This window comes from Camellia sinensis, chromosome 4, assembly GCF_055761805.1.
Source record: "Camellia sinensis isolate YWXY chromosome 4, ASM5576180v1, whole genome shotgun sequence".
NCBI classification, from domain to species: domain Eukaryota; kingdom Viridiplantae; phylum Streptophyta; class Magnoliopsida; order Ericales; family Theaceae; genus Camellia; species Camellia sinensis.
This window is the reverse complement of record NC_138964.1, coordinates 73,570,868-73,715,046: the sequence shown is the minus strand read 5'-3', so window position 1 is coordinate 73,715,046 and position 144,179 is coordinate 73,570,868.

Here is a 144,179-nt window from a genome sequence, read left to right as displayed (position 1 = left end):
CATGAAAAAACAAACACAGGATACATATCCAATCCGACCAAATAGTCTGGGGGATTCACAGTCCCAGTACTCAAGTCCGATGGATTCTAATCCCCGTTTTCCAGTCCGTCCAATCAAACACACCCACATAGTCTAATATCTGCTCTGTACTCGTACTTTCTGTACACTTTGCCATACTCTGCTTTCTGCATTTTTCGTATTCTGTATTCACACTGCATTGTCTTGCTTTACACAGTTATGGGTATACACCTATTTTCCCGCAATTGCTCCCAAGCTAGAGGTTGAGACGCCACCCGAGGTACTCTATTCACATCGTTATGATGGTCGGTGCCAGCCGAGGGCGCGGGAGAGCCTTCCATACTTGTGCTAGTACTTTGACACTGTGACGACGGCAGAGGTAATTCAAAACTCACAGTTTTTTCTACTTTCATCTTCAATTCACTTTGCATACCTAAATGGCAACTAATGTACTTGTTGTCTGCAGATTACATGGCAGCCTTGAGCGATGATGCTAGGGTTTGCCCAGTTTCATTTTGCCGGAGCTCGGGGCGCCTCCCGATATCGGCTTGTACTCAAGGAACCCGTGGGCCGAGCCTGGTTCTTAGGTGAATGCTTCATGCGCCAGACATTGAGCTTGCCATTACAGTCAGTTCCTTTGCCTCCACCACCGTCTATGCGGGCTACAGAGAGTCTCTCCCCTCAAGAGCTTATTGACGTCATATGAGGCTCAAATGCACACCGGTTCACTGGGGAGGGGGACTACACGATTTACCTCCAGACATATCTCATGCCCCCGTTGATCGGTGCTTGTGCTCACACAGGGAGAGCAGTTGATATTGCGTCATCGAGTAGTGCTCGAATAGTAGGCGCCCCCTCGACGAGTAGGGCTAGGGCAACAGATGCCCCTTCGACGAGCAGGGCTCGAGTGCCGGGAGGTGAGGTCAGAGGGATGCCTTCTACTATGCAGTGCGTTGGATGGCCGGATGCTCCGACTGAGCTGACAGGTTGGTGGTATGGTGGGATACCTTATCTGATTCCACTTGAGCCCCCATTGCCTAATCACCGATACGTCCGGACACCCGGCTCACCACCGGTATACTTTACAGCTTTTATGCATTTCAGTTTCACTCAAATACTTATGCAAGCATTCATGCACTCATGATTTCAACTTGCATTTGCAACCCTCTATAGAGTATGTCGAGGGGTTACTCGAGGTGATGGCCTCATTCGAGAGCATGATCTTGCGGAGAGAGACGATGCTGGCCTCCCATGGCATTCCGGTACTCTTCAGTTTTCTTGTGTTTATCATACTTTCGCTGATATACTAAAACTGAACATTTCATTGTACTGATATACTGCATGCATGGATCACATCTAACATGACACACTGCATGCAGATGCTATATCTAATTTCTGCATACACTCTACATATCGCACTTGTACTTGATACTTGCTGATAAATACAAACTTGTCTTTTTAGGTCATACCCTTGTAGACAGGACCCTCTAAGCCTTCTCGAGTGGCAGAGAGAGAGATTTTGGCACACAGCCGAGGGAGACGTCGGGCTCCTGTCACACGCGATGACGATGACGAGCCTAGTGGGAAGGAGGAGTCAACGAGTCCTCAGTCAGAGGCAATGATGGGGGTGGCGACGATGCCGATAAGGGCTCCGAGGATGGGGGCGGAGGCAGCTCTGGTTCAGACAGTGGTGCCGACGACGATGATGCTGAGTCTGCTCAGCCGAGGAAGAGTATGAACAGGGCCTCTCGATCCTAAGGTGGCCAGCACTGATTTAGACGTTTCTGCTTTGTTTTCTTTATGCTAGTAGTTTTAGCAAGTTGTACAGCCTTAGGCAGTTTTATTTTCTTAAAACTTGCACTTTTGTAAAACGAAACCATGATGGAATGAAAACAACATTTTTGATCGAAAAAGTGTTGTATTTTATATTCTGAGCATTGCACCGCACCATTTTACACAAAATGAGATTGATGAACGTTGAACATTTGTACATTGCAAAGTTAGGTAGTGAACCGACACAACGAACATAACAAATAAGACAACCTAAAGAAAAACCCGATAAGTAAAACAACGACAACCCGGTAAACGAATTACAACAAACTCAATAAGCAAAGTGCAACAAACTTGGCAAGCAAATTGCAACAAACTTGATAAGCAAAACAATGACAAATCGATAATCAAATACAATTGACTCGATAAGCAGAACGATAACAACTCGAGAAACAAACACAATTGTTAAACAGAACAGTATGACGCATTCGAAGTTGAATCAAACTCAGGTTTTCAGCATCCTTAGCACTCAGGAAGGCTAAAAGCTCTCTGCTGGAGTCAAGAAGTGGCTGTCGGCCACTTATTCTCATTGCCGATCACTTATGAACATTGCCTGCCACTTAACGTGGCCAGTCGGCCAGTAAAGGTGGCCAGTCGGCTACTTGAACTGGCCGGTCAGCCAGAAATTTTGAGAATCTCCAGATTACTACCATTTGTCCCCCACTCACTGCCTTATCTTCTACAAAAGCTCCAACTTCATGGTTTCTTCATTTCAGCTCCATTTTTGCCCCAAATGGAACCATTCTTCGCCAAAAAACTCTCCAATTGGATTGTGGCTTTAGATGGCTCGAAAAAGTTGAATTTTCGGGGTTTCGGAATAAATGCACTATTCACGCTGAGTCGCACCCCGCTGCGTTTTCCGTTCCTTCATGTCACGGCTAGGTGTTGAAATCTGGTAACTCATGTTTTTAGCTTTGGGGGTCAAGAGATGTGTCCCACTTTTGAAGAATTCCAAGTTTTGATGGAATCTCGGCGCGACGAGGAAATCTTGCCCCAGTTCCGTTTCGGCTGCATCCAAGCTTCAGGAAGGATGTGCGGACTTACTTTGCATGACGCATGGTCTCGGATTCGCGATGGGGAGTTGGATATTCCCAGCTTGATTCATCGATTGTCTAACGCCGGTAACCGTAGCGATTATCTTTGGCAAAGTTTTTGGCGACATGCCCTCTGTTTGTGCTTGTTATCTCATTTTCTACTTACCCCTGGCTTTAGAGGGTCTAGCATTCGTTTGATTGAGGTCACCCAAGGCTTGAAAGAGGGAAAGAGCTGGATTGGCATGACATTAGCCGAAACCTTGATGGGCTTGGATGCTTTCCACTGCCGGGAGACAACCAGGTTCGCAGGAAGTCCACTACTCTTACAGGTAATGTTTCCCACCCTTCTTACATGTGTTTTTCACTTCACTCAGCCCTCAAGCTCTATTTTTTTCTCAAAACCCTTTTCTCACTTTTCCTCTCTACGCACATCTCTCTATTCTTTAATCTCTCTTATTTTTCATCCCTTCCTAGACATGGCTCATGGATAATTTGAAAGTAATGGACCCTTGCCCAGCATATTCAGGATGCAGCTATTTCTTTTACCAATAGCTAGTTGATGCCCCAAATGAGGGATGGTTGTGCGAATGGATGTGCACTCGATCAACTGTTGACATCGCTTGGCGTTGTCCCTAGCTTGATCTACTTGAGATGGGCTACAACATGTCCCGGCATCCTAGCATTCAGCTGATTGGCTTATGAAAAACCACATTGTGTTTCTCCAACAAGTCGATCACTTCCTTCTTGAAGTGGGAACCATTATCCAAGATGATTTTATTCGGGGCCCAATACCTGCAGATAATGTTATTCCTAATGAACTTAGCTGCATGTGACGCCATCAGCACTGCATAGGATTGGGCCTCGATCCACTTTGTAAAGTAGTCTATCGCCACCAGAATGTATTCATGCTCGTTTGACCCCTTCGGAGTAACTGTCCCAATCACATTAAGCCCCCAGACTGAAAATGGCCATGGCGAAGTCATGTTGTACAACTTTGACGGCGGAATGTTCATGCGATTTGCAAGGATCTGGCATTTGTGGCATCGCCAAACAAAGCCAATACAATCCTCCTCTATGGTTTACCAGTAGTAACCCTGTCTGAGAATTTTCTGAGCTAGCATCACCCCGCTCATGTGCGCTCCGTACTCTCCTCCGTGGATGGCCTCCATCAGGCGCTTCGATTCCTCAGCTTCAACACATAGTCTATGCATCCCAAGATGGCCCCGTTTGTACAATTTACCCCCGCAGATGATGAACTGAGCATCCATTCTTTGTATTGCCCTCTTATCTTTGGCATTTGCCTCTGGTGGATAAGTCTCCTTTTCCAAGAAGTTCCAGATGTCATGATACCAGGGGTTTTGATCTTGTACTTCATCTATGGCAGCAATCAGCTCGTAGGCCGGCACATACCGTTGTTCAATAATAATTGGATGCATCCGAACTCCCAAAGGGATGTTTATCATAGAAGATAGAGTTGATAAAGCATCTGCAAAACTATTGCTCTCTCTTAACACATGGGTGAAGGTTAACTTCTCAAACCTGGGAATTAGGACATCCAGGGTTTGGTGATAGATTTTCATCCTTTCTTCCTTAACCTCCAGTCTCCTTTCTCTTGAGATACAACCAGGTTCCAGTCCCCAATGACGTCCAACAATTTTGCCGCTAGTTCCAGGGTGGCTTCCAAGCCAGCAATACATGCCTCATACTCTGCTTCATTGTTCAATACCTTGAACCAGAGTTTCAAAGCTAAGGGTATGTGGGAGTTGTTAGGTGCTATCAACAACACCCCTATCCCATACTCGTACTAGTTTGATGCTCCGTCAAAGTACATAGTCCAGACCTCTTCTTCAACCTGCAGAATGGCCTCATCTGGGAATAGATATTCTACTACTTCATCTCCCTCCATTGAGTGATCATCTAGGAACTCCGCTACTGCTCTCCCTTTCACAGACTTGCATGTCATGTACTTCAAATCAAATTCGGAGAGAAGAAGTGACGAACGGGGTAGCCTACCCGTAAGTGCTAGTTTCTCGAAAAGATATTTGATAGGATCTAATCTCGAAACTAGTATTGTAGAGAGAGCTAACAGGTAGTGCCTCAACTTCCTGGAAGCCCATACCAAAGCCAGACAAGCCTTTTCTAGTGGAGTGTAACGGGTCTCATATTCTGGCATCTTCTTGCTCAGGTAATAGATAGCCTTCTCCACTTTGTCCTCAGACTCCTGTGCAAGCATGCAACCCATTGTCGTTTCGGTTACTAACAGATACAATATCAATGGTTTCCCTGGCTCTAGCAGTGACAACACGGGTAGGTTCTGCAAATACTGCTTGATCTGTTCAAAAGCAACTTGGCATCGGTCATCCCATTGGAACTTCTATCCTTTCTTCAGGAGACCAAACAGTGGTTCACAAGTCAAGGTTAATTTTCCAATAAACCGTCTTATGAATTGCACTTTACCCAGAAAGTCTCGCACCTCCTTTTCAGTCCTTGGTGGTGGCATTTCTAAGATGGCATTGCTTTTTCAAGGATCGACCTCGATGCCCCTTTGTGTGATCAAAAACCCAACGTTTTTCCTACTGTGACACCAAACATACATTTATGAGGATTCAGTCACAACCGATACTCTCTGATCCGTTGGAAAATTTTCTTCAAGGCAGTGTAGTGGCCCTCTCTTTTCTTGGATTTGACAATCAAGTCATCCACATACACCTCAACCTCTTTGTGGATCATATCATGTAGAATTGTGGTCGCAACCCATTGATACGTAGCCCCACCATTCTTCAAACTGAACGGCATCACACTATAGCAGTAGGTCCCCCATGGGGTAGTGAAAGCAGTTTTCTTCTTATCTTTGGGTGCCATCAAAATCTGATTGTAGCTTGAAAACCCATCCATGAATGAGAGCAGCACATGCCCAGTAGTAAAGTCCACCAATTCGTCAATATGTGACAGAGGAAAGTCGTCCTTCGGACTGGCATTGTTCAGTTCTCTGAAGTCCATACATACCGGAATTCTGCCATCCTTTTCCGGCACCGGAATTATATTGGCCAACCAAGTAGGGTATTCAGATACCAACAGGAACCCTGCATCAATTTGCTTGGTGACCCCTTTATTGATTTTCAAAGCCCAGTCCGGGCAGATCCTTTAGAGGTTCTGCTTAATAGGTCAGGCCTCTGGATCAAGAGGGCTCCGGTGCTGTACAATCTCAGGATCGATTCCAGGCATGTCTTCGTAGGACCACGTGAAAACATCTTTGAAATCTTTCAATAAAGCGACTAAGCGCTCGTGTTCCTCCGAAGACAATGTGGACCCGATCTGGACCAGATGCGGATCCTTCTCAGTGCCAATGTTAATTGAGGTGATTTCATCAACCAAAGGTTTTACACACCTCTCCTGATCTCCGTCAATCAAATGCTGTAAAATCATAGGAATTTCTTCCTCGTCGTTTTCATCAAAATTTTGAAAGTCCTGATTAATGCAATAAACTAAAGGCACAGAAAGTACTCAAAAGCCATAGCAGTACCATTCTCATTAACTTTCAAACCATCTGATTCTTTTGTTACAACCGACTCAAAAGAAAATGAAAATGACGACTTGGACAACACAACGGCATCCAGGTTATCACCCCCAGGAATACCAGACTCTGATTGAAAAGAACTGGAATCTGATTCTGACTCCACAGACTCTGTGGAATCAGATTTCGGTTCACTACCTGACCCAGAACTGCTACATAAAAAGCCTTCCTCGTATTGCCAGATGAGGGAGGGTGCGATGGATGCATCAAGAATGCCGGAAGAAGGGCCCACAGCCGAGCTATCTCCAATCATGGATATTGAGAAATCATCCCCCGAGCAGTCTGGTAAGATCTGAGGATCTAAGAGAAGACAAGTCAGCGCTGCTCCCATCTCAAAATCTATGCTACTAGACTAATCCTCATTGCACTGCTCAGCCACAGCTGTTGGGTCAGTCTGCCCTTTGGCAACTTCATCCCCTGGTAACTGTAAATAAAAAAAGATCTCAAAATCTGGCAAACGCTTCCTCTCTGAATTCAGCCATGGCTCCGGAAAACCGCAGAATGGGAAATCTTCCCCCTTCCGGACAAAGAGTCCGTTCAGGGTCCCTTGGATAGGTCTATGCATTAACTCATAGTGCTTCCCAGCTTGATTAGCTCTGGCTCTTCCAACCATCTCTTTCCCTTTTCTTACCCAGTCCTCTTTGGTAGATGTATAACCTAGACCAAAGGTGTGGGGATTGTGTGGCACTTCAGCCAATGTAGCGACGCCTTTCCGACCTCTCCTTCCTAATCACATCCCGGGCACATGTTGAAGCTTGTTCATGGGGTAAACAGATTGCGCATTGACATACAGCCCCTCATCAATAGCTAGCAGATCTTGTACTACCCGAGCCTTAACCAAGGTGAACCCAGACAGGAAGGCATCCTCCTCGTCGTGTGCAATCTCCAAGATTGGCGTAGTAACTTCTGGCGATGGATGTATGGAGGGGTTCCCAAAAACAATTGTCACTCCCTTCCCGTGAGGGTATTTCAACATCTGGTGTAAGGTGGAAGAGGCAACCTTCACTTGGTGCAGCCACGGCTGTCCAAGAAGTAAGTTGAAGGTGGCTGGAACATCCAAAACATGAAATTCGATGTCCTGTTGGCCCGGGCCAACCTGAGTTTTAATTCGCACCGTCCCTATAACCTCCCAGCTGGTGTTGTCATAAGCCCGTATCACCTGGGCTATTGGTGCGAAATTTGCAGGCTTCAACCCGATAGCATACGCCATTCGCGACGGACATACATTGATTGCAGATCCCGTATCAACTAGGCCAACCGATATCCACTTATCCCTACACTCCACAGAGATGTATAATGGTTTGTTATGCTCAGAGCCCTCAGGTGGTAGTTCTTTGTCTGTGAAAGTGAGAGTCAGTGTAGCGCCACCCGGAAACACCAGTCCCACCAACTGTTCGGGCGTTGTATCAATCGAAAGCGTAGCCTTGTCCATGGCTGAATGGACGGCTTGTCTATGCACCCTGGAGGCCATAAGCAGTCCCCAGATGGAGATATCTGCTTGAATCTTTTTTAGCTGCTTCAATACAACTTCCTCCTCTAACAGCTTGTCCTTCTGCTTCTTAGCTTCTCTGTCTTTCTTGGATGCCTCTAGCTGGTCCAGGTGCGGGGGCTTGAAGTACCGCCCACTTCAGGTCATACGGTCGACTTCCTCAGTGTACCAAGTGTCATCCAGGCGATTCTATCCCCAATCTTCATCAGTATGGGCCAGATGCAAATCGTCGTCTTCCCACCACATGCCCTCAGCAATCGACAGACAACTGTCCAGCTCCGTTGTAGTTGTTTTCGTGCTCACAACAGACTCTGTCCCCACAGGACCCTTGGCTTTTCAAGTCCTGTCATCATTCTCGATTCTCTCTTGTTCAAACCGCCTCAGCGCGGCTTCCTACTCTGTGTCAGTTGTACACAAACCACCCATGTCCCGAGAAAAATTCTTCGTACCAGTGCTCTCCAACAATTCCTCTTTGTTACCGGCCGTTCCAGCCATTGCAGATGTTCCAGTTTCTAATTGCCCCTGTTTCAGCTGAGACTCCTCATCAATATCTAGCTCGTCACTGAGCCACCATGTAGCATCTGTTGCTCTATTCGCATCAAACCAACCAACCTGCACATCCCCCAGGTCCTGCTCATCAAAGAAATATAGGTTGCTGATATCCTCCTCAAGGTCGGTTAGGTCATCCAGTCCCTGACTCATCTCGTCCTCCCGGACTACATTTATTTCTACCCCAATTGGCAACTCTACCATTGGCTTGGCCTGATCTGTTGACACAATATAACCACACGACTTGTATGTATAGATACCCCATTTTTGATCGTCCTCAAGACATGGACGTCATCGTTTGAACACTCGATGATCATCCATGTTCGTGTTCGTTTTCAGTTATCGGAAGTCTCGGCCGCACGCCTTGCCTTAGGATATCTCAACTTTACTGTTTTGTGCTTGGTTGTGGACCAAGGACTTGTGGTCCAAGGACTTGTGGTTTTTGCGCCTAAGGGTAGGTAGTGGCATGTTAGCCATCCCCTCAACCCACCGACCATGGCCTGAGGCCACCGGCCATGTTTTCTTGCCACTGGCCAAATGTATTGGTCGATCGGCACTGTATTTGGTCAGCCGGCCATTGTTTTGGTCAATCGGCCACATTTTTTGGCCGAGGCCTTTTCTTTGCCTTTTTCAGGCATTGTGCATGCCAGCTGTGCCAGCTGGTGAGCACAGACTCTGCCCTCCTTACACGTGTATGGAGGGATTTCATCCTTACACCTAGCTTCCCTTGGAAGCTTGGAATTGGATTTCCTATAAGAGGAGGGCCTCCCCTCCCCTTTCAGAGGTTCAGCCAGCTGATATAAAATATATATATAGCACTCTCTCTCTATATCTCCTTTTTCTATATAGTTGTGTGTGTAATAGTGTTCTAAAGGTGTTTTGTTCATATTTTTGCACTAAAGCACCTAGTGGTACACTATCCCTTCGTTACTGAGGTGCTAACGAGTTGTTTTTAGAGTTTTTGAGTTGGTTTTGATCAAAAGGAGGTGCTGGAGTTGGTGTTCTTGAAGTGTTCTTCAAGGGTGAGAAACTATTCTTTGATTCCCCATTTTTGCTTAAGCTTTTAGCAGTACTTGCATACTGTTTTAAGCTTAGTGTCCAGTTGAAAAATGTTCTGTTTTTACATGATTTTGATCTTTGTTTAAGATCACTTTTGTGTTTGGGGTTGTTTACCCCCTCTTAGGCCTTGTTTGGCCTCATTTTCGTGCCTTTTTTGTGAGCTCCGGGACCACCTTGTATTGGCCTTCTCACCACTGAAATCCAGAGGGATTTCAGTGGTGGGGATGGTGTTTTGAGGTCCTAAGAAGGAGAGGGACATCACCTCTCCTTGTTGTCTTCAATACTTGTCATATTTGCCTCATATGTGAGCGCCATTGTTAAGTTCATGTTGGCCATGTCTTAGCTGGTATTTGTGGTTATTTTGTTGTGATATATCACTATTTTTTCCTATCTTGGTCATTCCATGCATGGTCTATACACTTGTAGTGTAAATTTGGCAAACTAGTCTTGTATGCTTCATGTTTGAGCATGACTTTCTAGCCTATTGTGGACGCGCCCTCGGGCTTTATGCCACCACAGTTCGGACTCCCTTTTGTGTCACGGTTCTTAGTCTGAACCAAAAAGTCCAAATCCGTCAAATCGTTTTGAGAAATCAGATTTTTAGAAAAGAAATGCCAAACATGGACTGCTTTGCCAGATACAGAGTCGCCACCTAAATATTTTTTAATGGGAGAATTTAGGAAACCTTGACTCATTTGCATAAGGCCACATGTCCATCATTACCAAAGTTGCCTCGGCTTGGGAACTTGGGTACGATTGGGGAAGGTCAGCTATGAGCACCACCTCTCGCCCGATCTGAAGATTGGCCTCTACTAGCCATGATATCCAATTTTGAAAATGTTATGTGTTCTTATTCCGGCTAATTAGCTAGAATTACTATGTGATGCATACGGCAAAACAAGTATAGACTAGATCGCCTAATTTGAAATAAAGCATCGCATATCCGTTTGTTTGGAAAATGTTTTGAAATTTGCTACTTGCGAGTAGGCTAAAACACGGATTTTGATGAGTTGTTCCAACTCAAGCAATCCAACCTTCACCCACAGGCATTCAACCAGTTCATATCACATAAGCATTTAGCCACATGGTAAGCATGCTGTCATGTTAACATTTACACTCGCGCGATATGCTAAAGCACAAAATACTTACAGTGTACTCAAAGCCAAAACGAAGAACTCGTTAGTAATCAATGTATGATCCAAGTCCATGTTAAGTGCCTAATGCAACGCATACAGAATGCAATTAGGATAGGCTCGGCTAATCCTAGGATGGCATGTGAAATGCAACCATTTGATGCACATATTCAAGTTAGATTTGAAATACTATGCAGTTAGTATGATGAGCCGAGCCCGATGCATGCAATACTGATGAATGATGCATGCATGCATAGCATAAGGACTAAATTAAATATGCCCTAGTACTAACCATCAAAGTAGGTAAGTAAAAGGGAGAAAGCAGTGGGGGTTGGAAGACATGCACACACGCGCCCACACTTATTACAAATTTGCCCTCGCTCGGAGGGGCCGAAAGAATAATACAGATTTAACTAACCTACAAACTAAGTAAATATTACAGACCAATTAAACTAGTTAAGCAAATTAACTAATCTTAATAAAACAGTAAACAACCTCGGGAAGAGGGCCCAATGCAATGCTTGCTCGGCTTCGCTCGAAAGTCCACTGCCATGCACAAGTTGCCTCTGTCCACACTGTTTTCCTTCTCTGATCATTGCAAAATTCCCATGGTGCACTCTATGAACCCTGTGGGGTACCACCGGCCAAGGGAAATGGTCACCGGCTAAAGGAAATGATCACCGGCCACTGGTTAAGCTATCGGCAACCAATTGTTGGTCGGTCGGCACTAAAAATGGCCGGCCGGCCAAATCTTCCTACATAATCCTGTTTTGACAGTAGCAAAGGGAAAAACAAGGGATGGCAATGCATTCCAAGCAAATGTGTGCACCAACACATCCCTTATCATGTTTATGACTCAAAGGGACATGGTTCTTAGTTCTCAGACCACCAATCGCGCATTTCGATGTGTGATGGCCCAAGAAACCAAGTTATGCACTTTGATTTCAAATGAAATGCACATAAACAAGCAAGGAGCTCAACCTCTATCATACTCAATTCAAGAGGCTAAGCATGCATGTCAATGCAATGCAACCTAGACGGATGAGCTAGTATGCATCATGAGCAATGCGAACAAGCATACAAAGCCTGTGGCGATCATGTTAACCACTAAGTATGCCAAATACAATGGGGATGTTCAAGCATGCAAGCAAGCATGTGACTTCATTCAATCATGCCACAACACATGGAGCAAACATGTTAGACAACCTAAACATGTGACAACACACAAGTATGCAACAACACACAAGGTGACCATGCAACAACATGTGAACTATGGACTTAAACTAATTTGGGCAGCTTCGTACTAAGCCCAAAACAGTGGCCAATATGCTCAAGAATGAAGGCAAAATGACATGCAAACATGCATGCACACAAGGACTAACACTTAGGCATATAGAAACAACTCTCAAGCACACTTAAGAGGATGCAAACAGGGACAAATGGCATGTATTATAAGCTTTGAAAGTCATGTTAGAGAAGGTGCCAAACCAATCTACAATGCAAGCTAGGCATGCCACCATGCCCAAGGACTTAAACAATGGCCATATGACATATGAAGCAAATGACCAAAATGAACTAAAACAGTCCTAAATCATGCAAAAGTAAGCCCCAAAAATCACTTAGATGGCATCTAAATGATCTAATCCTAGAGGCATACACAATGGCACAAACATGGAGCAAGAAACACCAACCTTTTAAAGCATGAAAGGGGCATCAAATACAAGCAAACGAGCATATCATGAGGACTGAAATGACATGAAAAGTGGTTCCAAACCACTAAAATGATGCAAGGATGGCATGCTAGAGGGGTCAATACCTAAGGCCTACAAGAGGGATTACATGGTAGCTATACAAAGTAAAGCATGGACAACCTAAATAACGAAAAAACAACCTTTAGCATTCTAAAACAAGCATAAAAGCTTCACAAAGCTAAGTCAAAAACATGCTAGAAACAAGGCTCAAAGCACAAGGCATGTTAAGGCAATTCATGGCATTACATGACATGTATGCAAGGCAAGCATGGTGTGTCTAAACCAAGTAAAAACAGAGGTAAAGCATGGAAAAATACTACCAAATACATACTGAAACATGGCCAACATGAGTTCAAAAATGGTGCTCACACATGAGGCTTAAATGGCACATTTTGAAGACAACAAAGAGAGGGGGTGGCCCTTTCCTTCTTAGGACCTTAAACCCCCATCCTCACCACTGAAATCCCACAAGATTTCAGTGGTGAGGAGGCCCAAACAAGGTGGTCCCGGAGCTCACCAAAATAGCACAAAAATGGGGCCAAACAAGCCCTAAAAGGGATCGAACAACCCCAAACAACAAAACACCCTTAAACAACTATTTTAAGCAAGTAAAAACAAGACTTTTATTAGCTATATGAAAATTCTAAAACCAGTTGCAAGATAGGCAAAAAAGCGATGCAAAAATGGAGCATAAAAGGCAAGAACACTCACCCTTGAAGAACACTTCCAAGATCACAAGGTTAGACCTCTTCTTGGATCAAAACCAGCTCAAAAAGTCCAAGAACAACCCTCTAAAGCCTCAACAATTAAGGGAAGGTGTAATGGTAGGTGTTTATGTGCAAAACTGTGAACAAACACACACTTATACACAATGAGAGGAAAGTATAGAGATAGAATAGACACACTTCTAACCCTAAAAAGAACTAGACGTCTGGAGCTTCTTTCTAACCCTAGAAGAGGGAGGAGAGGCCTCATCTTTATAGAAGCTCACTCTTGCAAAGCTTCTCAAGTAAGCTAGTCAAGAGGGAGATCCCTCCATACACGTATACGGAGGGGAGCAAAGTGGGTGCCAGCTATCACAGCTAGCACAAAATATCTGCCAAAAGTAGATGCACAGTGGTCGGCCGGCCAAAAATGCAATTTGACCAAAATAGATGGCCGGTCGACTACAAAGAGTGCCGGTCGGCCAAACATTTGGCCGGTGGCAACAAACCAGTGGCCGGTGGCCTCAAGCCATGGCCGGTGATGTGCAGGGATGGTCAACAAGCCATTCCCTGCCCCTCAAAGGCAAAGCACAAGTGTTTGGTGCAAAATAGACACAAAACAGTCGAGCCGAGAGATCCTGAGGCAAGGCGTGTAGCCAAGACCTTCGGGAATTCAGGACAAACACAACCAAGGATGATCACCGAGTGTTCAAGCGGTGACGTCCAAGTCTTGAGGACGGTCAAAAATGGGGTGTCTACAGTTGACCCTCTTTGGCAGAACTCGAAAGTCATAACAATGACGGGAGTGATTGTCAAAGCCCAGAGACGACCCATTTTTGACAAGGCCGAAGACCTAGACAAACATGTTAGACAGACAAGATATGCGCCCGAAGGCAGGGGCAGAATGCAACTGACAATGCAAGAAGCCGAACATAACTTATGATCTTGCAAGGAAAGCTGTAACGAAGCATAACATGCGACAGTTTTAAGCTAGCAAACACAAATCCAACTACACTACAATGCAGAAAGGATGTAAGAGAATTATGCAATTCTCGATATGTCTCACTCGGAGAATACAATACCTGTGCGGTTCGTTTAGTTGCACCAGCTTCAAATGAACCGTACATACAATATCGTGCCTGAAAGAGAACGAAAACTCAACAGGTACAATATTGTTAGCAACATACATAACATGCAAAATGAATGCAAAATGATATGCGATATATACAAAACTATGTATAATAATGCAAACGATATGCAATGTAGTTGAATCATGATCCAATCATGAGCGGTTCAAAACGACACAAATGTCAAATAGATTGATGGAGATGCAAAGTCCGTCTACCATAGAGAAGGTGCCGCAACCCTCAAGCCAACATACCAGCGTGGAATAGGCAGTTACACATGCAAAACTATGAGTGATGTAGACGGACACAGGTACAAGTAATTGGGTGGAATGACATAAGTGGGGAAATGTCCCGCTGAGGAAAGACCAATGATCCTAATGCTGGATGCAAAAATTACACTACAATGTAATATATACAATGGATATGGCATGCAGCCAAACCAAATCTTGCCTAGGAAAGGCATGGACACATACAAGCCGCGTCTAACACAGATACGGTGTTGTCACCCTCAAACCAACATACCAGCGTGGAATAGGTGCGTACACATAATATCATAACTGTGCTTCGACGTGAAAGATATGGGCACATACCAGACCAAGCTCAACGTGGAAAGGCGCAAGCCATAGATGGAAGGGGTGATGCAGTGAATGCATGCAGACTACAATGCAATATTTACAATATGCAATGGAATGTATGTATGTACAATGCATTACATACAGTGAATGCTATGTACAGTGCGATCTTCCAGTGAGAATGCAATGGATGCAGTGGATAAGGCCTGCGGCCAAACCGTATTTTGCCTAGGAAAGGCATGGACACATACAAGCCGCGTCTAACACAGAAACGGTGCCGTCACCCTCAAACCAACATACCAACAGTGGAATAGGTGCGTACACATGCAGAACTATGCCTCGATGTGAAAAGTGTGGGCACATACCAGACCAAGCTCAACATGGAAAGGCACAAGTCATAGATGGGCGTGATGTAGTGCATGCATGCAGGCTACAACGCAATATTTACAAATATGCAATGGAATGGAATATTTACAATGGAATGCATGACATATGCAATATTTACAATGAAATGCATGACATATGCACTATATATAATGAAATGCATGACATATGCACTATTTACAATGATGCACGACATATGCACTATTTATAGTGAAATGCATGACATATACACTATTTACAATGATGCACGACATATGCACTATTTACAATGATGCATGACATATGCACTATTTATAGTGAAATGCATGACATATGCACTATTTACAGTGAAATGCATGACATGTTCATGTTTGTTTTTTGTTTTGTTTTTTGAATGCATGACAATGCATGATGATGGAAAAATTCATGATAATGCATTTTTTTTTTTTTTTGTGTATGTGTTTTTGTTTTTGAAATGCAAATGATGCAGGCTGTTTTTGTTGTTTTCTTTTTTTTTTGAAATGCAAATGCATGATGATGCATGATTTTGAAACGCGCGACAACGCACGGCTTTTGAGATGCATGACAATGCAAATGATCTTGGAATGCGCAACAACGCATGGCTTTTGAAATGCATGTGAACTCGAATATGCGATGATGCGCATCGCTTGAAATGCATGGTAATGCATGTGGACTCGAATGCGCGACAACGCGTGTTGCTTGAGATGCATGATAATGCATGTGAGCAGTGCACATCAATGCAAGTTGTGCTTGTTACAACGTGTGTATGCATGCAAAAGCCAAAGGTCAAGCATCTTTAGAGGATCTAAGGTCTCCTAGACCAAGCCTGTTTAAGGTCTCCTAGACCAAGCCTGTTTAAGGTCTCGCCAGACCATGCGGGTTTAAGGTCTCGCCAGACCATACGTGTTTAAGGTCTCGCCAGACCGTACGATTTAAAATACAAAACAATGGAAGTAAGGTATGCGAGTGCAAGACAATGCATATGGGGGCAACTTTCAAATCTTGAAAGAGACAAAAGGATACAAAAAAGGATACACCGCACCAGTATTCAGGTCCCACGCACATAAGACACGGTCTGAGGTCGAAACAGAGATCGGCTGAGCTTCGGAAATGCACTTTCTTGCACTGTCTTGAGCAATGAAGGCCCCAAACCACACCTCTGACCCAAACAAGGTTTTAAGAGGCTTACCAGCCATCAGGGAAGGTCACCGGCTGTCTGCCGGCCATCAGAAAAAGTCTACCGGCCAAATATTTGGCCGACCGGCCAACAGCAAAACAACTCAAACAAACCACTGCTCATTTTGAATACTCGGCTCGTAACACAGTGCTTGGTTTAATCTGTATACAGCCCACACAGCTCACAACTGATTCTGAACACTGCTCATTCTGAACTCTGCTCATTCTGAACTTCATAGCCCATAACACAGTATTCTTAGTTCATTCTACATGTGGCGAAAACAGTCCAAATCTGAAAAGACGGAATACAAAGGTAAAATTGGCAGAAGCTGAAACACACTCTGATGCAATCCGGAACCCACATGTTCATTGTTTCCAAGTGACCCGGGTTGAACCCTTGCGGTTTTACAAAAGAACCAAACCTGTTTTACAGAAATTTGGAGAATGGCACAGCACTCAGAGCACAAAACGATTTGAGAAAAAGGGCTTTCAATCGGGTATTGAGCCTACGACTGAACACAGTGAAAAAGACTCAATAACGAAAAACAAAAGGTAAACAACCTAAACACAACGAGACACGCTCGGAACCGACTCAAAGCAAGAGTTAAAGAAAACAAAACAAAAGACACGACACACAGATGCGTTACAAAGACGAGAGACCTCAGACCACAAGGAGCCAGTTTCTTCGGGTATTATTCCCACCCTTTCTTATTTGTGATTCTCACATCACTCGGCCCTCGGGCTTGGTTTTTTTTACTCAAAACCCTTTTGCTCACTTTTCTCTCAACTTACATCTCTTTATTCTTTAATCTCTCATTTTATATCCCTCCCCTGGATGGTTGATGGATAAATTGGAGGTCATGGGTTCATGCCCAACACTGTTAGCTCACAGCTATTTCCTCCGGTGACGTTTAGTCGATGTTCCGGATGAGGGAGTGGAGTGTTTTAATCCATTCCAATTCGTGCTCGCACTTGGCTTGATACTTTGCTGCTTGGAGGATGAGAGAGCTTTCCGCCCTTTGTCGTTGACTTTAGTTGTGCCCTCTTCTGGCAGGTATGCTGGCGACGGGGGAAAGAAACGAAGCCTGACTCAACTGTGCCCCTAGTTCATCATTTTGGCTTTTTTTTTTTTGTTTTGGTTTTCTACCAAAACAAGTTTTAACCAAAATGAGAGTCAGATTAACATGCTTGTGCGATTTTTGATTTGAAAATCATGCAAGTCAGGCTATGAGCACTGAAAATTTTCCTTTTTTGGGTCCAAGAAAATGGTCCAGTTTTGGAAAATGAAACAATTTTCGAGAAAATGGTCAACCTCAGTAAAAATTCTGAAAAAATATTTTTGCAAACGGTCATTGCTCAACGAGCGCAGAACTTACTCTTGAGATGTACAACCTCAGATCGGAAGCAAAACTGTCCCTTTTTTGAAGGACATTGCATGGCAACGGAAAGTTGCCCCTTGTTTGAATGGGGCCGCAGCGCTTTGAATGGAAACGGAAAGTTACCCCTGATTTGAATGGCAACTCATGGCAACAGAAAATTGCCCCTTGTCTGGATGAGGCCGCAACATATTGTAAACAGTCCTCCTTAGTGATGATCACAACTGAACTCTTGGATACAGAGAAGATGAAGATGGTCAAAACCAATATATGGACACAGTCGCTTTAAAAGCGTTGGTGGCCGGACTTCAGGATGAAGTTGCCTATGTATCCCAAACATGGGAATCAAGCCTTACGTAGTTCGGGTTAAGGTACATTTGGTATTACCCTTTACTTTTTAGGCTGTAACTATTGCCAAGGCGCCCATTGCGGGTTTTCGACCTTGCGAGCTTTGTTCTTCTTTCCTTTTTCAATTCTTTTCTTTTCTCTTTTTTTTCTTCTTTTTTTTTCTCTATTTTTCTCTTTTCATTTCTTTTGCATTTTTTTTTCTTTTTTTTTTTGTATTTTCTCTTGCTCTAACTTTTGCCTAGGTCGCCCTTCCGGGTTTTCGGCCCAGCGAGCCTCTCAAAGGGTAAAAGTGTAACAAGTCCATGCCAAATGGTTTTGAGATCCTGAAGTCGTATGAATCCAGGAAAATGACTGTTGTATTGATTTGCTGAAGGACCCATCTTTGGTTCTTCAAGCACATCGGACATTTTTTCACCTAGTTGGAGGGGTGCTTCTGTTCTAGCTTCACAAGCTTCTTCTGATGAGATTTGATCTTCTTGATCTGACTTTTGTGCCTCTTGTTCGAGGGCTGCTTCCAATCTGGCCACACAGGCCTCTCTTGATGGTCGATCGTTGAACACTCTGAATTGTGGTTCAAGGTTTTAAAGCAAGGGCTCAAGTCTTGAGGCTGAGAGCGATCCTAAGTTGCACAATCTCAAGAGTGATTCCACACAGGTCTTCGCAGGACCGCGCAAAACATTTTGTTTTTGAAAGTTTTTAAAGAAGCGACAAATCGCTCGCGCCGAAGATAGTGTGGAACCAGTCTGGATCAAGCCAGGGTCCTTCTCAGTACTCATGCTGACAAGCATGACTTCAATCATTAAGGGCTTAGCACGCCTCTCTTTCTCTCAATTTGATCAAAGTTTTGCAAGCCCCGAGGAATTCCTTCCTCTTCGTTTCATCACCACAGTGTTCAAAAAGTTTAAAAAAAAAAAAAAAAAAAAACTTAGGTTAATCCAATGAGTTTGGGGTGTAGAAGAGTGAGTGAGATGCTCCGCCGTTTCATTCAAATGCTCTGGCATAACTAGCTCAAAGTAGCGATAAGCACGAGAACATGATAGCCGCAACTGTTTCATTCAAGATTTCCTGGTTGCAACTGGCTCCACAGCAGAGACAGACTTAAAAAGAAAGCAAAAGGATAATTACAAAACAAAATGGTGTTCAAGGTAACAGCCCCGGAATCACCTGACATTTTATACAATGGGACTGACTCGACACAACAAGACCAACCCTTAAGAAAAAAGACTGACTCAAGACAATGAGGCAGACCCCAAAACAAAACAAAGAACTGACTTGACACCCAAGCCAGAAATTACAAAACTGCATTCACAAAGGCTCCCAACAATGCGTGCCAAACACCACATTTAAAATACACTGGGCGCCGCCCGCAGGTAGTCCAACCCCTGATCACATACTTGCAGTATCCTCGAAGTCCAACAACTCAGTGGTAACAGACTTTGCTGAGGTGGGTGGGATGATGACCTCATTGTCGATCAAATCTTGCACTTCGTGGCGAAGGCGGAAACAACCGTCGATGCTGTGACCGGTTTGCTGATGGTATGCGCAGTACAGGGCAACATCATGTGTGAGAGGAAGATTCTTCGGTAGAGGTCGAGGCTCGAGGGGTTTAAGATGCCCCTTTTTAGCCAAAATTTGAAATGCCCTAGAGAAAGGCATGTAGAGGGCGTGAAAGACTCTGCGCCCTCGAGGCAGAAACTTCAAAGTCTGAGGGTTCTTGCTAGACGCACTGGCGAAAGAGTCGGCAGGCACTGCCTTGGCTTTCTGATCTTTTTCTGGTGCAGGGTTGGGAATGGAATGAACTGTCTTGGCATGACGGGGCCTATCCTGATTTTTCGCCTGACTTCAACAGCCTTTGGTTAGAGTGGGGAAAGCATCATCTACAGCTTTAGTCATGACTGCGAACACTTGCTGCTTATTCATTCCCCCAGCTTTCAAAGCCTTGACTGCCCACGGTAGTTGTTCAACGAGATCAGCATCTCTTCCCACCTTATTCTTACCTCTAGCCTCAGCCTAATCGAGGGTTTGGGTTGTTGTTGGCACATCATTACTATAGCTTGAGGCGACCTTAGGTTGGCGAAGCTCGATCACAATCCGTCCCAGTAACGGGGGCTCCTGCATTACAAAATTCCCGTCATACGATGTGGTTGGTAGTGAAGCCGACATCCCATAAACAAGATTAGCCACAGACCTTTGGAGGTCGCCAATCATCCCCATCAACTCGAATGTGGTGGGCTCGCGACCCTGATATAACTGGGGTGCCCCGACCGGGTGCGCAATAGGCGACTTGAGCGGATGCGGTATTTCAACACTGGTCTCACTTTGCAGGGTGATTCCTTGGTCTGGTGCGGCTGCCATAACCACAATTTCCTTTGAGCTTTTGGTTGTCATAAGTCCGTCGAATCAAACAGAGATGATACAGTCAGTGATCGATGGATCCGATATCTGTCTTGCCTCAGCAAGGGAGAACACCAAATCTCTGAACCTTGAAAGGGAAAACAAGCAGTAGTTCATCCCAGACGGAACAGACATAGACATGACTGAATAACTGTACTCTACTACTGATCACTGTTCCCCAAAATCACTGCCCTAAAACACTGAATCTGATACTCGCAGATATAACTGATTCTCAAATTCTGATACTGATGCCATTAGGCCTGATGCCCCAGACTCGCAAACTGGTATGTACATTCTTGTAGAGATACACTCTAAAAGCACATAGCAAGTAAGAGAGAGCCAAAACACCCCTATGTTGGGGTAGGGTTTCCCTATCCTATTTTGTCAAGAGCTAGGGTTTCACTATGCACACTGCTGTTTCAAACAACCTAACATTGGGTAAGCAACTTGTCCTAGTTTGGAATGGTCACTATGGATTCCGAATATGCACTAGGTCGAATGGGCAAAAACGGTGCCCCGGTAAAAACTGGAGTTTGTGTTCCCATACTGGCAGAGCCCGCAACCGATCAGCCTTATGGCACACTTCTCAAAGCGAGCCTCTGACAAATCGCTCAGGAATAGCAGATGGCCAACACGGTGTCCTAGGCGCACCAATGCCCATGCAATGCAAAGAAACACATAAATGAAATCAAAACAGGATATCACAAGTTCGAGTCAAGCTCTCTAAAATCCCCAGCAGAGTCGCCAGAAACTATGGACGCGCCCTCGGGCTTTATGCCACCATAGTTTGGACTCCCTTTTGTGTCATGGTTCTTAGTCTGAACCAAAGAGTCCAAATCCGGCAAATCGTTGTGAGAAAACAGATTTTTAGAAAAAAAGTGTCAAACATGGACTGCTTTGCCAGATACAGAGTCGCCACCTAAATATTTTTTAGTGGGGGAATTTAGGAAACCCTGACTCGTTTGCCTAAGGCCACGTGTCCGTCATTACGAAAGTTGCCTCGGCATGGGAACCTGGGTACGATTGGGAAAGGTCAGCTTTGAGTACCCCCTCTCGCTCGATCAGAAGATCGGCCTCTACTAACCATGATATCCAATTTTGAAAACGTTATGTGTTCTTATTCGGGTTAATTAGCTGGAATTACTATGTGATGCGCACAGCAAAACAAGTATAGACTAGATCACCTAATTTGGAACAAAGCATCACATATCCATTTGTTTGAAAAATGTTTTGAAATTTGCTACTCGCGAGCAGGCTAAAACACGGATTTTGATGAGTTATTCCAACTAAAGCAATCCAGCCTTCACCCACAGACATTCAGACAGTTCATATCACATAAACATCTAGCCACATAGTAAGCATGTTGTCATGTTAACATTCACACTCGTGCGAGATGCTAAAGCAAAAAATACTTACAGTGTACTCCAAGCCAAAACAAAGAACTCGTTAGCAATCAATGTATGATCTAAGTACATGTTAAGTGCCTAATACAATGCATACAGAATGCAATTAGGATAAGCTCAGCTAATCCTAGGATGGCATGTGAAATCCAACCATTTGATGCACATATCCAAGTTAGATTTGAAATACTATGCAGTTAGTATGATGCGTCGAGCCCGATGCATGCAATACTGATGAATGATGCACGCATGCATAGCGTAAGGATGCTAAATTAAATATGCTCTAGTACTAACCATCAAACCAGGTAAGTAAAAGGGAGGAAGAAGTGGGGTTGGAAGACATGCGCACACGCACCCACACTTATTACAAATTTTCCCTCGCTCGGAGGGGCCGAAAGAATAATACAGATTTAACTAACCTACAAGCTAATTAAATATTACAGACCAATTAAACTAGACATGCGCACACGCACCCACACTTATTACAATGCGTGCTCGGCTCCGCTCAGAAGTCCACTGCCAAGCACAAGTTGCCTCTGTCCATACTGTTTTCCTTCTCTGATCATTGCAAAATTCCCATGGTGCACTCTATGAACCCTTTGGGATACCACCGGCCAAGGGAAATGGTCACCGGCTAAAGAAAATGATCACCGGCCACTAGTTAAGCTATCGGCCACCAATTGTTGGTCGGTCGGCACTAAAAATGGCCAGCCGGCCAAATCTTCCTGCAGAATCCTATTTTGACAGCAGCAGAGGGCAAAACAAGGCATGGCAATGCATTCCAAGCAAATGTGTGCACCAACACATCCCTTATCATGTTTGTGACTCAAAGGGACATGGTTCTTAGTTCTCGAACCACCAATTGCGCATTTCGATGCGTGATGGCCCAAGAAACCAAGTTATGCACTTTGATTTCAAATGAAATGCACATAAACAAGCAAGGAGCTCAACCTCTATCATACTCAATTCAAGAGGCTAAGCATGCATGTCAATGCAATGCAACCTAGACGTATGAGCTTGTACGCAACATGAGCAATGCGAACAAGCATACAAGGCATGTGATGATCATGCTAACCAATAAGTATGCCAAATACAATGGGGATGTTCAAGCATGCAAGCAAGGATGTGACTTCATTCAATCATGCCACAACACATGGAGCAAACATGTTAGACAACCTAAACATGTGACAACACACAAGTATGCAACAACACACAAGGTGACCATGCAACAACATGTGAACTATGGACTTAAACTAATTTGGGCAGCTCCGTACTAAGCCCAAAACAGTGGCCAATATGCTCAAGAATGAAGGCAAAATGACATGCAAACATGCATGCACACAAGGACTAACACTTAGGCATATAGAAACAACTCTCAAGCACACTTAAGAGGATGCAAACATGGACAAGTGGCATGCATTGTAAGCTCTGAAAGTCATGTTAGAGAAGGTGCCAAACCAATCTACAATGCAAGCTAGGCATGCCACCAAGCCCAAGGACTTAAACAATGGCCATATGACATATGAAGCAAATGACCAAAATGAACTAAAACAGTCCTAAATCATGCAAAAGTAATACCCAAAAACCACTTAGATGGCATCTAAATGATATAATCCTAGAGGCATACACAGTGGCACAAACATGGAGCAAGAAACACCAACCTTTTAAAGCATGAAAGAGGCATCAAATGCAAGCATACGAGCATATCATGAGGACTGAAATGACATGACAAGTGGTTCCAAACCACTGAAATGATGCAAGGATGGCATGCTAGAGGGGTCAATACCTAAGGCCTACAAGAGGGATTACATGGTAGCTATACAAAGCAAAGCTTGGACAACCCAAATAACCAAAAACAGACATTTAGCATGCCAAATCAAGCATAAAAGCTTCACAAAGTTAAGCCAAAAACATGCTAGAAACAAGGCTCAAAGCACAAGGCATGTTAAGGCAATTCATGGCATTACATGACATGTATGCAAGGCAAGCATGGTGTGTCTAAACCAAGTAAAAACGGAGGTAAAGCATGGAAAAATACTACCAAATACGTACTGAAACATGGCCAACATGAGTTAAAAAATGGTGCTCACACATGAGGCTTAAATGGCACATTTTGAAGACAACAAGGAGAGGGGGTGGCCCTTTCCTTCTTAGGACCTTAAACCACCATCCTCACCACTAAAATCCCTAAAGATTTTAGTGCTGAGGAGGCCCAAACAATTTGGTCCCAGAGCTCACCAAAAAAGCACAGAAATGGGGCCAAACAAGCCCTAAGAGGGATTGAACAACCCCAAACAACAAAACACCCTGAAAGAACTATTTTAAGCAAGTAAAAACAAGACTTTTATTAGTTATATGTAAAGTCTAAAAATAGTTCCAAGATAGGAAAAAAAGCTATGCAAAAATTGGGAATAAAAGGCAAGAACACTCACCCTTGAAGAACACTTCCAAGATCACAAGGACAGACCTCTTCTTGGATCAAAACCAGCTCAAAAAGTCCAAGATCAACCCTCTAAAGCCTCAGCAATTAAGGGAAGGTGTAATGGTAGGTGTTTATGTGCAAAACTATGAATAAACACACACTTATACACAATGAGAGGAAAGTATAGAGATAGAATAGACACACTTCTAACCCTAAAAAGAACCAGACCTCTGGAGCATCTTTCTAACCCTAGAAGAGGGAGGAGGGGCCTCCTCTTTGTAGAAGCTCACTCTTGCAAAGCTTCTCAAGTAAGCTAGTCAAGAGGGAGATCCCTCCATACACGTGTATGGAGGGCAGCAAAGTGGGTGCCAGCTATCACAGTTGGCACAAAATATCTGCCAAAAGCAGATGCACAGTGGTCGGCCGGCCAAAAATGCAATTTGACCAAAATTGATGGCCGGTCGACTACAAAGAGTGCTGGTCGACCAAATATTTAGGCGATGGCAACAAACCAGTGGCCGGTGGCCTCAAGCCATGGCCGGTGATGTGTGGGGATGGTCAACAAGCCATTCTCTGCCCCTCAAAGGCAAAGCACAAGTGTTTGGTGCAAAACCAGACAAAAAATAGTCGTGCCGAGAGATCCTGAGGGAAGGCTTGTAGCCAAGACCTTCGGGAACTCGAGACAAACACAAACAAGGATGATCACCGAGTGTTCAAGCAGTGATGTCCAAGTCTTGAGGGCAGTCAAAAATGGAGTGTCTACACCTATGTTGACCTCATTTTAGTGGGTTTTTTGTGTTTTTTTAGCTTGCCATGACTCTATTTTGGGTGGGTTTAGTTGGCTCTTATATGCTTCATATACTTGCTTTGCAATCCCCTCATTCGCCTTAACATGCACCTTATGTTTAGACCACCAAGCTTACATGTTTTGGCTTAACTTTGGGAAGCTTTTAGCTTTGTTTTACCATGCTTGAGGCCTGATTTTGGTTTCTTGGGTCACATGTGCCATGCTTTGTATAGCCACCATGCAATCTAGCTTGTTAGCTTTGAGTGTTCAAGTCATTAGCCCCGTTTGGTAGAGCTGTGGGAAAGTGCTTATAGCTTATGCCTAAACAGCTTATAGCTTATAACTTTCAGCTTAAGCTGATTTCCAGCTTATTCTTAAAGCATATCCTGCCCCACTCAAAGAATAAGTTGTTTTCTGACTTCCACAAAGCTATAAGCTATAAGCTATAAGCTAAACCAAACACATCAAAATAGCTTAAATTAAGCTGAAAGCTGAAATAAGCTGAAATTAAGTTGTACCAAACAGGGCCATTAGCATGCTCTATTTCGACCATTTCAGTGGTTTGGCATCACTTGTCATGATATTTTAGTCCATATAGTATGCTCATATGCTTATACTTGTGACTCCTTTAATGGTTTAAAGATTTGGTATGTTGTGCCTCGTGAATGTGTCATTGTGTATGCCATCATGTTTAGGCCTTTGGGATGCTATCTAAGTGGGTTTTTGGGTTCATTTTGACATGCCATAACTCTATTTTTATTGGCTTAAAGCATGTTATGTTTGGTTGTCTTAGGTGTAGTGTAATACCTCTTCGGTAGCCTTACATGCCTCGTGTTCTTGCCCCTTTGTCTTAACTTTGTTTTGGCTTTGGTCATTGCATGTTTTACGCTTACTTTGCCATGCTTCAGGATTGTTTTGGGTCATGCTTCCCATATGACTTTTGTTTTGTGTAGCTTTGGTTCAAGTACCTTCATTAGCCTTAAGCTTTAGGCCTCCTTGCATGCTACATTTGTTTTGTTTGGTTGGTTTGGCATCACTCCTCACATGATTTCAGAGCTTAATGCATTGTCATACTCTCATGTTTATCACATCTTGCTCATGCTTGAAGATTGTGCATTGTTGCCTAATTGTTGGACAATTTGTATGTGCATATTTGTTTTGCATTTCCATGCTCCCAATTCATGACTATGGCCACTGTTTTGGCATGGCTGAGGTCTACCCATTTCAATTTAAGTCCATTGAGCATGTTTGCTTTCATGATATTTGCATGCTTGTATTGTATCATGTTTGCATGTTTGGTATATCGCATGATATTTAGCTAATTGCATTACGTAACATTATGGCATACTTGGCATGCCCATGTTACATTAGCTTAACTTGCATGCTTAGGTTGCATTGCATTTGGCATGCTTGCTACCTCAGTCTTGTGTGCATACTTGAGTCTTATTGCATTTGGCATGCTTAGGTTGCATAACATTGTTTTTCCATGTTGCATTGTATTTGGCATACATGCATTGCATTGTGTTTGGTTTGGGGTGTCAAACCAAACACGAGGAGTGAGGAACGTTCGTACTTGAAGTGACGAAACGTCCCTCAATCCTTAGTTGCCAACGCTCTTGATCCAACATGATAGAGTGTGAGGCATTCGTGTGTTTTTGTGCATTCATTCCATAGTGAATTGCACACTCGGCTCCTTTGGCCATCATGCATTGAAATGCGTGATTGGTGGTCCGACGGTTGAGAGCCATACTCCCTTGAGTTCATAGTATGATAGGGAGGGTGGTCGTGCACTGTAGACGCGCCCGCGTGGGGGGCCTCGATGCTACTACAGTTCGGACTCGATTTTGTTGTCGCGGTTCTTAATCTGAACCAAAGAGTCCAAATCTGGCAAATCGTTTTGAGAAACAGATTTTTGAAAAAAGTAGTGCCAAACATGGACTGCTTTGCCAGATACAGAGTCGCCACCTAAATATTTTTAAAATGGGGAAATTTAGGAAACCCTGACTCGGTGCAGAAGGCCACATGTCCGTCATCACCGGAGTTGTCTCGGCTCGGGAGCTTGGGTACGATCGGGGAAGGTCAGCTATGAGCACCCCCTCTCGCCCGGTCTGAAGACCGGCCTCTACTAACCGTGATATCCAATTTTGAAAACGTTATGTGTTCTTAAACCGGTTATTAGCCTAGAATTACTATGTTGTGCGCGCAGCAAATAAGTATAGACCAAATCGCCCAAATTGGAACAAAACATTTCATGTTTGTTTTTGAAAATGGCTTGCTACTCGTAAGTAGGCTAAAATGCAGATTTTGCCACCCTCAAGTGGGCTTTTAGAAAAGATAATTTTGCCACTATCTAGTGGGCTTAAAACTCATAGTTTTAATACATTATTCCAATTTAGGTAATTCAACCTCCACCCACGGGCATTTCAAACAGTTTAACATATAAGCATTTAGCCGCATGGCAAGCGTACTGTCATGTTAACATTCACACACATGCGAGATGCTAAAGCATAAATACTTACATCGTACTCCGTGCCAAAACAGTAAACTAGTTAGCAAAACATGCGTGTCCTAGTTCATGCTAAATTGTCTAATGCAACACATACAGGATGCAATTAGATGGGCTCGGCTAATCTTAAACATGGCATGTGAAATGCAATCAACTATCACATAGTCAATTTTTGAATTGAAGTACAAATGTAGTTAGCGTGATGTACCGAGCCCAATGCATGCAATACAAATGCATGGATGTACGCATGCATAGCATAAGGTATGCTAATTTCAAAAAATGCCCTAATCTACCATCATAAGCTGGTAAATGAAAGGGAAGAAAGAAATGGGGATTGGAAGACATACACACACTCACCCACACTTATTACATGTTTCCCCTCACTCAGAGGGTTCGAATTAATATTACAGTCCCAAAATAATGAATAAATAAAATTATTACAAAATTTCCTAATTAATTAAAAAAAGAGGAAGCAAAAGAATGAAGAGGGTGGCCACAGCCTCTGCCTCGGGGCGCGCAGATGATGCATGCTCGAATCCGTCCTGCCCGGAAAACCCGTACTATACTCTTGTCGCCTCTGTTTGTACTGCTTTGTCTTTCTGAAAATTGCCAAAGTACTGGAACAAGCTCTCTGCATCCTGCAGAGCACCACCGGCCAGACAGAATTGCCACCGGCACTCCAAAATTCCCGTCGGCACTTTATCAGGTTCATCGGCACTCCAGATAGTGCCGGTCGGCACTAAATTCTGCCGGTCGGCAGAAACTTCCTGCAATAGACAATTTGACAGCAAACAGAGGACAGGTAGTGCATAGTATGGAGTTTTTGGACACATGTAAGCATGGTCCTACTTCTTATCATATTTTAGACTCAAAGAAGCATGACTTTCGATCCTTGAATCATCAATGGTACATGATGAGTCAAAGGATCGAATTTGCCATTTGATATGAAAATGCATGCAACAAACAACATGAAAAACCGAGGCCTTATCAAGTTAGAGTCAAAGGTCCCGATGACCGGGGATCAAGGCACATTACATCACTTGAAGTACGAATGGTCCTTGACTCCCACACTTGGTTTGACACCCCAAACCAAGTAAATGCAATGCATGTAATGCTCACAAGCCTCAAATGTAACACGCCACCAAGATATAAAACACAACAAGCAATATACAATTATCATGACAAAATGTATGATACCAAGCGCACAAGATACAAGCATGATGCAAACATGGAGCAAATTGACCACGGAATTGATGTGCTACAAGGCTTTAATGGAACAAATATGCAACGAACATGGGGCAAGCATGCAAGAGGGCTTGAAGTGGCAAAGGGGCAGGTCCTTACCCTTCTCAAAACAGTGGCCAAAAGTGCTTAAAATGGTAGACAATCAACTCATGTTAACAAGCAAACTTATGGTCCCAAAACTAAGGCACTAAGGAGACAACTTACCCCCACCAACATGGCCATTCATGGCATGATTAAAACAAATAAAAAAACAGGATTTATGCATGTAAGATATGACCCCAAAAAAAAACTCCTAATATGGCAACTAAAATAAGCCCCATGAAACAAATACACCAAGGCTCATTCTTAGGCATAGGAAGACACATCTTCAAGGCATGAAAGAGGCTATGCATGCACACATACAAGCGTGATTCTTGGACTAAAATATGACCCTAGATGATGCCAAATCAAGAGGGTAAACACAACCATGCATGCTAGAGGTCAAAATGCTCAAAGCTTCCAAGCCAAAATACAAAGCAACTCTAACAAACATGCCAAACATAACCAAGTTGATAACCAACAGAGGTTAAGCATGGAAAAACAATGCTAAATGCTCCATGGAACCAAGCCAACACGCACAAAAATCATGGCCTAATCATGGGATGTATTTTTAAGCAAGGTGGAGCAATACAAAGCAAATATCACAAGCATACAAGAGGGCCAAATCCGGCCAAAAACAGAGATCCCACATGACCTAAAAATACCCAAAAATTTCTGAAATGGAGCAAAAACCAAGCAAGCATGCATGTCACCCTTTTGAGCCCAAAAAGCAAGGAAACAAAACCATAAAGGGAGAGGGGTGTCCCTCCCCTATGCAAGACTTCAAACCAACTTTTTTGACACTAAAATACACTGATTTTTAGTGATCAAAAGATCAAGAGGCTGAAGTGCACAAAACCTTATCAAAATGGCACCAAAATAGGCTAAAAAAGGCCTAAGAGGGTGAGTTTGCAATCTAACCACAAAGTGACCTTAATGAAAGTGTTAGAGCAGGAAAATATGAGCCTTTTTTATGTTATACACAAGAGCCAAAACAATAAACAAAATAGGTAGAAAACCAAAGCAAGTTTGGGGAATAAAAGGGAAGATGCTCACCCTTGAAGAATCCTTGAAGAACAAATGGCCTAACCTCCTTCTTTGGATCAAAACCAGTCCAAAACTCAAGAAACAACTCCCCCAAGTCCCTCAATCTCGGACTAAGGTGTAATAGTGTGTGTAATGGTGCAAAAGTAAGGTAAAACACACCTTTTGGGCCAAGAAACACACACAAGAAGGGAGAGGGAGAGAGGTATAGAGATAATATGTATCTATGTCTCTAAAGGCTGATTTTGCTTATGTTTTTTTTCTAACCTAGAACCAAGAGGAAAGCCTCCCTCTTATAAGGATCCCTCTTGCAAAGCTTATTCAACAAGCTTGGCTAGAGGGAAATCCCTCCATACACGTGTATGGAGGGGAAAGGAGTTGGTGCCAGCTATCACAGCTGGCACAAAATATCTCCATAAAGTGGAGGAACAGTGGTCGGCTGCCCAAAAAAGCTATTTTGGCAAAAAAAGGTGCCGACCGGCAACATATTATGCCGACCGGCAATAAAGTGTGCCGACCGGCAAACAAAATTGCCGATGGAAGAAAAAGACCAGCCGGTGGCCTCCAGCCACTGCCGGTGGTGTATGGGGGTGTCTCACAAGGCATTCCCTGCCCTTCTAAGGCAAAACAAAAGTGTTCGGTGCAAAACTAGACACTAAACAGTCGAGTTCGGGGATCCTGAGGCAAGGCGCGCGAGCCGAGACCTCCGGGAACTCCAAACGAACACAATCATGGATGATCACCGAGTGTTCAAACGATGACGTCCAAGTCTTGAGGACGGTCAAAAATGGGGTGTCTACAGTTGCCCCTCTTTGACAGAACTCGAAAGTCATAACAATGACGGGAGTGAATGTCAAAGCCCAGAGACGACCCATTTTTGACAAGGCCGAAGACTTAGACAAACATGCAATACAAATAAGATATGCGCCCGAAGGCAGGGGAAAAATGCAAGACAATGCACGGAGCCGAGCATAACTTATGATCATGCAAAGAAAGCTGTAACGAAGCAAACATGCAACAGTTTTAAGCTAGCATACCAAACTACACTACAATGCAGAAAGGACGTAAGAGAATTATGGAATTCTCAAAATGTCTCACTCGGGAGATACAATACCTGTCCGGTTCGTCTGGTTGCACCAGCCTCAAATGAACCGTACATATAATATCGTGCCTGAAAAGAAAACAAACTTAACAGGTACAATATGGTTAGCAAAAATGCATGACAATGCAAGAATAGTGGTGTACTCGAAATGCGTGACAGCGCAAAGTAAGTAGAGAGCATGACAATGCATATTGAAATACAACTAGGCAAGCGGAGCAAGCGGTCTACGCAGGCGACGAAATTGATCACAAGCACGTGGTCTACGCAGGCGATGAAACTAAACAAGCGGTCTACGTAATTAACACATGCGGTCTATGCTGGTGACGGAGTTAAACATGCGGTCTACGCAAGTAATGGAATTAAACATGCGATCTACGCAATCAAAACATGCGGTCTACGCAGGTAATGGAATTAATCATGCGATCTACGCAATCAAAACATGCGGTCTACGCAGGTAATGGAATTAAACATGCGATCTACGCAATCAAAACATGCGGTCTACGCAGGTAATGGAATTAAACATGCGATCTACGCAATCAAAACATGCGGTCTACGCAGGTAATGGAATTAAACATGCGATCTACGCAATCAAAACATGCGGTCTACGCAGGTAATGGAATTAAACATGCGATCTACGCAATCAAAACATGCGGTCTACGCAGGTAATGGAATTAAACATGCGATCTACGCAATCAAAACATGCGGTCTACGCAAGTAATGGAATTAAACATGCGATCTACGCAATCAAAACATGCGGTCTACGCAAGTAATGGAATTAAACATGCGATCTACGCAATCAAAACATGCGGTCTACGCAGGTAATGGAATTAAATATGCGATCTACGCAATCAAAACATGCGGTCTACGCAGGTAATGGAATTAAACATGCGATCTACGCAATCAAAACATGCGGTCTACGCAAGTAATGGAATTAAACATGCGATCTACGCAATCAAAACATGCGGTCTACGCAGGTAATGGAATTAAACATGCGATCTACGCAATCAAAACATGCGGTCTACGCAAGTAATGGAATTAAACATGCGATCTACGCAATCAAAACATGCAGTCTACGCAAGTAATGGAATTAAACATGCGATCTACGCAATCAAAACATGCGGTCTACGCAGGTAATGGAATTAAACATGCGATCTACGCAATCAAAACATGCGGTCTACGTAAGTAATGGAATTAAACATGCGATCTACGCAATCAAAGGAACGTACTATTACACAGCATAATCGAAACAATTTGCGGGGCTCACAAAGCATGAAAAGGATACGGGGCGGGACATTCTTCGCATGCATCGAGCGTTGCTTGCAGAAGTTGTGATCTGAGGTCAACTCAAAGGTTCACGTTTCAAAGGTGTGATTTCCCGTAATGTGAGGGCGTCCGACAACGCGGCTGACCCGAACAAAGATACGGAAGGTGCGTTAACCGCAAGGGGAGTTTCATCGGTATCAATTCTGATACTTGGCTACCCTGCCATTCTACGTTTTATTTTCCTTTTTACTAGTAGTTTAAGCACATTGCACTGCCTCAGGTAGGTTTATTTTCTTTTTTTCTCAAAATTCATACACTTTGCAAAATATGTGATGGGGAATGAAACTAACCGTTTTATTCAAAAGGTGTTGCATTTGTGGATCTTCTGTGCATCGCATCGCAGGGTTTCACACCGTAATGTGAACGAAATTGAACTCATTTTGGCCATTCGTCATCGTAATAATCAGGTAGTGAACCGAATTACAACTCGATAAGCAAAACAAAGCTACGACACAAGCAAACAAGTGTGAATACAACTCGATAAACGAACCGAGAGCTACAAGAGAGCGAAATACAACTCGATAAGCAAATGTTCAAAACTGGATAAGCAGACGGGCGTGACTTCGCAAGAGTTTATCGCCGGGGGGATTTGGAGGTGATGAAGTTCCCCAATTCTTAGCCTAAACAGCTCAGGAAACCAGGGAGGAAGCTCACCGGCACGGTGTAGGAACGACCGGCTGCAAGGAGTGGCCACCGGCCGCATATCTATTTTGTCGGCAAACTGAAATGGCCGGTCGGCATATTTTGATGCCGGTCGGCATATATTTCTGGCCGGTCGGCACTAAACGAGGGGAACCACCAGAATGTTGACACCTGTCTCCCCACTCAACCTTATCTCCTACAAAAGATCCCAGCTTCGTAGTTTTCCTTATTTTCACATTGATTTGCTCCAATGGAAGAGTTTCTTGCTCAAAATCTCACAGCTTGGATTGCTAGCTTGGATGGCTCGGAAAAGGTGAATTTTCGGGGTTTCGGCATAAATGCACTATTCACTCTGGGTCGTACCCCGTTGCATCTGCCGTTTCTTCATGCCGTGGCAAGGTTTTGGAATCCGGTGACACATGTTTTTAGCTTCGCCGGGCAAGAGATATGTCCTACCTTTGAAGACTTTCGAGCATTAATAGAGTCCGAGCGCGACGAGGAGCTCCTACCCCAACTTAATTTTGGTCATGCCCAATCCTTAGGGCGCATGTGTGGACTCAGCATGCGCAATGCTCGGTCTTTGACGGATGATGGGATGTTAGACATTCCGAGTTTGGCCAATCGATTTTCTGATGCTGGTGATCGCAGCAACCATCACTGGCAAGGCTTCCGGCGACATGCGCTCTGCTTGTGCATGCTGTCTCATTTCCTGTTCATTTCGGGCTCTGGAGGGGCTAGTGTCTGGCTGATTGAGGTTGCCCAAGGCTTGAGAGAGGGAAAGAGCTGTATTGCCATGGTTCTGGCCGAGACACTAAGGGGCTTAGACGCCTTTTACTGTCATGAGGCGACTAGGTTGGCAGGGAGTCCACTATTGTTACAGGTAATATTTCCCACCCAATCTCGCATTTCTGTATTGCTCACATCACTCGGCCCTCGAGCTCAGTCTTTTCTCACAAAACCCCATTCTCACTTTTCTCTCCTCGTACATCTCTCTATTCTTTAATCTCTCATTTTTCAATCCCTCCCCAGGTGTGGTTGATGGATAAATTGCAGGTTGTGGACTCCTGCCCAGCATATTCAGCTCGCGGCTACTTCTTCCGGCATCGTCTAGTTAATGCCTTGGATGAGGAATGGTGGTTCGCTTGGATGTGCCACTTGTCCGCAGACCGTATTGCTTGGCGGTGCTCTTGGTTGAACCTTCCGGCAATGAGTTACAATATGCCTCGGCAGACTGGGATTCAACTGGTCGGTCTCACTCATTGTGTATTCTATTTCCCATTTCGGATTCGACGCCAATTTGGCCATGATCAGACCTGCCCGCCAGAGGGGATAGAGTATCATGCTGCATTTCTAGCCCGAGGCGCGCAGCTTGCTTGGCAGGCCACTACGTGGAGGATGAGAGAACTCCTGGCCCCCGCTCCTACTTTCAGTTGCACTTTATCTGACGAGTGCATAGATTGGCTCAATGAAGAAGCACAGATCGGGCCCAGCTTGGCATCAGAGGCTTCGACCAGCTCTGGGAGGGGGCGCAGGAACACCTGACTTGACCATGCCCTAGATTTATTGCTTTATTAGTATTTTCAAGTTTTCTTTCATGAATGTAATAAAAAAGCAACTTCAATTGTTTGTAAGAGCAGGAAGACTCTGTTTTGAAATCAATGAAATTGAAAGTTTTGGTACTAACAATTTTCCACTTTGGTCCGAAAATAGTCGAAGTTGTAAAAAGATTATTTGAACGAAGTCAGCTTATATTAAAACTTTTCAAAAACATTTTTGATGTGGATCAGAACTGGACACGCCTGAGATCTGTCGCTTGAGATGCACAACCCCAAATTCCCGCAACTGGAAAGTTGCCCCTAGTCTGAAGAGCCTCGTAGCACCGCCTAACAACGGAAAGTTGCCCCTAGTCTGAGTGGCACTGCACCGGAGATTCCAACGAATGCTGATGGACAAAGGTGGCTGAGATGATCAAATGGACAAAGTTGATCGGGGAAGTGTCATGGCTGAACTTCAGGACGAAGCTGCCTACGTATCCCAAAGATAGGAATCAAGCCTTACGTAGTTCCGGCTCGGGTTCACTCGAGTATTTTCACTCTCCTTTTGCGCTCTAACTTTTGCCAAGGCCGCCCTTTGCGGGTTTTCAGCCTTGCGAGCTCAGCTTTTATATTTTCTAATTTTTTTGTGCTCTAACTTTTGCCTAGGTCGCCCTTTCGGGTTTTCGGCCTAGCGAGCCTCTCAAGGGTAGTATTTCTTCAACTTATCCATATTGATCGGTTGAGAGAATTCTAAGCCATCTAAGTCCATTAGAACCACAGCTCCGCCTGACCAGATGGTTTTGATGATGTAGGGACCAGTCCAATTGGGTCTGAACTTGCCCCTCGGGTCGTGGATGGGAGCTCGGTTGTCTTTGAGTACCAAATCCCCTTCCTTTAGATTTCTGGACTTAACCTTCTTGTTAAAAGCCCGAGCAATCCTGCGCTGATAACTCTGAACGTGGTACAGTGCTTTCAGTCTTCTTTCATCAAAGAGCATTAGTTCCTCGAACCTGCTCTGTTGCCAATCTGCCTCAGCTATCTGACATTCGGCCAATACCCGTAACGACGGCACTTCAATTTCAATAGGTAGAACAGCCTCCATTCCATAAACTAACGAATACGGAGTTGCTCCGGTAGAAGTTCTAATCGAAGTCCTGTAGCCCCACAGAGCAAACGGCAACTTATCTGGCCAATCTCGATAGGTCTCCACCATTTTCCGCAGTATATGCTTGATGTTCTTGTTGGCGGCCTCAACCGCTCCATTGGTTTGCGGCCGATACGTAGATGACTTATGAAAAGCCACGTTATACTTTTCCAACAAGTCGACCACTTCTTTCTTAAAGTGGGATCCATTGTCCGAGATGATCTCATTTGGCACCCCGTAGCGACAAATGATGTTGTTTCTGATGAACTTTGCGACGTGCGACGCCTTCAACACCGCGTATGATTGGGCCTCGACCCACTTTGTGAAATAATCTATCGCTACGAGGATATACTCATGTCCGTTCGATCCCTTCGGGGTAACAGCTCCGATTACATCGATCCCCCACACGGAAAACGGCCACGGGGAAGTCATATTGTACAATTTGGATGGTGGGATGTTCATACGGTTTGCATGGATCTGGCATTTGTGGCATCGCCGAACAAAGCCGATACAATCCTCTTCCATGGTCGACCAGTAATAGCCCTGTCTAAGGATTTTTCTGGCCAACATTACTCCATTCATGTGTGCACCGCATTCTCCTCCATGGATGGCCTCCATTAGGCGCTTCGACTCTTCAGCTTCTACACAGAGCTTATGCATTCCCAGATGACCTCTTTTGTACAGTTTACCTCCGCAGATGATGAACTGAATAGCCATTCTTCTAATGGCCCTTTTATCCTTGGTGCTTGCCCCTATCGGATACGTCTCATTTTCCAAGAAGTTCCAAATATCGTAATACCAGGGGTTGTCGTCTTGGGTCTCATCTATGGCGGAAACTGACTCGTATGCTGGCGCAAACTTCTGATCAATGATGACTGGACGCATTCGGACTCCCGACGGGATGTCTATCATGGAAGATAGAGTTGCTAACGAATCTGCAAACCTGTTGTTCTCTCTTACGAGGTGGGTGAAATTTAGTTTCTCGAACCGAGGAATTAACAAATCCAAGGTTTGGTGGTAAATTATCATCCTTTCCTCCTTGACCTTCCAGTCTCCTTTTGCTTGGGATACAACAAGATTCGAATCCCCAATGACGTCCAACCGTCTTACCCCTAGCTCTAGGGCTGCTTCCAGACCAGCAATACATGCCTCACACTCTGCCTCATTGTTCGAGACTCTGAACTGGAGCTTGAATGCCAAAGGGATACGGGAATCATCAGGCGCTATCAGCAACACTCCTATCCCATACCCATACTGGTTTGACGCTCCGTCAAAGTACATCGTCCAAGTTTCATCCTCGATATGCAGAATCGCTTCATCTGGGAATAGGTACTCAACCGCTTCATCCCCCTCAACCGGGTGGTCGGCAAGGAACTCCGCTACTGCTCTCCCTTTCACCGACTTGCGTGTTACATACTTCAAGTCGAATTCGGAAAGCAAAAGCAACCAACGAGCTAGCCTACCTGTAAGTGCTGGTTTCTCAAAAAGATATTTGATGGGATCCAAACGTGAAACCAACATTACAGAGTGAGCTAACAGGTAGTGCCGCAGCTTCCGGGTAGCCCATACCAAGGCCAAACAAGCCTTCTCCAGTGGTGTATAGCGGGTCTCGTAATCCAGCATCTTCTTGCTCAGATAATAGATAGCCCTTTCCACTTTGTCTTCCGACTCCTGTGCGAGCATGCAGCCCATGGTGGTCTCAGTTACCGAAAGATACAATATCAACGGTCTCCCTGGTTCTGGCGGTGACAATACAGGCGGGTTCTGTAAATATTCTTTGATCTGCTCAAAAGCTGCTTGACATCGGCCGTCCCATTGGAATTTCTTTCCTTTCTTCAGGAGGCCAAACAGTGGTTCACAAGTCACGGTTAGTTTAGAGATAAACCGCCTTATGAATTGCACTTTACCTAGAAAGCCTCGCACCTCCTTTTCAGTCCTTGGTGGTGGCATTTCTAAGATGGCCTTGATTTTGGAAGGGTCGACCTCGATGTCCCTTTGCGTTATCAGAAACCCTAGCATCTTTCCTGCTGTAACACCAAAAGTACACTTCTGGGGATTTAGCCGCAGCCGAAATTCTCTGATCCTTTGAAAAAACTTTTGTAAGGCGGTGTAGTGGCCCTCTCTTTCTTTGGACTTGACAATCATGTCGTCCACATACACCTCGACCTCTTTATGGATCATATCATGCAATATCGTAGTTGCTGCCCGCTGATAGGTAGCTCCCGCGTTTTTCAGCCCAAATGGCATCACTCGATAACAATATGTACCCCACGGGCTAGTGAATGCAGTCTTCTCCCGGTCCTCGGGCGCCATTACTATCTGATTATAGCCTGAGAAACCATCCATAAACGAAAGCAAGGCATGTCCTGCCGTGAAATCTACCAGTTCATCGATGTGTGGCAAGGGAAAGTCGTCCTTCGGACTGGCCCTGTTCAAATCTCTGAAGTCTACACAGACCCAAATTCTGCCGTCTTTCTTCGGTACCAGAACAATGTTGGCCAACCAAGTCGGATACTCAGACACCAACAGGAAGCCTGCGTCAATCTGCTTGGTGACCTCTTCCTTGATCTTAATGGCCCAATCAGGGCGGATCCTCCTGAGCTTCTGTTTGACAGGTCGGGCCTCGGGATCAAGAGGGATCCGGTGCTGTACAATCTCAGGATCGATTCCAGGCATGTCTTCGTAGGACCACGCGAAAACATCTTTGAAATCTTTTAACAAAGCGACTAAGCGCTCGCGTTCCTCAGAAGACAACGTGGAACCGATCTGGACCAGCCGCGGGTCCTTCTCAGTACCAACATTCACAGTAGTGATTTCATCCATTAAAGGTTTAACAAATCTTTCCTGCTCTTGATCAATTAACCGTTGCAAAACCGGAGGAATTTCTTCCTCGTCGTTTTCATCAAAATTTTGAAAATCCTGATTTAAGCAATAAATCAAAGGCACAGAAAAATACTCCGAAACCACATCCACGTCGTTCTCATTAAATACTTCCGAGCCGTCGGATTCTTCCGTTACAACAGACTCAAAAGAAAATGAAAAAGACGATCTAGACAGGACTGTGGTATCCGGGTTATCACCCCCGGGAATACCGGACTCAGACTCAGTTGAGCTGGAATCTGATTCCGACGTACAAGATTCGGTAGAATCAGATTCCGGCTCACTACCTGACCCGGTGCTGCTTGATAGAAAGCCTTCTTCATATTGCCAGATGAGAGAAGGTGCGATGGATGCATCCAAAATAGCTGATGGTAGGCCCGCAGCCGCTTCATTCCCAATCACACATACCGAGGAGCTATCCCCCAAGCACCTCTGTTCGATCGGAGGATCTGACAGCAGACATGCCAGCGCTGCCCCCATTTCATTTTCAGCGTCCTCGGACTGCACCTCCTTACTTTGCTTGGCCTCAGCCGATAGATCTGCCTGCCCTTCGGCGATGTCATCCTCAAGTAACTGTAAATCAAAGAAAATTTCAAATCCCGGTACGCGCTTCTTCTCCGCATTGAGCCACGGCTCCGGGAAGCCACAGAACGGAAAGTCCTCCCCCTCCCGGACGAAACGTCCGTTCAGGGTCCCCCGAATGGGTTGGTGCATCAAGTCAAAGGGCTTCCCCATCTGTTTCGCCCTGGCCCTTCTGGCCTTTTCCTTTCCTTTCCTTATCCAATCCTCTTTGGTGGGCAAGTAGCCCAAACCAAAGGTATGGGGGTTATGTGGCACCTCGGTCGATGCTGCGGCACCTTTCCTACCGCTCTTGCCTAATCCCATCCCGGGGATGTGCTGGAGTTTGTTCATGAGATAAACTGCTTGGGCGCTGACATACACCCCTTCGTTAGCTGCCATGATGTTCTGTACAACCCGAGCCTCGGCCAAGGTAAAACCTGATATGAACACATCTTCTATACCATGCTCAATTTCTAGAACAGGCGTAGACACCTCTGGTGGTGGATGAATTGATGAATTTCCAAAAACAATGGCTACTCCCTTCCCATAGGGGTATTGCACCACTTGATGTAAGGTAGAGGAGACCGCCTTTACCTGATGCAGCCACGGCCGTCCCAAAAGCAAGTTGAACGTTGCAGGAACCTCCAAGACATGGAAATCTATCTCATGCTGTCCGGGCCCAACCTTTGTTTGAATCTTAACTGTCCCCATTACCTCCCGGCTTGTGTTATCATACGCCCGAATTACCTGGGCCGTTGGTATAAAATCCGCGACTTTCAAACCAATCGCATAAGCTGTCCTTGCCGGGCAGACATTGATAGCGGATCCCGTGTCGACAAGTACCACAGGTATCCATTTATCTTTGCACTCGACAGAGATGTAGAGCGGCTTGTTATGGTTTGCACCCTCGGGTGGCAGCTCTTTGTCAGAAAAATTCAATGCTGGGGAATTCCCTCCTGAAAAGACTAATCCCACCAGCTGCTCGGGCGTGGTGTCTATGGACAGCTTGGCCTTGTCCATGGCTGTAAGGACAGCTTGTCTATGTACTCGAGAAGCCATAAGCAGTCCCCAGATGGAGATGTCTGCTTGTATCTTTTTCAATTGTCTCAATACGGCCTCATCTTCGAGTTGCTTCTCCTTTTGTTTCTCTGCTTCATTATCGTTCCCAGACGCCTCTGGTTGATCTAGGTGTGGAGGCTTGAAATACCGTCCACTCCTAGTCATGTGATCGACTTCGCCGATATACCAGGTATCATCTGGTTGGTTACCTTTCCAATCCTCGTCCGTGTGGGCAAGACATAGATCGTCGTCTTCCCACCACATACCATCTGCGACTGACAAGCATCTGTCTGGTTCTGGCACAACTGTCTCGATACTCACAGTACCTTTTATCCCTATGTTCACAGCATCCTCCATTTCCGTACTTGCGGCGGTTTCGACCCCTACGTGGCCTTTTGCTTTTCTGATCCTCTCAGAATCCTCGAATCTTTCTTGTTCTGACTTTGTCAAAGCAGTAGATTGCTCACTGATCCCTGTACTTAAAATGCTCCATTCCCGAGCGAAACTCTCGACGCCGGCGCTCTCCGGCGATGTATTCTGCTTTTCGACACTCCCGGGCGTTGTTGACATTCCTGCCCCTGCCGGGCCTTGTTCTGACTGGAACTCCCCTATTACATCCGGCTGATCATCTAACCACCCCGTGGCCTCTGCTGATTCTTCATTATCATACCAGTTGATGGCTGAGTCTTGGTCATCATGAAATTGGGACTTGACAACATCCTTTTCCACGGCTGTCAAATCATCCATTCCCTGTCCTGAATTGTCCCCTCGGATTACACACAGCTCTCCCCCGACTGGAAATTCGACATTTGGTCTATTCTGGCCCACGGGTGAAATGTAGTCATTCGGATTGTAAGCATTCCCAACATCATTCTCAGGCTCCACGGACCCTGGTTTGACAACCCCTTTCTTGTTCTCGATGGTCACCACCACTGGCTTGGGTTGGGTTATGGAGATGTCCGTCATGCACAAATCGGTGCAATCGGGGAGGAAAACTTTAGGTTTAGGTAGGTAGGAGGGTGTGATGTAGATACTGGGATCGTAGGATGCGACCCCAGTGTGGATGAAGTTGACTCTTTTGGGTGGTGGAACTTGGTTATGTGCGGGGAGAGGATTTGTGGTAACATTAGGTTTCTCAGGGGGAAGAATCACCCCATTATCAATGAGATCTTGAACCTCATGACGTAAACGAAAGCATAGGTCAGTGTCATGACCATGCTGCTGGTGGAACGCACAATATTTGGCTGGGTTGTGGGTGGCGGGTAGTCTTTCTGGTAAGGGCCGCGGCTCTAGGGGCTTCAGATGCCCTTTCCTGATCAAAACCCCCAGAGCTTTGGACAGGGGCATATAAAGTGGAGCAAAGGTTCTGGTGTTTCTGGGAGGGTATTTGGCTGTTTGCGAATTGCTTCCGGACGCGCCGGAGAATGGTGTGGCTGCTGTATTTCTCGGGGAAGGGTTAGTGGTGACCATACTTACTTCGGAGGTCCTGGCAGTCGCAGCGCCACTCGGCCCTGTATTAGTACTACGATTGAAATTTCTGCGGGGTTGGTCCCGATCATTATCAATCCAACCTTGTCTCAAGGCGTCCTCGATCTGCACCCCCATTTCATGTAAATCAGCAAAGGTGGGAAAGGGGACTACAATCATCTTTTGCATTAGCTTCGGCTGAAGATTGCGCACAATCATCCGAATCTGGTCTTTGTCTGTGGGTCTCAAGGTCATCATTGAAGCTTTAGCTCGCCATCTAGTTACAAACTCTGAGAAGCTTTCCTTGGGTTCTTGCCTCGTTGTCTCGAGATCCCGGGTCGTGATCTCGATTTGTGTGTTATACGAGTACTGCAGGATAATGGCCTCAGCCATCTCGTCCCAGTTTCTCTTGACGTCGTCCCCCAACTTGGCATACCATGCGGACGCCACACCTGACAAGGTCCGGCCGAATAAAGATAGTTTCTGCAATCTGGTGAGGCCCATTGGCCTTAGGACGTCTGAAAACAGTCGCAGGTGTACCATGGGATCCTCAGACCCGTCAAAACGATCAATTTGGGGCATCATAAATCGATCTGGCAGCGTCACGGCTGTGTCGATGTACCCATCTCCAATGTCCGGAATGGACTTCGCACTTTGATATTTCTTGAACAGCTTTTCAAGCTTGTGCATTTTTAATGTCATGGGGTCTATCTCAGACTCAAAGGGAGAATCTGATACGTTAATGGGAGTGGTTGCCTTGGATTGTTGAGGCGGAATCGGGGGTGGAGCCGGCCCCGTTGGGATGTCTGTATCTTCTTGGACATTCCGGGCGTTTCGTGTTTCTTCGGGTATTGGAACCCTTAATGGAGGAGGGATTTGCTGCGAAGGTGATGCCCCGGTTTGCTGTTGCAACCTCCCAATTAAATCCGCTTGCTCACTCATCACTGTAGCCTGTTGCCTGGCAAATTCTGCCTGTCGGGCAGCATCTTGCTGCATCATTTTCATGCTTTCCTGAAGTTGGCGCACCATCTCCTCTAAGCTAGCCATATTGTTCTGCTCTGGTTGAATTGCTGGTATGCGTTCCCTCTCTGTGGGTGAAACGGGATCCTGATCCCTACTGTACACAGGTGGGGTAGACGAAGCCCTTTGTACCGATTGCTGAACCGATATCCTCTGCCTAGTTGCTTTCTGTTTAGTAACCGGGGGTAGAGAATGGTACACTGGTTGTCCTTCTATCAGATCCTCAGATCGATGGAGCCGGCGACCTCTGATCCAGAGTGCTTGGGGAATGTCTACTGGGTTAGACGCAATGATGCTAAACTACCTAGCAAAAAGATAAATAAAGCAATAAATAAACCAACAACCGGACAGCACAACAACATAAAATAAACAAATAATATACAGTTGGATTTTCAAAACACATAGTCGATAAGCCGAGCACACGGTTCCCCGATACCGACCACTGTTCTCAAAATTTCTATTCCCAATACTGAGCCCTGATTCCCGCAGATAACCGATTCTTCTTAAAACTGATACTGATGCCCTCAGGCTTGATGCCCAAACTTACAAACTGGTGTGTTCATTTCCCTGCAGAAATACATTTTGAAAGCACATAGCAAGTAAAGAGAGCCAAAACACCCCTATGTTGGGGTAGGGTTTCCCTGTCTTATTTTGTCAGGAGCTAGGGTTTCACTATGCACACAGCAGTTCTCAAACAACCTAACATCGGGTAAGCAACCTGTCCTAGCTTGGAATGGTCACTATGGATTCCGAATATGCACTAGGTCGAATGGTCAAAAGGGGTGCCCCGGTAAAACCGGGGTTTGTGTTCCCATACTGTCAGAGCCCATAGCCGGTCAGCCTTACGGACATGCCTTGACAAGACAAGCCTCCGGCAAACCGTTCAGGAATGGCAGATGGCAAACACTGTGTTCCTAGGCGCACCAATGCACATGCAATGCAAAGAAACACATAAGCGAAATCAAAACAGGATATCATGAATTTGAGTCAAACTCTCTAAAACTCCCAAGCAGAGTCGCCAGAAACTGTAGACGCGCCCGCGTGGGGGGCCTCGATGCTACTACAGTTCGGACTCGATTTTGTTGTCGCGGTTCTTAATCTGAACCAAAGAGTCCAAATCTGGCAAATCGTTTTGAGAAACAGATTTTTGAAAAAAGTAGTGCCAAACATGGACTGCTTTGCCAGATACAGAGTCGCCACCTAAATATTTTTAAAATGGGGAAATTTAGAAAACCCTGACTCGGTGCCGAAGGCCACATGTCCGTCATCACCGGAGTTGTCTCGGCTCGGGAGCTTGGGTACGATCGGGGAAGGTCAGCTATGAGCACCCCCTCTCGCCCGGTCTGAAGACCGGCCTCTACTAACCGTGATATCCAATTTTGAAAACGTTATGTGTTCTTAAACCGGTTATTAGCCTAGAATTACTATGTTGTGCGCACAGCAAATAAGTATAGACCAAATCGCCCAAATTGGAACAAAACATTTCATGTTTGTTTTTGAAAATGGCTTGCTACTCGTAAGTAGGCTAAAATGCAGATTTTGCCACCCTCAAGTGGGCTTTTAGAAAAGATAATTTTGCCACTATCTAGTGGGCTTAAAACTCATAGTTTTAATACATTATTCCAATTTAGGTAATTCAACCTCCACCCACGGGCATTTCAAACAGTTTAACACATAAGCATTTAGCCGCATGGCAAGCGTACTGTCATGTTAACATTCACACACATGCGAGATGCTAAAGCATAAATACTTACATCGTACTCCATGCCAAAACAGTAAACTAGTTAGCAAAACATGCGTGTCCTAGTTCATGCTAAATTGTCTAATGCAACACATACAGGATGCAATTAGATGGGCTCGGCTAATCTTAAACATGGCATGTGAAATGCAATCAACTATCACATAGTCAATTTTTGAATTGAAGTACAAATGTAGTTAGCGTGATGTACCGAGCCCAATGCATGCAATACAAATGCATGGATGTACGCATGCATAGCATAAGGTATGCTAATTTCAAAAAATGCCCTAATCTACCATCATAAGCTGGTAAATGAAAGGGAAGAAAGAAATGGGGATTGGAAGACATACACACACTCACCCACACTTATTACATGTTTCCCCTCACTCAGAGGGTTCGAATTAATATTACAGTCCCAAAATAATGAATAAATAAAATTATTACAAAATTTCCTAATTAATTAAAAAAAGAGGAAGCAAAAGAATGAAGAGGGTGGCCACAGCCTCTGCCTCGGGGCGCGCAGATGATGCATGCTCGAATCCGTCCTGCCCGGAAAACCCGTACTATACTCTTGTCGCCTCTGTTTGTACTGCTTTGTCTTTCTGAAAATTGCCAAAGTACTGGAACAAGCTCTCTGCATCCTGCAGAGCACCACCGGCCAGACAGAATTGCCACCGGCACTCCAAAATTCCCGTCGGCACTTTATCAGGTTCATCGGCACTCCAGATAGTGCCGGTCGGCACTAAATTCTGCCGGTCGGCAGAAACTTCCTACAATAGACAATTTGACAGCAAACAGAGGACAGGTAGTGCATAGTATGGAGTTTTTGGACACATGTAAGCATGGTCCTACTTCTTATCATATTTTAGACTCAAAGAAGCATGACTTTCGATCCTTGAATCATCAATGGTACATGATGAGTCAAAGGATCGAATTTTCCATTTGATATGAAAATGCATGCAACAAACAACATGAAAAACCGAGGCCTTATCAAGTTAGAGTCAAAGGTCCCGATGACCGGGGATCAAGGCACATTACATCACTTGAAGTACGAATGGTCCTTGACTCCCACACTTGGTTTGACACCCCAAACCAAGTAAATGCAATGCATGTAATGCTCACAAGCCTCAAATATAACACGCCACCAAGATATAAAACACAACAAGCAATATGCAATTATCATGACAAAATGTATGATACCAAGCGCACAAAATACAAGCATGATGCAAACATGGAGCAAATTGACCACGGAATTGATGTGCTACAAGGCTTTAATGGAACAAATATGCAACGAACATGGGGCAAGCATGCAAGAGGGCTTGAAGTGGCAAAGGGGCAGGTCCTTACCCTTCTCAAAACAGTGGCCAAAAGTGCTTAAAATGGTAGACAATCAACTCATGTTAACAAGCAAACTTATGGTCCCAAAACTAAGGCACTAAGGAGACAACTTACCCCCACCAACATGGCCATTCATGGCATGATTAAAACAAATAAAAAAACAGGATTTATGCATGTAAGATATGACCCCAAAAAAAAACTCCTAATATGGCAACTAAAATAAGCCCCATGAAACAAATACACCAAGGCTCATTCTTAGGCATAGGAAGACACATCTTCAAGGCATGAAAGAGGCTATGCATGCACACATACAAGCGTGATTCTTGGACTAAAATATGACCCTAGATGATGCCAAATCAAGAGGGTAAACACAACCATGCATGCTAGAGGTCAAAATGCTCAAAGCTTCCAAGCCAAAATACAAAGCAACTCTAACAAACATGCCAAACATAACCAAGTTGATAACCAACAGAGGTTAAGCATGGAAAAACAATGCTAAATGCTCCATGGAACCAAGCCAACACGCACAAAAATCATGGCCTAATCATGGGATGTATTTTTAAGCAAGGTGGAGCAATACAAAGCAAATATCACAAGCATACAAGAGGGCCAAATCCGGCCAAAAACAGAGATCCCACATGACCTAAAAATACCCAAAAATTTCTGAAATGGAGCAAAAACCAAGCAAGCATGCATGTCACCCTTTTGAGCCCAAAAAGCAAGGAAACAAAACCATAAAGGGAGAGGGGTGTCCCTCCCCTATGCAAGACTTCAAACCAACTTTTTTGACACTAAAATACACTGATTTTTAGTGATCAAAAGATCAAGAGGCTGAAGTGCACAAAACCTTATCAAAATGGCACCAAAATAGGCTAAACAAGGCCTAAGAGGGTGAGTTTGCAATCTAACCACAAAGTGACCTTAATGAAAGTGTTAGAGCAGGAAAATATGAGCCTTTTTTATGTTATACACAAGAGCCAAAACAATAAACAAAATAGGTAGAAAACCAAAGCAAGTTTGGGGAATAAAAGGGAAGATGCTCACCCTTGAAGAATCCTTGAAGAACAAATGGCCTAACCTCCTTCTTTGGATCAAAACCAGTCCAAAACTCAAGAAACAACTCCCCCAAGTCCCTCAATCTCGGACTAAGGTGTAATAGTGTGTGTAATGGTGCAAAAGTAAGGTAAAACACACCTTTTGGGCCAAGAAACACACACAAGAAGGGAGAGGGAGAGAGGTATAGAGATAATATGTATCTATATCTCTAAAGGCTGATTTTGCTTCTATTTTTTTCTAACCTAGAACCAAGAGGAAAGCCTCCCTCTTATAAGGATCCCTCTTGCAAAGCTTATTCAACAAGCTTGGCTAGAGGGAAATCCCTCCATACACGTGTATGGAGGGGAAAGGAGTTGGTGCCAGCTATCACAGGTGGCACAAAATATCTCCATAAAGTGGAGGAACAGTGGTCGGCTGCCCAAAAAAGCTATTTTGGCAAAAAAAGGTGCCGACCGGCAACATATTATGCCGACCGGCAATAAAGTGTGCCGACCGGCAAACAAAATTGCCGATGGAAGAAAAAGACCAGCCGGTGGCCTCCAGCCACTGCCGGTGGTGTATGGGGGTGTCTCACAAGGCATTCCCTGCCCTTCTAAGGCAAAACAAAAGTGTTCGGTGCAAAACTAGACACTAAACAGTCGAGTTCGGGGATGCTGAGGCAAGGCGCGCGAGCCGAGACCTCCGGGAACTCCAAACGAACACAATCATGGATGATCACCGAGTGTTCAAACGATGACGTCCAAGTCTTGAGGACGGTCAAAAATGGGGTGTCTACATGCACACATTGTCTTGTAAACACCCTGCCATGCACTGTTTGTCCTCTGCTGTAGCAAAAATAGCATTCTGCAGGAAGGGACGGCCGGTCGGCCATCTTCAGTGCCGGCCGGCTAACTTAACCTGGCCTAGAGCTCCACTTTTGCTCGATGATCATTCTCCTATGGCCGGTGACTTCATCTCTTTGACGTTGACCTCCCACAGTGCTCAGGGAGTGTTTCAGAAGCATCTTAAGGATTTTCACCATTTTCAGAGATGCAGAACAGTGCAAACAGAGGCAACATGTGGCATGGCACCGGGTTTTCGAGAGAGGCGATCGGGCATGCATCATTCAATCATTCCAAGGAGGAGCTGTGGCGGCCTCCTTTTTGTAATTAATTTGTTAATTAATTAAGGGTTTGTAATAATTAATTACTAGGATAGTTGATTAAGAATTTGGGTTTGTATTATTTATTCGGACCCTCCGTCGAGAGGGCGACTTTGTAATAAATGTGCGTGCGTGTGTGAATGTCTTCCAAACCTACGTCTTTCTCCCTTTTACTTACCTTCTTTTGATGGTTAGTTTTAGGTCATGTTTCAATTAGCATACTTATGTTAGCATGTTTGCATACATTCATTTGTATTGCACGCACCGGGCTCGGCGCATCATACTAATTGCATAATATTTCAATTCCAACTTGCATACGTGTATCAAGTTGCCGCATTTCACATACCATTCTTAGATTAGCCGAGCCTATTCTAATTGCATTTTGCATGCGTTACATTAGCCATCTTAACATGAACTAGGATCATACATGATTTCTAACTAGCCTCCTGTTTTGGCTCGGAGTACTAGGTAAGCTTTTATGCTTTAGTATCTTGCATAAGTGTGAGTGTTGCCATGATAGCATGTTTGCCATGAGGCTAACTGCTTATATGATATAATTGCTTGAATGCCTGTGGGTGAAGGTTCGATTACTTCAATTGGAACAATTCATTGAAATACGAGTTTTAAGCCCACTTGAGAGTGGCAAAATCATGCTTTCTTAAGCCCACTCGAGGGTGGAAAATCCACATCTTAGCCTACTTACGAGTAGTACCATCAAACCATTTTCACAAACAAACATGAGATGTTTTGTTCCGACTTAGGCAATCTAATCTATACTTGTGTGTTGTGCGCATCACATAGAAATTCTAGACTAATGAACCAGATTAAGGACGCATGTGTTTTTAAAAACAAAATATCATGTTTAGTAGTGGCCGATCTTTGATCAAGCGAGCGGGGGTGCTCGTAGATGACCTTCCCCAATCGCACCCTAGTTCCCGAGCCGAGGCAACTTTGGTGATGACGGAGACGTGGCCTTAGGCAACGAGTTAGGGTTTCCTAAATCCCCCCAAAATAAAATATTTAGGTGGCGACTCTGTATCATGCAAAGCAGTCCATGTTTGGCACTTCTTTTTTAAAAATTAGTTTTCCAACACGATTTGCCGGATTTGGACTCTTTGGTGATTTATCGGTATCGCATTGCACTTTGCGGGATTAGATTCAGAACCTTGAGAAATGAGTCTGAACTGTAGCATGAGGCCCTCGAGGGCGCGTCTACAGCTTCTGGCGACTCTGCTGGGGAGTTAGAGAACTTGACTCGAGCTCATGATATCATGTTTTCATTACACTTCTATGTTTCTTTGCATTGCATTTGCATTGGTGCGCCTAGGACACCGTGTTTGCCGTATGCTATTCCTGAACGGTTTGTCAGAGGCTCGTTTTGAGAAGCGTGCTATAAGGCTGACCGGTTGCGGGTTCTGCCACGACGGGAACACAAACCTCGATTTTACCGGGGCACACTTTTTCTTAACCATTCAACCTAGTGCATATCGGAAACCGTAATGACTACTCCAAACTAGGACAGGTTGCTTACCTGATTATAGGTTATTTGAAACCGCTGTATGCGTAGTGAAACCCTAGCTCCTAATAAAATAGGGCAGGGAAACCCTACCGCAACATAGGGGTGTTTTGGCTCTCATTTGCTTGCTATGTGCTTCTAGGGTGTGTCTCTACCGGAATGCAGGTATCAGTTTGCAAGTCTGGGTATCATGCCTACGGGCATCAGTATTTTGAGAATCAGTTATATCTGTGCATATCAGATTCAATTTTGGGGCAGTAATTTGGGGAACAGTGATCAGTGGTCGAATACAGTTATTCAGCTATGCTTATGTCTGTTCTGGTGAAATTGGGCTGAGATGCTACCTGTTTTCTCTTTCAAGGGGGGTTTAGAGATTCGATTCAGAGCAACCAGTGTTCCCCTTCGCTGAGGCAAGGCAGAAAAGGGCCAGTCAAGTCTCACCGGTTCATGAAATCCGTCAGCCACCAGTCACGTCACCTCTGTTTAGTTCAGCAAACTCGTAATGACATAGAAATCGGAAGAAATTTTGGTCATGGCAGCGGCACTAAACCAAGGAATCACCATACAGGGTGAGACCGATGTTGAGATGGAACGGCTGCCCACGTCACCGGCCGCACGTCCAATCTGGGAACCCCAGTTATTTCAAACCCGTGAGCCCACCACTTTTGAATTGATGGGAATGATTGGCGATCTCCAGAGATCTGTGGCTGATTTAGCCTACGGAATGTCGGTTCTGCCACCGACTGCATCGTATGGCAAAAATTTCATACCGGAAGAGCCCCCGCTTTTGGGGTGAATTGTGATTGAGATTAGCCAACCTGAAGCCATCCCAAGTTTCGGTAATGGCATGTCAACAACAACCGGGTTCTGCTCTGATGTAGCAACCCAAACCTTCCGCCAAGCTGGGGCGAGTGGTAAGAACAAGGTGAAGGTGGACACCGATCCCTATGAACAACTCCTGTGGGCTATTGAGGCTTTGAAAGCTGGAGGGCTGAACAAACAGTAAGTGCTCGCAATTGCTACAAAGGTTATGGATGACTCTTTCCCCACTCAGAGTGGGAGCAGTTCAAGCCAAGGGGAAAATCGGGATAAGGACCGTCGTACCAGAACCGTTCCTTCCAACCCTAACCATGCACCCGGAAAAGATCAGAAATCCACATACCTCAAAGTACCAACCCCGGGGTCACAAAGTCTTCCATGCCCTCTATATGCCTTTGTCCAAGGCTCTTCAAATCCTTGTTGAGAAAGGCCATCTCAAACTTCTTGAGCCTCGCCCCCTCCCGAATCCTCTTCCAGCTAAGCATGATGGTACCCAGTACTGTGCATATCATCAACAAACCGGTCACAGCACCGACAATTGCTTTCGTCTTCGCCACGAAGTGCAAGATTTGATTGATGACGAGGTTATCATCCCACCAAGCTCAGCAAGGTCTATCGTCATTGGATCAGTGGACTTGGGGGATAGTACAAGTATATGATCAGAGGGTGAATATGACGACCCCAAAATCTATATGTGAAATTACTTTAATGTCCTCGAGGGTTAATACATTTTAATTTAACGATATCTGCTCGAATTAAGGAATTATCTGTTGAGTCGAAACTTTAAAATTGAAATTACCGACCTTTATGGGTTCAGAAATCGAAATTGAGTGCTTGGTTATGCTAATGGGAATTTTTAGAACTAATTGGGAAAATTAATTGAAAATCTAATTCGTCTGATTCGTTAATGCACGTTTGGGTGGTTAACTTTGTACTGCAAATTGAAAGCCTTAGAGGCTTCAGAAACCAGAATAGAGGGCATATTCACGTCCAGTGTAATTTTTAGAGTCATTTGAAAAATTTAATTGAAATTTAATCTCCTACGATTCGTAAGGCCATGTTTGGCTCTCCCTTGTATTAATCTTGTGTGTGTGTGTGTGTGTGTGTATTATATACATGGATGCCTTAGGAGTTGTTGAACTCATCTATATGAACCAAAATATCTAGAGAAAGGGAAAGCCACGTGAGAGAGAGAGTTCTTGAGAGAACTCAAAGAGAAAGGAAGGAAAGCTTGGAGATTGAAGAGCTTTAAAGTGGAAATTCAAGAATTTGGGTTAAGGTATGTGGTTTTAACTATTATCTTTGTAAATGATTCAATTACTACATGAAATCAAGGATTAACGTGGAAGTTTAAAATGTAAATGAGCTAGTGTTTTGGGATTTTGGATGAAATGGGTTGAATTCAAGGAATTGAACTTTTCTTTGCTTAAATTTGTTTGATTTAGGGCCAATCTTAACAATGATTTGTGGAATAACAATTTTTGGTGTCAAAATCAACCACATGTAAGATGTATTTTTATGGTTTTGGAGTTTATATTTTGGAAGTTTGATTATATAGAAAGATGGGGCTTGAATTTTTAAATTGAGGCAAAGATTGATTTATTTGAGATGGGGTTATACTTGAGTGTTGATAGTTTATCACCTTGTGGGTCAATTCTATATGTTTTGGAGTGATTTATGTTTAGAACCAAGCTTAAAATGGAAAGAACCAAGTGTTGGAGCAAAGGAGTTATTTTCGGACTGGTTTTTTTGCCCAGACTGCACGAGCGGCCACGGGCACCGCATGAGCGGAGCATGGAGGAAAAAAGAAGGTTTTCATTCTAATTTTGGGCGCTCGAGCGGCCAAGTTTCTCTGCTCGAGCGGAATTGGGCCGCACAAGCGGCCAAAGTGGGCGCACAAGCAGCCAACCCTGTTTTAGCTTATACCTTGTAACTTTGAACAAGCATATCTTTTGCATTCGGACTCCGTTTTGAGTGATTCTTGAGCCTAAAATCAAGCACCGGAAGTCTAGTTTCCAATGGAGGTGGTCTCACCCCAAACGTATAAGTACAGAAATAGTTATGCCCAAATTAGTGGCCACTGTTCACTCTCTATTTACCGAGTTTGTATCGTTTTTTCGTCTGAACCTTTCTCCTATCGATTCCTCCTATCTTTTGAGGCATGGGTTATAACCTATGGAGGACTAATGAGTCTAGAACCACCATAGCTATTGAGTAAGGAATAAAAAGAGACTGGTTTTAATCTCATATTATGTATTGTGCACTGTGTTTGTAGGTCGAGACGAGGACATCGTACCATTACTACCGGGAGCCAATCACTGTGAGGAATAGTACTGTAATTGCACATTTGATTACCGTTAATAATTCTTTTTATTAACGCTCTACGCTTCAGACGTAGTTATGTTAATATTATGTTGATTGGGAAACAGTGTGGACATTGAAAGATTTTTGTGAACATTAGTATGACTTTGAACCTACGTTGTATTCTAGCTATGGCTAATGATTATCGTGAATGTACAATCCTATGAATTACTCGTGATTCTGCATAAGAATTGCATACAAACTATTAACACTGTGAAGTTGGTTAATAGAAATGAATTGAGTATCAATGACATTGTTACGTGATTCATGTTATGTTATGAACTATTCTGAGCTACTGATGTAATGGTACCTTTACCTTCAGACCATTGTTAATATTAATGTTCTGCTAATTACGAGACAAGTATGTCGACCTACAAAGAACCATGAGGAAATCTAAGTGCATCGTTGGATCATGCATTTTGTTTACTATTGATAGTTAATGTTGACATTCCATTATCTGCAAGTTAGTGGTATTGGTGCATGACAAGCAAATGGGATGTATGTGCATTATGGAACTATGGTATCTACGTATCTTTGGAATGTGGTTACCTTTTGCTAACAATAATCAGCAACGTTCTGTTAACTTATATTACCGATGGTAATTCATGTGAATAATGAGAAGAATGTATGTACTTTCTGTATGATTCTGAAGTTAATTTGTTCTGATGATTTCTGGTATGGAACAAAGTGCTATATGGAACTAAGTGCTACACTTTGGTGGGAGCCACCTCTAGAATCCGTACGAGCCTCCTCCTGAGTCCATACATATTTATTTCTGGGCCGCTTGGCCGTTCTGTTATTTCTGGGCCGTTAGGCCGTTCTGTTATTTCTGGGCCGTTAGGCCATTCTGTTATTTTTGGGCCGCTAGGCCGTTCTGTTATTTCTAGGCCGCTAGGCCGTTTTGTTATTTCTAGGCCGTTAGGCCGTTCCGTTATCTCTAGGCCGCTAGGCCGTTCTGTTATTTCGGGGCCGATAGGTCGTTCTATTATTTCTGGGCCGATGGTCGTTCTGTATATTACTGGGCTTAAAGCCACTCTGTTAAGGAAATTGGGCCCATGGCCGTTCTAGAAATGACTACAGAATGTAATTAATCATATGCCTTCACAGTTATATGCTTTGTTATTTAAGTTAACCATTACATTATTTATGTGCTATTATTCACTGAGTTTTACTCACTCTGTATTTTGTCTGTTTCGGTAGGTAACCAATTGGAAAGCCAGTCCAAACCCTTGAGACTTGTCTATCTCTTGTCAACCTCAGTGTGTCCAGGCACTTAAGATGGAACCCGTGCATTTTGTAAAGCTTTGACTAGGTTTTCGGTTTATGCTTTGGTTGTCTGCCTATGGTTGAATGTAAATAACCCCTTTCTTCTTTAGTACTTTTGTATGAATGTGAATGACTGTAACTAAAGCTCGGGTGTATGCTTCCTGTGTATTATCTACCTAATGTAATGTTTACGGTCCTGGCATAGTAGTGGTAGCTCAATGGATGATGTTTTATGTTATTTAATTTTATTAATGCTTCTGTCCAGGCCCCATATATTATGTATATCAAGTTAAGTGTCCGTTTCTGAATAAGTCATGCCCGAAACTTTTAGGGGCGGGTTTGGGGTGTGACAGCGAACCAACTATGGGCGGTGCTCAGTTTATTCCAGATGTGGCGTATGGTACGCACTATTTTGAGCATTTGAGAATGCTAGCTTTTGTACTGTCTCACTTGGGTATTCAGTCAGTTTTGTTGTCTTGTATATAGTCAGTCTTTTTGTACTTTGTCAGTCGGGTCTGTCTTGTTGTATCGAGTCAGTCCGGTTATACAGGAGTCGAGTGATTCCGGGGGTGTTATCTCGGATATCACTGTTTTGTTTTGTATTTGTCTTTTTGGTTTATTTTGGGTCTGTTTCTGCCATGGAGCCAGTTACACCAGAAGATCTTGAATGAAGCAGAAGTGGTTTTCATGCTTTTATGCTTGTTTTTGCCTTGAGCCAGTTGTGCCAGAAGATTTGATGAAACAGCAGTGCTTTTCACTTACTTTTCTGTGCCTTGAAATTATCGCATTGACCTAAGTTTTTCAAAACTTTTCCAACACTGTGGTGAAAACAAAGAGGAAGGAATTCCTCGGGTTTTGCAAAAATTTGATCAATTGAGAAAAAGAGAGACGTGCTAAGCCCTTAATGAATGAAATCATGCTTATTAATGTGAGTACTGAGAAGGACCCTGGCTTGATCCAGATTGGTTCTACACTGTCTTCAGCGCGAGCGATTTGTCACTTTCTTAAAAGATTTCAAAAAATGTTTTGAGCGGTCCGGCGAAGGCCTGTGTGGAATCGCTCTTGAGATTGTGTAGCCTAGGACCACTCTCTGCCTCGAGACTCGACCCCTTGCTTTCAAACCTTGAACTTGGATTCAGAATGTTCAACAGTCAACCACGATGTGAGGCTTGTATGGCTAGATTTGAAGCAGCCATCGAACTAGAGGCAAAGAAGGTCAGATGTCGTCAAAAGAAGCTTACGAAGCCAGATCAGAAGCAATCCTTAAACTAGGGGCAAGAATGTCAAATGTGCTCGAAGAGTCAAAAAAGTTGGGACATTGCTCAAGCTAATGAAGATCGGCAAGAATGCCAAATCCCAGAATGGAGGAAATAAGAAAGTATTGCTAAACGACGATCGAGTTCCTATCCGCAACACTGGGGGCAATTTAGACCCGATTGGATGGACTCCTACATCATCAGCAAACAATATCCAGTCTCTTGGATTCAGATGGATTCGAAATCCTACGACCATTCAACATGGACTTGTTACACTTTTTACCCTTGAGAGGCTCGCTGGGCCGAAAACCTGGAAGGGCGACCCAGGCAAAAGTTAGAGCAAGAAAAAGAAAAAAAAGAACAAAAAAGAAAAAAGGCAAAGAAGGAAAAAAGAAGAAAAGAAATGAAAACAAAAGAATAAAAAAGAATGAATAGAAAAGAAAAACAAAGCTCGCAAGGTCAAAACCCCAGAAAGGCGGCCTTGGCAAAAGTTAGAGCGCAAAAGGAGTGGTTAATACCCGAGTGTACCTTAACCGGAACTACGTAAGGCTTGATTCCCATCTGTGGGAAACGTAGGGAACTTCATTCCGAAGTCCAGCAATAAACATTTCAAATTCAACTGTCCTGTCCATGAGATTGAACGGGTCATCTTTGTCTCCTCTGTATCCGAGAGTTCAGTTGTGATCATCACTTCGAGAACTGATTAAAGTGTGCTACGGCGCTATTCAAACAAGGGGCAACTTTCCGTTGCCATACAATGTGCTGCGGTACCATTCAGACAAGGGGCAACTTTCCGTTGCCATGCAGTGTCCTTTAAACAAGGGGCAATTTTTCATTGTTTTTGGATCTGAGGTTGTGCATCTCAAGAGTAGGTTCCATGCTCGTTGAGCGGTGGCCGTTTGCAAAAATAGTCTTTGAGAATTTTTAATGAGTTGACTAATTTTCTCGAAAATTATTCCATTTTCCAAAACTGGACCATTTCTTGGACCCAAAAAAAGAAAATTTTCAGTGCTCATAGCCTGACCTGCATGATTTCAAATCAAAAAATTGAACAAGCATGTTAATCAAACTCTTATATTGATCAAAATTATTTTAGTAGAAAGCCAAAACAAAAACAAAAAAAGGGGTCGAAATGATGAACTAGGGGCATAGTTAAGTCAGGTGTTCTTTCTTTTCCCCATTATCAACACACTTGCCAGAAAGGGCATCATGCCTGCCGGAAAAGGGCACCACTGAAGCTGGCCGCAAAAGGACAAAAAGCTATCTCATCCTCCGAGCAACGAGATATCAAGCCAAGTGCGAAGCACGAACTGGATTGGACCAAGATATTTCACTCCCTCACCTAGACTGATCTGATCACGTCCGAACTACCCAGCAGAACATCGTCAACCGAGGTCCGCTGCAGATTTGTTACACACCCAGTTGTAGCGCAACCCCTCTATGGAAGGAACTCACTAGCTGTGCTCAGAAGAATGAGAATCTAGCAGAATGCTAGGGGCACGAGCCCATAACCTCTTAAATATCCATCAACCACCCAGGGGAGGGATAAAAAAGAGAGAGATTGAAGAATAGAGAGATGTGCGCTGAGAGAAAAAGTGAGAAAAGGGCTTTTTCATAAAACAAAATAGAGCCTGAGGGCCAAGTGATGTGAGACTCACAAATGAGAAAGGGTGGGAAACCATACCCGATGAAACTGGCTCCTCGCGACTGAGAGATCTCTCGCCATTGTAATATGTCTAAGTGTCGTGTTTGTTGTGTCGTTTGTCTCGATTCTTGGTTTGAGTCGTTTCGAGTGTTACTCGATGTGTTTAGGTTGTTTACCTTTCATTTTTCTTTGTTGAGTCGTTTTGACTGTGGTCAGTTGTAGGCTCAATACCCGGTTGAGGACCCCTTTCTCAGTTCAATTTCAAAAATAAATCGTTTTGTGCTCAAAGTGCTGTGTCATTCTTCACGTTTGTGCAAAACAAGATTCTTTCCTTCATAAACCGCAGGGTTCAAACCAGGTCATGTGAGAACAGCCGAACAAGGATCTATCTGAAGCTATATGGGTTCTAGACTGCGAAGCAAGAGAAAAGAGGGAAAATCTGGAACATCTCAGTATGTTTCAACTCCAGCAAATTCCGAGGCTGTGTTCCAAGTACATCTTGTCAGGCCTCACCTTTCTTTGGAGTATGAATGTATCTCGACCCCAAGTGTAAGCTTGCTTCAAGTCAGAATGGCAGTCCAAGCAGCACCTATGGTTTTCACATGTAGATGTTATCTCTTACCAATATAAATAGGGTGTACCCTTTTGAGCTGAGTGTGTTGCAAAGCCCTCCGAGGGATAAATCGGAGGCGCCAAAGTTCATGTTTGATGCCCCCCTACTGCATAGAATGTGTACTTTCATCTACACTTGTATTGCATGCGTGCCGCGCATCGTTATGATTCACGCATAGAATATGCTTTCAATGTTGCATATAATATGCTTGTCTATCGCGTAAAATGTGCTTGCTTCAAATTTTGCATAGAATATGCTTTGCTTGTCTCATACAAAAAAAATGCATGCTTGCTTATGGAGTTGTTGCTCATTCATTTATCGAGTTGTTGCTCATTTGTGTATCGAGTTTTTGCTCATTCGTTTATTGAGTTGTTGCTCATTTGTTTATCAAGTTGTCGCGATTTGTTTATCGAGTTGTTGTACATTTGCTTATCGAGTTGTATTTCACATTCTCGAAGTCTTTGCTTTGCTTATCGAGTTGTATTTACACTTGGTTAGCTTATCGAGCTCTTTGTTTTGATTATCGAGTTGTTTTTGTCATTACTCGGTTCACTACCAAATTATTACGATGCAAATGCTTAATTTTCAAAAGTTCAAATCACATATACATTGTTGTGTAATGTGATGCGATGCATGGAATGTACTAATGTAACACTTTTTGAACAAAGTAGTTGTTTCATTTCATAATGTCTTTTGCAAAAAGTACATAGTTTTGAGAAAGTAAAAAACTGCCTGATGCAGTAAAAGGTGCTCAAACTATCAGTAAAAAGAAAAGTAAAGCAAAAAGGGGAGAGAAAACCAACAAAATGTCTGAACAGAGCAAAAAAAAGAAAAAAATAGCAAAATGTCTGGATCAGTATCAGTCATCTCAAGTGCAAGAGTCGGTCCTGGTCCTCTTCCTGGACGAAGGTACAGGGTCACTACCGCCATCTCCATAGTCAGAATCTGAGCTGTCCCCGTCCTCACCCAGGGACAATGCCGCATCCTCGTCAGAATCATCAGAGGAAGGCTCTCGCGAACTGCCCTTAACACTGGTGTGCATGTACCTACCTCGGCTGTGGATAGTCATCCTCTGCCTAACTCTCCCTCCTCCTCAAGCAGGAACAGATGGTCCAGCTGGAGCACCTCCCGCGGCCGGAATATGAAATGGGGCCTAAAAAGGACAAAGGGCAAATGCATCAGTTATGCTACGCAAAGCAAGGTATGAATGCAGAATACAGTGTATGAGTACAGTGTATGAATGTTGTGAGCAGTATATCAGTACAGAATGCAGTGTATGAGTACAGTGTAGGAATGCCGTGAGCAACGCTGTGTGCAGTATGTAGGTTATAGTGTATCAGCGCCGTGAGTATTGTGTATCAAGTGTCGTGTTGATAGTGTGACACATCAGATTATGTACGAAACAGATCAGGCAAAGTTCAAGACCGCGGTTGAAAGAACTTACCGAGATATTGTAGATGATCAACAAGCCGATGCACCGCTACAGCATCCCCACCGCTGAAGCTGTCAATTCGAGGGACTGGCGAGTGTACTCGACGGAAGCCTGCGAAAGTGTTAAAGTCATTAGTATTCTGTAGGATATCAAATGAATTGAAATGACTGTACAGAATGCAAAGTCTAGCAGTACATACCGGGGTCGAGCCATAGACTCCGACAAGCTCATAATCTGCCGAAGGAGGAGCGAAGGGAATCTGATAAGTCTCCCCACCCTATCCTCGGCATGTGATCGTCATGGACAGCTCTTGCCATCCAGCTCCCTGCCCTCCCCGGGACCCACTCCTGCCTCGGGCCCAAGGTGCCCTCGGTGCCCCCGCTCCCGCTGCTGGCGCCGCTGGCCTCTCTCGCTTTGCTCGACGAGCACCGGTCAAAGGCCGCATGATATAAGCCTGGATGTACTCGCGTAGTCACCCTCGTCTCTAAAGCCCTCAGAGTCCCAGCCGATGGTGTAATCCATCATCTCCTCAAAGGTATACCTCTCAGTATGCCTCATATGGGTGGGAGGCGGCCTCGGGACTACCTACTTCGGTGCGCCGAGGGTTTGCCGCAAGAAGCGCTCACCCAAGTACCAAGCGCGGCAAAATGGGCCCTCTAGCAGAACTTTGAAACGGGCAGTCTCTCGAGCACCGGTGTATCGCTCCTGAACTGCGTCGGGCGACGGGGCTTAAGGTTGCTAGGTGATCTACAAACAAAACACAGTTTGTTATCTATTGATATTGAGAGTACAAAATAAAGTGAAGCTTAAATAACTTGAAATGTTTGACATTCCTCGGCTGCAGTGATGGTGTCAAAATAGCGGCGGAAGAACAAGAAGGACTCCCGTGGCCTCCGCTCGCATCTTACATCGAAGCGGTGAGAAAATGGAACACCGAGGGGCATCTCCTCATCTGGCAATGGGGCGAGCCTAGGGAAGTAGGCATACACCCACAACTGTATAGCGTGACAGAATGCAACGGAGCAGATATGAGTATGCTTATCAGATAAAGCAGTATACAGATAAAGCAGATTGCGTGCGCAGTGTGTGTGATGTACAGATAATGAAAAATAGAATTAAAAGGACAGAAAAGGGAACATGTACCTCCCAGACTCGCCAGTAACCTCCAAGCAACTACCCGCTGAGGCAGAAGGATGAGCTCATATATCCGTAAAGAGTGGCCAAGCCTGCGCCGCCCCAGTCATAGCAGCGGATCCATGTCACGTCCACTAATGCGCTCAGCAGGTAGAAGGCGACAGTGTTCGCCCGATCGGCGAAGAGTGTGACCCTCAGCAGGAACATAACGAAGCCACGGGCCTACTGCTCCTCCTCCTCCTGAGTAGTAGGCGCCTGGATCCGGACGTGATCCTCGAACCATGAGTAACTCACGAATCTTGCCCGGGCAAGAGGTGGCTGAGTGCCGAGGAAATATAGCTGAGCGGCGTCCCACTCGTCCATGTCTATAACAAAGGGGATCAGATCACCCCCTACTCCGATGCCTGTGAGCATGGAGAAGTCAAAGGGAGTCATCATCATCTCCCCGATAGCAGAAAGGTGGAATGAGTCGGTGGTGTCCCACCACCTCCCCACCAGAGCAGCAAGAAGGGGCCTACTCGCAGTAAGGCGCGAGAGTCCCATGCAGAAGGTCCTAAAGCCGGCCCGGTCGACAATATGGCGGACCGCATCGGGTAGCTCCATGTACCAACCTCGGGCAGCAGTGTTCTCATACCCCCGGAAGGCATGGGAATCTCCTTGTGTTCAAACAAATAGTTGCGAAGCAGTGTTACAAATACAGTGTTGAACGCGGTCGGAGTTGATAAAAATGGAGTGTGTGTGCATGAGTTCAAATTTAAACAAATATTGGGTGTGGGTGTGCTCACAGTGAACTACGACATGTGATGTATCAGTGTGTCTGAGTTAAGCAGTTAAAGAACAGAATCGACTATCGCAGTTATGTGTTCTACATTGCAGAAAATGAAACAGAGGAAGAATATACCTCAGCGGCGCCATAAGACAGATGTGACTCTGGCTCGCACAGTAAAAGCTCTAGTGGCGCGCCTCGTGCATAGCTCCGGAAGTGGCGGAGGCTGTCAGGAGGGAGCACATGTATCGCCGGCCTGTAAAATGGTCGGACGCGAAGAGATAGGAGCTCGACCTTGGGGTCCACGTCCATCTGTGGAGGACTCCCACCCTGCGGAATGTCATCAGCCATCTCAGAAAGAGTGCAAAAATGGCCAAAAATGTGTAAAACGAGCAAAAATGTCAAAAGTCAACTGAAAAGTGAACCCCGAGAGGGTAGAAAATGAAAGAAAAGGTCGGAGTGTGGGAAAATGCACGAAGACCGAGGAAAACTTGTGGAAAACAAGCCCCAAGTGGTGGAAACCAAGGGAAAGTCACCGAAACCAAGTTTTGTTCGGTTCAAAGTGTGCAAAACGGGAAGGGTTTCGTGAATCAAACGACGAAAAGGGCCCGAAAACCAAGGAAAAACGAGGATCGAAGGTTGGGAAATCACCTAGAGAGAGAGAGGAGGGGTTTTCGAACTAAGAGGAAGTGAAAATATAGGCTTTGAGGCCCTATATTTAAAGACCCGTGGCTAAATGTCAAAACTGCCCCGACACAGCCATTTTTGGCCGGTCGGCCAAATTGTTGGCCAGTCGGCTAAATATTTGGCCGACTATCTTATTTGATGGCCAATGGATAGCCGGTGGCCTCCCCTTGTGGTCGATACACCTCCTACACCCCTGTTTGGGTCAAATATGATGTTTGGGACCTTCATTCCTCAAGATAGTGCAAGAAAATGCATTTTCAAAACTTAACCGACCTTCGTTTTGACCGTGGACCGTGCCTTCTGCGTGCGATGCTCGAATACGCGCAAGATGTATCCTTCTTCGTATCCTTTTGTATCTTGTGAGTTTCGTAAATCGCTTTAAATGTGTTGCATTACAATACATTGTCATGTTTAAAATAAAGCGCGTAGTGGTTATACTTTGTTTTGTTCTTGCATTTAACAAGCTTCATCTTACTTTGTAGTTTCAAGTTCCTCTTATTTCACACATTGTACACGTTGTCACATGTGCTTTACTTACATGTGTTCGAGTTTCTCTTATCTCACACATTGTACACGTTGTTCCGTGTGCTTTACTTACATCTGTTCGAGTTCCTCTTATTTCACACATTGTACATGTTGTCGCGTGTGCTTTACTTACATGTGTTCAAGTTCCTCTTATTTCACACATTGTACACATTGTCGCGTGTGCTTTACTGTGTTCAATTTCCTCTTATTTCACACATTGTACACGTTGTCGCGTGTGCTTCACTTACATGTGTTCAAGTTTCTCTTATTTCACACATTGTACACATTGTTGCGTGTGCTTTACTTACATGTGTTTGTGCTCATTTCCACGTTGTTATACACATTGTATGCGTTGTCGCGTATGCTTTACTTACATGTGTACATTGTTTCTCTTGCTTCACATAATGTATACGTTGTCGCGCGTGCTTTACTTACATGTGTTTGTGCTCTTTTTGCATTGATATGCTTGTTTCAAACTGCATTGTTATGCATCCCACGGTTTGCATTGTCATGCATGCCTTCCTAGCATTGTTATGCTTGTTTCAAATTGCATTGTTATGCATCCTACTCGGCTTGCGTTGTCACGCATGCCCTCCTCGCATTGTTATGCATCGCACTTAGGTTGCATTGTCTTGCACCTCCCTCACTTGCGTTGTCACGCACTTTTCACTTGCATTGCTATGCATGTTTCTAACAATATTGTACGTGTTAAGTTTTCTTTCTTTTTTAGGCATGATATTGTATGTAGGGTTCATTTGAAGCTGGTGAGACCAGACGAACCGTACGGTAATGTATTCTCCGCGTGAGACGTAGCGAGAATTGTATAATTCTCTTACATCCTTTCTGCATGTAGTCTAGTTAGATTGGTATATGTCTGCTTAAAACTGTTGGATGTTATGCTTCCTTAAAGCTTTATTTGCATGATCATAAGTTATGGTCGGCTTTGTGCATTGTTCTTCCATCTTGTCCCTGCCTCCGGGAGCATATCTTTATCTGTATTTTGTATGCTTTGTCGAAGTCTTCGGCCTTGTCAAAAATGGGTCGTCTCTGGGCTTTGACATTCACTCCCATCATTGTTATGACTTTTGAGTTCTGTTAAAGAGGGGCAACTTTAGACACCCCATTTTTGACCGTCCTGAAGACTTGGACGTCATCGTTTGAACACTCGATGATCATCCATGTTCATGTTCGTTTTGAGTTCTCGGAAGTCTCGGCTGCGCGCCTTGCCTTAGAATCTCTCAACTTGACTATTTTGTGCTTGGTTGTGGACCAAGGACTTATGGTTTTTGCACCTAAGGGTAGGAAGTGGCCTGTTAACCATCCTCTCAACCCACCAACCATGGCCTAAGGCCACCGGCCTTGTTATCTTGCTACCAGCCAAATGTATTGGTCGATCGGTATTGTATTTGGTTAGCCGGCCATTATTTTGGCCGATCAGCCACATTTTCTGGCCGATGCCTTTTCTTTGCCTTTTCCAGGTATTGTGCATGCCAGGTGTGCCAACTGGTGAGCATGGACTCTGCCCTCCATACACGTGTATGGAAGGATTTCATCCTTACACTTAGCTTCCCTTGGAAGCTTGGAATTGGATTTCCTATAAGAGGAGGGCCTCCCCTCCCGTTTCAGAGGTTCAGCCAACTAATATAGAATATTTATATCACTCTCTCTCTCTATATCTCCTTTCTCTATATAGTTGTGTGTGTAATAGTGTTCTAAAGGGTGTTTTGTTCATATTTTTGCAGTAAAGCACCTAGTGGTACACTATCCCTTAGTTACTGAGGTGCTAAGGAGCTATTTTTAGAGTTTTTGAGTTGGTTTTGATCAAAAAGAGGTGCTGGAGTTGGTGTTCTTGAAGTGTTCTTCAAGGGTGAGAAACTATTCTTTTATTTCCCATTTTTGCTTAAGCTTTTAGCAATACTTGCATATTGTTTTAAGCTTAGTGTCCAACTGAAAAAGGTTCTGTTTTTACATGCTTTTGATCTTTGTTTAAGATCACTTTATTGTTTAGGGTTGTTTACCCCCTCTTAGGCCTTGTTTGGCCTCATTTTTGTGCCTTTTTTGTGAGCTTCAGGACCACCTTGTATTGGCCTTCTCACTTCAGTGGTGGGGATAGTGTTTTGAGGTCCTAAGAACGAGAGGGCCATCCCCTCTCCTTGTTGTCTTCAACACTTGTCATATTTACCTCATATGTGAGCACCTTTGTTAAGTTCATGTTGGCCATGTCTTAACTAGTATTTGTGGTTATTTTGCAGTGATATACCACCGTTTTTGCCTATTTTAGTCATTCCATGCATGGTCTATACACTTGTAGTGTAAATTTTGCAACCTAGTCTTGTATGCTTCATGTTTGAGCATGTCTTTCTAGCCTATGTTGACCTCATTTCAGTGGGTTTTTGGTGTTGTTTTAGTATGCCATGACTCGGTTTTGGGTGGGTTTAGTTGGCTCTTACATGCTTCATATACTTGCTTTGCAATCCCCTCATTTGCCTTAACATGCACCTTGTGTTTAGACCACCATGCTTACATGTTTTGGCTTAACTTTGAGAAGCTTTTAGCTTTGTTTTACCATTCTTAAGGTCTGATTTTGGTTGCTCGGGTCACATGTGCCATGCTTTGTATACCCACCATGCAATCTAGCATGTTAGCTTTGAGTGTTCAAGTCATTAGCATGCTCTATTTCGACCATTTCAGTGGTTTGGCATCACTTGTCATGATATTTTAGTCCATATAGTATGCTCATATGCTTGCACTTGTGACTCCTTTAATGGTTTAAAGAGTTGGTATGTTGTGCCTCGTGAATGTGTCATTGTGTATGCCATCATGTTTAGGCCTTTGGGATGCTATCTAAGTGGGTTTTTGGGCTCATTTTGACATGCCATAACTCTATTTTTATTGGCTTAAAGCATGTTATGTTTGGTTGTCTTAGGTGTAGTGTGATACCTCTTCGGTAGCCTTACATGCCTCGTGTTCTTGCCCCTTTGTCTTAACTTTGTTTTGGCTTTGGTCATTGCATGTTTTAGGCTTACTTTGCCATGCTTCAGGATTGTTTTGGGTCATGCTTCCCATATGCCCTTTGTTTTGTGTAGCTTTGGTTCAAGTACCTTCATTAGCCTTAAGCTTTAGGCCTCCTTGCATGCTACATTTGTTTTGTTTGGTTGGTTTGGCATCACTCCTCACATGATTTCAGAGCTTAATGCATTGTCATACTCTCATGTTTATCACATCTTGCTCATGCTTGAAGATTGTGCATTGCTGCCTAAGTGTTGGACCATTTACATGTGCATATTTGTTTTGCATTTCCATGCTCCCAATTCATGACTATGGCCACTGTTTTGGCATGGCTGAGGTCTGCCCATTTCAGTTTAAGTCCATTGAGCATGTTTGCTTTCATGATATTTGCATGCTTGTATTGTATCATGTTTGCATGTTTGGTATATCGCATGATATTTAGCTAATTGCATTACATAACATTGTGGCATACTTGGCATGCCCATGTTACATTAGCTTAACTTGCATGCTTAGGTAGCAATGCATTTGGCATGCTTGCTACCTTAGTCTTGTGTGCATACTTGAGTCTTATTGCATTTGGCATGCTTAGGTTGCATAACATTGCTTTTCCATGTTGCATTGTATTTGGCATACATGCATTGCATTGTGTTTGGTTTGGGGTGTCAAACCAAACACGAGGAGCGAGGAACGTTCGTACTTGAAGTGACAAAACGTCCCTCAATCCTCAGTCGCCAATGCTCGTGATCCAAAATGATAGAGTGTGAGGCATTCATGTGTTTTTGTGCATTCCTTCCATAGTGAATTGCACACTTGGCTCCTTTGGCCATCATGCATTGAAATGCGTGATTGGTGGTCCGACGGTTGAGAGCCATACTCCATTGAGTTCATAGTATGATAGGGAGGGTGGTCGTGCACACATTGTCTTGTAAACGCCCTGCCATGCACTGTCTGTCCTCTGCTGCAGCAAAAACAGCATTCTGCAGGAAAGGACGGCCGATCTGCCTTCTTCAGTGCCGGCCGACTAACTTAACCTGGCCTAGAGCTCCACTTTTGGTCGATGATCATTCTCCTATGGCCGGTGACCTCCCACAGTGCTCAGGGAGTGTTTCAGAAGCATCTTAAGGATTTTCACCATTTTCAGAGATGAAAAACAGTGCAAACAGAGGCAACATGTAGCATGGCACCGGGTTTTCAAGCGAGGCGATCGGGCATGCATCATTCAATCATTCCGAGGTGGAGCTGCGGTCGCCTCCTTTTTGTAATTAATTTGTTAATTAATTAAGGGTTTGTAATAATTAATTAGCTAGGATAGTTGATTAAGCATTTCGGTTTGTATTATTTATTCAGACCCTCCGTTGAGAGGGCGACTTTGTAATAAATGTGCGTACGTGTGTGAATGTCTTCCAACCCCACTTCATTCTCCCTTTTACTTACCTGCTTTTGATGGTTAGTTTTAGGTCATGTTTCAATTTGCATACTTATGTTAGCATGTTTGCATACATTTATTCGTATTGCACGCACCGGGCTCGGCGCATCATACTAATTGCATAGTATTTCAATTCCAACTTGGATACGTGTATCGAGTTGTCGCATTTCACATGCCATTCTTAGATTAGTCGAGCCTATTCTAATTGCATTTTGCATGCGTTGCATTAGCCATCTTAACATGAACTAGGATCATATATGATTTCTAACTAGTTTCTTGTTTTGAATCGGAGTACTAGGTAAGCTTTTATGCTTTAGCATCTTGCATAAGTGTGAGTGTTGCCATGATAGCATGCTTGCCATGAGGCTAACCGCTTATATGATATAATTGCCTGAATGCCTGTGGGTGAAGGTTCGATTACTTGAATTGGAACAATTCATTGAAATGCGAGTTTTAAGCCCACTTGAGAGTGACAAAATCATGTTTTCTGAAGCCCACTCGAGGGTGGCAAATCCACGTCTTAGCCTATTTACGAGTAGCACCGTCAAACCATTTTCACAAACGAACATGAGATGTTTTGTTCCGACTTAGGCGATCTAGTCTATACTTGTGTGTTGTGCGCATCACATAGTAATTCTAGACTAATAAACTGGATTAAGGAAGCATGTGCTTTCAAAAACAAGATATCATGTTTAGTAGTGGCCGATCTTTGATCAGGCGAGCGGGGGTGCTCATAGATGACCTTCCCCAATTGTACCCAAGTTCCCGAGCCAAGGCAACTTTTGTGATGACGGACACGTGGCCTTAGGCAACGAGTCAGGGTTTCCTAAATCCCCCCAAAATAAAATATTTAGGTGGCGACTCTATATCTGGCAAAGCAGTCCATGCTTGGCACTTCTTTATTAAAAATTAGTTTTCCAAAATGATTTGTCAGATTTGGACTCCTTGGTAATTTATCGGTCTCGCATTGCACTTTGCGGGATTAGATTCAAAACCTTGACATATGAGTCTGAACTGTAGCATGAGGCCCTCGAGGGCTCGTCTACAGCTTCTGGCGACTCTGCTGGGGAGTTAGAGAACTTGACTTGAACTCATGATATCTTGTTTTTATTACACTTATGTGTTTCTTTGCATTGCATTTGCATTGGTGCGCCTAGGACACCATGTTTGTCATATGCTATTCCTGAACGGTTTGTCGGAGGCTCACTTTGAGAAGCGTGCTATAAGGCTGACCGGTTGTGGGCTCTGCGACGACGGGAACACAAACCTCAATTTTACCAGGGCACACTTTTTTTTGACCATTCGACCTAGTGCATATCGGAAACCGTAGTGACTATTCCAAACTAGGACAGGTTGCTTACCCGATTGTAGGCTGTTTGAAACCGCTGTGTACGTAGTCAAACCCTAACTCCTGATAAAATAGGACAGGGAAACCCTACCGCAACATAGGTGTGTTTTGGCTCTCATTTGCTTGTTATGTGCTTCTAGAGTGTGTCTCTACAAGAACGCATGTATCAGTTTGCAAGTTCGGGTATCAGGCCTGCGGGCATTAGTATTTTGAGAATCAGTTATATCTGCGGGTATCAGATTCAGTTTTGGGGCAGTAATTTGGGGAATAGTGATCAGTGATCGAATACAGTTATTCAGCTATGCTTATGTCTGTTCTGGTGAAATTGGGCTGAGATGCTGCCTGTTTTCTCTTTCAGGGGGGGTTCAGAGATTCGGTTCAGAGCAACCAGTGTTCTCCTTTGCTGAGGTAAGGCAGAAAAGGGCCAGTCAAGTCTCACCGGTTCATCAAATCCGTCAGCCACCAGTCACGTCACCTCTGTTCAGTTCAGCAGACTCGTGATGACAGAAATCGGAAGAAATTGTGATCATGGTAGCGGGACTAAACCAAGGAATCACCATACCGGGTGAAACCGATGTTGAGATGCAATGTCTGCCCAGGTCACCAGCCGCATGTCCAATCTGGGAACCCCAGTTATTTCAAACTCGTGAGCCCACCACTTTTGAATTGATGGGAATGATTGGCGATCTCCAGAGATCTGTGGCTTATTTAGCCTACGGAATGTCGGCTCTGCCACCGACTGCATCATATGTCGGCAATTTCATGCCGGAAGAGCCCCCGCTTTTGGGGCAAATTGTGATTGAGCTCAGCCAACCTGTAGCCATCCCAAGTTCCGGTACTGGCATGTCAACAACAACCGGGTTCCGCTCTGATGTAGCAACCCAAACCTTCCGCTCTGATGTCACCACGCTCTGATGTAGTGGGTGTGGTTCTAGGGGCTTCAGGTGCCCTTTTCTGATTAGAACCCCTAAGGCTTTGGACATGGGCATGTAAAGTGGGGTGAAGGTCCTCTGGCCCTAGGTGGGTACTTTACTGGTTATATGGTGGCTCCGGATGTACTAGTGAAGGGTGTGGCTGTTTTTGAGGTGGTGGTGGTGACCATGCCCACGTCAGAAGTCCTTGCGGCTGCACGACTACTTGTAGCTACATTCAAACCGTGTATAAACGGCCTCTTAGGCTGCTCATTTTCTTGGTCGATCAGACCTTGCTTCATAGCATCTTCAATCTATACCCCTATCTTATGCAAGTTAGCAAAGGTGGGGAGGGGTAAGACGATCATCGTCTGCATCAGCTTGGGTTGCAAGTTGCGAACAACCATCCTTATCTGATCTTTTTCGAGTGGCTAAGTTGTCATCACAAAGGCCTTGGCCCTCCATCGAGTGACAAAGTCAGAAAAGCGCTCCTTTGGCTCTTGCCTAGTTGTTTCGAGATCACGAGTCGTGACCTCGATTTGATTGTTGGATGAATATTAGGCAACGAAGGCCTCAGTCATCTCCTCTCAATTCCTCTTTACTTAATCCTCCAATTTGGCATACTAGATGGCCGCAATATCCGACAGGGTCCTACCGAAAAAAGATAGTTTTTGGAGTCTAGTTAAGCCCCTCGGACGCAGAATATCCGAGAACAGCGTCAGATGAACCATAGGATCGCCCGAGCCGTCGAAACGGTCTATGTGGGTCATCTTAAATCTGTCCAGCAATGTCATCGCCAAATCCGTGTAGCCGTCCTCTATGTCCGGGAACGAGTTAACTCCCTGAGCCCATTTGAATAGATTTTCGAGCTTGCTCACTTTCAGAGCAGTTGGATCGACCTCAAATTCGAACGGTGTGTCCACTAGGCAGACCGGTGCTTTTGAAGTCTGTGGTAGGATTGGTGGTGGGACTGGCCCTGTTGGAACGTCTGTATTCTCCTGGACATTGGTTGTTTCTCCAGGTGTTGGAACCCTAGGTTGAGGTAGGGGTGGATGTGAAGCAGATGCTCTAGCTTGTTGTGGTTGCTACCGTTGTTGAAGCCTAACAATTAGTTCTGCCTACTGAGCTACAACCTCTGTTTGTCGAGCGGTAACCTCCGCTTGGCGAGCAGCGTCACGCTGCATGGCCTCCATGGTCTATTAGAGCTGACGCATTATTTCCTCCATACTGCCTGTAAAGTGCTGATCTGTTTAAATAGGTGTACACCCTCTCTCTGAGGTAGAAACAAGAAACTGATCCCAACTGTGCATAGATGAGGTAGACAATGACCGTTCAACTAGCGACTGTTGTACTGATGCTCTATACCTAACTGCCCTCTGTCTTGTAACCGGGGGTAATGAAGTAAACACTGCTTGTCCGTCAATTAGATCCTCAGATCGGGAAAACCTTATATCTCTAGTCTAAAGTGCTCGGGGAATATCTGCCTCGTTGGAAGCAATGATGAAAATACTACCTTGCAAAACAGAAAATAAAGCGAAAGACAAAAATCAAAAAAACGGACAGCATCTCAGCTTAGATAGAGACAACACACAGTTGAAAATCATAAGCTGGACTAACTGTACTAAAACACTGATTTCTACCCCCAAATTTTCTGCCACAATACCGATACCCTCAAACACTGATGTTCTCAGACTGATACCCGGACTTGCAAAATGATACATGCATTCCCTGTAGAGACACACCCTAACAACACATATCAAGCAAGTTAGAGCCAAAACACCCCTATAGTGGGGTAGGGTTTCCCTGTCCTATTTCGTCAGGAGCTAGGGTTTCACTATGCACGCATGCGGTTTCATACAATCCTGCATTCGGGTGAGCAACCTGCCCTAGTTTGGAACAGTCTCTAACGCTTCCGATATATAACTAGGTCGATTGGTCAAAAAAGGTGCCTCAGCGGTGATCCCGATCCGAGGTTTGTGTTCCCATCGTGGTAGAGCCCGCAACTGGTCAGCCTTATGGCACGCTTTTCCAAGCAAGCCTTCGGCAAACCATTCAGGAATAATGGATGGCAAACACTATATCCTAGGTGCACCAATGCAAATGCAATGCAAAGAAACACATAAATGTAGAAAAAACAACATATCACAAGTTTCGAGTCAAGTTCTCTAAATCCCCAGCAGAGTCGCCAGAAACTGTAGACCCGACTTTCTTCACGCGCCCCCCTTTCGGTGAGGGCGCGAATTGGCCTTACTGCAGTTCGGACTCCTATCACGGTTCTGAATCTAATATCACAAAGTGCAATGTGAGACTGATAAACACCAAAGAGTCCAAATCCGGCAAATCATTTTGGAAAATCGATTTCGAAGAAAAAGCGCCAAACATGGACTGCTTTGTCAGATTATAGAGTCGCCACCTAAATGTTTTATTTTGGAAAATTTAGGAAACCTTGACTCGTGCCAAAGGCCACGTGTCCATCATCACCAAAGTTGCCTCGGCTCGGGAACTTGGGTACGAGAGGGGAAGGTCATGCAATGAGCACCCCTGCTCACCCGTTCAAAGGATCGGCGTCTACTAAGCATGATATGTTATTTTACAAACCTCAAATGTTCTTATCTTCTTATTAGCTATCTTTACTACGTGATGCGCACAACATACAAGTATAAACTCAATCATGAGAATTGGAACAAAACAACTCATGTTTGTTTTCGAAAATGGTTTGAAAGTATTACTCGGAAGTAGGCTAAAGTGTGGTTTTGCCATCCTCAAGTGGGTTTAAAACATAATGATTTGCCACTTCGCAAAGTGGGCTTAAAACTCACAATCATCGAGTTGTTCCAATTCAGGCAATCAAGCCTCCACCCACAGGAATTCAAGCAGTTTAGCATTTAAGCAAATAGCCTCTTGACAAGCATGCTGTCATGGCAACACTCACACTCATGTAAGTATGCTAAAGTGTAACATTTACAGTGTACTCCGAGCCAAAACAAAAGCTAGTTAGAAAGCAATGCATGATCCTAACTATGTTGCAATGCCTAATGCAACACATGCAAAACGCAACTAAATAGGCTTGGCTATCTAAGATGGCATATGAATGCAACAATTGATGCACGTATTCAAATAAGTATTGAAATACAATGCAGTTTGAATGATGCGCCGAGCTCGGTACATGCAAGACAAATGAATGATGCACGCATACAAAGCATGAGTTATGCTAATTGAAATATGACCTAAAACTAACCATCGAAAGCAGTTAAGTAAAAGGGAGAAAGAAGTGAGGTTGGAAGACATGCACACGCACACGCACCTTTATTACAACAATGTGCCCTCTTGCAGGACGGTCCGAATAAATAACCTAAGTTACACTAAGCTAAGCTAATTATTACAAACCAACTAATTAACTAACTTAGCTAATTAATTATTACAAACCCAATTGAAACTAAATAACTAGCTAATCTAAGCTAATTAAAATATTACAAAGATGAATTAAATTAGCTAAACACATTAACTAATTAATTATAAAACCGACAAATTAACTAGCTAAGTAAAGCAGTAAAATGGCCTCGAGGGGAGGGAGACATGCATTCTCGGTGTGCTTCGCCCAAAAATACATTGCCTTGCCATGAGTTGCCTCTGTTTGCACTCGCGGTGACCTCAGAACATCATGTGAACTTCCAGATTGCATCTGCCCCAACACAGGAACACTTTGGACAATTTCTCCTGTAGATGGGCCACCTCAACTAGTCGGTAGGCTACCTCAACTGGCCGACCGGCCGGCCAGTGCAAGTGGTCGGTATGCTAGTGCAAGTAGTCGGCCGGCCACTTCTCTTTCCAGAATACTGCCTTTGCTGCAATAGAGAGCAACAGAGCCAAGACAATGTATTTGGCAAGAAATGTGTGTACTACCACCCTCCTCATCATGTCTCAAGCTCAAAGGAGTGTGGTACTTGGCTCTCCAGCCACCAATCTATCATCTCAATGCATGATGGCCAAGGAACCAAGCTTGTACAAGCTTAGTGAATGCGCACATAAGACTCAAAGTGCCTCCACCTTATCATGCATGATCAAGGGTGTTGGCGACCAAGAAATGTAACATGTTTCATCACTTCGAGTATGAAATGTTTCACATTTCTTGTGTTTGGATTAACATCCGATCCAAACACATGCAATGCAACACAAATGCTTATCTTGCACATGTTTTACTTTGCTTAATTCTTGTTTACTCATTTTACATTACCAAACCATTCCTTACTTGATTAAGTCCAATGTGCAAGTCCTCTAAGGAGAGGAAGTCAGCCAAAAGAATGGTTTAAGGCATGAGAGGGATTATGCCTTTGACTAGGAGGAACCTTCAAAAGAGGGTTAAAGCCATTTGTGCACAAACCCTACCTCATGCTTAAACACAAACTTAACGCCAAACAACCCTCAAAGAAAAAGGAAAAATGAAGAAATGAGGGAGGTCGCAGAGATTTAGTGCTGAAGTGGCATGACAAGTAATGCTAAAACATTCAACCAACATATGCACGACATTTCAAGGGCCAAGAGCATCAAAACTAGTGAAGTGTATTACACTAGAAGCATGCATTGTCAAGCTCAAACTACCAAACCAGCTATGAATAGACCTAAAACATGCCAAAATAGTGGCCAAAATGTGCTGAGATGGCAGCATGGAAAGTCAGAAAATCATGTACATGAATTGGCTCATACACATGGCATAAAGCACACCTCTCAAGAGTGATGAAAAAGTGGAATATGTGAGAGTGTGACAAGGCTACATGCACTGAAATCATGTATGAAATGATGCTATTACATGAAAACATCCCAAGCATAGCTTGTTAAAGACCTTGAAACTCAAAGCTAATCAATGCCATTTGCACTATAGCTATACAAAGCAAGTCTCAAGGGACCAAGACCACTCAAAACAAAGTTTAAGCATGTCAAAGAAAGGCCAAAAACATGCTGGGGTGGAGCTAACACATGCTAGAATCATAGGCTACAACATCAAGAAAGCTAGACTAGTAAGCATGATTACACTACAAGTGTAAGAAGCAAGCAAGAGGTGCTCCAACCAGCCCAAAACAGAGTCATAGCATGTCAAAAAAGTCACAAAAACATGCTGAGATCAAGTCGTTAGGTGGTAGAAAAACATGCTCAGTATTAAGCCATCTATGCATACAAACAAGATACAAGGAGAGGGGACCACCCCCTTCTATTTTGAGCCTCAAAACCAACTTTTTACCACTAAAATTCCTCTAAGTTTTAGTGGTAGGAAGGCCAAACAAAGGGTGTTACAAAGGCTAAGGAAGGTGGCTCAAAAGGCTTTACTAGCCAAAGAGTCAATGGAGGAAACCACCCCGTAACCAAACAAGACTCAAACCAACATGTTAAAGCCTTAAAATCAGAGTTTTTAAGAGGTTAAAACCAGCCTTAAAATAACATGCAAAGGTGGTCAAGCACTTAATCAAAACAAAGCTTAAAAGGGACAAGTTGTTACCCTTGAAGCACAGCAACAATTCTACAACAATTCTGAACCAAAACCAAGCCTAAGACCTCAAACCAAGCTTCAATGGACCTCAGCTCCAAAGAGAAGGTGTTTGACTAGGTGTTTTATTGCAAATATGTGAAGAAAACTCACTTCTAAGCACAATATAGCACAATGTAGCACAATATATATATATAGAGAGAGAAATCTAGAGAGAGAAATTTAGCTCCTAAAATTTCTGAACCTCTCTATAGGGGGAGGAACCTCCCCTTATATAGAGCAAGCAAGCAAGCAAAAAGCTTACTTCATCCCTTCATACACGTGTATGGAGGATGAGCCTCAGTGAGCAACAGATGGCTCAAAAGATCTGAAAATATTTAAAAAATGAAAAAATTGGCCGCCGGCCACCACCTCCCCTAGCTGACCGACCACTTCAAGTGGCCTACAAGAAAGAAAAGTGGCTGGCAAGTGCCGCAAGTGGCCGGCAAGGCCTTCCAGTCCCCCAGGCAAGACAGATCAAGGTTTGGCCCAAAAACAAGGCCAAAACACAAAGTGTTAAGAGGCTCAAAGACAAGGCACTCAGTTGAGACCTTCAGATGCTCAAAACAAGCAAAAACATGCGCAATCATCGAGTGCACAACCGATGACATCAAAGTCTTGAGGTCTGTAAAAAATAGGTTGTCTACACAATCATATAACAATTTTGAAAGTAAATATAGTTTGAACATATCTTTATAAAGTTACTACTCAACGTGGGTTAAATTGGCGCTAGGCCTCGGACGTCCATTTATACAAAATACATAACAAAAATACATTGAGGTTCCATTTCGATTTAATGTTCAATATCCATTCAATTCTCTTTTTATATGTTTCTACATCAATTCTCATTGTCTAAGAATGCTCCAATAAGAATAAGGAAACAATGATGCACTTATCAAAGCTTTTTGAAAGTGGCTGAAAACAAGGTGTTCGCTCAAGCTCACACTTTGTCGCTCGAGCAGTCCATCAATATGCAAAGGGTTCGCTTGAGCACACAATTGGTTGCTCGATTCGTTTGTCAATACTACAAAAGTACTGGATGCTCGATTTTCACGCTTAACGGCCGCTCGATAGTCGCTCAAGCCAAGTACTGAGAAAAAGGGAGTTCGCCCGAGCGCACAATTGGTTGGTTGAGCCACCATGCAATAGTCTGCAAAACTACTAGGAGCTTGAAATGTACGCTCGGGCGACACTTACATCGCTCGAGCATACTGCTCGAATTTTGGAATTTCCAAAATTGTGCTTGAATTTCAAACTTGCCATTCAAAGGCCCAAACCTTGCATGGTTGGTACAGAAACAGGGTAAATCATTGTAGAACATGAAAACATAGTCAATTTGAAACCAATTACTCAAAATCATGCTCCAAATTTCCAAATTCAAGATTGAACCATAAAAGTTAAAACCATGCATGACATGAATTGAACTCTTCCCTTTTCAAAATATGATCAAATAAATTGAGGTGTGTAAAATCATGTAAATCTTCCAAAGATGGTCAATTAAACTTCATGCATGTAGAGAATTTCATGGAATTCAAACTTAAAATGTTGATTCATGCATGCATGTCTCAATTATGCTCTTATTTGACAAATCTAAAGAAATTCTTACATTCACTACCCAAATACATGAAATTAACCCTATCAACTCCATAAACTCAACTCCTACTCAAATTATTTTCAAAAATTCTGGTTGAAGATCATACCTAAGGCTTGAATTCAAGTGTATTCTAGCTCAAATCTTCAAAACTCCTTCAATTCCTTTACAATTCTCTTCGACGACTCTCTCTACTGTTGATTCTCCCTCTCTCTCTCTCTCTCTCTCTCTCTCTCTCTCTCTCTTAATAAAATCTCAGCTAAGTATATATTTTGAGCTCAATTAAGGTTATATGACATACATATATAGGTGTGATTAGCTTAGCCTAATTAAGCTTGTTTAGGGATCATTAATCTAACATAGTTTTGATAAATTCTAATAAATTCTAACTATTTTGATCCGAATCAAATTTCAATTAAAGTTGACATAAAATTTTAAATATTCTAATTAGCCTATTGGGCTACTCAATTTCGATTTCTGAAGCCATTAAGCCTGTCAATTTATGTCTCTAAGTCGACAATTCTAATAGGTATTCCATAAACAAACATATATTCACACTTAAGCGTATAATTAAGCAATTAAACTCACAAAAATAAATATATAAAAATATTGTACGCATTAGGGTTGTCACAGTCTCTCTCCCTTAGAAAGTTTGGTCCTGCAAACTTAAGTTACCTTCGTACAGAAACTAATGCGGATATCGTTGTCGTATCTCATCTTCGATTTCCCGAGTGGCTTCTTTCCCATAATGTTCTTTCCATTCTACCTTCACCATCAGAATCGATCTATTTCTCAATTGTTTCACCTGTCGGTTAATAATCTGCACCAATCATTCTTCGTAGATCATATCTTCATCTAGAGAAATTCGATAATAATCAGTTATATGGAATGGACCTCTAAGATAGTATCGAAGCATAGACACTTGAAATAAGTTGTGTATCTATTCCCAGTGATAAGGCAATCCGGTAAGCAAAAGGACCCAATCTTTCAAGGATCTAGAATGGTCCAATGAAACGAGGAGTCATTTTCCCTTTTCTACCGAATCTTGTTTGCCCTTTCATTGGTGTTACTTTGATAAATACATGATCTCCCACTTCATACTCTAAATCTCTTCTTCGTTGATCTGTGTAACTCTTCTGTCAGCTTTGTGCAGTTTTGAGTGTTGTTGAATGTTCTTTATCTTTTCAATCTTTTGCTGCACAAGTCTTGTCCCATATATAGCCCTATCACCAACCTCAGTCCAACAAACTAGAGATCTACACTTTCTATCGTACAGCACCTCATATGGCGCAATATCGATGCTAGCGTAGAAACTGTTATTATAAGCAAATTCAGCTAATGGCAAATATGTTTCCTAGCTGTCGTGGAATTCCAACACACATATGAAGCATGTCCTCTAAGGTCTAAATAGTTCTCTCTGTTTGTCCATCAGTTTGTAGATGAAAAGCTATTCTAAACCTTAACTCTGTTTCCATTGCATTTTGTAGACTATACCAAAATCTAGAAACAAATTTAGGATCCCTATCTGTTACAATAGACACTGGAACCCCATGTAAACGGATAATCTCATCAATGTATATAGTGGCAAGTCTATAGGCATTAAATGAGGTTTTCACAGTAAGAAAATGAGCAGACTTTGTTAATCTATCAACTATAACCCAAATAGCATTCATACCTCTAGATGTTCGAGGTAGACCGACAATGAAGTCCATGGTTATGTGTTCTCATTTCTATTCTGGAATAGTAAGGGACTGAAGTAAGCTCGCCGGTTTCTGATGCTTTGCTTTTACTTGTTGACATTGTAAGCATTTGGAGTTCAATTTGGCAATCTCTCTTTTCGTATTAGGCCACCAATACACTAAGTTCAAATCTTAATACATTTTGCTATTCCCTGGGTGCATAGTAAACATCGACTTGTGAGCTTCTTCTAGGATTCTTCTCTTTAGTTCTGTGTCATTGGGAACATAGAATCTCCCCAAAAATTTCAATACTGAGTTTTCAATGGTGAATCCCGATTTAGGTTTAGCTTCAAACTCATCACAGATCTTCTTCAAAAACGCATCATTCATTTGTTTTTGTTTGATCTCTTTGACAATTGCCGGAGTTGCAGACATTGCGGCTATCAAACCATATTGTTCAAAATGCACCACTTCTATTTCAAGCTTTTCAAATTCTTGTAGAACCTTTTTCTAATTTGTCAGCAAACAGGTTAAACGTCCCATATGTTTTTTTCTAAATGCATCTACAATGTTATTATCTTTGCCCGAGTGATAATGAATTTGTAGATCATAGTCTTTGATCAATTTGAACCATCACCTCTGCCACATGTTTAATTCCTTCCACATGAAAAAGTACTTTAGGCTTTTATAATCTTTGTACTCTTCACATTTAGCCCCATACAAGTAATGTCACCATATTTTCAATGCAAACACAACTGTGGCAAGCTCTAAGTCATGTGTTGGGTAATTCTTCTCATGTGGTCTCAACTGTCGAGAGGCATATGCAACCACTGCGCCATTCTGCATTAAAACATAACACGGACCCTTATAAGAGGCATCGCTATGAATTACAAATCCTTTGGTACCTGAGGGTATAGTAAGGATTGGAGTTGTGGTCAATCTTGTTATCAGTTCTTGAAAAGCTGGTTTCCTCTGTTCTGTCCATCAAATGGTTCCCCTTTTCAAGTCAATTTTTGAGAAGTCTTTACAAATCCATGATAATAACCTGCCAATCCCATAAAAATGTGCACTTCGGTCATGTTAGTTGGGGTAAGCCAATCAATAATTGCTTTTATCTTATGAGGGTCAACATTGATACCATTTTTATCAATGACATGTCCGAAAAATGCAATCTTATCTAACCAGAATTCACACTTTTTGAATTTCCCATACAACTATTTTTCTCTAAGTGTCTGAAGGGTCATTCTCAAGTGTTGTTCATGGTCATTTCTACCTTTTCAATAGATCAAAATGTCATCAATAAACACAATAATGAATTCATCTAAGGCGGGCTTAAAAATTATATTCATCAAATCCATGAATGTTGCGGGTGCATTTGTGATTCTAAAAGGCATGACTAAAAACTCATATTGTCCATACCTGGTTCTAGAGGTAGTCTTTTCAATATCTTCAGCCCTTACCTTCAACTGATGATATCCCAATCTCAAGTCAATTTTTGAAAATATCTGAGCCCCCTCCAACTGATCAAATAAATTGTCAATATAAGGCAACAGATATTTATTCTTCGTGGTTACTTTATTGAGTTCCCGATAGTTGTTACATAGATGGAGAGTACCATCTTCCTTCTTCAGAAAAAGGACTAGTGCACCCTACGGCGATGTACTTGGGTGAATAAACACTTCGTCAAGCAATTCCTACAACTAAATTTTCAATTCTTTCATTTCTATAGTAGACATGCGGTAGGGATTTTTAGATATTTGTTGTGTACCCGGTATTACATCAATTGTAAGTTCAATCTCCCCATTGACTAATTGTCCAGGTAACTCATCTAGAAATACATCAGGAAAGTCCCTCACCAGTGGTATACTATCTAGGGTAATTCCCATGGTTTGTTCAGTCGTTACACTACATAAATACCCCTGACAACCCTTACAAATCAATTTTCCAGCTTTCATAGCAGATATAAGATATGGTGGTGGAACTACGCCTTTTTCCTAAAAATAAAATTCATCATGTTCAGGAGGTCAAAATATCACTCATTTTAAAGCATAAGCAATGGTTGCATGCTATTTAGATAGCCAATCCATACCTAAAATAACATCAATCTATCTCATGTCTAAAGGTATTAAATCAGCATAGAAAACAGCTTTCTTGAGTGATAATTCACATGCAGCATATATAGATGAACATAACATAGATCCCCCCGTAGGTGATGCAACACACAATATATATCTCAATGTTTCCATAGGTCTATTCAGAGTTTTAGAAAATATCATAGAAACAAACGAATGTATAAACCTTGAATCAATTATGACATAAGCAGGTTAATCACAAATAAAAATTGTACTTGACACCACTGCCTCCGTGTTCTGAGTATCCCCCAGTACAAGAGCAAAAACCCTTCCTTGTCTCATATCATTTCTTGTTGTGGACGGTGTTCCAGTTGGTTTTTGCTGTTGGAATAGACCCGATAGAACTAGTAGCACCTTGTAGACGTGCCCCGAGGGCTTTATGTAGTGCTACAGTTCGGACTCAAATGTTACGGTTCTTAATCTGATCTCACAATGTACAATGTGAGATTGATAAATCACCAAAGTGTCCAAATCTGGCAAATCGTTTTGGAAAACTGATTTTTGTAAAGAAGTGCCAAACATGAACTGCTTTGCCAGATGCAGAGTCACCACCTAAATATTTTATTTTGGGAAATTTAGGAAATCCTGAATCGTGCCTAAGGCCACGTGTCTGTTATCACCAAAGTTGCCTCGGCTCAGGAACTTGGGTATAATTGGGGAAGGTCATCTAGAAGCACTCTCGCTCGCCTGATCAAAGATCTGCCTTTACTAACATGATATCTTATTTTTGAAAACACATGCGTTCTTATTCTGATTATTAGCCTAGAATTACTATGTGATGCGCACAACACACAAGTATAGACTAGATCGCCTAAATTAGAACAAATCATCTCATGTTTGTTTGTTTGAAAATGGTTTGAAGGTGCTACTCGCAAGTAGGCTAAAACGTGAATTTTGCCACCCTCGAGTGGGCTTAGAAAACCTGATTTTGCCACAATCAAGTGGGCTTAAAACTCGCATTTCAATGGATTGTTCCAATTCAAGTAATCTAACCTTCATCCACAGGCATTCAGGCAGTTATATCATATAAGCAGTTAGCCTCATGACAAGCATGTTGTCATGTTAACATTCACACTCATGCAAGATGCTAAAGCATAAAAGCTTACCTAGTACTCCGAACCAAAACAATAGCCAGCCAGTAATCAATGCATGATCCTAACTATGTTAAGATGCCTAATGCAACACATGCAAAATGCAACTAGAAATAGGCTCGGTTATCTAAGATGGCATGTGAAATGTAACACTGGATACACGTATTCAACTCAAAATTGAAATACAATGCAGTTAGTATGATGCGCCGAGCCCGGTGCATGCAATACAGATGAATGGATGCAAACATGCGAGCATAAGTATGCTAATCAAAATATGACCTAGAACTAACAATCGTAAGAAGATAAGGAAAAGGGAAAAAGACATGGGTTTGGAAGGCATTCACACACTCACGCACACTTATTACAAAATTCGCCCTCTCGACGGAGGGTCCGAATAATGCAAATCAACTAATTAATTAACTACCCTAGCTAATTAATTATTACATAACTTTTAACTAATTTAAACAAATTAACTAAGCTATGAAACTAAAGAGGCTGCTGCAGCTCCACCTCAGAATGATTGAATGATGCATGCTCGATCGGCTCGCTCGGAAATCCGTTGCCATGCCCCATGTTGCCTCTGTTTGCACTGTTTTGCACCTCTAAAAACTGCGAAAAACTCTGCGATACTTCTGAACCACCTCATGGTCAAGCTGAGAGGTCATCGGCCAAGAAGAGTGGCCATCGGCCAAAGATTATTGCTATCGGCCAAACTGATAGCCGATCGGCAGACTAAGGTGGGCGGTCAGCAGTTCTAATGGTCGATCGGCTAACACTTCCTACAAATTCTTGCTTTTGCTGCAATAGAGCACTAATAGAGACATGGCAAGGTATTTTCAAGAAAATGTTTGTGCCACCACACTCCTTATCATGTCTAAGGCTCAAATGAGTGTAATGCTCGACTCTCGAGCCATAAATCACGCATCTCAATACATGATGGCCAAAGAAGCCAAATTACACAAGGTCAATAAATGCATGACAAATGAGACACTTGGCCATCACCTTATCATGGATAATCAAAGGCAATGGAGACAAAGGGGATTGGCCCATTTTCATCACTTCAAGTATGAAATGGACCAATTCACTTTGTGTTCAACATAACGTCCGGTTGAACACAATGAAATGCACACATGCAACATGCTTATCTTGGCACATTTTACTTTATTGATTTTGTTTACACATTTTAACATTACCAATCCATTCGTTAATCAACTTGTCCAACTATGAGAGTCCTCTTATGAGAGAGAGGTCTAACAAAGAGAATGGTTTAAGGCATGGGAGAGATCAATCCCTTTGACTAGGAGTAACCCTCAAAAGAGGGTTGAAGCCATTTAAGCACAAGTCTCAATCCCTTGCATTAAACTCAAACTCGCGACTAACCAATTCTCAAAACAAATCAAAAGTGAAGAAATGAGGAGGATGGCAGATTTTCAGTGCTAAAGTGGCATGAAATGCAAGACTCTACTATGCAAACATCACATGCACAACATGCTAGAACACTTAAGCGTTGAAACTAGTGAAGAGCTTTACACTAGGACCGTGCAACACAATGGTTAATGGACTAAACCAACTCTAGACAGAGCTTAATCACATCAAAATAATGGCCTAAACATGCTGGCATTTGAAGCTCAAAAGGCTAGACAAGCATGCGCACAAATTGGCTCACCAACAAGGCATGAAGACACAACTCTCAAACACATTGAAAAAGTGGAAAATGTGAGAGTGTGGCAATGCAATATGCTCTGAAATCATCTATCAAATGGTGCCATATCATGCAAATAGCTCAAACAAAGCATGCAAAAGGGCTTGAAATACAAAACTAGTGAAGGGTTTTACACTACAACCATACCAAGCAATGCTCAAATGATCTAAAGCACTCAAAACAGACCTAAGGCAGGTCAAAATGGTAGCAAAAACATGCTGAACTCGCAAGAAAGATGGAAAGAAAGATAGGCTCCCGAATTAGCTCACAAACAAAGCATAATGGCACAACTCTTAAACACAATTAAAGAGTGATGCCATATCATGCAAATAACTCAAATATGACCTACCAAATGATGCCATATCATGCAAATAACTCAAATATGACATGCTAGGAGGCCCAAAGTGCAAGGCTAGCAAAGCCAAATACACTATAGCTATACAAAGCGAGCCTCAAAAGGCCAAGAACAATCAAAAAAGTCCTAAAGCATGTCAAAATAATGCTAAAACATGTATGGAGTATAGCCAGGACAAGCTAGCATGAAGGGCCAAAACATCAAGTAAGCTTGGCCAATGAGCATGTTTACACTACACCTACCAAAGCCAAGCATGAGATGACTTCACCAACTAAAATCAGAGTCTAGGCATGTTAAATAATGACCAAAAACATGCTAGACTAGAGCCAACACATGCTAGAAAGATGAGCCAAAAGCTTAAGCATACAAGGCTAGTTTGCAAGGATTACACTATAAGTGTAAAAAGCATGCATGGAGTGAGCAAGACAGCCCAAAACAGAGTTATGGCGGGTTTGGAAAGTCACAAAAATGAGCCTTAACAAATCCTTCAAGAAGTAGAAACACATGCTCTTTTGGAGGGCCATCAATACAAGCAAACAAGAGAAAATGGGGGGGAACCCCCTCCTATTTTGAGCCTTAAAACAAGTTTTCTACCACTGAAATTCCTTTGGAATTCAGTTGTTTTAAGGCCAAAAGATGTTGTTTGAAAAGTATGAAAGTTAGCTCACAAGGCCTTACAAGCCAATGAGCAAAAGAGAGGACAACCCCCTAGGCAACCACGGCACAAACCAAGACTTTTAGGATTGAAAAACCAGAAGAAAAACAGAGGTTTATGTTGTTCAACACCACCCCAAAAAAAAAATAGCCCCAAAGTAGTGTGCAAAGGTGGTGAAGTAAGTGTGCAAAACAAATACAAAAGATGAGAGGTGCTTACCCTTGTAGCACAGCAGCAAAAGGGCCTCTTTCTTGGCTCAAATGACCTTCTATCAGCCCAAAAACCAGTTCCAAGAGATCTCAACCCATGGATATGCAACTTTGATGAAGGATGCCTAGGCAAAGGAGTTGTATTTCTCTACTTCTATGTACTTCTATGCACCAAAAGGCAAGAGAGAGAGGCAGAGGTTTTCCTCTGAAAATTCTATAGAGAGAGAGGGAGTTTAGTGAGAGAAGCTCTCAAACTTGCTTAGGAAGTTCTATCCCTTTGAATATGAGATATTTGGCTTCATATATAGCAATGCAAAGCTTTTGGTTGAAAATATCTGATTTGGGACAGGTGGCACAAGCTGGAAACAGCTGGAGGAGAAATATCTGTCAATTCTGGGCTTTCTGGACACTTCTGGCTGACTGGCTATCTTTGTTGCCGACCGGCCATCATTTTTGGCCGATAAGGTTCACTTTTGGCCGACCTATGGCGGATGAGGTCAAATTGTGGCCGATGCACTTCCATAGAGGCCAATGGAGAAAATCAGTCCTGGTCCCTGACTTGAAGAAAGCCAAATTCCTTCATCTGGACTCCTTTTCAGGTCATTCTAGGCCTAAACTGTAGCCCTGAAAGTCTTCTTTCCAATTATGCAAGCCTCACATCAAAATTCCATGTGTTCTAAGAGATATCCCTCTTCTAGTGAAGGCTGCTCAGTTTCGGGTTCAACCGGAATGATGCCCAACTTCAATCAATCATATCTTCTCCATCCGGACTTGGCTTTAGGAGATTCTTAAGTGAAAAATGAAGCCCTGGAAGTAAGCTTTCCAACGATGGTGGCCTCATATCTGAAATCCAAGTATTCAAACGGATAGGCCTTATTTAGCGAGGGTTGCTCGTCTCTCTCTTAACAATTCATGCCCATCTTCTTCTCCAACTTGGTTTCTTCCCTCTTCTCCTCTTTTCTTCAACTCCAAACCCCTAAACAAGGTGTTTTGAAAGATTTTTCAAAGATTTCATCTCTCTCTTTCATTCATTTTCACTTTGTCCGTCCTCGGTTTACCGAAAAGCAGAACATTTAACAAAATGCGAGCCTCGGAATATTGTAGGAACTTTATTTCAAAAATATTTTGAAAGAGAAGATTTTAAGGTCTAAAAACCATTCAAAATAGCTTTGGTCCAAAATGGGGTGCGAGGTTTGGATTTGACTCTCCTCTCATCGAAGAAATTGACCCTTTGCCCTGCACATCTTTCATCACCAAGTAAACTATCAGTAACGCCCAAGTCTTAAGGGCGGTCAAAAATAGGGTGTCTACACACCTCGGTTGCCACATTGACATGGCTATGTACAATCTTTTTCCATATGCCCAACATTTCCACACTAATAGCAGACCCATGTAGTACGATAACAAACACCTCAGTGTTCCTTTCCGCACAAAGTGCAAGTAGGTATTGAGTTGCCACTTTGGTTTGACCTGGAGTTACTAGAAGTCACAGACTTTGACTTCTTATTTGTTGACGTTGTTCCTTTATTAAAATTATATCTTTTGCCTCTCCATTCAAACTTCTAATTACGGTTTGCCATATTTGCCTCTGACATGAATGCCCTATCTAGTACATCCATATCTTTTGGAAATTTGAGCACAATAACCCTCTCTAGGTTTGAATCACATAGGCCCTCTCTAAACTTCCTTGCTTTCTTGTAGTCTGTGTCTATCATGTGTGGAGCAAAATGGGCCAGTTTTGTAAATTGGGCCTCATATTCAGCAACTGACTTGTTTCCTTGCTTTAACTGTTCAAATTCCGACACTTTTCTATCTCTGACACACTGAGGAAAGTATTTCTCGTAGAAAATTTATAGGAATCGAGCCCAGCTGCTATCTCTGTTTTCTTCATGCACTAACATCCACCAACGCCTTGTCATCTTCTAAGGTGAATGTGGCTAACAAGACTTTCTAAGTCTCAGTACAAGGAAACACTTCAAATAGTTTTTTTTTTTTTTTTTTTTATTCCGAATGCCCAGGCTTCAGCTTTAAGTGGTTTCATTCCCCTATGAAACAATGGTGATTTCATCTTCTTGAATTCCTTAGTTAATGCAATAGTACAATCACCAGTCTGACACCCCAGTATTGGAGGTGGCACAGGCATTGGCGATGGAGGTGGCGGTTGTTGTTGTTGTCACTATTGTTTTTGTTATTGTCTTAGGCTCTCGGCCATGTTGTGCATCATTCTTTCCATCCTATCCAACTTTGATGATGTTGACTCCTCTAGCTTATCACCTCTTGTTCTCACCATTTTCTATATGAAACTTTGTATTATAACAAATACAATATACTCACACGCAAAGTCATATGTTCAATTATGCAGAAGTCAACTCATTCCAATATTCAAACACACAAGAATGAAATCCTTAAGTCTTTTCTAGACTCCATATAGCTCAATGGTCATGTGAGTGACATGTAACTTGTTCTCTGATACCACTCTATCATGACCCAAACTCGCCCCTATAGGTTTAGCATCATGATCGGCCAGTAATTCTGAGATTGCCAATGGCCTCAATAAACAAAATCAATCTCAATTGAATTTATGGGGCTTAATGGAAGCAATATGTAACATAAAGATGAACCATTGAGCTGTGCATACATGTAAAACCTCATACAATAACTGAGCAACCATTCTTACTTACGTACAATCATACACCATGGTAAATCCTTCGTACTTAATACATATCCAAACATTCATAGTTTCAAATTCAAAAAACCCCCCCAAATAATAAACAAAAGAACAAAACAAAAGTGTATCACAATAGGGGTTTTGACTTGCTCGGCTCCACTCAAGCCCAAGCTTACTCCAACCAGGGAGCTTCTCAAAACCGTTGACACAGGGCAAACTCCGGGGCTTTATCTATCCTTGATGCTCAGTTTGCTCACCTACATATACATATAAATTGTGAGCTAGGGCCTAGTGAGTAACAACATAATAAAGGAGTTAAATGAATGAAGTTTGATAATGTTTCAATACAATTCCCATTTCAATGCAATTCACAATGATCCAATAATAGCACAATAGCAATAGTCTTTTCAATGATACATCCAATAGAGTAAATGTATTTCAAGATGAATGGGACCACAAAGGTAGATCAATGGGACCACGAGGGTTGACCAATGTTCGATAGTCAATATGACCACGAAGTTTTAACATTAGAGACCTCTATGTTTCAATTATTCAAAGGGGCAAGGTATTGTTTCCCTTGGGCAATGGCCAATGGGCTATGGTATTGTCTCCCCCATGCAAGGGCCTATTAAACAATGGGCCATGGTATTGTTTCCCCTAAGCAAGGGCCTATTAATCAATAGGCCATGGTATTGTTTTCCCCAAGCAAGGGCATATTAAACAATGGATCATGGTATTGTTTCCCCCAAGCAAGGGCCTCACTATTGGATGTCACGAATACAATTCAAAAGAGAGCTTCATTCATTAAAGGGAAAACAGCATTCCAATAAACGAATCATATAACAATTTCAAGAGTAAATGTAGTTTGAACATATCTTTATAAAGTTACTACTCATAGTGGGTTAAATCAACGCTAGGCCTCAGACGTCCACCTATACAAAATATATAACAAAAACACATTGAGGTTCCATTTCGATTTAACATTTAATCTCCATTCAATTCTCTTTTTGTATGTTTCTACATCAATTCCTTGTTATTGATGTCTTAATCAATGTCTAAGAATGCTCTAATAAGCATGATGATGCAATGATGCACCTATGAAACATTTTGAAAGTTGCCGACAACAGGGTGTTCGCTTGAGCGGTCCATCAATATTATCCAAAGGGTTCGCTCGAGCACATATTTGGTTGCTCCAGTCATCTGTAAAGACTGCAAAAGTACTGGATGCTCAATTTTTAAGCTTGACGGTCACTCGATAGTCACTCGAGCTAAGTACTAAGGAAAAAAGAGTTTGCTCAAGCGCATAATCGATCGCTCGATCCACCATGCAATAGTTTGCAAAGCTACTTAGAGCTTGAAATGTATGCTCTAGAGACACTTCCATCGCTCGAGCAAACTGCCCGAATTCTGGAATTTCCAAAATTGTGTTCAAAGTTCAAACTTGCCATTTAAATGCCCAAACCTTGCACGATTGGTACAAATCATGGTAAATCATTGTACAACATGAAAACATAGTCAATTTGAAACCAATCATTCAAAATCATGCTCCAAATTTCTAAATTCAAGATTAAACCATAAAGCTAAAACCATGCATGACATGAATTGAACTCTTCCAAAGATGGTCAATTAAACTTCATGCATGTGGAGAATTTCATGGAATTCAAACTTAAAATGATGATTTTGTGGATGCATGTCTCAATTGTGCTCTTATTTGATAAATGTAAAGAAACTCTTGCATTCACTACCCAATTACATGAAATTAACCCTATGAACTCCATGAACTCAGCTCATACCCAAATTATTTTCAAGAATTCTGGTTGAAGATCATGCCTAAGTCTTGAATTCAAGTGTATTCTAGCTCAAATATTCAAATCTCCTTCAATTCCTTTACAATTATCTTCTCCCTCTCTTTCTAGTGTTGATTCTCTCTCTCTCTCTAAAATCTCAACAAAGTATATATTTTGAGCTCAATTAAGCTTATATGACATATATATATATATATAGGTGTGATTAGCTTAGCCTAATTAAGCTTGTGTACGGATAATTAATCCAACATAGTTTTGATTAATTCTCATAAATTCTAATTATTTTGATCCGAATCGAATTTCAATTAAAGTTGACATGAAATTCTAAATATTCTAATTAGTCTATTAGGTTAGTCAATTTCGATTTCTGAAGATGTTCAACTTGTCAGTTTCTGTCTCTAAATCGGCAATTCTAATAGGTATTCCATAAACAAACAGATATTTACACTTAAGCACAAAATTAAGCAATTAAACTCACACAAATAAATATATATAAATACTATTTGCATTGGGGTCGTCACAGTTAAAGTTCCACTTTCTAAATTCCAGGTATTTAGATTGCATGAATTCTGGGTTGATAAGATGATGGGTTTCACTTCCTGGTGTAAAATCCATCAACCCTCAAAATTCATATCACTGCCCGTAGTGCTTTCCCTATCATATGATGGCCTACTGGTGTTATATGCTCCATGAGGTATTCATTTTTCAGGGATAGAAATTCCCTGAATTATAGATTCTAGTGGGGGTTCACTAGGTGGTCTGGAAGGCATATCTTGTAAGACAGATTCTAGAGGTTCTGAAATAGGTTGTCTACAGGAGTCAGGTAAATTTACCCTATAGGATGGTGTAAACGAGGAGCTAGTACTAGACATACTTCTAGTCAAAGGATGACAGAATTGGAGATACACATTTTGTCCTTGTGTCTGGATGAACTAGCTGAGAGATTGATGTACAATAGGTGTTGTTGGAACAACATTTGGTATTTTCCATTTTTCTGGAAAGGTAATATCATGCCAGGGTATCATTCTGGGGACTGCTACCTGCAAGTTAAACATGTTCGTGTTTGTCAAGACTGTATGTCATGTTTTACTATGTCTTCTGGTATAACGATTATAGGTTGTCAAAACCTTCAAGAGAATCCTAAAAATTGTTGATAAGGGAGGCGATCCATGTAGATAGTCATAACCATAGGTAAGAACTCTTAGTTTTAATATTTCCGAAATATTTGGGTCAAAAAGTGACACACTTAAATTGGGATATATATATTAAAGTAACTTGGTCCATGAGATAAACTGGTGTCAATGGCTCCCATAAGAGAAGCTTCCCAATCAAGACACCTGTCATCTCTAAGGGTACATTGGATACGGGTATTTTGGCCTAACAAGGTTAAAGGCATGAATGCTATCTGAACTAATCCTATATGGATATATCTGTATTTCTTAAAGAAAGGGGCAAGATCTTGATTATGAAGTAATTTGATTGTTTCATTATTATTCTGAAGAGGAGCAACATGCTCAAAAGTCTTGATCAACTTTTTACTAGTAAAATCAAAAGTTCTAATTTTATAAATTGTATCCGGTTTGACATTTGGAATTGTACATCTGTCTAAGCCTTCCTTCACATCTTAGTAAGCCATAAGTTTTGTTGCTTCTGAAGTAGAAGCTATGGTATTAGCTAGGGTAGTGATTACTGAAGATTCAGTATTCATGATTCTTACTGGTGACCATATATGTATAATTTAAGTAAAGTATAAACGTAATATGAACCGTAATAAACATGGCTCTGATACTGACTTGGTGCTTGACACAGGGACCAAGATAAGCATGTCCGTCACCGGCTTACTAGGAACAAGGCCTTAAAAGCAATCACTACAACAGGAGCCCTAAAACCCTATACACGACTTGGGTGATGTCTAACTTACCCTCAATCTGATCAATCTGTAATTAGCACAAACCCAAGAATACTACGACCCATATTATGACTATACTAAACTCAAATTATGCAATATATGGTCTCATTAAATGTTCTACTATTAAGAAGGATGCCTAAGAAAGGCCACCGATCGACAGATCTCTTCTTGGATCTGCTATTCTGTTAGAGCTATCTGGTGATCAAGCTCGCCAAGCACTGATAGTATAGGTAGTTGTGAATAATTATCTGGTAATGAATTCTAATACAAAGAACATCAATGGTTATCAAATTCTAATATATCACATAAAAAAAAAACAAGTAATTCGACAACCATACATAAAAGAAATACTTACAAAGTACTTTTAGTCCTTCAAACCGGCAATACAACTATTTGATATTATAAGAAATGGAGGGAGAGATGCTAAAATAAAGATTAAAAATTATTCGTGCTTTAACAAGGGTGAAGCCTTCCCTTTTATAGGCAAATTCTAAAAGCAAAAGAGGTAATGGTGAAGACAGGTGGCATGTCCTAGATGGATTGGAGTCGATCATCTTTAGCTTCAGCCTTGGTAGGAATCTTATCTCTTTTGTCATGGAGCAGGACAACTGTGAGTTCATTTTCTAGATGTCAGGAAAAGAATCTACTTTTCTGAAGGTTGCATTATGTGCTTTTACTGTTGGTTGTCATTTTGTACCGACGCTTAGTTAGAAAGGAGTACTGGTGGTGAGAAATTAGGCTTTGCCTTTTCCCTTCTTGTCTTTTGCTAAGGCATCAAATATCATGCCTGTGACAAAATCTAAAAAATCTCCATCCGAATTTTGTGATTCCCCAGGTAAGACTGGTTCTTCACTGCTACACACAGACTGAGCAGCTAATGCTACTGCTACTTCTTTATCTTCATCACTGTAAGCTGACATGATGTGCATGATTAAAGAAAAGACAGGAGAAAGAAAAAGGAAAATGCATTAAGGAACTTCCTAATGTCCTCTGTGGGCTTACCGAACAACACTAAGACGTTCAACCAAGGAGACTCCTTTCGCCTTGGCATATCGCATGGAGGTCGTCATCCCACTTGAGATTGGCATGCCGACCATCCGGAGTGAAAGTTTTGAGCCAAACTTAAATGCAAAAGCCATTGCCCTAGAGTTGGATCTCGTGGAAGAATGGAAGGAAAAAGCACAAATCCACATCACGACATACCAACATGAGTTGTCCAAGAAGTACAACTAGACGGTCCACCCCAGACAATTCAAGATTGGGGATTGGGTCTTGCACAAAGTGATGGGCAATACCCTAGTACCTAGCGAAGGAAAATTAGGAGCAAACTAAAATGGAACTTACAAGATCATCGATTTAGCAGGCAAGGGAGCATACTACCTGGAAGATTTGAACGGCCAAGCAATACCCTGGCCATGGAACATAGCAAATCTGAAGTTATTTTATTTCTAGTTCAAATCTTAATGTAATTTCTCATTTTATGATGTAACTTCAACTTTCAACAATTGCTTAAAATAGTAGTTCATTTCGCATGCAAACATTTTTATCTTGGCACTCTTTCGTCTGATATAATACTACGATCGAGGGGCAATAAGTTGCTGAACCACTTCTGGTCGAATTGATTTTGCTCAGCAAGTTGAGTTGATGTTTTGTTCAACTCCAAGCTTCTTGTCGAGCTGGTTTTGCTTGACAAGTTGAGTTGGTGTTTTGTTCCTCCAAGCTTCTTGCTATGCTGATTTTGCTCGGCAAGTTGAGTTGATGTTTTGTTCAACGTCAAGCTTCTTAAGGAGCTAGTTTTGTTTGGCAAGTTGAGTTGATGTTGTGTTTGACTCCAAGCTTCTTGTCAAGCTGGTTTTGCTCAGCAAGTTGAGTTGATGTTTTGTTCAATTCTTAGCCTCTTGCCGAGTTGATTTCACTTGACAAATTAAGCCGCTATTCAGTTCCTTCAAGCTCCCTGTCACGTCAGCTAGCAATAGCAATGCTTTAGTCAGATCAAAAGCAAGAAGTGCGCTTTGTCCCCATTGATGGAAGCATTCGTCGGTGTCATGACCCTATTCTGCCCCTAGTAGAATGGTGCCATGATGACTAGTAATCCGAGATTACCAAAGGCCAACTTACAAGAGTTCACACACAATTAGAGTATACATATGGGGCTTACATGTGCAGAAGCAATAAACTTAAATCTAAATAGTCCATAAGAGCTGTGCATAGATCAAATGAAATGACATACATCAAGACATGGTTTACAACTTGGATACAAATAAAATAAAGTGCATATTACATCTTCATCAAAAGGCTTCTCAAGCCGAACTGTACAAAAGGCATGAATTACAAACTAAGAAGCATAATCTTCAAGATGCTAGCAAAACATGAATCCGAACACAACTTGCAAAAATACATCTAGGCGTCACCGCCTTCCTGCTCGTCACCTACATATATATAAGGAGAGGGTGAGCTTGGATACCCAGTGAATGATATTAGTAATAAAGGTTTGAATGAATGATATTCAAGATCTTTATCAAAACAATACATAGCATATCTTGTACAAATCAAGGGATGAACCAAGTTCATCTATCAAGTATTTCAAAGATTCAAGGGATGCTTACTAGCATCAATATAATACAAGGCATGACATTCCTGACAAAACTAGGGAATAATCGACCTGGAATTGATTAGGCAAACCCACCCGTACAAGACCGCCAATGGCAAGGGAGATATTTCAAACAAGGGTACTAGTTGCATTATAGTCCCCCAGCACTAAGGACTTTCCAAGAATGTCATCAAAACAAGATAATATTTGATACAAAACTAGGAATAATCATTCATACTAGAACAAACACTTTTCCAAAACGAAACAAGCAAAAGCTTTTATCAAAACATTAGAACATAGCTTTATTAAAAATACCACTCACATAGCTCTTCGAGTGTAGGGCTGAAGGAAAGAATCCAAGACCTATAAATACATGGTAGTGTCCACTGAATGCATTTCAAGTAGACAAGAAGTAATGCTCAAAAGATGGCTATGCAATGCATCCTTAAAACAAGCTTTACATGAGAGTAAATGATCCCGGCATTTCTTTTAAAACTAAGTCAAAACAAAGCAAAACATGTGCTGGGAGTCAAAACACTATTTTTCTTCTTGGCAAAGCATGCTGGGTACCAACCAGGTCTTGGCCGAGGTCCCACACTTCTTGGCCGAGGTGTGGTCCCGGTGACCACATCCAGGGAAATGAAGTCTGGAAAATCTGGGTTTCCTTTTGAAGAACATGAAGAATATGAATGCTAAAATCATAACTTTTTTATTCAAAATCTGAGATTCATGAGATGAGTTCAAAAACATGAACCTGGATACCCGTAGTTGAAGATCTCTTGGAAACAAACACAAAAACGGGGAACTAGTTATAAACTTTCGGATCAAAGCATGGTTTTCCTTCAAAAACACAAGAACATCATTTTCTCTTTCTAAAACAACTTTAAATTAATGCATAGCTCATGAATCATGCTAGATCATGCAATGTGACCATATATATACAAAGAACAACTAGAGAAGATCAATATTCTAACCTGAAAACACGAATTAAACGGTTCAAACTCTAATGATCAAGCTTGGAAATCTACTTCTCTCTCAAGAACTCCTTCTTCCTCTTCCTAGAGCTTCTCTCTCTTCTAGGGCAAAGATATATAGCAAATGATATGTTTTCTTTGCTGCCGGCTGACTTAACCCTCTGCTGGGACACGTGGCAACATCTGGTTGTGTTTTCCTCAAAAGGTGATTGAAAGACAAGACAAGAGTATGACAATGGGTGTACAACAAGTAAGGTGACAAGGGCACTCTAACAAGGCAGTGATCTCAGATCAAGACATAGGCTTTGGGAAAGTAAGGTCTCAATGATCTCGGCTAGGAAGGATAACACTCGACCTAGCTGTGCCACACCTTGGCCTAGATGTGCCACACCTCGGTTTAGGTCATATCAGTCTAAAAACAAGGTCACTGGTGCAAGGATCAAGGATGTTATATGCCTAGGTGATAACATCTCGGCCTAGATGATACACATCTCAGCCTAGGTGATGCACACCTCGCCCTAGATGATGACATCTCGGCCAATATGCCAGGGTGAAGGTGGAGGTCAACCAAAGTGGTTCCAAAATGGCCCTAGGTACAAGAGGTTCAGGGGTGTGACCTAGGCTTAACACACTAAGCAAGGAACAAGGCATACAAGCAATACTCAAGCAAATCACATAAGTACACAACAAGACAGGGACCTTTACTTTAGGCAAAAGAAGTCAAAATCTACAAATGCAAGCTAAACAAAATCACATCATGCAGATACACATGAACATGACTAAGACGAGAATGAGGGTCATTACAGTCGGGATGTCCCTTCTCCGGTGCTTCAGCTCGGGCTGTTAAGCAGGCGTTAGTTCAACCTTTTCAACCAGATGTTCAGTGCTCAGCTCGACCACCAGCTCATCCGAAGGATCTGGTGTGCGAGCCCTCTTTACAGCTTGGTGTGACTCTAAGACATTGGATTGAATAGCCGTGGAAGCCAAGGTCAACACGGTTCCTGAACTTTGACCAGCAGTTGGCATGGGAGATGATGAGCTAGTTGGGGGGTCAGAAGAGGTAGCAGTGATGAGGTTCTTGATTTTGTTTATCTTCACCAATTCTTCTTCCTCGGTTCAGCGAATAAGTGAAACGTGGGAAAGAGTTAGATCTAGGAAAGGGGAAGGTTCAAGTAGGAAGTCTGTTACTTTACTTTTACACTTCACTGAATATTGGTAGCTCAGCACATAACCAAGGAGATCGTGGGAGCTGTGCTTCTTGTTCTTAGCACAGCCTTCACTACCTCCTTGTTTGGGTAAGGATATAAAGCTTGTAGTACGGCAATACTGTAGATTACTTTTCTAGCTCCTTAGAGAGGTTTAGTCTCCTCGCATACGATAGCCCTACAGTTCGGACTCCTGTGGTTCTGAATCTGGTTTCACAAGTGCAATGTGAAATAAAAAAACACAAAAAGTTCAAATCCGACAATTCTTTGGAAAATCAATTTACAATCAAAAATGCCAAAAATGGACTGCATTACCAGATTTGAGGGTCGCCACCTAAATATTTTTGAAAAATTTAGGAAACTTGTGACTCGTGCTAAAGGCTACTTGTCCATCATCACCAAAGTGTCTCGGCTCGGGAACTTAGGTATGAGATGGGAAGGTCATAAATTGAGAACCCCACTCACCCGATCAAAGATCGACCTCTACTAATCATGATGTAATTCTTATGTATAGTATATGTTGTTATTCCAATTACTGTTATATCTTTACTATATGACGCACATGTATAGACTAATTTCACAAAATTTGAAAGACTTTGATTTTATGTTTTTTTTTTTTTAAAGTGTTTGAATATATGTCACTCGAAAAAGTGATCTCATATGTACATTAATCAATTTATCCCAACTTAAGTGAAAAAGCCTTCATTCACTGGCATTCAAAGAGGTGTATCAACGAAGCACTTCGCCACATGGTAAACATGCTTGATATGGCAACACAAACATACATGCAATATGCTAAAGCAAAAACGCTCAACTAGTACTCAACCGAGGCAAGCCAAAGTAGAAGAAAATAGTTAGAAAAATGCATACTCTAATATGCAAATGACTAATGCAACACATACAAAATGCAACTATTATATTCGATTTATTAACATGGCATATGGCTTAACTCAAAGCATGCGATAGCGCACGTATTCAAGTAAGTAGGAAATTGCATTAATGATAGAATAATGAGCCGAACACAATGCACGCAAAAGTAGATATTTATACATGGTAATGATATGAAACCAAGACATGAATGCAACCATCATAACCAAGTAAATAAAAGGGAGAAAAAAATTGGGGTTGGAAGACATACACACTGTTACAAGTTTGCCATCATACAAGAGGGTCCGAATGAATGTCTTAATTTAGCTACTCATTGCAACACCAAATTACTTAACTATTTAACTAGCTATTAAAAATTCAAAGGAATTTAACTAATGAATGAACTAGTTATTACAAGTTTCAAATAAATCTACTAATTAGCATTAATTTCATGAGCCATGGGAAGTACAGAAGCGCGTATGCATGATCGGAAATATCCACCCGAAAACACCTCTGTTTTGTTACTAGCACTGTTCTGTTTTGCAGTCAAAAAAATAATCTGTTTTCATCCCAGCCTCTGCTCTGTTCAGTCATGAAAATGGTACTACCTGCATAAAATAGAGTGGCCGACTGGCCTTGAAAAGTGGTCGGCTAGATGGAAATGTAGCTAGCTAGCCACTATTTTGAGGGTCTGTTATGCTGCTACAAAAATGAAAACAGAGCAAAAATAGAGTGTTTCCAGGAGGTGTTTGTCCCTTCTGCCTCTTTCTATCATGAAACTGATCAAGGAGGGAGTAAAATTGGTCCACAAATCATCAATTGTCGCAAAGTTGTTGCGTGATGATCTATGAACTAATAGGACAAAGGTTCAATAAATGAAAATAAAAGACCAACAACAACCTCTTCCCTATCATGGAGTTACCTCAAGGGAAGTGGTAGACATCGCTTCTCGAATTATTAACATCATTAAAGAGTATGTAATGACTCGAGACGAAATAGGTCCAATTAACGTCCGATTGAACCCAATTTGATTTTATTATCTTTTTTACCACTTTTACCATTTTTATTAACCTCTTTTAACATTACCTTTCTATTCTTTAATCAATTTGTCCAAAAGTGAGAGCTATGTCCACTAATGAAGAGAAATGTCAAACAAAAAAGGTGTTCTTGCCATGAGAGAGATGTAATGCCCTGGTAATGAACCCCCGAAGAGATTAAACCATTAAGCATGGAAGGTCTCTTTCGCATGCCTTAAACAACAAATGTTTGAAACAACTCTTAAGCAAAGAAAACTAAGAAAGGGGGGTGGTTGCAAAAATGATTATTACAAGTGTAAGCATATGCATGAAAACTATGAAACAAGAGCTATCAACTCAAATAGGTTGGTGTGTAAGGCCTCAAACACCAAACCTATAAGGACTTACAACAATACAAGCATAATATTCAAAGCATAAAGGAAATAAACAACTAAAACAACCTTAAAACTAAGAAAAATAGTGCTGAAAATAATGTGGAAAGCTAGAAAAAAGTAAGCAAAATAGGAGAGAATTAAAGCTAGTAAGCAAGCCTAAAGAGGGGTGGCTAACCCCTCCATTTTTTGGACCTTAAAACCACATATTTCAGCCTCTTAAAACTCTGAAAATTAGTAGCTAGAAGTTGGGAAAGAAGTGGGCAACACAAGGACAAAAGCTTATGGAATAAGGTTCAAACAAGGGTGGCTAACCCTTCCACCTTTGGTAGCTTTAAGTCACAAGTTTCAGCCCATCAAAACAGTCCAAAAATAGTATAAAAATAGTATAAAAATAGCAAGAAAAGAAAAGAAAGGAGTAGTGTAAAGATGACAAACGTTATACCTCTTGAAGATAGGTTACTCTTTGATTCGCAAACCAACAAGTGAGCACCCTCAAGAGCTGAAATTGTAGCTCAAGAACCTCAGTAAGGATACTCAAATTTTTTCTTTAAAAAGTGTATAGAGAGTGTATGTATATTGCAAGATAGAGAGGAAGAGTGTTTTACAAGTTTTTGGCTCTTAGGAATTTTTTTTTCTAACCTAAAAACATAACGTATGGTCTAGTATATATAGAAAAATGCGTTACTATCTCAGAAATATCTGTATTGAGCCAGTCTGATGCAGTGCATGCACATGGGGGGACAGTTGGTAACAAATATCTGTTCTACCAGAAAACATGGCCAGTTAGCCAAGTAGGGGATAGCTAGCCACCAGCTTTTGGCCAGCCGGCCACCTATTGGCCAACAGGCCTCTAGGTGGTCAAGTGTGGGAAAATTAGGTTTTGGCTCAAAGAGGGAGCAAGGTTTTTAGGCTATGAAACTCAAAACCGAAGCTCCTTGCGGAAAAAATCAAACGTTTGCACACCGCAGTAATTCATCATCGAATGATCAACCTGAGGCCTCAAAGTCTTAAGGGTGGTCAAAATGGGGTGTCAACAATTACCTACAGAAGAAAATTTGTTAGCTCAGAATAACAAGCCCCAACAAGTTGACCGATTGAGTTCAGCTTACTTGCTGAGCCTTTATTTTTATTTATGTACCAACTAGGCACATCAGCGGTCTCATACTTGTTAGTCACCCAAAAGAAGTCATCGTCATGCAAGCCTTTGTCTGGTCTACCTATTACCAAGCATTTGCAACCTGGTATTATTTTCATGTATGAATTAAAACCATATGTTGTACAATCGAGTGCATATTGCCGCAATATCGTAACTAGACCTAAGTTCAAATCAAGTCGGCAGTTCAACTCAACAACTCTATTTACTATTCGGAATGCATTGATGTGCACTTGTGTGGGACATAACCTAGTCCACCTTAGGAACTCACATATTAAGGGTTGAACAGGGAAACGGAGCCCCTCTTCTACTATTGACAGCATGGTAAAGGGGCAAGCATTCGTTCCATGCCGTAGAAAAATGCCTTTTTTTCCTAGTTCAAATTGAACGTATGCCAAAATGTCGTAATCTTTACAAAACTCGTCTAGTATGCCGAGCGTGTTTACTAGAAAATGATGCCAACCGATGGAGCTCAGTGTAATTTGTGAAGCAGAATGTGTTGGCCTAGCTACACAGTGACTGCACGACCTTTGGGAGTGCTTGTGTTGGTATGCCTGGTCTCCAAGGATTCTGCACAGTGAAAAATCAAAATTAAGTGCAAGTGACAGCGGGATCGCGCAGATCAGCTTGGTTTTATCTCGGTCAAATAAACTGGGTTTTAGCTCGGTTGAATTGACAAGATGGGCTTTAGCTCGGTCACGCAGATGAGCTGGATTTTAGCTTGATCGCACGTATAGACCTGCTTTCAACTCGGTTGCGCGAATGAATCAGATGGTAGCTCGATCGTGTGGTTGTCTAAAAACTTGGTTGTGCTACAGCTCGGTCCACTTCGCAAATATCATAAACAAGAAATTTTCCTAATCAAGTTATGATTTGAGATGAAAATATGGGTTTTTGCTCGGTTTGGCCCAGGTCCTTTCATGTTCGCCACAAAAGATGAACAGTACGTTGAAGAATAAAGGATCAAGGGTCATTTAATACTTAAGATGGTTTAAAACCCTTGTTTATTCAAGTTTTTAGTGCCTTTGAGTTCTATTATCAAGCTTTGCATGTAGATATCACAGTCGGGGCTCAAGAACATTGAGAACACCATGAACAACGGAAGGAAATATTGATGGGTTTGAAAAACTTACAAGTTAGGGCTCCAATCGACGCTCCAATCGATAGAAGGTGCTCCGACGACGATGGTGATGCATAATCCACAATAAGAGTGCTCCGACGACGATGGTGATGCATAATCCACAATAAGAGTGCTCCGATTTGGGTACAAGACGCGAGAAATTAGGGATGGGCGCTCTGGATCATTGAGTTTTTAGTCAGAGAAAATGATGAATAGTGGAGACGAAAGGGTATATGCATTGGTTATATATGAATGAAGTAAAAGGGTGCCACTGTACGGGGCTATTGGAGAGTTGTCACGTGTCTGTGAGTAGACATTATGTTAGAATGGTTGGGAGGGGTGCCATCTGGAGCGCGAATTTTGTGCTGTGCAAATTAACAAATCGGAAAGGGAATTTATCTCGACCAGCTATGGTAATCTAGATCATGATAAAGCAAACCAAATTATGGGGCAATTGAAAGGGAAATTAGTGCCGAACAAATGGGCCGAGCAAAATCCAGACTTGGGTCGTTCTCCTGGATCTTTCAACCCAGCTGGAAAGACACCCAGGTATTAAACCGAGGTGTCTAGTCAGCTTGGACCAAGGGTGGAGCCTAGTCAAACGATAGCCTTGTCTTCAGCCAGACTAAGGGACGACTATTGATTTCGCCCGGGCTTTGGAGCTTGGCGAAATTTGCCTTAAAAGATGAATAATGGGATTTGACTGAGCTAAAGATTGGTCAAGGTCAACGACGCTGCCACGACCGGGTTATGCATGTTGTCCATGCTTTGAAGCTAGGCAATTGGCTTGGATAGATTCATCTAGCTTGACTGGGTTAATGGTGACCAATCGAGTACCTCGAATATAGACCGGGTTGGAAGTAGCGTGGTCTTGGAGGGCGAACAGCATCATATCGAGCAATAGATAGCTCGGTGGGATTTGCCACGTGGCTCAATCAGACTGCAGAGGGAACTCGTCGTTCGTACACGTCAATACCGTTTGAAGGCTTAGTTAATGTTGTTTGACAATATTAACGCACATAGGTTTAAGGTGAAGAGAGGATAGTACATCCATGCGTCCAAGAAAAGACGAGCAAAATAGTGCATGCACAAACTATAAAAGCCCTGCGGCGCCTCCAAGAAAAAGGTTTGCAATCTTCTTTATGCGCCAGTATCCTTTCTTACGTATTCTTTCTCTCTCCAATGGTGTTAACTTGATCGTCAAAGAGGTTTCCCGGCAACACACCCATCAGGTGCCTCACCGTCTCTGTGCATTCAGGTTGTGCGATAATACTCATAGTAACGCAAAATTTAGACAAAAAGAATACGGAAACGAAGAATATTTGATTTTCATATAGCACTCAACTTTAAAAGCAGTTTAAGTGACACAATTTATCAGACGAATGATGCAGGTTAAAGTTAGAACTAAGATTTGAAAAAAGAAGGAGATGAAAACATTTTAGATATGATGAGTTGTGCATTCAGTTAAAAAAATAATTAAATAAAAATTTATTAAGTACATACTTGGAAAAATAATGTTCACAAAGAAAAAAAAAAATACATATTGTGTGAAAATAGTAGCTTCCGAACTAATGTGATTTTGGGGCTGCGTAGGACTCTTTTGTCTCTATTACCGTCATATCAACTGCCAACATCTACCGATGGTGATAGATTGTTTTTCTCTCTTTATTTATTTACTTATTTATTTTGGGGGTGGTTTTTTTTTTTTTTTGTAATTTTTTGTGGAACAGAGGATAAAGAGAAGAAAAATGCTTGGGAGCACTAATTAGTGCTCCCACTAATTAGGTGGCAGTGGGTCCCGTCATAAATGATGTGATGTTTTGGTCTTTGAGTTGTATTTTTTTTTTTTTTTTACTTTTTTAATGCATTAGTGCTATTAGTGGTGATGTTTTTAATGGGATGAATCATTGTTGTAAAGAGAATTGCGTGGTCACTGACACAATGTACATGGTCAGCGGACCCTACCTCCCGCAAAATGCTTTATCCTATGAGTCAGCCGCTGATTTTTTATTTTATTTTATTTTTTATTTTAGTAATAATCAGCTTGGTTGTTTTTATTTTTTAAAAAATACCTTTTAAAAAATTTTACTTTCTTATTTTTGGTATTTTTTTTGTTTTATTAAATTTTTTTAATATTTTAAACAATTTGTTTTTTTACTTTTTAGACACACCTAACATAAATTCACCTAAAAAATAAAAAATTATAAAAAAAATCTTTTAAAAATTTACTAAATACCAAAAATATAAAATAAAATGCAAGAATTCAGTATATTTTTTGTATCTTTATGTATTTATTAATTTTTTAAAATATTTTTTCACAAATTTTTACTTTTTAGATACATCTAACTAAGGTGTATCTAAAAAAGTAAAAAAAATAAATGTTTAAAATTTAAAAAATATTCACTACAAACAAAAGAATACGAAAACCAAAAAACTCAATTTTCAAAAAAACTTAATCTAAAAAATTCAAACAAAACACACTGAATAATGTTTATATGAATACTCCTTTCTCGTCCTTTTGGCGATTAATTTTAAAATATATTTTTTAATATTTTTATCTTTTTAAATTTTTAATATATTTATAATTATTTAAAAAAGGTAATATTAGAAAATTAAATATTGTTTAGTTTAATTTTTCAAATAAAATTATCATTTTAAGACATTTTAAAATAAAATAATATATTAGTAAATTGAGACCAAAGAAGTAAAAAGTTTGTAAATATTTTATTTAAAAAAATAATTATTAAAGATGAATTTATCTATAATAATAATATTATTATATTATTTTTATCAAGTTTTTGTTATCAATTTTATGCGAATGAAAAGGAATATTCGAAGTGACTTACGATCCTGGTACGAGACACATCGCTCTCTCACATCTGCATCGCAACCCAAAACCTGCCAAAAATGGGATGGTCCCTAATCCCCAATGAATAAGGATTTTCGTCTTAATTTTTCTCCACCACGTCCGCATCGCAACCCACAACCTGCCAAAAATGGGATGGTCCCTAATCCCCAATGAATAAGGATTTCCGCCTTAATTTTTCTCCACCACGTCCGCATCGCAACCCACAACCTGCCAAAAATGAGATGGTCCCCAATCCCCAACGAATAAAGATTTTCGCCTTAATTTTTCTCCTTAATTTTCTATTTGTTAGGTTATTGGACCTATTTTTAGACTTAATTTTGATAATTCGAACCGTTCACATTTTAAAATTTGCTAAGTATATCATACTTATAAAAAATCAAGTTAATAGGATATCAAAAACTATGTATTCTGATCATCGAACTACAAATTATTTTTTAAAAAAATTTAATAACAGTTTTCCAAATACAATTTTTTTTATATCCGATCTACTTGATTTTTTACAAGTACAATATACTCAACAAATATTAAAATGTGAACAGTTCAAATTATTAAAATTAAATCCAAAAATAACTCCAATAATCTAACGAATAAAAAGTTAAAAAAAAAAAAAAAAAAAAATTAAGGAGGGATCCATTCATCCCGAATATATGTAGATTTGTATCTTTGTTGGCAAGATCGCTTATTGTGGACCAACCAAGACATCCACGAGTTTTGGGTGGGAGGCTTATAGCAATGGCCCGTAAGTTCTTTGGAAATTGAATAGAAATGGGACACTTTTTCATAATTTTTTTATCCACTTATATTTTATTTAGTTTATATTATTTTTTTATATTTTAATAAGTTTTATAAGTGCCATATTTATCAAATTATTCTTAGTAATATTTACATTTACATTGTGAATGTTCCGTGATGTGAATGTTCACATCATTATTGTGAATATTCACATTATAAAATATGAATGTTCACATCAATAAATTACTAACCGTTCAAAAAATATTTATAAGGGTAAAAATATCCATAAAATACCTTAAATATGAGAATTATGATTTAGTAGATCAAATGTTCGAACAATAAGACTTAATAGAACATAAGAATATCTTATAAAGTAATTAGGATACAAAGACTTGAAAAAAAATTATCTAATAAATTTCCCCATAGAAAAAGGATAATTGTGATACAGAAGAAATCTTATTTAATTGTTTATTTATTTTATATATATATATATTGGTGCAAAGTCATACTCAAACCTTGCACCGAACACATGGAGATATGATTTACACTCAAAAATTTTGTGAACTTTTTAAAATACTATTATGAGTTTTCAAATTTTTTTGTTAAATCAAAATTATTTAATTTTTAAAGCCACTTAATTTAGATACACTTAAAAAATACAATTTTTATGTAAATTTTTTTTTAAAACTCATTAAATGAAAAAAAAATATAAAAATATAAAAATTCAATGAATTTTTCAATAAAAATTCGCCTAGTATCTAGACTGTGAATCTAAAAAGGATTATAAAAATGTTTTATATGTAAAAAAAAAAATTACTAAGAAAAAGGGGAAATCACGAAAAATAAAAATAAAAATCTCTACATTGTGCGTGTTTTTTAAATTAAACTTCAAGATTTTAGTTGCATCAATTTAAATCTATACTACTACAAATATAGATAAAGATCACACTTTTTTTATGTCATGTATGTTTTTTAATCACACCTTTTAAGTTTTATTAAAATGTGATTTTTTGGAGTGTGATTAAAAGGGCTCATTTTTAATCACACTTTTTAAGTATCATTAAAAATATTTATATCACATCTTTTAAGCGTGATTAAAAACATTTGGATCACATCTTTTAAGTGTGATTAAGAACTAGTAAAACATGTGACAAAAAAAGAATTCGACATATTTAAAAAATAATCAATATTATTTTTGTACGCGCATTTGAAGAATATAATACACAGTATATACTATATATGTTTTGAATCACAACCATATATTAAATTGAATAACATCATATATTTCATAAATGAAAGTTAAATGTTCAAAAACATATACAAAAGAATTAATAAAAAGTTTTTAACTGTGATTACATATATTAAAAAATGAAAAAAAAAATTGAAAAAACTAAGTTCTTAAATTCTTTGACCATATTTTGAATCTCTCCAGGAAATTTTTGACCTGAAAAATAAAAATACAAATTAATTAAGAAACTGCTAGAAATATATGAATAAACTTGCTATTTATGTAGAGACTGTTCTTATCTTACAAAAGACAAAATCGAACATTTTCTCATCACACTAACTCTTCATCCCCTGTATCAATAGAAAATGAATAACGACTTTGATTGTTACTAGTATAAAATGTTTGTATTATCTTATATAAATATGACATATACATAGAATCAATAAATTCAAAATGAAAATCTTCAATGTATGGCCATATATTTTAAAGTCATAAAACCAAATATATATAGAATCAACAAATCCAAAATTATAAACCAAACATAACCACCTCCCCCTTCCCCCCCCCCAAAAAAAAAAAAAAAATCTCACCAAATCACTCAAAACAGAGTATGTATATTTACTTTCAATTGACAATGAAGATTAAGGTTATTACCCTCTTACTCTGATAGAGTTGTACACGTCAAGGTATTTTCCAGCTGTCTTATTCCAGCTATGATCAATTTCTATAATCTTTTGTGAGACATCATTCTATTCATTTGGTTGTGCGTATCAAAAACAACAATAAATGAGAATTACAAGAAAAGTGGTCGCAGTGATTCTATACTCATGCTTGCTTCCATGTGAAATGACTTTGACCATTTAGAGAAGAAAGAAACCTCTCAAATTGTTTGAATTTAGTGGCAAGGATGTAAATAATAGTGTAGCAAAACTATGGAATTTCTTGAAATTTTAATAAAGGCAAGATGGGAAATGCAAGGTATGAAAACTCTGATGCACTTTCTCGATATGAGAAAATGCACGGTCTAGAGCTCCATTCAGGGATCCTTCATCAATTCCTTCAAAGACAAACCTTTAATAAATAATGAAGCCATACATTGCATCAGTTAAAAGCTTGAGCCTACAAACCCAAATATTTAGATGTAGCACATTCCTCAATCTAAAGCTAATGTTTACATTTCAACAAGCACAAATTAGATCACATCACTTTTATTGAACCATGTGGACAATTCAAGCTCTTAATTTAATCAATCAATTAAAATCATTCAATTTTCAAATGCTCTACTGATCCTCATCGTGAAATGCCCATGTATAGTCAAATTAGATAACCAACCAAAGAAATAATCAAGTTATATCATACTTACATGTTGGATTTCAACTTATATTCTTGTGGGTGCAATCACCTTTTATATTCGTTGCTCCCGATTGCTCCAATTAAATAAAAACTATGAAAAGCATTAAAGGTGTTGTTATGATCTCATACATATGCCAGACACATAGGCCTTGTTTGGTTAAAGAAATTAGGTAGAGCAAAGCAAATCATGGATTGCTAGGCATCTCCCAAACCTATAAATAAACTCTAAGCAAGGTATGAGAACTATGAAAATAGACTAACACTAATTAAGGAGAATTATGCAAATCACAGGAATTGAGGAAGCACTTATAGAACAGTAGAAAAGTGAATTTAAGAGAAACTAACCGTGTTATACACCCTTATGTATGGAAGAATCCAAACCCGTCTATGAGCAAGCTATAGCTGCAGATTTTCAATGCTCCTCTTGTCTTTGTTGGACAAGTCAAATACTTCTGTGGCTGGATGAGAAAGAATAGTCACCAAAAATAAGCTTTGACCAAACATAGCTTCTTCTACAACTATATAATATCATAATTAACATGATACAAAACCGAAATAACATTTTAATGCTACCCATTGAGTTGGAAGGTATTGCAAGAAACCATGAAAGTAATTGAACAGGAATTGCAAAATATGATCACAAGAAAAAGCAATGGCATTTATTACACTATCTTTTGAAAATAGAAAGCAAACCTAAACACAAGTTATTTCACTATATTTGCCTAAGAAAGTACATGAATTGCAAGTTAAGCATCAACCACACATGCACTTAAACTATTTCAAGGAATGAAAAAGTTCAAGAAATTCTCTAAACCACAAGTTAGTCTTTCCTACTAGCTTCAAAAAAAAAGAAAAAAAAATCAAAATCAAGAATAACAAAACCATGTTAAAAAATAAAATACTTTACACAATGTTTAGATATGAAAGGTCCTAAGGAAGTCATCAAGCTGCCTAATGTGAGCATATTAAGCAAACACAATGCTTCAGACAAAACATCCGTGAAACTTGTGGAGTGACTGGAATTAGTGTTTATAAGTAAAAGGGAAGCGGTTCAGGACTAGAGAGACTAACCTCAGCTCTGCTTGTGGTGGTATTTCCATAATCCCTTGCCCTCGAACCATTCTGCTTGCTTCTTATAGAGCCATTTTGATGTGTTTCAAATTTGCCCCACATGTGTGTGAGATCTGATCCAATGGAGTGAAGTATTCCACAAGTGGACATGTCCCTATTGATCCCTGATCATCAATGAGAATTCTTAGTTTCTGTTGTTGCAAAGTACAGAAACCACTAGATAATGAAGCATAAGTCTGTGAGTATTCTGATCCACTTACCCATTTTTTGAAATTCAACATGGTTGGACTTGTTATGTGATTCATTAATATCCAAATCCTGTTCAATTTGATAGAGTTCCAAAAGATCAATACAAAAATATTTCAAGATGTGTGCAATTATGAATTTCTAGAAAATTTTAAACATCACCATGTCATCAATGTCCAAGACTTTCTTGACTTACATTAGTTTTTTCTCAGTCAGATCAGAATGGATCACATGTTTTCCTGTGACATTTAATGCCAAAAAGTTTTAAAAAGCATTTAAATTAAAAAAAAAAAAAAACTAGAACTTAAAATTTGACTGAACATGCCTAGCCTCCGGTTGCTTTTGGCATCAAGAAACCCATCACGGGTCGTTATCACCTTCATCAACCATGATCCTGGGAGACGCTTGTGATCCTCAGATAGACACCAGAAAAGAAATAAACACTCCAGTCGGGGGTGCCGAAATTAGCACTCCGACGGACAAGTCAATCTTTACTCTCTCTGGATTTACTTGTACTTTAAATTAAGCATACTAGTTCTCACATACCTTTCTCTGACTAATGGTCCCGTATTTATAGTGTTCTTTGTGGGCCCTAAGGCCAGGCCCATCTTTTGTCCTTTATATGTGCTTCTACTCGGCCTTTGTTCTATTGGCTGGAATGCCGGTTACTTTATTCGGCTCTTCGACTGACTAGGATAAATGCCGAATAGATGTTAGGTTTCGGACCTGACGGATCCATTCATCCCTATATATTCAGTTTAATTCGGCTCCCACAATTGCTCCCCAAACACCCTACTATCGTCAGTTAGTCGGCATGTTTGGTTTCTAGCCTGGGAAGTCAAAAATTTGGCGGTTAACCCTCTTCCCAATGCGTGTTAGAACGCGTACACGCTTTTTGGTCATTGTAACGCTTTCCCGCCCCTTCATACACTACCTCCATTTAATGCGATTTGAAATTGTCTCTTCGAATGTATGTCTTGAATGCTCAAAGACATCTGGCTCACTTTCTAATGCAACTTCTTTACTTCGCGGCTCTTGCAACTCCTTGTTTCTCGCCTTTTCCTTCATCCCCTGTAAGTTTTCTTCTCCTTCATTTTTGATCCCGCTTCTTTGTTTGTTTTTAGTTTTTCATAGTCCTCGGGTTAGCCAAAATGGCAAAACATCGGAAGGAGCTCCTTTCAACGGATCGAATCTCCGGCTTTCGACACCATTTTTCCATCCCTGATGACGTCCATCTGTCACTTTTGGCAGACAGCACTACTGAAATGGAGAGGGAAGATGAGAGCACAATCGTCTTTCTTCTCCTATCGATTGCCGAGGGCAGAGTCCGCTTTCCTCTTCACCCATTTCTGAGGGTCGTTCTTCGATATTGGGGTCTAATCCCTTCCCAACCCAATGTGAATTTCTTTCGCATCATAATGGGAATTGTAGAGATAAATCGGCGTCTTAGGATTAATTTAGGTATACCTTCCATTCGGCACTGTTATGTCCTAGCCAAATCTACCGGCCGGCTAGGACGCTACTTTCTTAGAGCCAAGGATACTGATCATCACTTAGTGATTATGCTTGCCAGCTCTGGCAAGCGTGTTGATGATGTGATGGTCGTCGTCCGCGGCAATTGGGAATTCAGCGAAGGGGAAGATCGCCTAGACCCTATTCCAAGACAAAAAGACGAACCAGGTGGCCGATTAGATCACTTCTTTCTGTTATTTCTATATTTATGTTCGACATTATACATATCTAATTGTTTTGTTTGTACAGGCAACGACTTGAAGAGAGTTTTAGTTTCAGAAGACGACATTGTGCTTGCAGAAATTAAGACCGCGCCATAGTTCGTCGGCTATCCAAACCTTCAAAAACATGGGACGGCGGCCCACATTCTCCTGTGGTACGAGCCGACTTATACTACATTCTCGTCGACAAACAACATTCCGATCACGCAAGGCGACAGCCATCTTACAGCTCTCATCTTCCCTAGCTTCAAGAACTTGTGGCAGATCGGTTTAGAATCATCCGATTCTGAACACTTAGAAGAACAAGCAGCGGAACTAATCACTGAGGACCCAGATCAGTTGGCAGCGGAGGTTGACGAAGATGTTAACTCGGCCTTTGAAGCAGCTGGACTGAACTCGTCCGATCCTCCGTCAGCATCAGGCCGAGGGGACGTCTTCGAAGATATTTTTACAAATTTGGAAGACCTTCCCGGCATTTATTCTAAGGGTATGGCTGGGGAAAATCTCACTCAGATGGCGTGAAAGAGAAATACCGAACGCCTCGCCGCCCAACGGAAAGCCGAGGCCACCCGTTCTGTACCTGCCCCGACTGAATCTCTCCAACCCATTATTGCAAAGGAAATAGCTCACATTGAAGTGGTCGAGATGGAAAAGGCAGCCGTTCGGCCGGATCCAGAAGAACGGCCGATTTCAGAAGATCGAGGGGAGAAACGTACCAGCGAGTGCGAGGCCGGCTCTGAAGAGAACCCTGTTGATAAACGACCACATTTGGAGGAGTCGGATGCGGTTCCTTGAAGGATCCGACTGTGGCATTGAGTTTGGCTGCCTCGGTCTCGTTGCCGACTGACAAGGCAACCTTTCGGGCAGAGTTGGGTTTGGTAGCAATAGCGTTAGTTGCCAGTCGGCCCTCCTAGTATGTGACTTTATCCTAACTCCTTGTTTTGATTTTGTTTGCATACGGTATTTCTTGATATCTGACGATCCCAACTTGTTTTGCAGACGGTCGGAAGGATCACCGAATTAGGCTGCCGCCAGCATGATGCCATGGAAAGGATTGGCTGTTTCCAATCGGAAGTGGACGGTCAGAGGAGCAGGGCCGAGTTTGAGGCGATAAGAGCCACGATGGAGAGTGTCTGGGCTGAAGCTAAGAAGGAAAGGGCGTGGACTACTAACCAGCTCAGATCAGATGCCGAGGAGAGAGCAAACGTGAGTGAGGAATCGCTCAAGTTAGACAAGGAGACGCTCACCAAGCTGGAAGCCGAATTGGCAGACTTGAAGGTGGCAAAGGAAAAAGTCGACTCTGAGGCTTCCAAAGCATTCGAGGTTGGGCAGAGTGCCGCTCTAAAAAACTATCTAGAAGAAGCCCCCAAGTTCGAGAATCGGGGATTTAAACATGGCTGGTTCAAAGCCCTTATTGCCGCTAGAGTGACATTGGACATGTCGACTCCATACGAGCAGGTGGACGTTGAGCCGCTAGAGTCTGATCCCGAGGATTGATTTTGGGGATCAAATTATTTTTGTTATGTATTTTTAATTTCAATGTATGATTTTTGTTAGTTGATTTTCATCTTTTTTGGATTTTCATGTATAAAATGTTCGCTGTTAGTGCCTAATTTATAAATGAAAATTTTTTATGTTCTCAAGTTATTGCTTGTATATGCTCTCAAGTTATTTCTTGTATTGTTTGCTGTATGAGTGCATAATTAGGAGAATCAGCAGTTAGAACAAAATGCCATGACTACGTGAGACGACAAACTTAATAGCCGGTTAAATTAATGCATCTGATCTAATCATAAACAAAATGAATTCGTGAACGCCGAATAAAATGAACTTATGAATATTGTATTGATGAATGGATTTGTGGAACAGCTGTGGCACTCAAGCCAACTAGATTGATGAATCTGCCCTTGCCCCAGCTGGTTCATGAACGTAGAATGCCGAATAAAATGTTGCCTATGAATATTGTACTGATGAATGGATTCGTGGAATGGCTGGGGCACTCAAGCCAATTGGATTAATGAATCTGCCCTTGCCTCAACTGCTTCATGATCGTGGAACGCCGAATAAACGTTACTTATGAATATTGTACTGATTAATGGATTCGTGGAACGTCTGGGGCACTCTAGCCAACTAGATTGATGAATCTGTCCTTGCCCCAACTGGTTCATGAACGTAGAACGCCGAATAACAGAGGTTAATAGGGCGATTGGGGCATGTGACTCAATCGGCGCCGGACTGTTGGGGCTTCAATATTAATGAGATTACCTCAGAGATGCTGTCCTCGTAGGGAATAAATGCACGTGTGCTTTGTGAATGAAGGTCCTATTTATATGCTCAGTCAACAACTCAGTCCAGCTCTTTGAGGAAGGTTAAACAAGTGCGAATGTCGAATAAACTTTTCTTCGACAACAGAGGGGAAGCGAGGACGCTAGCTGAGCTGGGAGGAGATATGAGTTGAAGTAGTGAACCTTCACGCACGGGAAGTAGGACTTCGAGGGATCGGGAGAGACACCGATCTCTTTGTCGTCGAAGTAGGTTGCCCAGGAGGGACAAGTAGCCACAGGGTAAATCTCCTCAACCCCGTTCTGGAAGGGAATCCGACGCGACTCCGCGCCCATTGAGTTTTGCGGTCTTCGTAGGGAATAGACCAATGACAGAGGCGGATTCGATCGTTCGAGATCCAAATGTGGCGGTCGAGTTCGCTCGACAAATTTTTCCACCTGAAGTCCAGCAGCCGATGGTAGGTCGGCCGGACTTCGAAGTGTTTCGTGAAGGCGTTCACGGGGCGGTGAAGGGGCTGTACACCGCTTATGAAATCGACATGTGTCTCCGCGCCACTCGATGCAATATAGAGCAAGGAGATGAACGCATTCGGAAGTTAGAAGCTCGCGCAGAAAAGGCCGAGCGTGAGCTAAGGAAAATCAATGCTGCATTTGGTAGAGTTTTGTAAATATGATTTGAGAGTATGAATTGTATTTTGAGTTTGTGAGTTGTGAAATTATGATTTGAGTATAGAAAATTTGTTTGGTTATGATTTTTGAATAGAGTGTTGAATTGAGTTTTGAATTGAGTGTGGAATTAAGTTTTTAAAGTTTGATTTGACATGTGAAGTAAAAAAATTTGTCTGGTTATGAGTTTTGGAAAGAGTTTTCGAAACTTAATTCAAATTGTTATAACTCATAACAAAACACACTACTTTCACACTATACTTTCACACTATTGAAAATTCTGATCAACACTTATAACCAAGCACTTTTTAAAATTCAATGAAAAAAAATTATTATTAACAGAAATAACATTAATCAATTTTTTAATTGAAAATACTACAAAGGAAATAATTTTTTTACAAAATAAATATTCAAAAAATTAAAATCATAAATATTTAAATAATATAAAAAATTAAAATCGTAAAAAATTAAAATAAATATTCAAAAAATTTAAATCGTAAAAATTTAAATAATATAAATATTCAAAAATTTTAAATAATTTAAAATGTTAATATTTTAAATTTAAAAACAACTCTACATTCAAATCGTAACCAAACACATAAAACAAAACTCAATTAAGAAATTATTTTTAAAACTCATAACTAAACACATAACTCGAAACTCCATACTACTTTCACAACTCTATACTCAAATCGTAACCAAATACATAACAAAAAAAATTAAAATATTTAAATATATTTTTATAAAATAGAGTTTGAATTTATTTTTATAAAATATTTTAAAATTTAAAAAATTAAAATTGTAATATTTTGAAATTAAAATATTTAAAAAAATTAAAAAAATTAAAAAAATCGTAACATATTTAAATATTAAAATATTTTAAATCTTAACAAAATTAAAATATTTCTAAACTATTTAAATATTTAAAATATTAAAAAAATTAAAATATTGATTTGAATTGAGTTTTGAAAAGAGTTTTGAATTATGTGTTTGGTTATGAGTTTTGAAAAGTAATGATTATGTTTTGAATTGAGTTTTGTGAAATGGGAATAGAATTATGATTTGAAAGCTGAAAACAAATAACATACTCAAGTCAATGGATGGAACTATAATTTGAGAGTTGTGCCAAATGGATCCCAAGTCTGCCGAGTCTCAATCAGCCAGCCATCCCAACCTGGTTGTGGAAGAGAGGGTGACTCAAAGGCTGATTAGTGATGCTATTGCCAATCGGAACACGGCTAGCATGTTCGCGATTGAGACAGTGAGGGCCGCGGCCTATGAAAAAGGCTTTCATGACGGCCGAAAGGTTGGAATTCAGAAGACCAAGGAGAAACTCGCCGAAGAAGTTTGCCGATGTGAAAATCGTGGGTTTAGGCACAGTTGGATCAAGGCACTTTAGGAAGTTGAGGCTCACCAGGCAGCAGGTGTAAATTCTGCATTGCCGTTGTACCAGCAGAATGATTTCCCCTTTTTTGCTTTTGAAGTTGAGAAAAGTGAGGATGAGGGAGTCGCCGGATAAAAATATTCATTGTAATACTCAAACGCAGATTGCGTTCGAAACAATGTAACCATTGGCAAATCGAATAAAATGCTTTATTTTCAATGTTTGTGTTTCGTTTTATATTCGACACACACGTGTTTGCACGTCATTGTATAAATGTTTGAATAAATGTATTCTAAATGCTTTATTTTCAATGTTTGTGTTTTGTTTTATATTCAGCATACACGTGTTTGCACGTCACTGTATAAATGTTTGAATAAATGTGTAGAGGATTTTTAACGTGTTTACACGTCATCGTATTCTAAATGCTTTAACGTGTAGACGATTTTTGCTAGCTCAACATAACAGAGCATTCTTCATAAAACATCTATTCGGCATACACGTGTTACGCATGACCATGGCTCCCAATTCGGAGACTTTTTCGGTCCAAGGGCGCCACGCACCGATGGGGCTCCGAATTCAGAGACTTTCTAGCCAATCGTGATATCCACGAAGGGCACTCCAAATCCGAAGACTTATTCGGCCCAAGGACGTCATGCGCCGATAGGGCTCCGAAGCCAGAGACTTTTTGGCCAATCGTGATATCCACAAAGGGCGCTCCGAATCCGGAGAATTTTTCGGCCCAAGGGCATCATGCACCGATGGGGCTTTGAATTTGGAGACTTTCTGGCCAATCACAATAACCAGGAAGGGCGCTTCGAATTCGGAGACTTTTTCTGCCCAAAGGCGTCATGCGCCGATGGGGCTCTGAATTCGGAGGCTTTCTAGCCAATCGTGACATCCATGAAGGGCGCTCCGAATCCGGAGACTCTTTCGACCCAAGGGCGTCATGCGCCGATGGGGCTCCGAATTCGGAGACTTTATTTGGCCAATCGTGACATCCACGAAGGGCCCTTCGAATCCGGAGGCTTTTTCGGCCCAACAGCGTCATGCGCCGATGGAGCTCCGAATTCGGAGACTTTATTTGGCCAATCATGACATCCACGAAGGGCGCTCCAAATCTGGAGGCTTTTTCAGCCCAAGGGCGTCATGCGCCGATAGGGCTCCAAATCCGGAGACTTTATTCGGCCAATCGTGATATCCACGAAGGGCGCTCCGAATCCGAAGGCTTTTTCACAGAAATCTATTGAACTGGCTTGCACAGTGAGTAAATAGGGATCTTTGCATTATAGAAAATTAGGTGTTCATGGCGAACTGTTCAAAACAAGTATCATGCCCCACAAGTCGGGTCAATGATAAAATTTGCGTAAATGCGTGGAATTCCATGGCTGTGGCAGACTCCTTCCTAACATGTCTTTGAGCCGATATGCCTTTACGCCTGCGATCGAATCAATCTAATAGGGGCCGTCCCAATTAGGACCCAATTTTCCATCAGCCGGTTTCTTGGCAGCTGGAAGTACCTTCTTCAAGACCAACTCTCTTGGTGTGTAGTGGCGTAGCTGAACACGTTAATTATATGACTTGGCAAGCTGCTGTTGCTACCGCACCATGGACGCAAGGGCACGGTCTCTTCGCTCTTCGATCAGAATCAAATCCAAAGCCAGCATCATGTCGTTTCAGCCCATAAAAAAAACTTGAGATTTCAGGGTTGGGTGGCCGATCTCCAGGGGTATGATCGCCTAGGTTCCAAAGCATAGAGCAAATGGTGTTTCTCCAGTAGATCGCTTAGGCGTAGTTCGATGAGCCCACAATACACTCGGTAATTCTTCCACCCATTTGCCTTTAGCTTTTTCCAGCCTCTTCTTGATGCCGTCCAAGATGGATTTATTAGAGGTTTCGGCTTGATCATTGCTCTGTGGGTAAGTCGGCGTAGAAAAGTAAGGCCGGATACCATACTTGCTGCACAACTCTCGGTAGACGCCATATTCAAACTGGGTGCCATTGTCTGAGATAAGAGCTCTTGGAATGCCGAATCGTGTTATGATATTTCTCCATACCAAGCACTTGACATCAACATCTCGAATGTGCAATAATGCCTCCACTTCAATCTATTTTGTGAAGTAATTTGTCGCGACGATCAAGTATCACTTGTTCCCTGGGGCCCTCGGCAATGGTCCTATGATATCAAGTCCCCACTGGGCGAACAGCCAGGGACTGGTAATGGAGCTTAACTCTTCAGCAGGCAGATGGGTTAACGGGGAGAACTTCTGATACTGTTCACATTTCTTCACATAGCATTCGGCATCAGCTCTCATTGTCGGCCAGTAATACCCTTGTGTTATAGCTCGATGGGCCAAAGAGGGCCCGCCAAAATAGGCACCACAACTGCCTTCATGTATTTCAGTCAGAAGCTCTTCAACTTTGTCCGGGTGTACACATTCCAGGTATAGACCAGAAATGGATTTTTTATAAAGCTTTCCTTGCAGATCCAAATAATATTGCAGGGCTTTATTTCGCAACTTGTGTGCTTCTTTTTTGTTCGCTAGGAGCTGTTTAGAAGACAGGAATGCGGCAATGGGGTCCATTCAACTCGGTCCTGGCTTTATGACATTGATCTGGATTTCTTCCAAAGGGCCGATGCTCGGCTCCGGGATGAAACCTACTTCGATGGTCCGTTTAATCTCTGAGTTAATGGCAGAGGCTAGGCAAGCTAGGGCGTTTGCATGTGTGTTCTGATCACGTTTTATCTGATTCAATTCATAATGGTGTAGACACCCCATTTTTGACCGACCTTAAGACTCAGACGTCACCAGTTGAGCGCTCGGTGATATTGCATATTGTGCTCGTTCAGAAGTTTCAGAGTCCTGGCTACAAGCCTTGCCTCTAGACTTCCGGACTCTTTCGTGCCTTGCCTCGATTTGCGAACCAGGTTTTGTTTTCCCTATTTTCTCTTCCCGAAGGGAGGGAGAGGTCTCATAGACCATCTCTCAGTGGCCGTAGGCTACGTTTCGTGGTCGTAGGCCATTTTTCCCATTTGGAGCCCGGTTTTCGATTTTTCGGAGCCAACGGCCATGTGCCTCGGTTCGAGACCGCCTAACCACCTCCGTTTGCTCCGGTTTTTGGCACACACATTTTTCCTCCCTTTTGAGGAACACTGTGGCCTGAGAGACCAACTTCGTGGTCGAATGCCACCTCCGATGCTTAACAGCCCATTTTCGGGGCCCCGGGCTGCGTGTTTCGGTCCCCGAACCTCCGTTTTGCATCCGTTTTGGTTCATTTTTGGTGGAGACCTTATTTTCATGGTTAGGAAGCTCGTAGGAGGGTGGGAGGCCAGCAATTATTCTGAAAAGCCAGCTTTATTTCTTCATCGCTCTCCGACACCTGTTTTCCTCACTTGAAAGCCAATGTTGACCACCCCGGGGCCACTTTTTTGAATCCTAAATCCCATATTTGTGTTGTACACACCTGGGAGGCCACCAATATTTGGTGGCCGACCAGTAATTGTGCCTGACCCTTTTGACCCCTTTAAAAAATGGTCTTTTCTCTCTCCTGGTTCACTTTTTCTGGGTTTCAATCACATAGTTGTGTTGTGCACACCTGGGAGGCCACCAATATTTGGTGGCCGACCAGTAATTGTGCTTGACCTTTTTGACCCTTGGTCGGCCTGCCACCTGAACCCTCAAAACCTGGCCGGCCATGACCCCCTCACCTGGTTCCTTACAGATATGCCCTCTTTTTCTCCCTAGATCCTGTATCCGATGGGGGGCTCTTTTGGCTGGAAAATTTGAATTTAATTTCCCCTCCTTTCCTCCATTCCTTTGCCTATATAACCAGCACCCCCAGCTGCATTTTAGAGGGTTACAAGAATTGGTTTGGAGCTCTTGCATTAAATCTCTCTCTCTCTCTACTCCAAGCACCAAAACACCTTTAATCCTACACCATTTACCCTACACCTCATAGCACAAGGCCTCCATCCTCCATTCCAGCAACTTGAGGCTACTTTCCAGAGGTGAAGAGCTCCCAAAATTTGTCCAAAAGCTACTGGTCCATTGGTCTACAAGGGTGAGTCCCATTTTCTCTCTTTTGTGTCTTATCTTGCTTTGTATCTAAGCCATACTTGCTAGCATTTTTGGGGTCTGACCCAAACTATAAATAGTTAGATTTTGTGCTCATCTCCATGTTTGATTAAGGGTCTTTCTCTGTTTGAGGTCCCCTCCTCACCCTTTGTGTTTAAACTCTCTTTGAGGCCAATTTTTGCATAGTATTTTAGGCCTATTTCTAAGTTGTTTTGGACTTTTCCATAAATTGAAAAATAAATTTTTTTGAGCCCCTCTTAAACATTGTTGAAGGGATCTCCTCTGTTTCAGGCCTCCTGCTATCACTTGCTTCTTTATCTCTCTTTTAGGCCAATTTTTGCATAGTATTTTAGGCCTATTTGTGAGCTGTTTTGGACCTTTCCATAAACTATGAAATATCTTTTTTTGAGCCCCTCTTCAACATTTTTGAAGGACTCTCCTCTGTTTGAGAACAGAAGCTGCCACTTGTCTCTTTACCCCTCTTTTAGGCCTTTTCTTGCATGATAGTTTGGCCTTATTTGTGATTATTTTCATGGCTTGATGTAAACTGTAAAGTGCCCTTTTTTTAGCCCCTCTTCAACTTTGTTGAAGGGCTCTTTGCTGTTTGGGGCCAGCTTCTGTCCCTTCGCGTTTAATCTCTATTTTGGGGCCATTTTTGCATGATAGGTTAGCCCTATTTGCGTTTATTTTTAGGACTTGTTATAAACTGGAAATATGCATGTTTTGGGACTATCTTACATTTTTCTTCATGCTACATGATCAAATAATGCATGCTTTGTATAGCTGTAAGTCATTCCATGCGCCTAGTTTCGAATTTCGGGTTTCATCACGTGCATCGAGTTCCATATTGCCATGTTTCAGGGCTATTTAGCATCATATTTTAGTGCTGATACCATATTCCATGCCTTGCCATGCTTTGGTAGAGTGGCATTTGTTGCCTTAGGCTCGATCCTCGGTTTGCGTGCATGCATGCACGTATTTCGAGAGTCTCATTTTCATCTCATCGCTACTGATGTGAGTGTGACTGAGGTCCACTCATGTTGGTGTAAGTCCATTATGCATTGTGTATGCCATTTCGATTTATAACATTGCGTATGCTAGGTTGTATGTTAGAGCATTGTGTATGCCTTGTCACATCGTGCATTGTGTATGCCATCTCATAGCATTGTGCATGCTAGGTTGTATATTAGTTGCATTCATGCATGTCATGCATATTGCATTATGCTTGGGATAGGAGTTAGCCCGAGCACGAGAAACGAGGGACGTTTCGTACTTCGAGTGACGGAACGTGTCTTAATTCCCAGTCACTGACACTCTGGATTATCCATGACGGGGTTTAGGTCTTGTCGTGTTTATATGTGCATTCATTTCATATTGAGTCGTGCAATTCGACTCCTCGGCCATCATGCATCGATATGCGTGATTGGTGGCACGAGGATCGAGGACTACACTCCCCGAAGAGTAGTCATGCATACATATGTGAAAATACTTTGCCATGCCCCTTTGTTGCTCTCTGTTGCAGCAAATCTGAAATCGACAGCCTTCCAGAGCTTGGCACGCATTCCAAGAACAATTGCAAACAGAGGCAAACCGGGGCATCACAAGGGTTTTTCCGACAAAGGCAACCGGAGCATGCATCATTCATCATCCAGAGCAGATTTGAGGCAGTCCCTGGCTTGCATGCCAATTTATTGCTTTCCTAATTTAATTTGTTAATTAATTAGGATTTTGTACATATTTGGACTGTAATTATTCATTTGGGACTGTATATTATTTATTCGGACCCTCCGAGCGAGGGCAATGTTGTAATAAGTGTGCGTGCGTGTGATGTATGCCTTCCAACCCCACGTCTTTCTCCCTTTTATTTACCAGCTTATGATGGTTAGATTAGGGTATGTTTCAATTAGCATACAGTATGATAGCATGTTTGCATTCATTTCATCTGTGTTGCATGCACCGGGCTCGGCGCATCATACTAACTGCATTGTATTTTCAATTCCAAGTGGAATACATGTTAGCTGTAGCATTTCATATGCCATGTCTAGAATAGCCGAGCCTGCTATAGTTGCACTTTTGCATGTGTTGCATTAGGCATTTCTATATAATTAGGATCATGTATGGATTTCTAATTAGCTTTTGTTTTGGCTTGGAGTACTCGGTAAGTTTTATGCTTTAGCATCCTTGCATGCGTGTGAGTGACTGCCATGATAGCATGCTTACCATGAGGCTAATTGCTTATGTGATATATCTGCCTGAGTGCCTGTGGGTGAAGGTTGGGTTATTTAGATTGGAGCAATTCATCAAATGTGTGTTTTAAGCCCACTAAATAGTGGCAAAATCATGTTTTCTAAGCCCACCTGAGGGTGGCAAATCCACGTCTTAGCCTACTTGCGGGTAGCACCATCAAACCATTTTCAAACAAACAAACATGAAATGTTTTGTTCCAATTCAGGCGATCCAGTCTATACTTGTATGCTGTGCGCATCACATAGTAAATCTCGGGCTAATAACTGGAATAAGAACACATAATGTTTCCAAAAATAGATATCATGGTTAGTAGAGGCCGATCTTTGATCGGGCGAGTGGGGGTGCTCACGAAGTGACCTTCCCCAATCGTACCCAAGTTCCCGAGCCGAGGCAACTTTGGTGATGACGGACACGTGGCCTTAGGCAACGAGTCAGGGTTTCCTAAATTTCCTAAAAATAAAATATTTAGGTGGCGACTCTGTATCTGGCAAAGCAGTCCATGTTTGGCACTTCTTTCAAAAAAAATCTGTTTTCTCAAAACGATTTGCCGGATTTGGACTCTTTGGTTCAGATTAAAAACCGTGACAATTTGATAGTCCTGAACTGTGTTGACCCCAATATGAACAGAACGGGGGGGACTTGCCCTCCCGGGGCGTTCGGGGACGTCTGCAGTTTCTGGCGACTCTGCTGGGGATTTAGAGAACTTGACTCGAACTCATAATATCTGTTTTTTACTACACTTGTGTGTTTCTTTGTATTGCATGTGCATTGGTGCGCCTAGGACACCGTGTTTGCCACTTGCTATTCCTGAACGGTTTGCCGGAGGTTTGTCTCGTCAAGGCATGACCATAAGGCTGACCGGTTATGGGCTCTGCCAGTATGGGAACACAAACCCCGATTTTATCGGGGCACCCTTTTTGACCATTCGACCTAGTGCATATTCGGATCCATAGTGACCATTCCAAAGTAGGACAGCTTGCTTACCCGTTTATAGGTTATTTGAAACCGCTGCGTGCGTAGTGAAACCCTAGCTCCTGACAAAATAGTACAGGGAAAACCCTACCCCAACATAGGGGTGTTTTGGGTCTCACTTATCTGTTATGTGCTATCAAAGTGTGTCTCTACAGGGGTTGCATATATCAGTTTGCGAGTTTGGGGCATCAAGCTTGCGGCCATCAGTCTGTGTTTGAGAATCAGATATCTACGGGTATCAGATTCAGTCTTTGGGGACAGTGATTCAGGGATAATGATCAGTGATTGAGGACAATGTGTATTCAGCTTATCGACCAAGTGTTGTTATGCCCAGCTGTGTGTTGTGTAATTACTTTAAGCTGTTATGCTGTCCGTTTATCTGTCTATTTATTTCCTTATTGCTTTAGTTACCTTTTTACTAGGGGCAATTTTAGCACAATTGCTTCCGACTCAGTAGATATTCCCCAAGCACTTTGGACAAGAGGTCGTCGGCTCAATCGATCCGAAGATCTGGTTGACGGATAGCCAGTGTTTCATTCTTTACCCCCAGTTGTCAAAAGAAGGCCAAGAAGACGCAGTGTGTCTGAGTAGAGGTTACCAGAACAGTGGTCTACCCTAGCAGTGAACAGTCGGGCGGAGGTTTTAGTTTCTGCCATAGAAATACACATACCAGTCAGTCAACAGGATCAGCAGAGCATAGCCGGAATGGAGGAAATGATGCGTTAGCTCCAAGAGAGCATGAAGCAAATGCAGGAGGACGCTGTTCGCCAAGCGGAATTCTCTAAACAGCAGGCCATAATCATGGCCCAGCAGGCGGAGTTAATTACCCGGCTCCAGCAGCAAGCCGGAGCGTCAGCCTCACATCCAGTTCCTCCCCCACCAGGGATCCCGTTACCAGAGCAGACACCAACTCTCTAGAATGTCCTGCCAAATGCCCGGAACACCTTGCCAAATGTCCAGAACGTCCAGAAGGACACAGACCTTCCAACAGGACCGGCTCCGCCCCCACTTCTGCCTCAGCTGTCCAAGGCGCCTACGCCTATCAACCAACCGGACACTCCCTTCGAGTTCGAAATCGAGAAGCTTTTTAAAAAATCACAAAGGGTAAAGGCTATTCCAGAAATCGAAGACGGATATACCGATGTGGCCATGACGCTACCGGATAGATTTAAAATGCCACAGATCGATCGCTTCGACTCGTCTGGGGATCCCATGGTCCACCTCCGGCTATTCTCAGATATACTGCGGCCAATGGGCCTAACTAGACCCCAGAAGCTTTCACTATTTGGCCGGACCCTGTCGGGTGTAGCCGCCATCTGGTATGCAAAATTGGAGGATGATGTCAAGCAGAGTTGGGATGAATTAGCTGAAGCCTTTGTTGCGCAATACTCTTACAACACCCAAATTGAGATTACAACTCGTGATCTCGAAACAACAAGGCAGGAGCCCAAGGAGAGTTTCTCAGATTTCGTAACCCGGTGGAGGGCGAAGGCCTCGATGATGACTTTAAGGCCCACCGATAAAGACCAGATCAGGATGATTGTGCGCAATCTCCAGCCAAAATTGATGCAAAAGATGATTGTACTCCGCTTCCCCACTTTTTCAGATCTGCACGAGATGGGGGTACAGATTGAAGATGCAATGAAACAGGGTCTGATCGACCAAGATAGGAAGCAACCAAGGAAGACTTTCAACCGTAACAACAATGCAGGCCCGAGTGGCGCTGCAACTGCAAGAGCTTCAGAGGTGAGCATGGTCACCGCCATTCCCCCTCCCCTTCCAAGACCCATGGCAGCCACGCCCTTCTCCGGTGCATCCGAAAGTAACACCCAAACCACCAAATACCAACCCAGAGGCGAAAGAACCTTCACACCCTTATACATGCCCCTGTCCAAAGCTCTAGGGGTATTAATCAGGAAAAAGCATTTGAAGCCCCTGGAGCCGAGGCCACTACCAAATCCACTCCCTCCCTCTCATGACCCAGCAAAATACTGCGCGTATCACCAACAACACGGTCACGACACCGCCGTTGTTTTAGATTGCGTCATGAGATCCAGGATCATATTGACAAGTAGGTGATTGCGCCTTCTGACAAACCCAATGTCACAACCAATCCTCTCCCACCACATAACCAAGCTCCCCCTCCCAATAGAATCAATTTTATCCAAACTGGGGTCGCATCTTACGATCCTAGTATCTATATCACCCCATCCCACCTACCCAAGCCGGAGGTGCTCCTTCCTGACTGCACCGACTCTTTGTGCATGATGGACATCTCCACAACCCAACCAAAGCCAACGGTGGTGACCATCGAAGATGGGGCAGTGCAGACTTCAGAAAAGAATGGAATTGTTGAGTCTGGGATTAAATAGTCTGAGTGTTTTGCTGGGGAAGTCTATGATCCGAGTGAGTACATCTTGTCAACAGGCCAGATTGGGCTGGGTATAGAATTTCCAGAGAAGGAAGAGCCGTGTGTGATCTATGAGGATGGATTTGAGCAAGGGGCAAATGATTTGACAGCTATGGAGGAGGACTTTGCCAACCTACAGTTTTTCGATGACCAAGAATCAGGGGGCGCGACAGTTAACTGGTTTGAATATGAGGAATCAGCAGAGGCCACTGGGTGGCTGGATGATCAACCGGATGTGGTGGAAGAGTCCCAACCGGAACAGGGCCCGGCAGGGGCGAGAGTATCAACTGTGGCCGGAAGGGCCGAAAGTCAGATTACATTGCCGGAGAGCGCCGGTATGAAGAATTTTGCTTGGGACTTGAGCATTGTGGATGCACAGAAAGTTGAACAACAAACTACACCGACACAGGCGGAACAAGAAAAGTTTTGGGATTCCGAGAGAATCAGGAAGGCAAAAGCCCATGAAGGGGCTGAGGGTGCTGTGGGCACAAGAACAGAAGATGCTGCGGGAATGCGGGCTGAAGGTACTGCGAGTACGATCATACCGGGGCCGGGCAAGTGTCTGTCGGTCGCTGACGGAATGTGGTGGGAAGACGATGATTTATGTCTTGCCCACACAGATGAAGATTGGGGAAACCATCAACCAGACGACACCTGGTATGTCGGAGAGGTCGACCATATGACGAGGAGCGGGCGGTATTTCAAGCCCCCGCACTTGGACCAGCCAGAGACATTTGGGAAGGATAAAGAAGTTGAGAAACAGAAGGAGAAACAGCTTAAAGAGGAGGCTGTACTCAAATAATTAAAGAAGATACAAGCAGACATCTCCATCTGGGGACTGCTTATGGCTTCACGAGTGCACAGACAGGCTGTCCTATCTGCTACGGACAAGGCCAAACTCTCTATAGATACCACGCCAGAGCAGCTGGTTGGACTGGTCTTTCCGGGAGGAGGTTCCCCGACACTAACCTTCTTAGATAAAGAACTGCCGCCTGAGGGTGCAAACCATAACAAATCCCATTACATCTCCGTGGAATGTAGAGGCAAGTGGGTGCCAGTGGTTCTTATCGACACGGGATCCGCCATTAATGTATGCCCATCAAGGATGGCATATGCGATCGGGTTGAAGCCCGCGGACTTCGTGCCGACTACTCAAGTGATCAGAGCCTATGATAATACAAGTAGGGAGGTGATGGGGACTGTCAAAATTCAGACCTAGGTTGGTCCAGGACAACACAACATTGAATTTCATGTCTTGGATGTTCCCGCAACCTTTAACCTACTTTTGGGACGACCGTGGTTGCACCAGGTCAAGGCAGTCTCTTCCACCTTGCATCAGATGCTGAAGTACCCTCACGGGAAAGGGGTAGCTATTGTTTTTGGGAATTCATCAATCCATCCACCGCCAGAAGTGTCTACACCAGTCTTGGAAATCGAGCACGGCATGGAAGATGTGTTCTTATCAGGGTTTACTCTGGCTGAGGCCCGGGTTGTGCAGAATATCATGGCTGTTAATGAGGGAGTATATGTCAGTGCTCAATCTGTATACCTCATGAACAAGCTACAACACATCCCCGGGATGGGATTGGGAAAGAGCGGCCGGAAGGGCGCCGCAGCATTGGCCGAAGTGCCGCACAATCCACATATCTTTAGCTTGGGTTATCTGACCACCAAAGAGGACTGGGTGAGGAAGGGTAAAGAGATGGTTGGGAGAGCCAAAGCAAAGAAGGCAGGGAAGCCTTTTGAGTTAATGCATCGACCCATTCAGGGCACCCTGAACGGACGCTTCGTCCGGGAGGGGGAGGACTTCCCATTTTGTGGCTTCCCAAAGCCGTGGCTGAACGTGGAGAGGAAGCGCGTGCCAGGGTTTGAGATTTTCTTTGACCTGTAGTTATCCAGGGATAACGTTGCCGAAGAGCAGACATACCCATTAGTTGAGGTTGAACAGAGTAAGAAAGTGCAGTTTGAGGACACCGAACTTGAAATGGGGGTAGCACTGGCATGTCTACTTTCAGATCCTCCGATCGACCAGGAGTGCTTGGGGGATAACTTCTCGGTATGCGTGATCGGGAATGGAACGGTTGCGGGCCTGCCAGTAGCTATTTTGGATGCACCTATCGCACCCTATCTCATTTGGCAGTATGAAGAGGGATTTTTGTCCAGCAGTACCGAGTCAGGTAGTGAGCCGAAATCTGATTCCACCGAGTCTTGTGAGTCGGAATCAGGCTCCAGCTCGACTGAGTCTGAGTCTGGTAATCCTGGGGATGATAACCCGGATGCCACAGTCTTGTCCAGGTTGTCTTTTTCTTTCTCTTTTGAGTCTGTTGTAACCGAGGAATCAGACGATTTGGATGTGCTTAATGAGAATCAAGTAGCTGTGGTTTCTGATTACTTTTCTGTGCCCTTGATTTATTGCATTAACTCAAACTTCCAAAATTTTGATGAAAACGACAAGGACAAAGCTCCTCCGATTTTGCAACGCTTAATTGAACAAGAGCAGGAAAGATTTGTTGAACCCCTGGTTGATGAAATCACTACAGTAAATATTGGTACTGAGAAGGACCCGCGGCTGGTCCAGATCGGGTCCACGTTGTCTTCAGAGGAACGCGAGCGCTTAGTCGCTTTATTAAAAGATTTCAAAGATGTTTTTGCGTGGTCCTACGAAGACATGCCTGGAATCGATCCTGAGATTGTACAGCACCAGATCCCTCTTGACCCCGAGGTCTGACCTGTTAAGCAGAAACTCAGGAGGATCCACCCCGACTGGGCTCTCAAGATTAAGGAAGAGGTCACCAAGAAAATCGACGCAGGCTTCCTGCTGGTATCCGAATACCCGACTTGGTTGGCTAACATCGTCACAGTGCCGAAGAAGGATGGCAGGATCCGAGTGTGCGTGGATTTCAGGGATTTGAACAGAGCTAGTCCGAAGGACAATTTTCCCTTGCCGCATATTGACGAGTTGGTGGATTTGACAGCGGGGCATGCTTTGCTTTCCTTCATGGATGGCTTCTCAGGTTACAATCAGATAGTGATGGCACCAGAAGATAGGGAAAAGATTGCTTTCACCACCCCGTCGGGGACTTACTGCTACAGAGTGATGCCGTTTGGGTTAAAGAATGCTAGAGCTACATATCAATGGGCCGCGACTACAATATTGCATGACATGATCCACAAAGAGGTTGAGGTGTATGTGGACGACATGATTGTCAAGTCCAAAGAAAGAGAGGGCCACTACACTGCCTTGCAAAAGTTCTTTCAAAGGATCAGAGAATTTCGATTGCGGCTAAATCCTCAGAAGTGTATGTTCGGTGTTACAGCGGAAAAAATGTTGGGATTTCTGATTACACAAAGGGCATCGAGGTCGACCCTTCAAAGATCAAGGCCATCTTAGAAATGCCACCACCAAGGACTGAAAAGGAGGTGCGAGGCTTTCTGGGTAAAGTGCAATTCATAAGACGGTTTATCTCAAAATTAACCTTGACTTATGAACCACTTTTTGGTCTCTTGAAGAAAGGCAAGAAATTCCAATGGGACGGCCGATGCCAAGCTGCTTTTGAACAGATCAAGGAATACTTACAGAACCCGCCCATGTTGTCACCGCCAGAGCCGGGGAGACCGTTGATATTGTACCTTTCAGTGACCGAGACCACAATGGGTTGTATGCTCGCACAAGAGTCAGAGGACAAGGTGGAGAGAGCCATCTACTATCTGAGCAAGAAGATGCTAGAGTATGAGACTCACTATACACCGTTGGAGAAGGCTTGCTTAGCTTTGGTATGGGCTACCCGGAAGCTGCGGCACTACCTGTTAGCTCACTCCGTAATGTTGGTTTCACGACTCGATCCCATCAAATATCTTTTCGAGAAACTGGCACTTACGGTTAGGCTAGCTCGTTGGTTGTTGTTGCTTTCTGAATTCAACCTGAAATATGTAACACGCAAGTCAGTCAAGGGAAGAGCAGTAGCAGAGTTCTTAGCCGATCATCCAGTGGAAGGAGGTGAAGCAGTTGAATACTTGTTCCTAGATGAAGCCATTTTGCACATCGACGACGAGTATTGGACGATGTACTTTGACGGAGCGTCAAATCAGTACGGGTATGGGATAAGAGTGTTGCTGATAGCACCCGACAATTCCCGTATCCCTCTAGCCTTCAAACTCCGGTTCAAAGTCTCGAACAACGAAGAAGAATATGAGGCATGCATTGCTGGTCTAGAAGCGGCCCTGGAACTAAGAGCAAGACAGTTGGACGTCATCGGGGATTCAAACCTTGTTGTGTCTCAAGCAAAAGGAGACTGGAAGGTCAAAGAAGAAAAGATGATGATGTATCACCAGACCTTGGACCTGTTAATTCCTCGGATTGAAAAGCTAAACTTTGCTCATCTTCCAAGAGAGAACAACAGGTTCGCAGATTCATTAGCAACTCTATCTTCCATGATAGACATCCCGTTTGGAATCCGGATGCATCCAGTCGTCATTGACCAGAAATTTGAGCCAGCCTATGAGTCGATCGCTGCTATAAATGAGGTTCAGGACGGAAACCCCTGGTATTATGACATTTGGAATTTCTTGGAGAAGGAAGCATACCCGCCAGGGGTAAATGCCAAGGATAAAAGGGTGATCATAAGAATGGCCGTTCAGTTCATCATCTGTGGGGGTAACCTGTATAAGAGAGGTCATCTGGAAATGCATAAGTTATGTGTCGAAGCCGAGGAATCGAAGCGCCTGATGGAGGCCGTCCATGGAGGAGAATGCGGTGCACACATGAACGGAGTAATGTTAGCATAGAAGATCCTCAGACAGGGTTACTATTGGTCCACCATGGAGGAGAATTGTGTTAGTTTTGTTCGGCGATGCCACAAATGTCAGATCCATGCAAATCCCATGAATATCCCGCCGTCGAAGCTGTACAACATGACTTCGCCATGGCCGTTTTCAGTTTGGGGAATTAACGTGATCGGGGCTGTCACTCCGAAGGGGTCGAATGGGCATGAGTTCATCCTGGTCGCGATAGATTATTTCACAAAGTGGGTTGAGGCCCAGTCTTATGCGGTGTTGAAGGCGTCGCACGTTGCGAAGTGTATCAGAAATAACATCATCTGTCACTATGGGGTCCCGAACGAGGTCATTTCAGATAATGGTTCCCACTTCAAGAAGGAAGTGATTAGCTTGTTGGAAAAATACAACGTGGCTTTTCATAAGTCATCCATATACCGGCTGCAAACCAACGGAGCGGTCGAGGTCGCCAACAAGAATATCAAACACATACTGCAGAAGATGGTGGAAACCTACTGGGATTGGCTAGATAAGCTGCCATTTGCTCTGTAGGGCTACAGGACTTCAATTAGAGCTTCTACCGGAGCGACTCCGTATTCATTGGTTTATGGGATGGAGGTCGTTCTACCTATCGAGATTGAGGTTCCGTCATTGTGAGTGTTGGCTGAGTGTCAAATAGCCGAAGCAGATTGGCAGTAGAGCAGGTTTGAGGAACTCATGCTCTTTGATGAGAGAAGACTGAAAGCACTGTACCATGTTCAAGGTTATCAGTGCAGAATTGCCTTGGCTTTCAACAAGAAAGTTAAGTCCAGGAATCTAAAGGAAGGAGATTTGGTGCTCAAGGACAACCGAGCTCCCATCCACGACCCAAGGGGCAAGTTCAGACCCAATTGTACTAGTCCCTACATCATCAAGTCTATCTGGTCAGGTGGAGCAGTGGTTCTGATGGACCTAGATGGCCTAGAATTTTCACAACCGATCGACATGCACAAGTTAAAGAAATATTACCCCTGAGAGGCTCACTAGGCCGAAAACCCGAAAGGGCGACCTAGGCAAAAATTAGAGCATTGAAAAATTGGAAAACATAAAAACTGAGCTCGCAAGGTTGAAAACCCGCAAAGGGCGGCCTTAACAAAAGTTAGAGCGTAAAAGGAGAGTGAAAATACTCGGGTGAACCTAAGCTTGAACTACGTAAGGCTTGATTCCCATCTTCGGGATACGTAGGCAACTTCATCCTGAAGTTCAGCCATAAACTTTTCCCCGATCAACTTTGTCCATTTGATCATCTCAGTCATCTTTGTCTATCAAGCTTCCATTCGAATCTCCGGTGTAGTGCTATTCAGACTAGGGGCAACTTTCCGTTGCTATGCAATGCCGCAGCACTCTTCAGACTAAGGGCAACTTTCCAGTTGCAAGGATCCGGGGTTGTGCATCTCAGTGACAGATCTCAGGCGTGTCCAGTTCTGATCCATATCGAAAATGGTTTTGAAAAGTTTTAATAAAAAGTTGACTTTGTTCAAATTAATCTTTCTACAACTAAGACCATTTTTGGACCAAAGCGAAAAATTTTCAGTACCACAACCTTCAATTTCATTGATTTTCAAAACAGAGTTCTCCTGCTCTTGCATACAATCGAAGTTGCTTTTTATTACATTCATAAAGAAAACTTGAAGTACTAATAAAGCAATAAATCCGAGGCATAGTCAAGTCAGGTGTCCCTGCGCCCCCTCCCAGAGCTGGTCGAAGTTTCTGATACCGAGCTGGGCCCAATCTGTGCCTCTTCATTGAGCCAATCCAAGCACTCGTCAGACAAAGTATAACTGAAAGTGGGAGCGGGGGCCAGGAGTTCTCTCGTCGTCCATGCTGTGGCATATCGGGCAAGCTGTGCACCTCGAACTGGGAAGGCAGCCGGATACTCTATCCCCTCTGGCGGGCAAGTCTGATCATGACCAAACTGGCGTTGGAACCAGAACGGAAAGTAGAATACACAGTGAGTCAGACCAACCAACTGGATCCCGGTCTGCCGGAACATACTATAGCTCATTGCCGGGAGATTGAGCCAAGGGCAGCGCCAGGCGATGCGATCTCCAGACAAATTGCACATCCAGTCGAACCACCATCCCTCATCAAAGGCATCAACTAAGCGTTGTCGAAAGAAGTAGCAGGAAGCTGAGTAGGCTGGGCAAGAGTCCACAACTTGCAATTTATCCATCAACCATACCTGGGAAGGGATAAAAAATGAGAGAAAAAAAGAATAGAGAGATGTACGATGAGAGAAAAGTAAGACAAGGGTTTTGTGAGAAAAACCGAGCCTGAGGCCCGAGTGATGTGAGCATTACATATGTGAGATTGGGCGGGAAACATTACCTGCAGCAGTAGTGGACTCCCCGCAAATCTAGTCGTCTCCCGGCGATGGAAAGCATCCAAGCCCATCAGCGTCTCAGCCAGAGTCATCACAATACAACTCTTTCCATCCTTCAAGCCTTGAGCAACTTCAATCAGGCGAATGCTAGATCCACCAAAGGCCGACACAAGCAGAAAGTGAGATAGCATACACAAGCAAAGGGCATGTTGTCGGAAACCTTGCCAATGATGGTCGCCACAGTCACCGGCGTCAGAAAAGCGATAAATCAATCTGAGGATGTCCAGTTCCCCATTACAGGTCAGAGACCGAGCGTCATGCGTGGTGAGTCCACACATCCGCCCTAAAGCTTGGGCGTGGCCAAAGCGAAACTGAGGCAAGATCTCTTCACAACTTTCGGATTCCATCAAAGCTTGAAAGTCTTCAAAAGTTGGACATACCTCTTGCCCGCCGAAGCTAAAGATATGCGTTACCGGGTTCCAAAATCTTGCTGCGGCATGAAGAAAAGAAAGGTGTAGCGGAGTATGGCTCAGCGTGAATAGTGCATTCAAGCCAAAGCCCCAGAAGTTTAACTTTTCCGAGCCGTCTAAAGAAGCAATCCAAGCTGTGAGATTTTCGACGAGAAACGCTTCCATTTTGGTGCAAAACTGAGATGAAATGAATGGGCTACGGAGCTAGGACTTTTAAAGGGGATAAGGCACTGTTCGGGGGGACACGTGTCGAAAATTTGGTGGTGACTGAACTAAGTGGCTGGCCGGCCATCTTTTCCAGCAGACCGGCCACCTCCCCCCCTCCTCAAATGCAAAAGGCTGGTCGGCCAGCTCCCAAAAGTGGCCGGCCATGCTGCAATCTGCGTATTTGGCCCTGTTTTACTCTCAAGAAGAAAGTTCCTAGCATTTCCATGCATCGGGGGTGTCAAAAGCCTCTATCTCTCTCTGTTTCGGATGCGTTTCGTCGCCCAAATCGTCCAAAATACACTTTGTTTATAGAGTTGTTGTTAAATCTTGCTTATCGAGTTGTTGTTTTGCTTATCGAGTTGTTATTTTGTTGGTCGAGCTGTTTCGTTTACCGAGTCTTGTTTAGTCGAGTCGCCGAGTCTTGTGCATTTGAGTTATTACTCTTTGTTTATAAATTTTGTTGTGTTTTGCTTATCGAGTTGTAAACTTGCTGAGGTTTTTGTTGTTGTTTCTCAGTAAGATTAGGTTGTTTAGTTTGTCGTGTCGGTTCGCTACCTGACTTGGCACATATATAATGCACATTTACCGTTCAATCTCTTTACTTGCAAATTGATGCGATGCGATGCTGAGAACATAAAGTACAACACTTTTTCAAAAATGTTGTTTCATTCCATCATGCTTTCCTTTGTTACAACATTTTACAGCAAAGGTACAAGTTTTACAAAAAATAAAACTGTCTAATAATGTACAATGTGCTACAACTACTTGTAAAAAGATAAGTAAAGCAGGAAACAGCTGCACCAATGCTCTCAAGAGCAGGAATAAGAGGCCCTCTTCGTCCTCTTCTGCGGAACAGGCTCTGCACCACCGGTACCATCTGAGTCGGAACTGTCATCCTCAGGATCCTCCTCAGCCTCCTCTCCACTCCCAGAACCAAGGTCGGAACCCTCCTCTCTGTCAGCAAAGGTCTCTGACTGACGATCTGTAGCCTCATCCTCCTCCTCGTCCTCATTGGGCTCCTCCTCTACGATGTGTGCCCTGCGTCTGCGGGACGACTCCCCTTTCCCAGCCCCGCGAGAAGGCCGAGATGGCCCGGCTCCCCGAGAAGGTCGAGATGGCCCGGTCTGTGGCGGATATACTGGAGGCATCTGAAAATAAAAAGTGCAATTTGAATACATTCGCTCAAAATGTGTGTATCAGATACAGATACAAGCAAACTACATGAAATGAGGGTGCATGCAGATACAGTATATGAATGTGGTGTGTCAGATGTGCTCTACACATGCAATTAATCAAAGCAGTAAAATGTTCAAGGTCAACATGTCGTCAGAAGTACGATAAATGCGGAAAAACTAAAGAGTACCTGGAAACCCATGATGGACATCTGCGCCTCTCTCCGCAAGACCATGCCCTCGAGTGAGGCCACCAATCCGATCACCCCCTCCATGTATTCTCTGGGTGGCTACAGATACAAGCTCAAATCATCAATGAATAAAGGAGTGTCTAAGTATTTGAATGATAGATGAAAAGCAGTAGGGCATACCGGCGGTGCGTCGGGATCAATGACATATTGATGGTCAGGCATGGGAGGCTCTAACGGAATCGGGTAGGAGGTCCCGTTTCGCCATCCTGTCAAATCGGTCGGCATGTCTGGCCATCCGGCAAGATGATGAGTCGGAGGAATGGGGTGGACCAGTCTAGCCCCTCCTCTCGATGTGCCAGCTCTGCTAGTAGAAGGGGCGCCTGCAGCCCGAGCTCGACTCAAAGACGGCATGTCAGTAGACCTCCTCAAGGGAGTACGGACACCTGTCAACGGAGGCATCAAGTAGGTGTGACGGTAGGTCGCGTACTCCCCGTCCTCTGTATGCAGCAGTGCATCAGTGCCCAATCTAGCATCAATGACACCCTGGGGAGTAAGCCTATCAGCGAGCCGCATATCGTCCAGAGGTGCTGAGGGAACACTCGGCTTAGGAAAGCCCATAGTCTAATGAAGGAAGCGTTTCCCTAGGAACCAGGCCCTACCAACTGGCCCCTCGAACAAGATCCTATACCGGGAAGAGCCCCATCCCCCAGCAAACTGAAATCGAAGGTCCCCACCCAAAGGCAACCAGGGCTGCCAGGTAATCTGCGGATAACCAATGCATAGGCTGATCAGAAATCGTAGATGTACAGAATAAACCAAAGATGAAAACATTGGGAATTGGGAGTTTTGGATTACCTCTGACGGCCGCACCGTGTCGAAGTACTGCTGTAGGTAGAGAAGAGTCTCCCGAGGCTGCGGCCGGTACTAGCCCTCGAAAATAAGCGAGTAAAGGGTCACAAGGGGCGCCTCCACCTCCAGCTCTGGCACTAGTCTGGGAAAATATGCGAAAACCCATAACTGTAGAAAACGGGACAAAAGCCATCAGAATACAGAATGCCGAGTGCAGGATGTCAGGACAGATGTATAAAGTGTGCCGTGTGTTCAATATACATACATACATTGAAAAACAGAAATGTAAAATCAAGAGGGCAGAAGGTACCTCCCAGGCTCTCCAGTAGCCACCAACTATGTTCCCCCGTCCGCGGGAGGTCGCGCTCATATAGCAATAAAGGGTAGCCAAGCTGGCGGCACCCCAATCATACCGACTAACCTGTGTGAGGTTTGCTGGGGCACCCAGCAGATATAGCCCAACGGTGTTCCCCCTGTCGAAGAATAGAGTGGTCCCGAAGAGGAACATCAAAAACCCGCGGGCGTACTGTGTAATCTCCTCCAGAGTCTCGGGCTCAGTATGCCTAAAATGCGAAGAAAACGAAGTGTACCAGACTCGGCCCGAGGATCGGTTGACCGGTGAACGAGCTCCCAGAAAGCAGATCCAAGCGGCCTCCCACTGGCCCATGTCCTCATCATATGGGATCGCCCAACCTCCCACGTCAAGGCCGGTCAATACAGCAAAGCCAAAAGGGGTCATGGTCATATCCCCGGCGGATGAGAAATGAAAGGAGTTGGTGGTGTCCCACCACCTCTCCACCAGGGTGCCCATCAACGTCCTACTAGCTGGATAACGAGATATCCCAGCACAAAAGGGCCCGAATCCTGCTAGATCAACCCAATCGCGGATGGCCTCTGGGAGCTCCGCGTACCAATCTCTCGCAACAATGGAGCCGTATCCCCGTGTAACACGGGAGGACACCTGCATTCACAGTGAATACATATATTCAGTTTCAGAATGAAATAAACGAGCTGCATGCAAATGAGATATACAAGCTGTGTGCAAACGAAATATATAAGCTATATGCAAAATCAAAACAGAAATTCAGAGTTTGGGCTGTGCGTTCGACTCTCAATCAATGTAGACTGTGTGTTCACCTCAAAGTTTGAGCCGAGTGTTCAACATCAAAATATTTGGGCTGTGTGTTCAGATTCCAAAATTAGTGTGTGCTGTGTGTTCACCTTCAACTTGGGCTGCGTGTTCAGAAATTCAGAGTTTGGGCTGTGTGTTCTACTCTCAACAAGTGTGTGCTGTGTGTTCACCTTCAACTTGGGCTGCGTGTTCAGAAATTCAGAGTTTGGGCTGTGTGTTCTACTCTCAACAAGTGTGTGCTGTGTGTTCACCTTCGACTTGGGCTGCGTGTTCAGAAATTCAAAGTTTGGGCTGTGTGTTCTACTCTCAACAAGTGTGTGCTGTGTGTTCACCTTCGACTTGGGCTGCGTGTTCAGAAATTCAGAGTTTGGGCTGTGTGTTCTACTCTCAACAAGTGTGTGCTGTGTGTTCACCTTCAACTTGGGCTGCGTGTTCAGCAATTCAGAGTTTCGAACTAAGTGGTCAACTATCAACATATATGTGTGCTGTGTGTTCACCATCAGGTTATGGGCTATGTGATCAGGAATTCAAGCGTTCAAAACGAAAACAGAATATTGTATCATGGGCTAAGCATCAAAACAAGCTACGTACTAAAAGGAGCAGATATGCATAGCAAGAGGCATGAAATGTACAAAAATATGGAATACGTTGCAGAAATGTAAAAAAGGCGAAGTAAATACCTCTCGTGCCTCATGAGAGAGGTGAGACTCCGGCTCTCGCAGAAGCAAATCCCCAGGCGCTCGATCATCAAAATCAGTGAAGTGATAAAAAATAGCCCGCGGAAGGATATGTGCTCGAGGGACGTACCTCTCGAGTATGAAGGGTTGAACCCTCGGAGGCAGAGCCATAATATCGGGATCATCCCCGCCGCCCGGAGGACCTCCACCGTGAGGAAAATGACCGGCCATTTCAGAGAATCTGCAAAACGGAGCAAAAATGAGCAAAATGAGCCAAAATTGGAAAAAGTCAACAAAAGTCAACCCCCGAGGAAATTTTCCAAATGTTGAGACAAACTTACCTCAAGTAGTGAAAATGAGAAAAGAAGCACCGAAATCAAAATTTAATCGGTCCAAAGTGTTGAAAACTGAAAGATTTCGCTAAAACAACTTGCGTGGGGCGTTGGAAAACGCATATAGAGCTCAGATCTGAAGGGGAAAATGGTCTAGGAAGGTAGAGAAGGTGTTTTTGGAACTGAAGTTGTGAGGAATGAGACTTTGGCCGAGTATATTTAAAGAAATGGGAGCAAAATGACCGAACTGCCCCGGATTTAGGCTAGGGGGTCGGTCGACCACCTTTTGTGGCAGGCCGACCACCCCCTTTGCAAAATGCTGGTCGGTGGCCTCTCCCTGGGATGAGACCTGGTCGGTGGTGTTCCCCAAGTGCCCACCAAGCTCTCTGCAAATTTTGGGAAGGATTGGAGTCCCCGAGACCTGAAAAAGTACAAGAGAAGTGCACCTTCCGTCGCGAAATCGGTCTGCCGGAACTTCAACTCCAACTTTCGATATGTTTTTCATCGCTACTCGTCAAATGTGAGATGTATCCTTTTCGAACATGTTGCGACCCCTCCGGGGGTAAACTAGAGGTCGCAATTGAGTCACCCTCATCAAAAACTCGCATTTCTTTGCTCGTCGTTTTACGACAAATTCGCATTCGTATTCACATTTATCCTGCATTGTTATACACGTCACTTGCACTCTCATACACACCACTCATACTATTGTGCACATTTCACAGGTATTGTCAAATCCTCGTGCTTAACCCGCGTTGTCACGCGCGTTACTCCTCGCATTGCGATGCACTTTTCTATCGACGCCGCGATTGCCTGCATTCAATATCGCTTTGAACATGTGTTGCTAATTATGTTGTGCTTGTCGAGTTTCTTTCTTTTGCAGGCATGATATTGTATGTATGGTTCATTTGAGGCTGGTGCGACCAGACGAACCGCGCAGGTATTGTATCTTCTCCGTGTGAGACGTGGCGAGAATTGAATAATTCTCCGCATTCTTAACAGCATGAAATGTAGTTGTTGCTTTGCATTCTTGCTTAAAACTGTTGCATCTATCGTGAATATGTGCTTCATTACAGCTTGCTGCATTTGCATGATCATTGAGATACCTTCGGCTTCTTACATTGTCGGTTGCATTTTGCCCCTGCCTGCGGGCACATCTCTGTTTGTCTAAGTCTTCGGCCTTGTCAAAAATGAGTCGTCTCTGGGCTTTGACATTCACTCCCGTCACTCATGACATCCGAGTTCTGTCAAAGAGGGGCAACTGTAGACACCCCATTTTTCACCGACCTTAAGACTCAGACATCACCAATTGAGCGCTCGGTGATATTGCATATTGTGCTCGTTTAGAAGTTTTAGAGTCCTGGCTGCAAGCCTTGCCTCTGGACTTCTAGACTCTTTCGTGCCTTATCTCGGTTTGCGAACCAGGTTTTGTTTTCCCTGTTTTCTCTTCCCGAAGGGAGGGAGAGGTCTCCTAGGCCATCTCTCAGTGGCCGTAGGCTACGTTTCGTGGTCGTAGGCCATTTTTCCCGTTTGGAGCTCGGTTTCCGATTTTTCGGAGCCGACGACCGTGTGCCTCGGTTCGGGATCGCCGAACCACCTCCGTTTGCTCCGGTTTTTGGCACACACCTTATTTCCTCCCTTTTGAGGAACACTGGGGCCCGAGAGACAAACTTCGTGGTCGAATGCCACCTCCGGTGCTTAACAGCCCATTTTCGGGGCCCCAGGCCGCGCGTTTCGGTCCCCGAACCTCCGTTTTGCATCCGTTTTGGTTCATTTTTGGTGGAGACCTTATTTTCATGGTTAGGAAGCTTGTAGGAGGGTGGGAGGCCAGCAATTGTTCTGAAAAGCCAGCTTTCTTTCTTCATCACTCTCCGACGCCCGTTTTCCTCACTTGAAAGCCAATGTTGACCACCCCGGGGCCACTTTCTTGAACCCTAAACCCCATATTTGCGTTGTACACACCTGGGAGGCCACCAATATTTGGTGGCCGACCAGTAATTGTGCCTGACCCTTTTGACCCCCTCTAAAAAATGGTCTTTTCTCTCTCTTGGTTCACTGTTTCTAGGTTTCAATCACATAGTTGTGTTGTGCACACCTGGGAGGCCACCAATATTTGGTGGCCGACCAGTAATTGTGCTTGACCTTTTTGACCCTTGGTCGGCCGGCCATGGGAGGTGGCCGGCCGGCCACCTGAACCCTCAAAACCTGGCCGGCCATGACCCCTTCACCTGGTTCCTTACAGATATGCCCTCTTTTTCCCCCCAGATCCTGTATCCGATGGGGGGCTCTTTTGGGGGGAAACTTTGAATTTGATTTCCATCCCTTTCCTTCATTCCTTTGCCTATATAACCAGCACCCCCAGCTACATTTTAGAGGGTTACAAGAACTGGTTTGGAGCTCTTGCATTAAATCTCCTTCTCTCTCTACTCCAAGCACCAAAACACCCTTGATCCTACACCATTTACCCTATACCTCATAGCACAAGGCCTCCATCCTCCATTCCAGTAACTTGAGGCTGCTTTCCAGAGGTGAAGAGCTCCCAAAATTGGTCCAAGAGCTGCTGGTCCATTGGTCTACAAGGGTGAGTCCCATTTTCCCTCTTTTGTGCCTTATCTTGCTTTGTATCTAAGCCATACTTTCTAGCATTTTTGGGCTCCAACCCAAACTGTAAATAGTCATATTTTGTGCTCATCTCCATGTTTGATTAAGGGTCTTTCTTTGTTTGAGGTCCCCTCCTCACCCTTTGAGTTTAAACTCTCTTTTAGGCCAATTTTTGCATAGTATTTTAGGCCTATTTGTGAGTTGTTTTGGACTTTTCCATAAACTGTAAAATAACTTGTTTTGAGCCCGTCTTCAACATTGTTGAAGGGCTCTCCTCTGTTTCAGGCCTCCTGCTATCACTTGCTTCTTTATCTCTCTTTTAGGCCAATTTTTGCATAGTATTTTAGGCCTATTTGTGAGCTGTTTTGGACCTTTCCATAAAATTTGAAATATCTTGTTTTGAGCCCCTCTTCAACATTGTTGAAGGTCTCTCCTCTGTTTGAGAATAGCAGCTGCCACTTGTCTCTTTACCCCTCTTTTAGGCCTTTTCTTGCATGATAGTTTGGCCTTATTTGTGATTATTTTCGTGGCTTGATATAAACTGTAAAGTTCCCTGTTTTGAGCCCCTCTTAAACTTTGTTGAAGGGCACTTTGCCATTTGGGGCCAGCTGCTGTCCCTTCGTGTTTAATCTCTATTTTGGGGCCATTTTTGCATGATAGGTTAGCCCTATTTGCGTTTATTTTTAGGACTTGTTATAAACTAAAAATATGAATGTTTTGGGACTGTCTTGCATCTTTATTCATGCTACATGATCAAATAATGCATGCTTTGTATAGATGTAAGTCATTCTATGCGCCTAGTTTTGAATTTCGGGTTTCATCTCGTGCATCGGGTGCCATATTGCCATGTTTCGAGGCTGTTTAGCATCATATTTTAGTGCTGAAATCTGCATGTTTGCATACCATATTCCATGCCTTGCCATGCTTTGGTAGAGTGGCATTTGTTGCCTTAGGCTCGGTCCTCGGTTTGCTTGCATGCGTGCACGTATTTCGAGAGTCTCATTTTCATCTCATGGCTACTGATGTGAGTGTGGCTGAGGTCCACTCATGTTGGTATAAGTCCATTATGCATTGTGTATGCCATTTTGATTTATAGCATTGCGTATGCTAGGTTGTATGTTAGAGCATTGTGTATGCCTTGTTACATCGTGCATTGTGTATGCCATCTCATAGCATTGTGCAAGCTAGGTTGTATATTAGTTGCATTCATGCATGTCATGCATATTGCATTGTGCTTGGGATAGGAGTTAGCCTGAGCACGGGAAACGAGGGACGTTTCGTACTTCGAGTGACGGAACGTGTCTCAATTCCCAGTCACCGACACTCCGGATTATCCATGACGGGGTTTAGGTCTTGTTGTGTTTATATGTGCATTCATTTCAGATTGAGTCGTGCAATTCGACTCCTCGGCCATCATGCATCGATATGCGTGATTGGTGGCACGAGGATCGAGGACTACACTCCCCGAAGAGTTGTCATGCATACATATGTGAAAATACTTTGCCATGCCCATCTGTTGCTCTCTGTTGCAGCAAATCAGAAATCGGCAGCCTTCTGGAGCTTGGCACGCATTCCAAGAACAATTGCAAACAGAGGCAAACCGGGGCATCACAAGGGATTTTTCGACAAAGGCAACCGGAGCATGCATCATTCATCATCCGGAGCAGATTTGAGGCAGTCCCTGGCTTGCATGCCAATTTATTGCTTTCCTAATTTAATTTGTTAATTAATTAGGGTTTTGTACATATTTGGACTGTAATTATTCATTTGGGACTGTATATTATTTATTCGGACCCTCCGAGCGAGGGCAATGTTGTAATAAGTGTGCGTGTGTGTGATGTATGCCTTCCAACCCCACGTCTTTCTCCCTTTTATTTACCAGCTTATGATGGTTAGATTAGGGCATGTTTCAATTAGGATACAGTATGATAGCATGTTTTGCATTCATTTCATCTGTCTTGCATGCACCGGGCTCGGCGCATCATACTAACTGCATTGTATTTTCAATTCCAAGTTGAATACATGTTAGCTGTAGCATTTCATATGCCATGTCTAGAATAGCCGAGCCTGCTATAGTTGCACTTTTGCATGTGTTGCATTAGGCATTTCTGTATAATTAGGATCATGCATGGATTTCTAATTACCTTTTGTTTTGGCTTGGAGTACTCGGTAAGTTTTATGCTTTAGCATCCTTGCATGCGTGTGAGTGACTGCCATGATAGCATGCTTACCATAAGGCTAATTGCTTATTTGATATATCTGCCTAAATGCCTGTGGATGAAGGTTGGGTTATTTGGATTGGAGCAATTCATCAAATGTGTGTTTTAAGCCCACTAGATAGTGGCAAAATCATGTTTTCTAAGCCCACTTGAGGGTGGCAAATCCACGTCTTAGCCTACTTGCGGGTAGCACCATCAAACCATTTTCAAACAAACAAACATGAAATGTTTTGTTCCAATTCAGGCGATCCAGTCTATACTTGTATGCTGTGCGCATCACATAGTAAATCTAGGCTAATAATCGGAATAAGAACACATAATGTTTCAAAAAATAGATATCATGGTTTGTAGAGGCCGATCTTTGATCGGGCGAGCGGGGGTGCTCACGAAATGACCTTCCCCAATCGTACCCAAGTTCCCGAGCCGAGACAACGTTGGTGATGACGGACACGTGGCCTTAGGCAACAAGTCAGGGTTTGCTAAATTTCCCAAAAATAAAATATTTAGGTGGCGACTCTGTATCTGGCAAAGCAGACCATGTTTGGCATTTCTTTCAAAAAAAATCTGTTTTCTCAAAACGATTTGCCGAATTTGGACTCTTTGGTTCAGATTAAGAACCGTGACAATTTGAGAGTCCTGAACTGTAGTGACCCCAATATGAACAGAACGGGGGGGACTTGCCCTCCCGGGGCGTTCGGGGACGTCTACTGATGGTCAAATTTGGCCAGCAAGGCGCTAGCCAATTTCACGTAAGCTACCATATGGTCATTTTTTGCAACGTACTCCCCCTTTAGCTGATTGATCACCAATTTTGAATCGCAAAATACTAGCAAACGCCGAGCACCCAGAAGGGCTTCGTATTCGGCCTCATTATTTGATGCTTCGAATCCGAGTTTAATGGCCTGCTCAATTATTGCGCCATCGGGAGCCATGATTACTACTCTGGCTCCGCTGCCCCGTTGATTGGGTGATCCATCATAGTTTAACTTCCAAATGTCCCCAACATAAATTCTCTAGTTCGGCTTCTGTTGAATTTCATCAGACTTGAAGTCGGCAAGACCCCCAGTGAATTTGGCCACAAAGTTGGCAAGCACTTGTCCTTTGACTGAGGTTCTAGGTAGAAACTGAATATCGTACTGGCCGAGTTCAAGAGCCCACTTTAAGACGTGTCCTGATGCTTCCGCACTGCGTAGTACTGATCGGAGGGGGTAATCTGTTAGCACCCCGATGCTGTGCCCCTGGAGGTAATGCATCAATTTTCTTGCCGCCATGACTAGGGCTAGGATGAGTTTCTCTAGTGGCAGGTAGCGTGTTTCGGCGTCGACCATTGCCTTGCTCACATAATACACTAGCCGCTGCTCCCCCAGCTCTTCCTTAATCAGTACGGCGCTGGCGGCCCGGTCGGAAACTGCCAGATACAAGATGAGCTGGTCGCCTGCTGAAGGTGTTGTCAAAAGTGGAACTTATTGGAGGTAGGTTTTGAGACCGTTCAAAGCAGCTTCGCACTTGGCTGACCATTCGAAAGCCTTGCCCTACCGTAGTGTATGGAAGAATTGTCGGCAGCAATCTGTAGATCGACTGATGAACCCGTTGAGTGCGGCGGCCATCCCCATAAACTTTTGAACCTCTTTTATTGAATGAGAGGAGCCGAGTTCCAAAATTGCTGTGATTTGCCTCGGGTTGGCCTCGATTCCCCGGTGGTTGACAATGTAACCCAAGAACTTGCCAGAGCCGATCCCAAAAGCACATTTGGAAGCATTCAGCTTCATTTTATATTTGCGTAGAATGCCGAATGTCTCCTCCAGATCGGCTATATGATTCTACTCTTCCTTGGATTTGACCACAGTGTCGTCTATGTATACTTCCATAGTGTGGCCGAGTTGCTCCTTGAACATGGTGGTGACCAGTCTCTGGTAAGTTGCCCCTACATTTTGCAGCCCAAAAGGCATAACCTTATAGCAATAGGTTCCTCTTGGGGTGAGGAATGCAGTTTTGTCTTGGTCCTCCGGATGCATGGCAATTTGATGGTAGCCTCTGTAGGCATCGAGGAAGCTCATGTGCTGATGACGTGCTGTAGCATCTACCAGTTGGTCTAGCCTTAGGAGAGGAAAACAATCTTTGGGGCAGGCTTTGTTTAGGTTCGTGAAATCAACGCAGGCTCGCCAGGTCCCATTCTTCTTCATTACAACCACAGTATTAGAGAGCCATGTAGGGTAGGTCACTTCCCTGATTGCTCCGGCGTCAAGCAACCGGTCAACCTGTTCAACAACTGCGGCAGTGTGCTCTGCGGCTGATTACCATCTGTTTTGAATGATCGGCTTGCATTTAGGGTCAACATTTAAATGGTGTTGCGAAACAGACGGATCTACACACCTGACATCTCATATGGAGTCCACACAAATACATCAAGGTTGTCGAACAGGAAGGAAAGTAGCTGCTGTCTGTCGGCTTGATTGCTGCGTTCTGTCGGGAAGCGTAGCAGCTGATGATAGGTGCTTGGCACGACCTGCATAACATGCAATGAGGATCGCCCCATGATGAGATTACGATGGCAGCTTGATGACCAAGAATTCCACATTCACTGTTCGGGAGCATGCTCGGACGGGTAGTGTGATTTTCCCCAATGGGTATTCTGGATTGGCGTTGAAGTCGAATAGTAGATAAGGAGCCAGATAGAGATTTGATTCTGAGAGGTCGAGTTTGGTGAATGTCTTGTAATACATAACCTTTGATGTGCTCCCCTAATCATTGAGTACGCACTCAATGGTGAATCGATTTACACGTAAATCAATTACCAAGGGATTAATGTGGGGAAGTGTCACCTCGGTCAAATCTGAATCATCGAAAGAAATGCTTGCAGCTTCATGGGGCCGTTTAGCTGGAGTGAGTTGATTTTGAGGGTCGGGATTCGACTGAATCGTATGCACCGCGGATGAAATTAGCAGGCTGTATATCATGTGGATCACGCCGAGTGGAGGGGAATCTTGTCTTAAGGCTATTGCTTTGGTTGAGTTGCCTTTTCGGACGTACTGTTGCAGCCGACCATCCTGTATCAATTCCTTCAGGTGATCCTTCAATGCATAACAACTCTCAGTTTCATGGCCATGATCCTTGTGATACTCGCACCGTCTATCCCGTCTTCGAGTGTCGGGCGGTCCCGCCATTTTTTACGGCCATTTGAAGAACAGAACATGTTGGATTTTGGACATGACCATGCTGATCGGCTCTGTCAACTCAGTATATTTCTCTTCGGCGCGCCTTGTGCGTCTACTGTCGACTTGCAGCTGTTCATTTGCTCAGTGGGAGTATTGGTCACTTGATCGGTGAGAATCTCGCCTCTTATCTCGTTTTGCTCAATGTCGTGATTCAGGGCTCTGAGGTGCTACAGAATTTAACGGCTGAGCAATTTCAACAGGAGTCGTCTTGTTGGTCACATTTCCGGCTTTAACCCGTAAGGCATCATCTTTCACTTTACAGTATTCTTCAACTTTCTTCATCAACGACCAAACTGTTTTAGGGGGCCGTCTGGTCAAAGAGCTACGGAGGGCACTGTCGGGATGCGGCCCCATCTTGAAGGCGGTGATAGCCATAGAGTCATTGCAAGCATCGTCTACCAGATTGAAATACTCCCAATATCACGCCGAATACGCACAAAGGGTTTTCCCCGGTTGAATCTGCATTGCCCAGAGGGAATCGACTTGCTTTGGCTGGACCTCATTAATGATAAACCTTGCCCTAAAGGATTTTTGGAGTTGGTGGAAGCTTTTAATCAAAGTCTGGTCCAGTTTATAATACCACCCGATAACTAGTGCTCCCAAATTGCTCGGAAATATTCTGCACATGAGAGCCTCGTTGTCCGCATGCAATGTCATGGCCTACTTGTAATGGCGGATGTGATCGGTGGGGTCTGATTTACCGTCGTACAAGGTGAAGGACGGTGCTTTGAATTTCTTAGGTAGCACTGCCTTTGCAATCCGTCGTATAAAGGGATTGTGCTGGTCTTCTTCATCTAAGCTGTTTCTTCTTTGCTTATGCCTTATACGGGGCCTCTCTTTAGAAGAATTGGTAGTTTCAGGTCACCCCTTCTTCTTGGGCTCTGGGGATAATGAGTCAGAGTCGCTATCAGTGTCGTCTTGTCGGGCTCGAGGTCGTCGACCCCCTACCCTTAGAGGCCGTTCTGGATCTTGGCGTATAGCTTGTTTGGATTTTGCCACTTCCAAGGCCAAGTCCATACGGAGATGTTCGTTCTCAGCGATCATGTTCTCCAACCTCTGTTCGTTTTGCTTCGATTGTTCCATGATCACTTGCATTGCCTCATGCTCTGAAGTCGAGAGTGAAGCGAATTTCAACGCGCGTCTTGCAGGGATAGTCTCCGATCCAAGCATGTTTGTTGGAGTGAGGTCGTCTCTCTACGTGGTTCATCAATGACTATCGGAGGGTCTTCCGTTACGTCCGCCATAGATGTGTTTGAGTATTCCCACAGACGGCGCCAATTGTGGGGAAGTGGTTTGGAAATACTCTTCTAATCTTGGGAGACGCTTGTGATTGTCAGATAGACACCTAAAAAGAAATAA